This window comes from Hyla sarda, chromosome 3, assembly GCF_029499605.1.
Source record: "Hyla sarda isolate aHylSar1 chromosome 3, aHylSar1.hap1, whole genome shotgun sequence".
NCBI classification, from domain to species: domain Eukaryota; kingdom Metazoa; phylum Chordata; class Amphibia; order Anura; family Hylidae; genus Hyla; species Hyla sarda.
The window spans coordinates 133,500,760-133,644,938 of record NC_079191.1 but is presented as its reverse complement, the minus strand read 5'-3'; the positions used below and the strand labels follow the sequence as shown (position 1 = coordinate 133,644,938).

The window sequence follows — 144,179 nt, the reverse complement described above, 5'->3', positions numbered from 1 at the left end:
CGATGAACCCCTTGACTACTGGGTGTGCCGGCTTGACCTGTGGCCTGAGCTATCCCAATTTGCGCTCGAACTTCTGGCCTGTCCCGCTTCAAGTGTCCTGTCAGAAAGGACCTTCAGTGCAGCAGGAGGTAATGTCACTGAGAAGAGGAGTCTCCTTGGTCAAAAAAGTCTGGATTGCCTCACCTTTATTAAGATGAATGAGGGATGGATCTCGAAGGGACATACACTGGGCGATACATTTGACTGAACAAGGCCTGATCTGATGAGCTGCCTTGGGCTAAAAATGGTCCACACGCTGCTGTAGCAGCGGCTGTGACAATACCAAATTTTCATCCATGTGTACATGCCTAATTTTTCTGGCCTCTGCAGCTGCACTTGTTATGGTGCTGCAATTTTTCTGGCCGCTGCTACAGCTGCGACAATACCCAATTTTTCATCCATGTGTACATGCCTAATTTTTCTGGCCTCTGCAGCTGCACTTTTTATGGTGCTGCAATTTTTCTGGCCGCTGCTACAGCTGCGGCTGCGACAATACCCAATTTTTCATGCATGTGTACATGCCTAATTTTTCTGGCCTCTGCAGCTGCAATTGTTATGGTGCTGCAATTTTTCTGGCCGCTGCTACAGCTGCGGCTGCGACAATACCCAATTTTTCATCCATGTGTACATGCCTAATTTTTCTGGCCTCTGCTGCTGCACTTGTTATGCTGCCGCAATTTTTCTGGGCGCTGCTACAGCTGTGGCTGCAACAATACAAAATTTTTGAGCCATGTGTACATGCCTAATTTTTCTGGTACTCTCTGCTGAGATCTCTGTCCATTTTAGCAACCGAGCATATTAGATGTATGGTAAGGGTAGCATGGTGGCTCAGAGGTTAGCACTGCAGACTTGCAGAGCTGGGGCCTTTGGTTCAAATCCCACTATGTGCTGCCTAAAGGGGGATCTAACTATGTGCTGCCTAAAGGGGGCTAAAGCACACTATTCCAAAGAATTTAGGAATAATAGGTGATTTATGCCCTTTATGGATTAAAACCAGACTCCGCATCAACTATGTAATTTTCCATGTGAGTTTTGCCATGGATCCCCCTCCAGCAAGCCACAATCTAGGTGTTAGTCTCCTTGAAACAACCTTTAAATCACTATTGGGCCCAGAAAGAGTCCCTGTGGGTTTTAAAATTCGTCTGCCCATTGAAGTCAATGGCGGTTCGCCAGTTCGCGAACATTTGCCGAAGTTCATGAACCGAAAATGTTATGTTCGCGACATCACTATCTTCTATTAGATTGTCCTCAGTGAATAGTGGAGCTGAACCCACAGCATAAGATACTTCTTTAGGGTAGGGAACAGCATAGGGCAGAGGCAATGGGAGGACAGGGACTTCTCCCGGGGCATGCCAACTGAGGGTTGTGTCTGAGGAACCCACCGACTGTTGACTGGGGGTGTCAGATGTCACTTGTGATAAAGTGGATGACCATGTTAACCAATCGACGACGGCAGATGGGTTGCTGGTCGAGACACGACCGCTAGCTGATAACGGGAGCTCAGGCCTCTCGCTGCAACTCCTGCTGCCACTCGCCCCTAGTCTGCTGCGGCCTCTGCCTGAAGTATTTAGGCCTCTGCCACTCCTCTGTGCACGTCCTGGCACTTCTCTGCCTGACATACTTAGTGCGTATATGAGGGTATTACTTCTATTACTTAGGCTTCACTACTCTTTAACCCCTTAAGGACACATGACGTACTGGAACGTCATGTGTCCACTCCCGATCTATAACGCGGGGCCACGGCGTGGCCCCGCGTCATAGCGGTTCGGGCCCGGCCTCTAACAACGGCCGGGACCCGTGGCTAATAGCGCGCGGCATTGATCGCTGTGCCGCGCGCTATTAACCCTTTAGACGCGGCGTTCAAAGTTGAACGCCGCGTCTAAAGTGAAACCGAAAGCATGCCGGCTAGCTCAGTGGGCTGTTCGGGATAGCCGCGGTGAAATCGCGGCATCCCGAACAGCTGACAGGACAGCGGGAGGGCCCCTACCTGCCTCCTCGCTGTCCGATCGCCGAATGACTGCTCAGTGCCTGAGATCCAGGCATGAGCAGTCATGCGGCAGAATCATCGATCACTGGTTTCTTATGAGAAACCAGTGATCAATGTAAAAGATCAGTGTGTGCAGTGTTATAGGTCCCTATGGGACCTATAACACTGCAAAAAAAAAGTGCAAAAAAAAAAGTGAACAAACATCATTTAACCCCTTCCCTATTAAAAGTTTGAATCACCCCCCTTTTACCATAAAAGAAAAAACACAGTGTAAATAAAAATAAAAATAAACATAAATGGTATCGACGCGTGCGGAAATGTCCGAATTATAAAAATATATTGTTAATTAAACCGCACGGTCAATGGCGTGCGCGCAAAAAAATTCCAAAGTCCAAAATAGTGCATTTTTGGTAACTTTTTATATCATGAAAAAATGAATAAAAAGCGATCAATAAGTCCTATCAATGCAAAAATGATACCGTTAAAAACTTCAGATCACGGCGCAAAAAATGAGCCCTCATACCGCCCCATACACGGAAAAATAAAAAAGTTATAGGGGTCAGAAGATGACAATTTTAAACGTATAAATTTTTCTGCATGAAGTTATGATTTTTTCCAGAAGTGCGACAAATTCAAACCTGTATAAGTAGGGTATCATTTTAATCATATGGACCTACAGAATAAAGGTAAGGTGTCATTTTTACCGAAAAATGTACTACGTAGAAACGGAAGCCCCCAAAAGTTACAAAATGGCGTTTTTTTTTTCAATTTTGTCTCACAATGATTTTTTTTCCCGTTTCACCGTAGATTTTTGGGCACAATGACTGACGTCATTACAAAGTAGAATTGGTGGTGCAAAAAATAAGCCATCATATGGATTTTTAGGTGCAAAATTGAAAGAGTTATGATTTTTTAAAGGCAAGGAGCAAAAAACGAAAATGCAAAAACGGAAAAACCCCCGGTCCTTAAGGGGTTAAAAAGTATTTGTCTAGAACAGCAGCAGGTGATTACTTTTGGCTTTGCTTTCACAGTATGTAGGCCCTTGACAGATTAACAGGTACAAAATGGTACACTTATTAGAATAAAAATTTTTTGCACAGCAGCAGGACACAATAGTGCAGCACCACAAAAAACAAACCAAAAAAATACAGGGATTTAACCCTAAATTGCACTCTGTCACAGAGTGTTAAGAATCATGTGAGCTGGTTTTTATACCACAATTATAGGCAGCAGATAATTTCTTGTGGAAAAAAGGCACAGAATTGCGCTGAAAAATCTTTCTTGCCTCCTGTGATAAGGTGGTTCATAAAGTTCAGGCAGCTTGTTGATATGTATGAGGCAACCAAAAGCTATCTGCCTCTCTCTGATGAAATGCTCAATAAAGTGAATAGGTGGTTTATGGCGTAAAATCCTTCTCAGTCAGAACAAGCAAAGCACTGCACTTCTCTCTGTCCACAATGCTGATGTGACTAGCAGTTGGCAGTGGAACGCTGTGGTATAAGCGTAACACACAGAGACACGCAGTCTGTCCTATCTCTGCAGTGTATATGGCATGAAATGAGCATCCACAAGATGGCTGCCGATTAAATAGGGCTGTGACATCTCAGGGGTCAATGAATGCTGATAGACTGCAGCTCGCATGTGATTCAGGGTCATCCCGCCTAACTCCCTTCCCGCTGTACTTTTCCGTACTCCCATAATCCCCTGCCCCATGTTGTGACATGTGAATCCACCATTTTAGGTCTTCTGTAGCATGGAGCGCTGTAAAATTGAGTTTAATGAAGCGATTCGCGTGATAGAATTTCGGCGATATTCGCATTCGTTGCAAATCGAATATTTCATGAACTTCATAACAAATTCGGGTTCGTCAGCTTCAGTTCGCTCATCTCTAGTTGCAAATCTACAACTCCCAGAATGCTGTCCAGGCATGCTGGGAGTTGTAGTTTTGCAACATCTGGAGGCACCCTGGTTGGCAAACACTGATCTAGGCTCTTGAGACTTTAACAGGAACAAAATAGTACACCACTGAGATGTATGTATGTGGTATGCACTTATAAGGGGAGAAAAATGCTCTACAGTATGCTTAAAAAAGTTTTTGTGCACAACACCAGCAGTACAAACCAGTGCTGCAGCACACAGTCGCTGTGTACTACACCCATAATTGCACTCTCTCTCTCTCAATATCACTCCCTTCCCTATCAATGCTTCGAGTCAGGATTTGGGCTCGAGCTGAGTCGCTGCAAAACACTGCTCTCTGTCCCTCTCTCTTTGCAAAAGAACGCTGACTTGACTGGAAGGTGAATCGCTGCTGGAAAAAAGCTTTTCTGTGCAACACACAGCGCTGTCTGTCCCTGTCTTTCTTTCTGTAGTGAAAGGCTGAAGTGACTGGCCGCAATATGGCTGCCAATTGTCACAGGGGTGACTGGTTGGTGGTAGGCTGCATGCTGCATGTGGTTCATCCCGCCTATCCTTGTTCCCGCCTTCTCAGGATTGCCCCATGTCCTCACATGTGGATCCGTCATTTTAGATGCCCTGGAGCCTGGACTAGACAAAATGGAATTTAATGAAGTGATTTGCGTGATCAAATCGCGCCGATATTCGTATCCCGCCTACCCTTGTTCCCGCCTTCCCAGGATTCCTTGCCCCATGTCCTCACATGTGGATCTGCCATTTTAGATGCCCTGGAGCTTGGAATGTACTAAATGGAGTTTAATGAAGCGATTCCCGTGATCGAATCGCGACGATATTCTCATTCGTTGCAAATCGAATTTTTACCAGAAATTCGTAATGAATTCAGATTCGTCAGATTCGATTCGCTCATCTCTAGCTCTCACATTACATAAAAAAATGTATGTTAATCTATTTAAATTTTCATTTTCATTTTCAATCTAATTTTAAAATACATCTTTAATCTTTTCAATTGTGAGGCCCTATGGTCTCCTCATGCTGCTGCCACATTACATTAAAAATGTTCATTTTAATCTATTTAAAATCTTCCATTTAAATAATAAAATATATCTTTAATCTTTTCAATTGTGAGGCCCTCTGGTCTCCTCTTGCTGCTGCCACCTCCAGGCTTGGTCATTCTGCCACTACATGGTCTCCTTATGCTCCTGCCACCTCCAGGCTGTGTCATTGTACCTCATGCTGCTGGCACAGTACATAACTTTTTTTTTTATAAAAATAATTTGAATTCATTTTAATAAATTCATTTTAATTGAATTGAATTGAATTAATAATTTTAATAAAAATGCCCCTCCTGCATACCATGTGTGCAGGGCATGGCGGTGTCACGCTGTTCTTTACATGATTTGCCTTGGCCAACGGAGTTACACAGGGGAGGAACTGCAAAAAGTCATTCATCAAGAAATAAAATCATGGCTTACTCCATTAAAATTGGAAATGGGAACCATGGTGACCGACAACGGGAAGAACATCTTGTCTGCATTGCTTCAAGTAAGCCTGAGCCATGTGTCCTGCATGGCACACACGTTCAATCTGGTTGTCAAGTGATTCCTGAAGTGTTACTCCCATCTGCAAGACATCCTAACATTGGGAATAAAACTTTGCATGCACTTCAGCCACTCGTACACCGCAAAGCACACCCTCCATTAGCTGCAGCGTCAGAACGACCTCTGCCAACATAGTCCACACGTTGGAATTCCACCATCCATATGTTGGACCGACTATATAAACAGAGAAAAGCCATCACCAATTTCTTGATAATCCAAGCGGATAGGGGTACTCCCCTGTGTAACTTCAATGTCAACCAGTGGCAGCTCATACGTGACACCTGGCGTTTGCTCAGGCCCATTTGAGGAAGCCACATTATTAGTCAGTTGCCATGATTACTAGATGAACGACTTCATTCCACTGCTTCATATCCTGCAACACGTGTTGGAAACAATGGCTGGTCAGGGCATTGGAGACATGGCGCCTACATCTCGATGCCACATGAGCCCTGTGGTTGCTGAACTGGAGGAGGAGGGGGACAGTGGAACACAGGCAAGGTTTTGCGAAATTAGTGGTTTTTATAGTCATCTGACAGAAGAAGAGGAGCAGGCTGTGGAGCTACAGAGTGATGAGGAAGACGTGACAGAGGACCCAGACACACCGTGGCCATGTGGTCTCCTCATGCTGCTGGCACATTATTTAATGTTATGTTAATCTATTTGAACTCTTCAATTTAAATGAAAAAAACATATTTAATATTTTAGATTTTGAAGCCCTATGGTCTCGTCAGGCTGTTGCTACCTCCAGGCTGGGTTGTCTGCCACTATATGTTCTCCTCTTGCTGCAGCCAATTACAGGCTGTGTCATTCTGTCACATTATGGTCTCCTCATGCTGCTGCCACCTCCAGGCTGTGTCATGGTGCCACCATATGGTCTCCTCATGCTGTTGGCACCTTAAAGGGGTATTCAGGGCAAAAACATTTTATCCCCTATCCAAAGGATAAGGGAATAAAATATTTTTTCCCGGAATACCCCTTTAAATGAAACTTTAAAAATGTTAATCTATCTAAAATCTTCAATTTAAATTTCACTAAATATCTTTAATCTTTTCTATTGTGAGGCCCCATGGTCTCCTCGGGCTGCTGCCACCTCTAGGCTCAGTCATTTTGCCGTCATGTGACTCCTTGTTAGATTGGGTTTTGTGGTCATACAGTATTACTTCAAAGTAAACGCTTCGAGCACTTGGGACATTAAGCTTGTGATCTAATCAAAATCTTAAATTTAAAAAATCTATGTAATCTTTTAAAGATTGAGGCCCTATGGTCTTCAATGTCATATATTACCTGTGGAATTACCACAAAAATCCAATGAAACAGGTTGGAGCGATAACAATGAACCATAACTGATTAAATGATACATTTGCACTTTCACAGTCGGGGGGGGGGGGGGGGGGTCAGTGGCGCTGAGAGGCAGGGGCTGGAACCAGGTGGTAGCTTGCCTGGTGGAGGACCGTCAGCTCGATTTTAAGGTACAAGTACAAGCTTTTTCATTGCAGCCACTTCTAGCTTTATGCGACCACTTATCCAACAGCATAGAAGATGAATGTGCTCCTGTCCAAGTTGCTGATACTGCAGTCCCTCCCTTTTCAAGTGGACACTCAGAGCATGGGGGTGCGCTGAGAGGCAGGGGCTGGGACAGGCAGTAGCATGCCTTGCAGCTGACCGCCAGCTCGATTTTAAGATACAACTAGGAGCTTTTCCATAGTATACACTGCAGCAATTATACACTATTAGAGCTGGAATTATCACAGCTGCTGGCACCAGACTTGCCCTCCAATGGGTCCTCAATAGAGATGAATCAAATCGGAGGAATCAAATTTTAAAAAAATTCACTCCTCTCTTGTCGTCTCTCTCTATACCTCTGGAATTACCACAATAATCCAATGAAACAGGTTGGAGCAATAACAATGAACCATAACTGATTAAAAGAAATATTTTCAGTTCCACACAGAGTAGGACAGTCGGGGCCAGGGGCGCTGAGAGGCAGGGGCTGGAACAGGTGGTAACTCACCTCACAGTGGACCGCCAGCTTGATGCTCACCAGAATGGGTCCTCAAAAATGGATTAAAAAAAATTCTAATAAATTCAAATAAATTAAATAAAAATTACATACAAATATCTCTTTAATCTCTTCAATTGTGATGCCATATGGTCTCCCGACCCTGCTGCCACATCCAGGCACTCTGCGGCAGTGATTCAAATAGCGATGCCTGTAATCTGCATGTCATACTGAATAACAGTATTATTTCACTAACCCAGCACACTTCCTATGCATGCAAATAAATCCTGACTGAAACAATATTTTTTTTTAATTTGGCAAATCGGCCGAATTGAATTTTTCAAAAATTCGCTCATCTCTAATTGTGCAGATAAGGTTGCACAGATAATTACTAGATTGTTTTTTTGGCCTTTTACTTGCTTCATGGTTGGCTACACATCCCTTGTTAATACCGAGTGATGTGTAGAAAACCACATTCCCAGCAGTCAGCAGACAAAAAAGCTTTTGCTCATTCATCATTGATCACTGGGTCTTTTACATAGGTAAATTATATTGGCCTTTTCGGCCAATCACCCTCTATAAGAGGCCCAAATGCAAGACGTTGGCCACTTATGGCCTCCAGAGAAAGCTAACACCTCTAATATCAGGGTGGATAATACAATTAGTAGGTTGGAAATACAACATACCTGATACCTGAAGATGAATGTGCTCCTGTCCAAGTTGCTGATACTACAGTCCCTCCCTTTTCAAGTGGACACTCAGAGCATGGGGGTGCGCTGAGAGGCAGGGGCTGGGACAGGCAGTAGCATGCCTTGCAGCTGACCGCCAGCTCGATTTTAAGATACAACTAGGAGCTTTTCCATAGTATACACTGCAGCAATTATACACTATTAGAGCTGGAATTATCACAGCTGCTGGCACCAGACTTGCCCTCCAATGGGTCCTCAATAGAGATGAATCAAATCGGAGGAATCAAATTTTAAAAAAATTCACTCCTCTCTAGTCGTCTCTCTCTATACCTCTGGAATTACCACAATAATCCAATGAAACAGGTTGGAGCAATAACAATGAACCATAACTGATTAAAAGAAATATTTTCAGTTCCACACAGAGTAGGACAGTTGGGGCCAGGGGCGCTGAGAGGCAGGGGCTGGAACAGGTGGTAACTCGCCTCACAGTGGACCGCCAGCTTGATGCTCACCAGAATGGGTCCTCAAAAATGGATTAAAAAAAAATTCTAATAAATTAAAATAAATTAAATAAAAATTTAATACAAATATCTCTTTAATCTCTTCAATTGTGATGCCATATGGTCTCCCGACCCTGTTGCCACATCCAGACACTCTGCGGCTGTGATTCAAATAGCGATGCCTGTAATCTGCAAGTCATACTGAATAACAGTATTATTTCACTAACCCAGCACACTTCCTATGCATGCAAATAAATCCTGACTGAAACAATATTTTTTTTTTAAATTTGGCAAATCGGCCGAATTGAATTTTTCAAAAATTCACTCATCTCTAATTGTGCAGATAAGGTTGCACGGATAATTACTAGATTGTTTTTTGGCCTTTTACTTGCTTCATGGTTGGCTACACATCCCTTGTTAATACCGAGTGATGTGTAGAAAACCACATTCCCAGCAGTCAGCAGACAAAAAAGCTTTTGCTCATTCATCATTGATCACTGGGTCTTTTACATAGGTAAATTATTTTGGCCTTTTCGGCCAATCACCCTCTATAAGAGGCCCAAATGCAAGACGTTGGCCACTTATGGCCTCCAGAGAAAGCTAACACCTCTAATATCAGGGTGGACAATACAATTAGTTGGAAATACAACATACCTGATACCTCTTTTTCTTTCTAGTGGCATATGTGAGGGGATTCTTTGCTGGTTATCATAAACATGAGGTTTTCAACAGGATTTATTATTTATAAGTTTTAAGGTAGCCATATACATGAAAAATTGTTAGCTAAATGCTTGTTTTTCCAATAGCTATTTTTTCTGATCCCTCTATACAGATGAACACTTGACTGAGTGTTCATGTGTTCTGAATAGAAGTGAATAAGTCACAACCAGACTCTTCTTGAGATTTGTTTTTCATCCGGGTACAAAAGGAATGAATGGTTTGTATTCAACAGAGCAGATCTGCCCCTCTACATCATGTCAGGAGGCCCATATACACATTAGATGGTCATTCAGTCCTGCAGTAAACGATGGGTTTGGCCAGCATGTCTAATATGAATGGGGGCCTTCAGTTACCTGGAAAGGTTGTTATGCTGTGTGGAGGTAGGCATCTGAGGTGTGGGTTATGGTGGCCCAACATAATACATTTTCAGTGATGACAAGTTAGGGCTCTTTCACACTACCGCTAAGCACTATTAAAGGGACTTCCATTTTAAAATGACGGGAGTTTAGTAACGGAAAAATTACTGCATGTCTGGTATTTTTCTCCCGCTACCTCCAAAATTGCGGACACCTGGCAGACTCCATGCAAAGTCATTGGGATCCATCAGGGTCTAGTAAGCATTAAAAAAATAGAAGAGAAAAACCTAATGGACCCTTAATGGGACAGAGCATAGCGGTAGTGTGAACCTAGCCTTAGTGCGGTACAATTGGACAGTGGTCATTTTTGTTGGCTGTATAGGTATAACCAAAAAGCCAATATTTATTTATTTTTTCTTTAAAAAAGAAAAGAAAATCAAGAAAGAACCAAAAGCTACTCCAATCGATAAGAATGTGTTATATGCTACAGAGCAAAATATATCAATGTATTACAGCAAAATGTAAATGACAGCCTATCATCATCTGATGTATCCGTCTTCTTTTAAAACACCACATCAAGAGATGTTAAACACTTCAAAGAGACTGTATTCTTGTAATCTGTATTTACATTTTCTATCCACATGTCTAGGTTGTGATTATTTATTGATCTCTATCAGCAGAGCACTATGAAATGAATCACTTTGTGTTTAGATTTTAACATGCAAAAACAATATACCATAATATTCTTTAGAAATTGCTATATAATATAGTTAACAAAAATGTTTTTCTTTCGACTTTGACTTCAAAAGGTATCCAACTTTAAGATTCAGAGGTAGGATGACAAAAAATGAGCATGAATGATTATACCTTCAGCTGGTATATTGTATTATAAAAGACAGAAGGATTAAAAAGTAACATGTTGGATATAACAACTACCAGAATGAATGCAATACTAAATTCCCTGACACCACCTAATAGTCTAGAGGCTAGCATGCCTTTTAAATACAGGGTGATTCAAAAAAATTTATGCAAAATTATATCCTCAGTATTCATAACAGATAGAACACAAGACAAATGTGTGCCAGTTTATCCTCGCACATGGACTCCACTGTTAAAGTAATGCATTTTCTCAGGTCATTTAGATCCTTTGGCTGGGAAGGGAAGATACACCGAGCCCTAAGTGTAGACTCACAGAAAAAAGTTGAATGGCGTTAGATCTGGCGATCATGGAGGCCAATGCAACATTGGGGAATTGATGCGTTCAGCACAGCCAATCTAACATTCCAGCTTCAAAAATAATCCAAATACAATTTAAGGGTGCATCATCCTGCTCATAATTTTGTCTTTTGACAATGAAAGTTGTACTGTGATTGGTTGCTAGGGTTGTTGCTGTTTAGGCCATGTATGGAGACATACAATAGCAGGATCTCCTCTTCTGTGTGTACAGTGCATAACATATGCCATAGACTTTGGCTCCAGCCACTAGCTTTAGGTGAACTGAAAATTATAGAAGAAGCCTGCAAAAAATTTTGAAATCAAATTAAATTGTCACATTCAAGTGATAGTTTGCCCAGAAATAATGCTGCTTCTCATAAGAATATATTTCAGCTTATCCTGAAAATTCACCTGAAATTATAGATTGGTTTGAAAGAAGAGATAAAAAAGGGATTACTCAGTCTGCTGTATTACTCAAAAACGAGTATATGATGGATGTATGGTTCAATTGGGAAAGAATGGTAAACTTCCAAACCAATAAAATAATAATGTAAAATTTAATATCAAGGAAAATAATTATAATAAATTCAAGTGCAAATTGAATAAATTGAAAAATCACTGCCGCAGGGCCCTACGGCTGTGCAATATATGGAAGAAGAACATATGAATAGTGATGAGTGAGGGGCCATATTCAAATGTGTGATATTTCACAAATATATGGATGAATATTCGTCCTATGTTCGCAAAATTCGCATATCCCTATGCTTTTTTTCCATGTGAAAATTTGTAATGAAATTTGCATAGTGTGCATATCTCACCTAAAAGAAGGGAGGGATCAGTGTCCAGTCTGGAAGTGCCGATATTCACATAAATATTCGCATAAATTTGCATTTCGAATATTCGCACTCAACACTACATATGAAAACATATTTAGAGTTTACCAAACAGCATATGGAAGATTCATGTTCTCTGGTCAGGGGAGACTGATATTGAACACCTTTCTACAGTGAAGCATGGTGGTGGCAGCATCATGCTATGTGTATACTTTCAATGTATGGAAACCTGGTAATGATTGAGGGAAAGTTGGATGGCAACCCTGCTATAGTCTGCAAGAGATCTGTGACTAAGATTAACCCCTTAACCCTCTAACGACGCAGGACGTATATTTACGTCCTGCGCCGGCTCCCGCGATATGAAGCGGGATCGCGCCGCGATCCCGCATCATATTGCGTCGGTCCCGGCGCTAATCAACGGCCGGGACCCGCGGCTAATACCACACATCGCCGATCGCGGTGATGTGCGGTATTAACCCTTTAGAAGCGGCCGTCAAAGCTGACCGCCGCTTCTAAAGTGAAACTGAAAGTGACCCGGCTGCTCAGTCGGGCTGTTCGGGACCGCCACGGTGAAATCGCAGCGTCCCGAACAGCTGATCAGACACCGGGATGGCCCTTACCTGCCTCCCCGGTGTCCGATCGGTGAATGACTGCTCCGTGCCTGAGATCCAGGCAGGAGCAGTCAAGCGCCAATAATGCTGATCACAGGCGTGTTAATACACACCAGTGATCAGCATAGGAGATCAGTGTGTGCAGTGTTATAGGTCCCTATGGGACCTATAACACTGCAAAAAAAATGTAAAAAAAAAGTGTTAATAAAGGTCATTTAACCCCTTCCCTAATAAAAGTTTGAATCACCCCCTTTTCCCATAAAAAAAATAAAACAGTGTAAAAAAAAATAAAAAATAAACATATGTGGTATTGCCGCGTGCGTAAATGTCCGTACTATAAAAATATATCATTAATTAAGCCGTACGGTCAATGGCGTGCGCGCAAAAAAATTCAAAAGTCCAAAAAAGCGTATTTTGGTCACTTTTTATACCATTAAAAAATGAATAAAAAGTGATCAAAAAGTCCGATCAAAACAAAAATCATACCGATATAAACTTCAGATCACGGCGCAAAAGATTAGTCCTCATACCGCCCCGTACATGGAAAAATAAAAAAGTTATAGGGGTCAGAAGATGACATTTTTAAACGTATAAATTTTCCTGCATGTAGTTATGATTTTTTCCAGAAGTGCGACAAAATCAAACCTATATAAGTGGGTATAATTTTAACCGTATGGACCTACAGAATAATGATAAGGTGTAATTTTTACCGAAATATGCACTGCGTAGAAACGGAAGCCCCCAAAAGTTACAAAATGGCGTTTTTTTTTCGATTTTGTCGCACAATGATTTTTTTTTCCGTTTCGCCGTGCATTTTTGGGTAAAATGACTAATGTCACTGCAAAGTAGAATTGGCGACGCAAAAAATAAGCCATAATATGGATTTTTAGGTGGAAAATTGAAAGGGTTCTGATTTTTAAAAGGTAAGGAGGAAAAAACAAAAGTGCAAAAACGGAAAAACCCTGAGTCCTTAAGGGGTTAAGGACCAAGGACGTACTGGTACGTCCTTGGTCCTGCTCCGGTGATATAACGCAGGGTTACACGACAACCCCGCATCATATCACGGCGGGCCCGGCGTCATAGTGATCATTTAACCCCTCCCCTATTAAAAGTTTGAATCACCCCCCTTTTCCCATAAAAAAAAACACAGTGTAAATAAAAATAAACATATATGGTATCATCGCGTGCGTAAATGTCCGAACTATAAAAATATATAATTAATTAAACCGCTCGGTCAATGGTGTGCATGCAAAAAAATTCCAAAGTCCAAAATAGTGCATTTTTGGTCACTTTTTATGTAATTTAAAAATGAATAAAAAGCGATCAATAAGTCCTATCAATGCAAAAATGGTACCATTAAAAACTTGATCTCGGTGCAAAAAATTAGCCCTCATACCGCCCCATACACGGAAAAATAAAAAAGTTATAGGGGTCAGAAGATGACAATTTTAAACGTATTAATTTTCCTGCATGTAGTTATGATTTTTTCCAGAAGTACGACAAAATCAAACCTATATAAGTATCATTTTAATCGTATGGACCTACAGAATAAAGATAAGGTGTCATTTTTACCGAAAGATGTACTACGTAGAAACGGAAGCCCCCAAAAGTTACAAATGGCGTTTTTTTTTCAATTTGTCTCACAATGATTTTTTTTTTTTCGTTTCACCGTAGATTTTTGGGCAAAATGACTGACGTCATTACAAAGTAGAATTGGTGGCGCAAAAAATAAGCAATCATATGGATTTTTAGGTGCAAAATTAAAAGAGTTATGATTTTTTAAAGGCAAGGAGCAAAAAAACGAAAATGCAAAAATGGAAAAACCCCGGGTCCTTAAGGGGTTAAGAGTGCCCCTTAACATACTTCTAAATGGCCCTAAACATACTACTAAAACCACATTGGAGTGGCTTAAGATTGTGAAGGGCTAGCCTATGGATGATGCAAGGTATAGTGAGCCTGCTGGTACTTGTGGCTCTCTTCTCTTCAATAGAGAGGGCACAGTTATGTCATGCGTGGCTCAAGGGGTTACTCAGTCCCAAATGCATTACCTACAATTGCACACATAGTTGTGTATGAAGGACCTGCACTTGGTGGTAGTGTGGAGCAGGGCATACCCCAGCTGAGTGGTGAACATTGGGGCATCCAAGATGGTGTTGGTGCAGGAAAACCATACACGGGGAGACAATGAGGCGTTGGAATGGGTCTTTACTTGGAAGACTTGCATAAACTTAAATACAATATAAACAGTCACTTACTCCCAATGCTGGCAGCTTTAAAAGGGTTGACTGTGTTTTAGAGAGGAGCTTCTGTTGCAATGTGACACTAGTCCATAAATGCTGTGTTGAGGGATGTTGCTTCCCTGAGGTGACTTGTAAATGTCCCTGGTATGCTTACAGGAGTTTTGCCTTAGGAAATATACAAGAAAAGTCCATACTCACTTTATGTGGTCCTGCAATGCAGATGACAGTGCAGCTTGGTTGCTATTTGTTTTTAAAACTTTGGCCAGAAGCTTACTACCCAGGACTGTATGTGCCAGAGGAAGTAGTCATGGTAAACTCAAAAGAGAACAAAAGAGGTATGGATGCATTTCTGGGTAATAATATTGCAAGTTATATTCACTACATTCTGTAGGTGAGATGGGGATTCCGGGATTTATTCTGATGCCAGATTTGGAGTCAGAAATAATTTTCTTCTCTAAAATGAGGATAATTGGTTGCTATATCATAGGGTTTTATGCCTTCGTCTGGATCAACACTATAAGGTAATAGGCTGAACTGGAAGGACATATGTCTTTTTTTCAGTCTTACACTATGTAACTACATACTGTGTAACCCTTTACACCCACCCAGTAATCCAGACAAGTGAGCAGGGATGCTTACAGTGTACTGGGTAGATGTAGCGGCTACTGTAGACCGGGCGGCACCATGAACTCTGCCTTGTAAGAAAAAGTAAGTAGGCTGTAGATGGAGTGTCAACAAGTTAAATTCATGGGATGTGCCACAACAACTATACCAGAAAAATTATATGGAGTGGCTAAGATGAGCTACGGCTACTATCTTGACTCATTGGACCCCCGCAATCATGCTGCGATGAGTCTCTTAAAGCCACTTTAATACTTTAGATGCGGTGAATCCATGATTAGTATTGATCACAGCATCTAATAAGTTAATGGCTGACATTAGTGTGATCACTGAGGTCCAGCAGTAGCCGCGGGTCCCTGGTTAAGGAGAGTAGAGTGGAACTGTCTATGAACATTTTTGTGTGTATGTATTGCATGAATGTTGATCTAATGTTTACACTTTTACTACAATTACACTTAGACTCAAATCCAATATGAAGCAGAATCATCTTTGAAGGCATATTGCAAATAAAAAGCTGCTTTCCTAATCTCCTTAATTTTGGTACATGTAGCCATCCAAGAAAAAGCACGAGGGAATGAACCTTTGTAAGTCAGCCGTGGCAGAAAACCTTAAAAAGTGCCCACTTCATTTATCTGATGCTTCTATCATAGCAACCATATACAAGCTTTCTTTTCCATGCTGGACACACTAAAGGCCTTTTGTCTTGCTTGATATGTTGCCCTTCATGCACCAAAGCAGACAATCTATATGCATATTTGTAGTTCAGGGATGACTGTAGATAAATGTATTTCTCATGGGGCTTTCAATCATTTTCCAAAATTGGCCTCTTTTCAGTGTTCCATGCATTATAACATTTGCTTCCTCTCACAGGACAATAATTGACGACCTTATAAAATATGGTATCCTTTCCATATTCTGGAGAAAAGTGAATGTTATTATCTCCAGAAAATTGCATGTTTTGTTCATGTATGCGTATAGCTATAATATATGACTTAGATAAAATGAATTGATGACAACATGGATTACTGATATAACCTTATAACAATACATAATGCAACCATAATACACAAAATAAATAGATATGCTTACAAGAAAATACCTTATTTCCATGATAGATAGATAAATAGATAGATAGATAGATAGATAAATAGATAGATAGAAAGATGATTTGCTAACCATTTTTATAGGTATGTTCCAGGAATTAATAGATAACCTATGCTTAGACCTGGCCACCAATTTGTGAACATTGGGGTTTGACCTCCTCATCATATCATGTGACAGTACAACATTTTTGATATATGTTAGTTCTATTTTAATTAAAACAGTAGCTTCTTTCCCCCATCCATGGGGTCACACTAGGACCTTTAAGTTATTATGACATTTAAAGAACACAGGCCTTCAGAAAAGGTCAAAAAAGCCTTGGCAGTGGATCCTTCATTTCAGTGCATCTCCGATTAGGTTCACATCACATGTGGGCTCTATATACAGTGTGTACCACAGAAACATCTCCTGATCTATATGTCTAACCTGTTCATAGACTATCATTAGTGAATTGTACACCAAGAGAGAGTCCCTTTAACTTGCACTTATTCATTAACTCTGTCTCAACTGTATTTAAGAGCATAGAGGGTCGATGACAGATGTATGCAGCAGTATAGGCATGCAGGTGCTAATGAGATATGTATTTATTAGAAGATTCAATATTCAATCCCACTGAATGGTAATGCACTGTGTGAATCAAATCAATTTTACAACAAATGTGTTTCAATGTCCAACTCTTCGGGAAGATTTTTAAAGACACTCCAAAATACCTGGAAAACTAAAGCAATGCTTAGTAACTGTAATAGTACTAGCAGATCGCTAGGCTATAGAACCAGTCTTCACCTATAGCAGCTGTCTTACATGGATCCTAATAATGGCTGTGGCAGATAGGAGCAACAGTACCTGCAAAAAAGGTTCAGCAAACACTTAAAGGGGAACTCCACTGGAAAACAGTTTTTTTTTCAACTGGTGCCAGAAAGTTAAACAGGTTTGTAAATCACTTCTATTTCAAAATCTTTATCCTTCCAGTATTTAGTATTTATCAGTTTCTTTATGTTCCAGAGGAAGTTCTTTTCTTTTTGAATTCTCTTTCTGTCTGACCACAGTGCTCCCTGCTGACACCTCTGTCCATTTTAGGAACTGTCCCGAGTAGGAGCACATCCCCATAGCAAACCTATCCTGCTCTGGACAGTTCCTGACATGGACAGAGGTGTCAGCAGAGAGAACTGTGGTCATACAGAAAGGAAATTCAAAAAGAAAAGAATTTCCTCTGGAGCATACAGCAGCTGATAAGTACTAGAAGGATTAAGATTTTTAAATAGAAGTAATTCACAAATCTGTTTAACTTTCTGGCATCAGTTGATTTAAAAAAAAATGTTTTCCAGTGGAGTACCCCTTTAAAGACTGTGACTGCAGCCGACAGGAAGGGAGGCTGTAGGATAGTTAAGCAAGTATTAATTTGAAATGATTACAGCTTATAGGAGTAATAGTACTCTAAAAACTCTTCATGCAAACCACAAACAGGCAGGAACTACATATGTTGCCCAATTACTAATGTACGGAAAACCGACACAAATGTAGTGAGAAAAACAAACAAATTGCTTGCTATACCATACAAACAAGGACTGAGACCTCAAACACATTAGATAGCAAAAGCACCTGCACAGATTAAAATGTTTCCTAAGGGTGCATTCCCACAGGGCGTATACGCAGCCTATTTGACACTGCGCAAAATTTACGGCAGCAGCGGGAAATACGCTGCGTATTCCAGACACGCCGGCACACGGCCCAGCCTCCAAAACTCACTACACGCATAGGGCTGCCGCCGTGTGTATAATGAGCAAGGAATACGCAGCATATTTCCCTCTGCTGCCATAAATTTTGTGCAGTGTCAAATACGCTGCGTATACGCCCTGTGGGAACGCACCCTTAAATACGCTTAGGGAGGCACAAGCCACACCAAAAGGCAGAAAACAACTAAAATCTTCCATGGATATTTCCTCTGAAAAACAACTCAAAGCTTCTGCCAGCAACTACTAAAAAGTCAAAACACAGGAGAAAATAACATGGTGGGTTTCAATCCACAGTAACAGTAACTGGGCAGTGTGGACACTGTCCGAACTTTCCAGTTGCTAGTCCTCAAAGGTGTACTCAATCCCTAAGACATCCTTTGGATAGGGAATAAGATATCTGATTGCGGGGGTCCCACCGCTGGGGTGACCCCCGCAATCTATCATTCTGCACCCACCTTTGTGAGCTTTCCGCAGCGCTGGAGGCTTCGAGTGTGAAGCGCTATGACAGCTGGGCCAGACGTCACCACCCCGCCCCCGTGTGACATCATGGCCCCTCCCATAGGCTTGCATTGAGGGGGTAGAATGGGACGTCACACGGGGGAGGAATAGGGACATCACGATAATTCGCCCCCGTGATCATAACGCTTCACATTCGGAGCCTCCAGCGCTTTGGAGAGCTCACAAAGGTGGGTGTTGAATGACAGATTGCGGGGGTCCCCAGCGGCAGGACCCCCTGGATCAGACAAATTATCCCCTATCCTTTGGATAGGAGATAAGATGTCTTAGGGCTGGTGTACCCCTTTAAGTATGATAGTGTAAACATTAGTGGGTGTACACAAGAGATTTATTCTTTAGATAGGATACAGTAGCTATAAAAAGAATAGTCTAAAAAACAAAAATGCATGTTCTGATTTAATTTGTAAGGATAGCACATCAGCATTAGGTATTTTAAGAAAATCGGATACATGCAATCCAGAAAAAAGAGTTTAGTGTATTTCTACTTTGCTTTCAAAATATATTCTTATGGCTCCTTTGATAATTATCACAAGATAACTCAGCCGAATGGTTAATGTATCTGCGATGTGTTCTGCTTCCAGTTCTAATTGCCAGTGTTGTGAATTTAATTAGCGTCTTCCGGCTTTGCATTTACTCTTTCAGGGTGGACAAATGTGCACGGCATTTGAAGTAATTACCTTCTAAAAAAGAAAATAACAGTATTGTCTTTTACCCTGATAGAACTTTAGTTTCTTTGGTAGAAACATGTTAATGTGTTACTGATAGAAATATCATTCCCTAATAAGATCAGATTAATCTAACTCTGACTTAATTAAAATTGTTATCTATGGGTCACATGGGGTAACCAGAAGAGGGTATAAATACTACACTGTTGCTCATTTATTTTCTCACTCGGAAACAAGGTAATTGGGACATATTTAATAATTAAATTCAACAAGCGCAGGTAACTTTTTCATATTAGGGGAACTATAGTACAGTAGTAACTATATAAAAAAAACACTAAAATTAACCTAATGATCTTCAGCCGAAATACGGTTGCACAACCAAGGCTCTAGTGAAAACTTTTCTTCTTCATAAAGGTAAAATTTTCTCTAAAACTGTCTTTCTATAAAAAAAAAAAAGATTTTCAAAATATATGTTATTGATATGTTTTATGCCATAAATATGAGATAGTGAAGCATCTGGGCAACAATTGTCGGCTCTTGTATGTCAGTTTTTAACCCCTTAAAGGGGTACTCCGGTGGAAAACTTTTTTTTTTTAAATCAAATGGTGCCAGAAAGTTGAACAGATTTGTACATTACTTCTATTAAAAAATCTTAATCTTTCCAGTACTGTTTAGGGTCTGTATACTACAGAGGAAATGGTTTTCTTTTTGAAACACAGAGCTCTCTGCTGACATCATGACCACAGTGCTCTCTGCTGACATCTCTTTTTTAGGAACTGTCCAGAGCAGCATATATTTGCTATGGGGATTTTCCCCTACTCTGGACAGTTCTTAAAATGGACAGAGATGTCAGCAGAGAGCACTGTGCTCATGATGCCAGCAGAGAGTTCTGTGTTCCAAAAATAAAACCATTTCCTCTGTAGTATTCATCAGCTAATAAGTACTGGAAGGATTGAGATTTTTTAATAGAAGTAATGGAAGGCAGCGGAGGCAGGTGAGGTGACCTCCGTCTGCCGTTCTGGATGATCGGATCGACGCCACAGCGCTGCCGGCGATTCGATCATCCATTTTAGTGACCGCGATGCTGCAGATGCCATGATCTGTATTGATCACGGCATCTGAGGGGTTAATGGCGGACATCGGCGGGATCGCGGATATCCGCCATTACCGGCGGGTCCCTGGCTGCCGGGCATGATCCGGGCATCGCTCCGATGCTCGCGGTTATGCTTAGGACGTAAATGTACGTACTGGTGCGTTAAGTACCAGCTCACCAGGACGTACATTTACGTCCGGCATCATTAAGGGGTTAAACAACTCTTCCAGAGCTGCTATAGTTCTCATGACAGTAGAGCATGGCAATATTCTTGCCATTCTTTGATTCTCAACTTAAAGGGGTATTCCTGTGAAAAAAACATTCCTATCAACTGGCTCCAGAAAGTTAAACAGATTTGTAAATGACTTCTATTAAAAATCTCAATCCTACCAGTGCTTATCAGCTGCTGAAGTTGAGTTGTTCTTTTCTTTCTGACAAAAGTGCTCTCTGCTGACACCTCTGTCTGTCTCAGGAACTGTCCAGAGTAGGAGCGAATCCTCATAGCAAACCTTTCCTGCTTTTAAAAGTTCCCAAGACAGACAGAGGTGTCAACAGAGAGCACTGTGGTCAGACAGAAAAGAACAACTCAATTTCAGGAGCTGATAAGTACTGCCAGGATTAAGATTTTTTAATAGAAGTAATTTACAAATCTGTTTGACTTTCTGGAGCCATTTGATATGAAAAAGATGTTTTTCACTGGAATACCCCTTTAACCATACACTGAGGGGTATTCAGTCATTATATAATATTCTTGCATTGATCCCATACTTCCCAATGTATTTAAGTTCATATGGGTTTTTCAGCTTTAGAAAAATGAGTGCCACAAATGTAATAAAATAACATAAAAAAAACTTTACCCATCTCTCAGATCCTGTGGCTCAGAATTCCCAAAGGGTGCCCCCCACAGGACCACAGCAGTCAATCATGGCTCCCATGGTAGAGCAATGATGCCAGTAGTTCTGCACATGACCGCTGAGGCTACTGATTGGTTGCAGCAGTCACATGCAGGTTGCTAGTAAAAAAATAAAAACTGCAACTTTTTAACAATTATGTAACTGTCGTATGTTTGTTTTCATACCGAGCATAAAAAATGATAGCAACAAATAACTAATAACAAACAAATAATAACCAAATAAAACATGAACACTAAACTTAGCTACTCATATACTGACATGGTTTTGACCCTACCCAGTAGAGTTGCCTTGCACCAAATGAACAACCTCTTGAGATCTGCCTTATCTGTAAGGTGATTCAGGTAGATTTAGGATCTCTTACCCTAAATGATCAGTCAATATCAGGAAATCTCAGTATGTTTACTATTTTACCCTGCAGTTGAGAAAGGTATGCATGCTGCTAATTCAAACTATATCATTATGCCATATTAAAGCAAATAGACAAATGTTAACTAAGCTACCTAACCCTTTAATGGCAATGGACGTATATTTGCGTCCATTGCCGGCTAACGCTGTATAAAGCACACTCAGGAGCTGAGCACGCTTCATACCATGTGAGTCCTAGTTGCTATAAGCAACCAAGAGCTGCAGCTACTGTCATACTTCGGGATCGGGCTGATGTCAAGCATTAACCATTTAGATGCCACAATCAAAGTTGATCGCGGGGTATAAATGCAGGAAATAGCATTGCCAGTAGCTCAGTGAGAGTATCGGGATCACTGTGACAAAATTGTTGTGTCTCGATCAGCTGTGAAGACATTTGGTGGTCTTTTCTCTGGCTCCCTGTTGTCCGATCAGTATACCAAAGCTCCAGTCAGTCATAGCACACTGGACCACTAGAGCACTGATAACACTGGTCAATGTATGCAATCCAATGATTGCATATAATAGTCCCCCAAGGGGACAAAAAATAAAGTTTATAAAAAGGTGGAAAAAAGTTAATAAATGTTAATTAACCCCTTCCATAATAAAAGTTTGAAACACCCCCCTTTTCCTATTTTTTTTTAAATATTGTAAACAAAAATAAACATAAACATGTGGTGTCGCCCCCGTGAGTAAATGTCTGAACTATTAAAATATAATGTTAATTAAACCACACAATCAATGGCGTAAATATAAAAAAATACCAAACGGTGCAAACAAATGAGCCCTCAAATATCCTCGTATACAGTAAAATAAAATAGTCAGAAGAGGACAGTTTTAGGGGTCAGAAGAGCACAATTTTAAGCATACTAATTGTCTTACAAAGTTTAACATTATTTAAAAATTGTCAAACAAAACCTATACCTATTTGGTATCATTTTAATCACATTGACCTACTGAATTAAGATAATGGCCCTGATTTAATAAAAGTGGAATATAGTTTTCTTTGTGGGTTTTGTTTCCCGTAAGGTAATTTTCCACTAATGTTTCTGTTACGCCGAGCGCTCCGGGTCCCTTCTCCTCCCCGGAGCGCTTGCGGCGTTCCTCTCTCTGCAGCGCCCTGGTCAGACCCGCTGACCGGGAGCGCTGCACTGACTCTGCCGGCAGGGATGCGATTCGCATAGCGGGACGCGCCCGCTCGTGAATCGCATCCCAAGTCACTCATCTGTCCCGGTCCCCGGCTGTCACGTCCTGGCGCGCGCGGCTCCGCTCCTTAGGACGCGCGCACGACAGCTCTCTAAGATTTAGAGGGCCAGTGCACCAATGATTGGTGCCTGGCCCAAACAGTCTGATTAGCTTCCACCTGCTCCCTGTCCATTTAACCTCACTTCCCCTGCACTTCCTTGCCGGATCTTGTTGCCTTGTGCCCAGAGAAAGCTACTACTGTGTTTACCATTACTGTGTTCCTGACCTCCTGCTATTACTATTGACTACGAACCTTGCCGCCTGCCCCGACCTTCTGCTACGTCTGACCTTGCTTCTGCCTAGTCCTTCTGTCCGACGCCTTCTCAGCAGTCAGCGAGGTTGAGCCGTTGCCGGTGGATACGACCTGGTTGCTACCGCCGCAGCAAGACCATCCCGCTTTGCGGCGGGTTCTGGTGAAAACCAGTAGCAACCCTAGAACCGGTCCACCGACACGGTCCACGCCAATCCCTCGCTGACACAGAGGATCCACATCCAGCTAGCTGAATCATAACAGTTTCCCTATGTTTTGCACTTCTCCTTAGCTTTTGCGTTTTTTTACAACTGCCCTTGGCTTTGGGGTTTTCCAGAGCTCAAATTCACCAGATTTTCTGTGGAAACATTACTAGATATGTTGTGATTTTTAGAAACTGTCAAGAACACGCCCCCTTCTGGCACAAATTCTGGCGCAGACATAATTGTGGCACAATGTGAAACATTTTGGCCCACAACCCAACAATACAGATCAAGTTTACAATAGTTAATCAGGACCAATGTGTCATTTTTTCCAAAATGTGCACTGCGCAAAAAGGGAAGTACCCAAAGTTTGAAAAAAAAAATAGTTTTTCAATTTTGCCCTACAAATATTTTTTTTTGGTCCTTAAGGGGTTAAAAATGTAATAATACAAACTTTGTTATCTTTATTACTCAGATAAAAAAAATTCTAAAATTACATTTTGAATTTTAATGAACATACACTATTAGGTAATACATGGAATGTCTCTTAACATCAGGTATGCTTTAATGTTGTTTCCCCTCAAAATAACTCAACACCCAGCAATTGAATTCTTAACCTTGGCAACAAAAATGAACACACCCCTAAGTGGAAATAACGGGTATGCTTCTATGTTGTTTCTGACGGGTACACTTTAATGTTGTTTCCCCTCAAAATAACTCCACACCCAGCCATTAAATTCTAAACCTTGGCAACAAAAGTGAACACACCCCTAAGTGGAAATGTCCAAATTGAGCCTAAAAGGAAAGATTTATCAAAACTTATGCAGAGGAAAATTCAACCAGTTTCCCTTAGCAACTAATCAAATCCCAGGTTTAATTTTTTAAAAAAAGGCCTCTGAAAAATAAAAGACACAATCTAATTGGTTGCTATGGGCAACTGGTCAACTTTTCCTCAGCACATGTCTTGATGACTCTCCCCCAAAATGTCAATATTTTGTGTGGCCACCATTTTTCCCAGCACTTCCTTAATCCTCTTTGGCATAGAGTTTACCATAGCTTCACTGGTTGCCACTAGGGTCCTCTTCCACTCCTCTATGACATCATGGAGCTGGTGGATGCTAGAGACCTTGCGCGCCCCAACCCCACAGATGTTCTAAAGTATTAAGGTCTGGAGACATGCTTGGTCAGTCCATCACCTTAACCATCAGCTTCTTTTGCAAAGCAGTGGTCATCCTGGAGATGTGTTTGGGGTTATTATCATGTTAAAATACTGCCCTGTGGCCCTCAGAAGGAATGGGCTCTTTATAAATTTCAGTTGATCTAATTTTGACTGTAGACAAGACACACTTGTCTTTGTACTCCTCACCTGGTTGCCTCCAAACACTCTTGTCACCATCTGAACCAAATAAGTTTATCTTGGTCTCATCACACCACAGAACTTGAGTCCACTTATCCATGTGCTTGTCTTCAGAAAACTATTAATGGGCTATCTTGTGCATCATTTTTAGAAGAGGTTTCCTTCTAGAATGACAGCCATGGAGACCAATTTGATATAGTGGGCTGTGTATGATTTAAGCCATTTAACCTCTGCAGCAATGCTGGAAGCACTCATGCTTCTATTTTCCAAAGACAACCTCTGGAAATGATGCTGAGCACGTGCACTCAACTTCTCTAGTTGTCCATGGCAAGGCCTGTCCTCAGTGGTACCTGTCCTGTGAAACTGCTTTAAGGTCTTGCACACTGTACTGCAGCTCATTTTTATGGTATTGGCAATCTTCCTATTGCCTCGGCTATTTTTCAGATCCTCAGATAGATCTTTGCAGTTAGGTGTTACGTTGATATTCCAGTGATTCCAGTATTAGAAAGTGTGAAAGTGATAGCACTAAATATAAAACACCTGCTTCCCATTCACAGCTGAGACCTTGTAACACTAATGAGTCACATGACACCAGGGAGGGAAAATGCCTTATTTTCCCAATTCAGCCAATTCCACTTAGGGGTGTACTCACTTTTTTGCAAAGGTTTAGACACTAATGGCTGTGTGCTAAGTTATTTTGATGGGACACATTTAACCCTGTCACATGGGCTGTGTATTCACTTCATTACATTGTAGCAGAGTGTCAATTCTTCAGTGTTGTCACAGGAAAAGATAGAATAAAACATTTACATAAATGTGAGGGGTGGACTAACTTATGTGAGATACTGTAGATATCCTAATAATTCCTATCTCTATTGGTTGTAAAAGATTATCACAAATTTAAAACTCGTAGAATTCCACCATCTCTACTTCTACATTGTACTTTCTTTAAGGTTTCAGATATCATGTTTATGACCCATATTCTTAGCCTTCTTAACCCTGTTCTGTTGTAATATGATTTAGAATTTCTAATACATGAAGGTTTACAGACTGTCGTGGTCACACAAAGCTTTAGTCTGAGAAGCTCTATATTTCTATGGAAGGTTTAGTAAAAAGAAATCTTTAGGTCATACATTTGACGGTTCTATTAATCCTCACATCAATCATTACTCACACAGTAAACCACTCTTTGCACATGGGATATGTGTGGTTCTGCACAGAATGAGATAATCTGCCTCGCTGGACTGACTGCCATCATATAAAATGTTTTATTTTCAAGGTTCACAGATGACTATAGGTATTACATCTTGGCTTCATGCAGCAACAAATATCTCAATTTTGTACTGCACTCCTGAGCATCATTTATTTAACTTCCTATTTTTATCTTTCTCTCATATGTTAAAATACTTTACTACTATTATGATGATTTTCTTTGTGCGTTTTCTTCTGTTATACCAGTACCCAAAAATTATTCCCAGATAAGATGCATTTACCTTATCTGGGAATTGTGTCTTATTCTAGCTATCCACTGGATAGGGGATAAATCCTGCATATGAACTCTTGGGGCCCCACGGCTGGGATCCCCAACGTAAACCAGAATGGAAGACTTAAATTCCCTTTTCCTTTTCGTTGCACAACTGCAATAAAGAGGTGTTTGAATGGAAAAGCAGTAGATAATACACCTGAATCCCCATTTAATGGCCCAGTTCAAAATTGTGTTCTCAACCTGTTTTTTTTTTTCCTTCTTTCAGGTTGAGTACCACAGTTGTGTCAGCACCAGAATTTGGGCAGAAAAAATGAAATCAACCCAACTCCCATGATTTTAGACCAACCCGACCTATTTACAAATAAATGTATGCAAAATCATGTGAACATATGGCTTAAAATTCACACCAAGAAAAATGGAGTGATGAGGGGGGGGGGGGGTGTCCAGCCCCATCCAATCATAGCTCCTCTCACACATAACTACCATATGCTGTTGGCTGGACAGCCCCCCCCCCCCCCCCTCAGCACTCCAGGTGGCACTTCCTGTGTTCGGACTTTGGTCCAAAGTCTGTGTATGAGTTGGGGGAAAATGTGCTCTTGAGCTTTTTTAAGCACAAATAAAACATAGAAAACTTCATTATTTTTTAACCAAAGTATATTAGAAATATTTTTCATTTACCATAAGGAGTGCAATAGCAAAAATTTGTTTTAATGAGAGTGCCCATTTAACCTTTATAAACTTTTGATATGTCACAGCGGCATGTCAGAACTTGTGACCTGTAGTGCGCTGTCCTTTGTTCTAGCGATCGATGGAGATGTCAGCAGTGAGACCTTCACCGATTTCTACAACAAAGGATAGAGCACTCACTCTCAAACTGAGCCCATGCATTAAGGATGCCATGACACTCTCATAGAGTTGCATAGCAACTTTGTGCAGCAAAAAAAGAAATCAGGATCAGATTGCTAGGAATTCAGGATCACATAGGCACTTATAGGTTGCAGGACTCCAATCACCATCATAGGCCAGTAGATCTAGTAATGGTCACCCGGCGCTTGTGACTAGTATAACGTTATTTACTGTTAAACATAAATACAACGCATTTCTGTCTAGCATGAACCCTTCCTAAGGCCTGTGCAACATTCATTGCACAAAACAGCTGTCACCCCTCTTGCTCATTGCTGCTGCCATTCTGTCCATCCCCATTATGTATCCAAGTTGCTGAATTAAGCTGAAATATTTACCATACATTGGGTGACATTGAGGTTTGCCATTGATCCCCTTAAAGTGTATCACACATTCTTTGCATACTAAATGTCCTTTATGGCTAATTTTATATGCCGGTGTTTTGGTCAGTGTTTGCATGAGTATTTGTAAGCTAAAATTACTAGTGGAACATGCACATTGTTCAAAGAAGATTTATAGTGTGTCTTAGACCCACTTCTGATATTGGCTTACAAAGACAGACGGAAAATATTATTGATCTAAATACATGGTCTGTAGGATACTCCCCTTCCCTGTGCTTACACTACATGACTGCTTTGCCTGTGTAAATTTCAGAATTCTGTTCATGAAAACAGAAGATAAAAATGAACAGTAATTTGTCATGTCCAGAAAGTAGAGTGTTCAAAACTACAATATGCAATTCATGTGAAAAACTAATATATGAAGAGGTGAATTTTCATTTTGGAAACAAAAAGTAGAGGTTGTAACCAATATATCAAGGACAGTGGTTTTTGGAGACCACTTCCCATAGCTGTGAAGAACCCCCCCGCCCACCACCCCCATAGAAAAGTAATGTGGTGACCTAGTGTAGAGGTCCCCAAAGTAAGAGTAACTATGTTCAGGTAGGGTTCCTCAGGTGGGACAGCCCCTAGTTGCCTCTCCTTAAGTCAAACTTTAATGCTGATGAATGTATATATTAATAATTATATCTATATTGTATAGAAATGTATAGTACTTACCTTGTTCAGCGTCGTAGGACCTTCGGTCATGTGACCATGCTAGTAACCTCTATGGTATGTTGCAGGACCTTAGGAGGTCCTTGGGTCACGTGTTGCCCACAAATCTCTGTAAGGGTGATTGACATGCGTTTGGACCAATTAGCGTTAGTCCAGCCCCTACCCATATAAGGGAGCTGCGTCCAATTATCGCTCTCTTGGGTTGCTGCTCTCGTGGATGCCGGACTAACAGGACAGTGCTCTACGCAATTTTCAAAGACACGCTAGGCCTCAAAACCTATGACCTCAGCAGAACCAAAAATCATGAGTTTTACTCTAATTCCAGCTAATGCGTGCCTGACTACTGGACCGCAACTAATTCCCCTAAATCCAGTGGAACAGCGCAATAGACTAAAGACTTTTAAAGCTAAAGTCCCAACCACTGTCAATCTCCAAAAGGAAGCTGTTGTATTGATCAGAGACTGTTATGTTAATGAAGTGTACAGAAAATCTTCAGTAAAGTTAATGCTGTTTACAGAAGCTTTCCGGTTGTGGACAATCCATTATTACTCACTACCTAGAACCTATTATCATCTATCTCCCTATCGTTCCTGGGAAGGGCGGCGGTAGGAAAAGCTTCATTGAGGAGCCCTGGCATCACGAATAGCAAGGGTGACGCCAGGGCAAGGGTTAATAAGCACCCTTTAATACCCACACAGCTACACTCCCCATACCCTACATCCCCCAGGCTACCACAAGTAACAAATTATGTTATATAACAAACTATCATATTCTGCCCTAGTTCCCTGCCAACAGTCTCACTAGATCTCCTCACACCTCTTAAAGAGGTATTCTGGTGGAAAACTATTTTTTTTTTTGGTGCCAGAAAGTTAAACAGATTTGTAAATTACTTCCATTTAAAAATCTTAATCCTTCAAGTACTTATCAGCTGCTGTATACTACAGAGGAATATACATTTTTTTTTCTTTTATTTATTTTCTGTCTGACCACAGTGCTCTGTGCTGACACCTCTGTCCATGTCAGGAACAGTCCAGAGCAGGAACAAATCCCCATAGCAAACCTTTCCTTCCCTGGACAAATCCTGACACGGACACAGGTGTCAATAGAGAGGACTGTGGTCAAACTGAAAGGAAATTCAAAAAGAAAAGAACTTCCTCTGTAGTATACAGCAGCTGATAAGAACTAGAAGGGATAACATTTTTAAATAGAAGTCATTTACAAATCTGTTTAACTTTCTGGCACCAGTTGATTTAAAAAAAAAAAAAAACATTTCCTCTAAAGTACACCTTAAAGATGTTGATGCAATGACGTCCTCCATAGCTGGGGAATTCAGAGTAGAAAGTAACATTTTCATTCAAGCTAGCTTTACACAGACTTAAAACATTGCATCTGTATTAAAGCCAAGTGTCCCGACCTGACTGCAATTTAATGAACCAATTTGGCAGCGTCCTAGGTCCCTCTCGATTGTAATACAGGGGCAAAATTGCATCTATATTATTCTTATGTAAAAATGCCTGTTTTAACATATTAAAATGCACTTTGCCTGATGATATCATTATATGGCTGAAACCTCCAGAAGTACAGTAGACTAAAAAGCCTGAGAAATGTATTTAATCCTGAGAGAGGATAAAGCTCAGAAAAGCTAATATACCTAATTTGCAGGAAGTCGGAGGGTTGTTTACATGTTAGTTCAAAGTAGCTCTTTTCTTCTTCCCAGAGTTGAAAAGCCATATTCTTAAGTGCAATTCTCATATGCTTTCTAGAATATCCTTGAGACAATCACTTATACACTATAAATTGTCTGAAATGATCTGCAGTAAAATTGCAGGATAAGGAAGCAAATTGCAAATATAATAGACCTGATTTTAATCCACCCTAGCCATCTTTACTTGCTAACACTCGCACGTATCCAAGCGCCGTGCTCTCATGCAATCACGCCAAATGTTGCAAGTTTCATCCATCATCCTCACCCAAAAAAAGAAGGTTTTCTGAGGTTATCTAAAATACTCATCGTATTTGATATTTTTCAGCTGCTGGCTTTTTAATCTTCTTCTCAGCATGGCTTTAGTTTGCGGTATGCCTTGTAAGCTGCCACTAAACCGTGTTGCATTATCTAACATTTACAGAAATGGACAAAGGAAAGACAATTTGCCATTATTTATCCATTTCTGAACTGAATATTCTTGATGTTGTAGTATCCCTGCACATTCTGGAGCGGGAAGCTAAAGGGCAGTGTTCTATGTAAAAAGGGACTTGTAAATGTTATGTTAGGTGATTCACAATCACGGAGTGCTACCCTAAAAGCTTTTCAAAGTCTAACCTATTTTATGGAATGACAACAGAAATGAGGTCAACCATTAAAAAGGGACTGTTGTTGTAAATCAGATGCAACTGAACTGCACATAACTATAATGCAGCAGAATACATATCATATATGCATGTGAGAAAATGGATCATAAGTGCAGGTCCCTTCTGTAAATATAGACCAATTCCCTTACATAATGTTATTAGTCAGTACCGTTCATCCAGAAGCCTTCCATATCATATATGCATATGAGAGAAAGTATCATAACGAACAGGTCCTTTCTGTAAATCTAGATTAATATTATGGAGAGCTGCAATTCCCTTACATAATGTTATTACTTAATACCTTCCATTCAGAAGCCTTTGGCTTTCCAGGCATCCTGGGAGTTGTAGTTTTGCAACAGCTTAAAGGGGTACTCCACTGCCACAGCATTCGGAAGATTTAGTTTCGAACGATGGGTGTGGGCTGCGGGGTCGTGACGTCATGGCCACGCCCCATCGATGCAAGTCTATGGGAGGGGGCGTACGCCCCCTCCCATAGACTTGCACTGAGGGGGCGTGGCAGTGATGTCACAACCCCGCAGCCAACATTCAGTGTTCTGAACTAAATGTTCTGAACGCTGGGGCAAGTGGAATACCCCTTTAAGTCCCACTGGTTGGGAAACTTTGCTAAAGAGGTTTTTACAATTCCTGGGTGAACGCTGGGTGTGGGCTGCGGGATCGTGACGTCATGGCCACGCCCCCTCGATGCAAGTCTATGGGAGGGGGCGTACGCCCCCTCCCATAGACTTGCACTGAGGGGGCGTGGCGGTGACGTCACAACCCCGCAGCCAACATTCAGTGTTCTGAACTAAATGTTCTGAACGCTGGGGCAAGGGGAGTACCCCTTTAAGTCCCACTGGTTGGGAAACTTTGCTAAAGAGGTTTTTACAATTCCATCTTTATTTTTATAGATGGTTCTTTGTTCATCTACAGGTACCAGTGTAAAAAGACCAACTGTGCTTTGCGCTCGAGCTAAACTACCAGAGTAGCAGAAATAGCAGCTGCTCAGGTGCCCAACAGTTAGGGGGTCGAATTTTACTACTGTAATGTGGTCACATGTCCTAGTATGATGACCCGGACTGACATAAGGTCAGTTAATACTGGTTCTGTATGTGAGCACATGAGTATGTGTAGTTGTTTTTGTTGTTTTTTTTACTGAGTATATTATCACTGTACTGTAATATCACTGAATGTATTATTCCTATACTGAGAAATCACTGTATACATTTTCTCTGTACTGCGATATTCTCTGTGTGGGATATTCCTGTGCAGTAGGCAAACTAAAATAATCATAAAAGAGAAGATTGCAGCAGCACACATTGGTCAAAAAATTTAGGCTCTTAGCGCACTTTTTTGATCAAAACTAAATGGCCTCATTTAGGATGGGTCCCTAACACACATTCTGAGCCTAACACTCAGGTACCAACTCACATCTACTGAGCTTATAGCCTCTGACTGGGTGACATGCTGGATCCAGTCAGAGGCTGTCACCCAGTCAGAGGCTATATGCCCAGCAGAGGTGAGTTGGTATCTGAGTGTTAGGCTCAAAATGTGTGTTAGGGTCCCATCCTAAATGAGGCCACCTCCCCGTGGGTGGATGGGGGACACGTTTTTGATCAAAAAAGTGCGCTAAGAGCCTAAATTTTTTGACCAATGAGTGCTGCTGCAATCTTCTTTTTTGCATACTCTGCATCTGCCACAGCAGTGTGCACCCGTGTATTAGGTTGTTGTGCTGGCTATTTCTCTTTTTGCTTGTAAAATAATCATAACATGTCATGCTCTGCCCTCGTACCCCTGGTTTGTCGGAGCCTTCGTAGCACAACTGATAGGTTGATGACAGATTTTCCACACTTGCAATCCACTCAGGTCTGTCAACCTTACCACGTGATGTATGCAACTTTTGGAAAAAAAATGTCATGCTCTGAACTGGTAAAGCAGGTCATAGTTAAGAGGATTTTACCATTGGGTCCCTTAGTTACTGATCTATTGCTCCATCAAGTGTCATATGATTTCTTCATAGAAGTTAATGTGAAAGAAGAGCACAGAGAAGACAACTGAAGAACAGTGGGCTGTTGTGTGAGTGACAGATTAGAATGTTTTTTTTTGTGTCATACGGTCATTGTTTGATATGTAAGCTGTGAGGGTATAGTGTGAAAAGGAATTTAACTATAGGGGGTTCAGAGGTGGATATCGCATTGGAGCCCTGGTGCCTAAAGGGACCCCAAAGTACATCTGCCCCATAAGAGACCAAATAAATAGATATGAAAAAAGAAAGAGGGGCAATACTGTGAATACTGTGAAGTGAGAGAATACTGTGAAGTGAGAGAAGTCACAGTTATGCTGGATGGAAGCATGTCGGGATACACTATGCAGTTCGTAACCTGTTTTTACATTAAAGCAGTGTTTGTTCAGTTGAGCGCTCAGGGTTTGGGTATTGCGTCCTACATTTTGGATGCTGCATGTGCATTCTAGCAAGTAGATCACATAAGATGATTTGCATGACATCATGGTTTTAATTTTGTGCGTTTCTCCGGTAATCTTGGATCCAAAATTCTTTACAATGATTTTTAATGTTCAGGCAGCATTTACAGTTTGTGGAGCAGCATCTGTATCCGCCTGTTATTCCTTCACTTAGGGAGGTGGTCTTTTTTGAAGCTTTCAGCTTTTTATTTCTTCTGAATATATCTTGTGGACATGGGGGTAATATATCTTTCAAAAAAAGGGTCCATCATCAGAATGCTCCAATATGACTGTAATATTTTTCTTACAGCTTCATGATCCCTTGAATAGGTCGTTAGAAAGTTATATGTATATGCTTGTTCATCTTCGTCTTTTTCCGCAAGGGTCCTGATTTTTGGTTGTAGACATGTTTTCTGGTCCAGATGGCTTGCTTTTAATTTGCTGTTTCAAATAATGGATTTAGGGTATCCCTTTGATCAAAATCTTTCATCTAGTATTTTGCATTGAATGTGAAAATCTTCTGTTGATGTGCAATTGTGGCGAATACGTTTGTATTGTCTGTACAGGATATTGTTGGTCCATTTCTCTTAATGACAGCTTGTATAATCTAAATAACTGTTTTTTTTTTTTTCATCGTGTGACATGACTACATCTAGAAATTCTGCATGGTTCATGTAATGAGTATGGGTGAACTGTACATTCCAGGTGTTGCGATTGAGTGAGGATATGAAATTGTTCAGTTCAGTGGCATTACTGTTCCAGACGATGAATATATCATCAATATTTCAGTTCAGGTTTCTTTGTTCTAATGCTAAATTTGGACCTTTTACAATACTGCTATGCTGTTACTACTTCTAAGCTTAGGATTGATCTGTATTTCTGTCCTTTAGCTCTTAGTCTTGATTTTTGATTGGTGAGTGCTTCCATCTGGAGACTTGTCTCCCAGAGGCTCCTGCCTCATTCCCCCTGCACTTCCCAGGTGTACCTATTGCCTTTGAAGTTGAGTGCCTACTGAGTTTTCTTTACCCCAGCTCAGAATACTGGTGATTTGTCATAGTATTTTTGTTTTGCATTGCCCTTCTGATCTGGATTGCTGCCTTTTTTAAGTCGGCTATGTGGAGAAAGTGGATGCCTGGGCTGGCTCTGCCTTTGGTTAACTTTTTTGGCCTCTATTCTCCCTTGATGTTGTCCAGCTTTGGAGGTATGCTGCTAAACTCCTGTTCCATGGTGCTTCGAATTTCATTGAATGTGAAGGGTTTGAATACAAATGTTAAACGACATTGGCCCAGATTTATCAAACTATGTGACAGAAAAAGTGAGTGATTTTTCTACAGCAACCAATCACAGCTCAACCAACAAGCTCTGGTAGAGTGAAAGCTGAGCTGTGATTGGTTGCTGTGGGAAAATCCCTCCACTTTTTCTCTGACACAGTTTTATAAATCCAGCAACATAGTCTATTTGATCTCTGGAGAGTTTCTATTCCTACCAGTAGTTTCTATTCCTACCATTCTTTTCCCATCCTCATTCTATTTATACTCAAGTAAGCAAGTTTGTCTTTGGAGGCTGAATGATTTTCTATTGATAGAATCTGAGCACCCAAATTCCCCTGAAAAGTGTCTTAAAGGAGTACTCCGGTGCACACTTTTTTCATGTTATCCCGTCCGGGCTGCAAAATAAAAGAAAACGCACTTTATCTTACCTGCCAACGAGACCCCAGAGCTCCGGTACAGGTGTTCGGTCCCCGGGCTGTATTCTTCTTACTTCCGGTTAGCCCGGAACGTCACACGGAGCTTCAGCCTATCACCGGCCGAGGCGGGACATCGCTGCGGCCAGTGATAGGCTGAAGCTCCGTGTGAAGTGCCGGGCTAACCGGAAGTAAGAAGAATACAGCCCGGGGACCGAACACCTGTACCGAAGCTCCGGGGGCTCGTTGGCAGGTAAGATAAAGTGCGTTTTCTTTTATTTTGCAGCCTGGACGGGATAACATGAAAAAAGTGTGCACCGGAGTACTCCTTTAAGGAATACTTTGAGCTAAATGGGGGAGCTGTATCCTTTGTTTTGGCTCTTTGAAAGGCTCATAGGTCAGCTTTAAGGGGACATTGTATTTTGCTTTCTTTTCACTTGAAAAATAATGCTGCCCATCGCTCTCGTGAATTGACTGCCAGTGTTCATGCTCAATATAGGGATGTCGAGGTAGCTAAGGTTAAGCTAAGGATAAGCATCTCCTTAAGTTCACCAAACATACAAACTTTTAGCTTACCAGTTAAAATCTCAATCCTCTCAGACAGGTCAATTTGCTCTCAGGGGCACGGATAGCCATTTGATTTACGATGCTGAACGTATGGCAGCAATGGCTACTATAGAAGAGCTGCTGGAAACTATTAAAGGGGTACTTCTGTGATTTTTCTTTTTTTATAAATCAACTGGCTCCAGAAAGTTAAACAGATTTGTAAATTACTTCTATTAAAAAATCTTAATCCTTCCAGTATTTAACAGCTGCTGTATACTACAGAGGAAGTTGAGTTGTTCTTTTCTGTCTGACCACAGTGTTCTCTGCTGACACCTCTGTCTGTGTCTGGAACTTTCCAGAGTAGGAGCAAATCCTCATACCAAACCTCTCTTCCTCTGGACAGTTCCTGACATGGACAGAGGTGTTGGCAGAGAGCATTGTGGTCAGACAGAAAAAGAGCAACTCAACTTCCTCTGGAACATACAGCGGCTGTCACGCCCCCTCCCGTAGGCTTGCATTGAGGGGCGGAGCGTGACATCACACGGGGCGGAGGCATGACATCACACGCCGCCGGCCCTGCGGTCGACCATAATCAGACCAGGAGCGAACACGCTCCGGGGACTGATTACAAACGGGGTGCCGCGTGCAAGATCACGGACGTCCCCAGCTGCGGGATTCCCGCGATCAGGCATCTTATCCTTTATCCTTTAGAGCACCGGAGTACCCCTTTAAAGATTTTCACTAAGATTTGGGCATACAAGTTGGGTCAGTTGCTCTCTGATCTTGTCATCAAGGATCAAGATTAAAAGATCAGGGATAAGATGTCTGATCGTGGGAGGTCCCGCCACTGAGACCCCCTGAGATTCCCGGGCCGGCACTATGGCGTTTGGAACATAGAAGCTTGGGTCTTCCATGTTTGTGAAGTCCCTCACACCCCCTCCATTTATGTCTATGCAAGGAGGCTTGATTGCTATGTACTAGTTATCATGCCCCCTCCAGTAGTCATGAATGGAGGGGGCATGGTGTGACGTCTCGAACACAGAAACTCCATGCTTTTGTTTTTAGAATGCTGCGCTGCTGGCTCGCAGATCAGACATAGGGAATAGGGGGATAAGATGTCTAGGGGCGCAGTGTCTCTTTAAAGGGGATATAAAAATGTAAAAAAATGAAGGTCCCAAATGCATTAAAGCAACAAACTAACTGAAAATTACCTCTCTAATCCTGATCCAGTCAGCGCTTCAGTCTTACGCAAGGAGCAGACGTCATGTGACTGCCACAGCCAATCAGCGGTCTCAGGGTACTCCTGGCATCCCTGCTCAGTGATGGGAGCCATGATTCCATAAGTACAGAATCTAAACAGTGACCATCCAAAGAAAAAGTTGGGTTCCTGAACTTTTTAGTGCCCCTGCCATCATGTGTGACCTGAAACCCTTGCTCCCCCTACTTTAGTGTTAGGTGTAACCACCATGTTTCTTGATCCTTGCAAATCATTATGCTTATTGTTTCACTGGCAAGGAAAAAAGACTAACATAATAACCCTTTTCAAAATATATGAAATCCAAGCATAAGCTGGTGATATGCGTGATGTGACCATAGCATACAAAATAATATATTTATGTGTTTTGTCAATACGAGGAAAGCTTGGAAATTTTTCAAGGACAAATGTTTAAAACATTGACTTGACCTGGATTATAGGGGCTGTTGGCAACTATAACAGTGGAAGACAAATGATTTCTTTAGGCATACGATATGGTATCTTTATTATGGGAGACAAGCCAGCAATAATAAGCATGGACAAGATAACAGCTATGATTTGCAGGGACAATGATAACAATAACAGACATCTTACCATACAACTCTAAATGGAGGCTCAAATGATGCCTGTTTAATCCACTACATTTACCCGCTACAGTGTATTTATTTTATGACTTGGTCTTCCTAATATATTAACTTACACTAATAGGGAACAGAGCATATCTAATGTATGTTGGTGAAGTATAAAAATGTGACATCCAGATCTTACACTACTGAATCTGACTTTTGCAAACCTTTAGCTGCATATTTTCTGCTGCTAATTTTTTCAATCATTAACCTACCAGTAGGAAATAAGCAGTAGAAAATAAACAGCGAAAATAAGCAGTAGAAAATAAGCAGCAAAAAATATACAGCAGAAAATATACAGCAAAAATCTGCACCAAAACATGCAGTATGAACACGTATGAAAATAGTTTTGCTACCCATTGAAATCAATGGGCAGTAAAATCTGCAGTAGCAAATCTGCAGCAGAAAATATGCACGTGTGAATGTAACCTTAGGATGTATTCACACGTACAGTATCCTGCGCATATTTCATGCTATAGATGTTATTCAATGTAAACTAAATGACAACTTCAAATCTGCAGCTTTAAATCATGCTCATTAAATATGCGCAGAATACTGAATGTGTGAATAGACACTAAGGGTACATTCATTTGTACAGTATCTGCTGTGTATTTTCCTGCATATTTTCTTCTGCTGATTTTGCTACCCATTAACTTTAGAAAATATGCAGGAAGGTACGCAGCAAAATACAGAACATGTAAACTTACCCTTAGGGCTCATTCACAAGGGCAGATTTGATTGCAAATTTGCAGCTAAATTCTGCTGTGAGTGTGAATAGGCGCAGGCTTTCTGTGGGCTGTCTGTGGCAGATTTTCAACAGTGGAATTTCCACTGCCAAAAATCTGACGCGGACAGCCCACAGAAAGCCTGCGCCTATTCACACTCACAGCGAAAACATGCTGCGAAATCAAATCCATATGAACGAGCCCTAAGACTAAGTTTTCACTGCAGTTTTTGAGCCAAAGTCAGAAGTGGATCCATAAGGGGTGGATCCTTTATATTTCCCATTCCTTTTGAATAAACTTCTGGTTTTGGCTCAAAAACTTCAGTGGCAGTTTTCCAAAAACTGCCAGAAAAAAACCAAGTGGAAACTTAGAGTACACTTACATGGCCGGATTTCCGGAATTTGTGATTATTGTGGATCTTCTGCTGACCCATTGAAATCAATGGGACAGATTAATACATGTGCAGAGGAAAAGTTGCCCATAGCAACCAATCAGATCGCTTCTTTCACTTTGCAGAGGCCTTGTTAAAAATGAAAGAAGCAATCTGATTGGTTGCCATGGGCAACAGGGCAACTTTTCCTCTGCACAGGTTTTGATAAATCTCCCCCAATGTTAGCAAAATACGCTGCAGAAAATCTTTTTTATGGTACCATTTTATTGCAAAAAAAATAATACATTAGAAATCTCTTTTGTTTGTGAGGTTTTCACTTTGCAGTAAAAATAAAATATTACTTTTTCTGTGGGATGATACAACAAGAGTGATTTATAATTATTTTTTTTTTTTTTATGTTTTACTACTTGCTCATAATGGCCCTGATTTACTATTGTAAACCCAACCTGTTTTGGCAGGTTGTGTGCCAGAATTGAAAAAACTCGACCACCTCTCCATTTTACTGATAAAAGCCGAAAAAGGGGCGCGTGGTGTCGGGAAAGAGGGGGCGTGGTCACCGAAAAGGGAGCTTGTCCCCAACATTTTCAAAAAATCCCAAAATACTTACTAAGGTTTCCACAGAAATTGTGATAGATTCGAGCTAAGGAAACCCCCACAGATCAGAGTAGGTGTAAAAAAAAGCAAAATGTAGGGAAACATTAGTAAACACCGTAAAAACCCACAAAGAAAATGACACTCTTTTACTATATCAGTGCCACTATGTTGATTTCAATGGTGTTTTCTGTGGAATGAAACAACTACAGTGGAACCAAATTTATAATTTTTTTTATATTTTACTACTTGTGCACAACTTGTTCATTTCAATGTTGTGTCGTATACTGTAAATAAAATATGATTGCATTTATTCCTTTGTATAGAACAAAAAAGGGGGTTCTACACCAGTGTTTCCCAAGCAGTGTGCCTCCAGCTGTTGCAAATCTACAACTCCCAGCATGCCAGGACAGCTTTTGGCTTGGAGTTGTTGTTCTGCAACAGCTGGAGGCACACTGCTTGGGAAACACTGTTCTACACTCTAGAACATTTGTTTAATTTTTTTTTTTCCTTAAGAACCATAAAAGTGTGAAGCAGATCTATTTTGCTAATTTGTAATCGGTTATATCAAAATGTATCAATTATCAGTATCATATCTTCTATCCTAATGTTGTATTGTTTTACCTTCCCCAAAACCTATTGTCTGGGAATAATGCTCATTTAACATGACAATCCCCTGCGTTCGTCATGCAATACAAGTGTTAGTACAAACACTAATTGGCTATTGTCGTACAACATACACTGATCACACTGCGGCATTTCATACACAAAATAATAACCCATCGTCATTCAGTATATCCAGCAATGGATTTCACAACATATAAAGGAGAACCACATAAATTAGTCAATCGTGTTGTAAATCTCAAACTATGCATCACCCTTCCAGGGGCTTTTAGACAGCATAACACTGCCCCCTAGAGGAGAATTTAGTATCAGCAATGCAAAGCTTCTACTCATCTTCACAAACAAAGCTGATATGTTGTATGTCATGGGGGAATCTGACAGACGTGAGGACATTCCTACGGTTAAAGCTTAGGCTTTATAGATACTGCAGACGTTTCGTTATCCGGTCATGTCCATAATTATGATTAGTGACCCTTAGCCGGCAGAATCTATAATATCTACTTCCTACAAAAAAATATGTCACCGATCCAATAAATAAATATCAACATTTAATTACAAATGTGGAATATGCAGACGCGCAGAGAATGAAAGATTTATCACGTGAAGAGCTGGCTCAATATTACGTGTAGGATAATTTAATTGTGCGGAATTAGAAGATTTGCCAAGTGCCAGTGATTTCCAGAAATAGGTTAGCTATCCTCAGGGATCCTCACAGAAGCATCATAGCCTGGAAAGGCTTAGAAACAATCTATTGTTTTGTTCCCATAGGAACAATGCAGGGCCCACAGAGATTATAAGCACTGTCCTTGCTTCTAGAGTGCAGATTATACGTGAAGGTTAATTGTGCAGGGGTGAATTTCCTGACTTATTTATTTATTTTAGGTAAATTAAACCATTTTTACCCTATTTCACATAAGCTGTTTGAGTTTGTATATTAGACCTAGTTTGTACAGGATGTTTGTTTTTGGTTTTACAAGATTCTTAGTTGAATTTATGTATATATAAAATGCATGTATGTCCAGTGATGACATCCATATTATATTTATTACATCCAAAAATTGATAAAACATGATAAAAAAAATCCACAACAAAATACAAAATGCCACAAAATACCACAACAATAAAAAATAAACTGAAAAAGTAGATCACTTGGGTAAACACACCCTGTAGGTACATTTAATGTATACTCATATACAACAGGAGGTGGTAAAGGGGGAAAGGAGTACTAGTGGGGTACACATATGCTAGCAAGTATAGTAAAGGAATAGTCAGTGCCTGTATTGTAGAGCAGACCCAATATTAAAGAGCAAGTACATGAGTATAGATTCATACTAACCAACAAAGTGATAACAGTAAATATAAACAGAGACAGGTGTAACTCCCCAGTTATGCACCAATCCTCCAACATGTTTCACCAAGCAGGTTTTCTACAGGTGTCTCGCAAAGCCCACCCGGCAAAACATGTGGGTTAAACATATAATGATGCATTTATTTTGTATACAGTGGCATTCAGTGGTTTCCTTTGATAAGTAAACATACTTATGCTTTTTATGGAACATGTTATAATTCACTGAGTCACAAAGTAAACTACACTCCTCTAAATCAGTTCTAATGTCCATCAAAAGGATGCAGCTTCGACAAATGCCATGAGGCTTTGGTAAAAGGGGGTTTGTCTGGGTTCGGGCTGCTGTGGTCATGACATGACATGAAGGTCCCCATATGGGGTTGACAGCTATTCTTTCCAGATTCCCCGTTCATATGCATGCTGGGCTCATCAGAGCATACATGTTTTCTGGTGGGAGAGAGAAATAAGCAACTGCCAGCTACCTCTAGCAATGACAACTTTATTTCTCATGACCTGAAAGAATTGGACATGTGAAATTTAGCATGCCTGTTATTTTTTGAAGACAAGCCTACATATGCAATAGCTGTTGGTCAAAAGCTGTTTCATATGAGTGTAACAAAAACATGCAAGTGGAACAAACTGCTGCCAGACACCTCTGTGTTTTTTCCTAGTGGTAAGTTTTCGTAATACCATTGTATGATATTCTGTACAGTAGTATCTGTAGCTGTAAAAGTCAAGGAATCCAATATATGGAGCCTAAAGCTACTTATACATTTTAGACAGTTGTCAGCTCCCTCCTGATCCTCCTGAACAGCTGAGCCTGTAATTTCATCAGGAAGAAGGGAGATGGCCCCTCTGGAGTATGAAGGTCCCATATACATTAAATGGTTGTCTCATCCTAGCAGTGTTCTACCATACAACTAGTACAAATTTTTATTAAAGGACATCTGCAGCAAAAGACAGCTTATCCCCTATCCACAGGATAGGGGATAAGTGTCTGATCGCGGGGGGTCCGACCGCCTCCTGTGCAGGAGGCGTGCTGGCCACAGCGTGACATCGCGGCCGACACGCCTCCTCCATGTATCTCTATGGGAGAGGTGGGGAGGCAGCATTCATGCCTCCCCGCCTCTCCTATTGAACTGTATGGGGAGGGGATATGGAGGGAGTGTACCATCGACCACTCTGAGCATTAGACGCTCACAGAGAGCGGCAATGTGGGGGGCCTGTGCAGGAGATCCCGGGGGTCCAAGCAGTCGGACCCCCCCGAGATCAGACACTTATCCCTTATCCTGTGGATAGGGGATAAGTTGTCTTTTGCTGTAGATGTCCTTTAATAACTGTGTTTTATTAATAACACAGCCTTATTGTTATGGCCAAATCTACAATCCTCAATGGCAGTGACGCACAATTAATATATGTAAAGCATACAAATGATGGAAAATTATTTAAGGTTTTTCAAGTACCTTTAGAATGTATTGTGAAGGTATTTAAGGTGAAGTGAGTTAAGGGGAACATGTCCATCGTGCACACACACAGCAGCACTTGAAGACAACCTTGGGAATACAGGTTAGAAGGAAGATTGGTTACAATTCATTTGTATAGAAAGATTCAGGAGCTTGTGTGTGATGACAGCCACTGAATCTTAACTAGCTGTGTCAAAAAAAATTGTGTTCAATGAGAAAAGAGTCAGTGTATTTATAGCTTTGTCTTAACTTAGGAACAGAATACATGAAGAACATGCAACACTATTCTGCACGCCAGCATGTTGTTCAGAGCATTGAAAAAAGTTTTCCAGTTTAGTCTGAATAATTACTATTATTTGAGGTGAGGGAACCTAACCCCTAGAACATATATTCAGTCAGAACTCTGCAAGTTTCTTACAGAGAAAACTCAAACATCAGGTGGTTCACTTCAGCCGAACCTGCTAAAAATTAAATCAGCCACATTACAGACAGAAGGAGGATCACATGACCTCAGGGTAGTCCATAATCCCCTGCAAACAGCTTACCAAGCCAATCAGGAGGTGGTTTAGGGATTTTGTCAAAATTGCTATAAAAGCCTATGCACACAGCTTCAGCAGCCTTTTCAAGGATAGCACATGTTAGAAGAAGATCTCTTTGAGGGATAGTGAGCAATGAAAAAACACAGATAGGAGCATGACCAAACAATAACTGTAGTTAATGCAATACTGCAGAAAATGTTCTGCATCTGCTCTGTCAGTCCAAAATCAAATTTAATTGCAAGTTAAGAGTGACTTTTGCACTTTCTAGTAGGTAAGGACTTCAGAGGACAACAGTATTACCCAGTGCTGTCCGAAACAAGAACAAGTAGATCCACAGATACTTCAGGTAAGTAGCTTTATTGTAACAAACATGCAATACGTTTTTAGCTGCGCATGCGCAGCTTCATCAGGCATATCACATGGGTGGCACACACCTGTTTAAATACCTCGTAGTGTTAACCCCTTGGTTGACAAATAAGCCAGAATATAACTATGTATAGCTTTTATGTTGTATTCATAGGCTTACAATACTTACATGTAATCATTATCTCTGCTAGGTTTGTGTGCTGGTATGCATGCAGTTGGTGCTGGTGCCTTTCTCAGGTGGTTGTTCACACGGGGGCAGTACTTGTGCAGTACTTATTCATGCGCCTTTTCACATTTAAGCTGTACTTGTGTGCTTATTCATATATAAGTTTTATTTATGCTATAAATTGGCTTTTTTTTAACCATACCTCTTCACATGCTGCAATATAGAGGTGATGTCTTCTAGTACTCATAAGATGTATATTTTACATGTATGTCACTTGTTTTTGCCAAATTGTTGTATTTCTGTATATGCATTTGTTCACAGGCAGCGGGCCTTTATGCTGGTTCAATGAGTTTTTCTGCAAGGTATCCTTGTTTATCTAACGTTTTTGTGTATACACAGCTCTTGGAGTGGTTAACACAGGATAATTATGACATTGATGTTTTTTAAAATATGTGATATTTTTATGGTATTCAACATTATTTCTAGCATATGTTCTATTTTTTATATGTCCTGTTATCTATATGCTACATTAGTGTCTGATTTATTTTTTTACTTATATTCTAGCTTATTTGTCAACCAAGGGGTTAACACCACCAGGTATTTAAACAGGTGTGTGTTACCTATATGATATGCCTGATGAAGCTGCGCATGCGTAGTGAAACACATTGAATTTTGTTACAATAAAACTACTTACCTGAAGTATCCGTAAATCTACTTGTTCTTGTTCCGGACAGCGCCAGGTAATTCTGTCTTCCTCTGAAGTCCTTACCTACTTGATGCTACCTTTCGACAGGACAGTTGGAAGTCGGAATCTATCACATATGTGCTTCCCATTGTTGTGTATGTTACACAACAAACTTTGGTAAGAGGCTACATTCCTCCTCCCCCTCCTCCCTGTGGGATTACCTGAGAGCACCTTCTCCCCTTACTATTTTCAGTTTTGCACTTTCTAGCACACCAATGCTGTTGCATTTCTCCGAAATGGCATCATTTTCTGGAATGCTTGTAAAGAACCATTGCTTCTTCACTTTCAAGGTACAAAACCTGTTGCTACTCCCAAAAAAGGATCCTTTTTGTACCACATGGATGAGCCATAGCTTCTTTATTTATCTGTGTGCGCACGTAAATATCGGCAGGTATCTGACATAAAATAAAGATACTTTTTTTAAAAACCTTTTTCAATAAAAATAAAATAAAATATGCTAGTGCAATTTGTTTTGAAACAAGCTGTTAGTCACAACAGGAACCAACCTTACCCATAGTTATATATGTTGCTGCAACCTTTAAATTAAATAAGTCTTAAAAACTGTTCAAAAGTACTTAAATACACTCCTTAACCGTGTTATGCAAATTCCTGCCAGTGCAATAGAAGGTCGGTGGCACATGAAGAGATGGCAGCTGGGGTGGAACATTTTAGGAGTTGAACATAACTGGTTAGAGCAATGTGACAATTTTAAACATTTAAAAATGTATTAATAAATGGCCAAAAATGTATTATCTAGTAAACATATAAATTTTGCTTAAACATTCATTTACGAGGGGATAAATGTGGGAATATCAAAAATGTATTCCCTAATTCTGTCTCATTATAACATTAGTTCACTATGTGGGAAAGCCCTGGTTTGCGCAAAAATAAAACACTCTTGGGGGGTTTCCTCTACACATGCCAACTTAAAGTAGGGGTGGTTCAGAGAATGTGGGCACAGTCTACCACACCCGCTGGATTTACTGTTATTACGTCTTCAAGCAGATGCAAGTTGTTGCTTAAATCTATGCCAGCTCCTACCTTACATAGATATCAGACAGAGGCACACAGGGCAGCCACTGATGTGCCAGATTTATTAAGAGATCGGAGCATCCTAATAAATCTGGCAAATTTAATTCCAGCTACATTTTACTTAAAGTGTACCTGTCAATAAAAATAAAACTTTTGACATGCGCTAGGAAAAGTTTTTATCTGTCAAGGTCTGAGTGTTCAAAACCCATTTGGTGATTTGATGATACAAACAAGCAAGGGGATAAGACCACGGCCACGTGCATTCAATCCCAACTCTGGATGGTCCCATAGACTTACATTATGAGAGTTATAGTAATACATGCATTTTATGTGCAACACACACTTTTTCAAAAACTCAGCCCCAAAATTTGAGCACAATCTCACTCAGGATACAGTATACATATTAAACAGATCAGGGGGCTAGACGAACAGCTTTCAAGCAAACAAATGTTACTTATCCATAAGGTTTTAACTCACAGACCACTTGAAGAGTACTTAATTTTCTTTTTAGCAAAAACAGCATTCACATGATGTAAGTGTTAAGGTTATGTTCACATGGACGCACTGAAAATTTCCGTGTGGACATTCCACTAACAGCGGAGCGCCAGCAGAACATACCATCGCTAGGACCGCATTTGGAAATGTGCCGCTTCATAGGCGGCAATTCACTTCTGTGCGGACTCCGCGGAAAGAATAGACATGTCTATTCTTTCTGCAGAATCAGGAATCAAAATTTCCATGGCAAAAACATCGGCAGAAACTCCACCATGTGCACAGTGCAGCAGAATCCCATTGAAATCAATGTACTTTGTTTAAAATAAATGGGTGTCTCCCTATATGTCCAGAGCACATTTTCCCCTATCTCTTGCACAGACTTTGGACTCGTGCTGGCCTGGCAGAAGTTCAAAATCAGGAAATGCAGTCTGGAGTGCTGAGGGGTGTGTGTAGCAGAGTGAGGGAAGAAGTTCTCTCCTGTATGGCTTCAGATTTTGTCACACCTGCTGGGGAACACCCCTTCCCAATCAGTAAATCTGACTGAGACTAAGCAGAAAATACAGAGCAATATCAAGATAGAAAAGTAAAAAGTAATAAAAAAAAAGGCAAGTGGTGGTTTATCATTGTTACGCCGAGCGCTCCAAGTCCCTGCTACTCCCCGGAGCGCTTGCGGCATTCACCTTCTTGCAGCGCCCCGGTCAGACCCGCTGACCGGGAGCGCTGCATTAATGTTACCGGCGGGGATGCGACCCGCGTAGCGGGACGCGCCCACTCGTGGCTCGCATCCCGGTCTCCTCACCCGTCCTGTTCCCCGACGGCTCTGTCCCGGCACGCGCGGCCCCGCTCCCTAGGGTGCGCGCTTGCCGTCTCTCTGCGATTTAAAGGGCCAGTGCACCACTGATTGGCGCCTGGCCCAATTAGTGCTCACACCTGTGCCCTCTCTATATAACCTCACTTCCCCTTCCCAGCATTGCCAGATCTTGTTGCCTTGTGCCAGTGAAAGCGTTTCCTTGTATGTCCCAAGCCAGTGTTCCAGACCCTCTGCCGTTGCCCCTGACTACGATCCTTGCTGCCTGCCCTAACCTTCTGCTACGTCCGACCTTGCTCTTGCCTAATCCCTTGTACCGCGCCTGTCTCAGCTGTCAGTTGGGGTTGAGTCGCAATCGGGTGGAACGACCTGGGGGTTACCTGCTGCTGCAAGTCCATCCCGCTTTGCGGCGGGCTCTGGTGAAAACCAGTAACCCCTTAGACTCCGTTCCCCTGGTACGGCCCACGTCATCACCCCACTGACACAGAGAATCCACCACCAGTATCCTCACAGTATCCGGATCCTGACAATCATGATGGGGTCAGTGATCTGGGAGGATTATAAAATGTATCAAGATCATGACAGGTACGCTTTAAATAGAAGCCCTCGACCACTGCCTTACACTTAAACTGTTTTGAGGTAATGTTTGCCTTTTTTTACACATAAAAACTAGAACAAGGTCCTAAACCAATAAACATTTAGTCTAAATTCCATGTATCTGAGGTAATTGGCCTTGGTCTGTATTATACAACAGCTACATGCAAGGGAAGACCTGATAAAAACTGAATGGAGAGTAATCATTACCATGACAACATGTTTCCTGGGCCACTAAAAGTCATTAAATAAGCAATATTACTAGTGCTGGAAATAAAGTATAACTGCACACTGTGGTGAGGAATATAATTATATATTAACTTGAAAAAATGTTAAAGGCCATGTGGGTGTCTGCAATTATAAACTAACTTGGAATATCACAATTTCCTCTAACAAGGGAGGCATTGCCCACAGAAAATAATAAGTTTCTGTACAATCCCTTGCATGCAATAAAATGAAACTTTCATATTGATGAATACTAAACATTTAGTTGGAGCAGTTAAAGTGCAAGATTTTAACATTATGTGGTGATATTGCTTTTGTGGTGGCGGGGTGCGTGGTGTGGGGCAGATGTTGTTACCCTAGGGGAAGATGGCATTAACCCCTTGTATTCGTGACACCAGGGCATGGTTTAGCCTTTCACCACCCAAAGGTATACCGCTGGATCCTGGGCTAGGCACGGGGGGCAATAAAGACTCTGACACCAAGTTATGGACAACAGTAGCTTTACTGAGGGTAGACAGTTGGTAAAGTCTATACAGTTCAGCCAGGGCTCAAGGAGGTGACCAGTGACGCAGAGACCTTAAGGGCGTATAACTTGTAGTAGGACTGGACAATTGAATGCAGACCAAGCTGACTTAACAGATGACAGGGACTGACTTGACTTGACTCATAAAACTGTGACTTTAGCTTACTTGACTTGATGGTGGCTGCAGGACTTGACTTTGAGGTCTCCAACACTCTGGACACACACACTAGGCACGACTGCTCTGGACCTCAGCTTAGCAGAAGAGCAGAGCTCAGAGAGAGAAAGAAGCTAACTCCATCGAGGGCTTATATGGGGGAGACTAGCAGGGAGCCCACAGGTCACGCTTGGGATCACCTGGTCACTGGTACCTCCTGGGTAACAATCACATGACTTATCACATGGCATAACTCTTAAAGCAACATTACATTTTATAACACTTTACATGGTAAAACATATTTACAATGGGGAAACAAGTGCAGGGGGCCTTGGGGACACTGAAGGAAGCTGCCTGACAGGACAGCAGGAGCACGGGGTAACACCTGCCGCACTGGGCTACCACACTCATATTGCTCATGCATTCTCCGAACAAAACGTTTCCAATTGCTTTCGTGATTAGCATGTTGAGAATCTGTTCTTCACTTATGTGTAAATAGTAATGTGTCAACTGTTTAGTCATCAACTGTGGCAGTGTTTACAAACAAGGATGTGTTTAACTTTATTTAGGCTCTGTTCACATCTGCATCAAGTCTTCCGCTTATAATGGAAATCACAACAGTCCGCCTGTTTTGTTGTGTTCCAAAAGCTCCAAGTGGAGCCCATTGACTTATAAAGGGTGTTTATTGCTTTGTCTTACTGATACTTAATTTGGATATAAATCCAATAATAAACATATTTTAAAATGTTTTCTTCTATGTGATAATGATGATAATAAAATGAACACCTTGGGTCTGGTGATCCTCTTAATTTGAGCGTTTCCAAATATTTACAGAACAAATTTACAACCCAAAGGCAGCCTGATCAGTCAGAAGAATGCCCAAAGGTCCAGGGGCAGAAGGGGGCCCACAACCCATTGATTTCAATGGGATTCTACAGCAATGTAGAGCACACAGCACACAGGGGAAAATCCGCGGCAGATGTTTTTGCCACAGAAATTCCAGTTCAGGCGTTCACAGAAAGAATAGACTTGTCTATGCTTTCTGCGGATTCCGCTTTGAAATGCATAGCTGTCAGTGAGATGGTGCATTTCCAAATGGGCCTAGCCCGGCAGAACTTTCAAATACGTTGAATATCTGACCCTGTTTTCCTGGCAGGGGAATTCTGCACATTTTACTACTGTGTGAACATACCCTAAGACTAAGATTACACAACAATTATACCTTCTGTGGCACATACACATTGGCAACTTGTCAAAATGGGATTCTGGCATATATGTGCATGGATAGACATGGGCTCTATAGACTTTAACAGCCTGAATGTAGTCAGCTAGTCCCTATGTTCGGGTCATTTTCCAAATGAATACATACCGTATATACTTGAGTATAAGCCGACCCGAATATAAGCCGAGGCCCCTAATTTTATCCCAAAAAACCCAGGAAAAGTTATTGACTCGTCTATAAGCCTAGGGTGGGAAATACATTATCCCCCCCATGTAATCATCCAGACCCCCATCATCATCCCCCCCCTTCATCATCACCGCCTGTCAATCCCTTCATCAGTGGTCTTCAACCTACGGACCCCCAGAGGTTGCAAAACTACAATTCCCAGCATGCCCGGACAGCCATCGGCTGTCCAGGCATGCTGGGAGTTGTAGATTTGAAACCTCTGGAGGTCTGCAGGTTGAAGACCACTGTGGCCTTCGTCATCATCCAGCCCCCCCCCCCCTTTTGTTTTGTACTCCCCTCGGCAGGAAGTTAGTGTGAGCTGGTCCGGGCCATCTATGCTGCAGGGGCCGTCCGGCGGGGATGGTTAGTCGTTGCGGGCTGTCCATTTTCACCAGGGGGGGGGCCTCTTCTCCGCGCTTCGGGCCCGGCCTAGTGACCCTGTCCCGGGCCCGTCCCTGTCCCGTCCCCGTGCGTTGTCGTCAAGGCAACGTCACTACTGCAGGGCCGGGCCCGAAGTGTGGAGAAGAGGCCCTCCTCCGGTGAAAATGGACAGCCCGCAACGACTAACCATCCCCACCGGACGGTCCCTGCAGCATAGATGGCCCGGACCAGCTCACCCTAACTTCCTGCCGAGGGGAGGTGAGTACAAAACAAAAGGGTGGATGATGATGAAGGCCGCAGTGGTCTTCAACCTGCGGATCTCCAGAGGTTTTAAAACTACAACACCCAGCATGCCCGGACAGCTGATGGCTGTTCCGGCTTGCTGGGAGTTGTAGTTTTGCAACATCTGGAGGTCCGCAGGTTGAAGACCAATGATGAAGGGATTGACAGGCAGAAAGTTCACTCGAGTATAAGCCGAGGGGGAGCAGTTTTTGGTCCAAGCCCGCCTCCCACTTTCACTTGAACACATATAGGGGATAGTACTGCCGGATTAACATTATCCTTACAAGCCTTGTACAAACACATATACGTAGTCACTAGCTAACCATGTTTAGGACAGTAAAGTCTATTGGGCCAGTGGCGATCAATGCATGTATATGTCAGCATCCCATTTTGCCAGTTTGGCTATGAACATCTGCCAAAGAAGACACAATCATGGTATGAAAGCACCCTAGGGATAAAAATATCTACATTGCAATGGAATGTAGGCTGGGCTCATAAAATATCTACATGTTGGAAGGCTTTAGGGTTAACAAAACATAAAATTTATGCTGTGTAAACCCAATTAAAGGTGTGAAAAGGTGTAATAATTTTACAATTTATTTATATATGAAAAAGCTACAAGAAATCTCCATGGATATCATGAAGAAAAATAATGAGCATTAACTTCAAAGCTTATAAAAGAAATTATAGCATTAAGCTAGCATGTGGCAAAAATCTTAAGTGTCTGCTCATTGAAGCCAGAAAATGCCTGTTTATGAAGTGGTTAAATATGCAGCATGAAACAATTAAGACTAGAGAAATGGGTTAATGTGAAGGCGAAGCACGGGCACTTATTTTATCATTATGTGACAACAGTGATAAATAGGAAAAGCATGTTGATGCTTATTCTATGTGATATTCCGAGCACTTGTGGTAATTCAGACATGTTGCCCCTATAAATGTTACTATTCTACACATCAACATCAAATAAGAGAAATAAATCATGATAAAAATCATCCAAGAAACTACCATTCTGAGGTAACGCTGACACTTGTAGTAGATGGCACACAACCTGTATCATATATCATTTTCAACATAAAAAAAAAAATCATATGAATGGAGGAAGTAAAACCGAGCATTAAGAAAACCTATCAACAAAGGAGCAAATACAAAACATCAATAAGAACAAGAAAATGCAAAGAAATTGTCAAAATTTGGCCAAATACATTTTTTTGTGTAACTATCAGTGATCTTCAGCCACTAGTGAAATGTATAAAAGGAAAGTATAATGGAAAGGTTTGTACCTTTTCTGTATTTTTGGCCCTTTAATAATTTTGGAATACTGATGCAAAATACACCCATATGAAAGAAGCCTCAGATGTAATGACCTTACCATGACTAGCTCCAATGCCACCTCCGCCTCTCTACAGTGGTCAGCAGGGTTCCTGATCGTCCTGACCATGTTATTGTGTAAATCATTGTGTGACATGACTAAGGATGAGTGAATCGAATCTGACTAATACGAATTCGTTACAAATTTAGGAAATTTGATTCACAACAAATGCGAATATCGACACGATTCGTTTGCGCAAATTGCTTCATTAAACTCCATTTAGTGCAGTCCAGGCTTTAGGGCATCTAAAATGGTGGATCCACATTTGAGGACATTGGGGCAAGGAATCCTGGGAAGGCGGGAACAAGGGTCGGCGGGATGACCCTGAATCACATGCAGCCTATCAGCAGCCAGTCACCCCTGTGATGTCACAGCCCTATATAATCAGCAGCCATTTTGCGGCCAGTCACTTCAGCCTTTTATTGCAGAAGGAGAGAGAGAGAGAGAGGGACAGACAGCACTATGTGTTGCACAGAAAAGCATTTTTCCAGCAGCGATTCACCTCCCAGTCACATCAGCGTTCTATTGCAGAGAGGGAGAGAGCAGTGTGTTGCAGAGAACAGCAGCAATTCAACTCAAGGCCAAATCCTGCCTAGAAGCACTGATGGGGAAGGGAGTGAGATTGAGAGATTGAATGCAGTCAAAAAAGTTTTCTCTTTAACCCCTTAGGGACTGAGCCCATTTTAACCTTAAGGACGCAGCCCTTTTTTGAAATTCTGACCACTGTCACTTTATGCATTAATAACTCTGGGAGTCTTTTACCTTTTATTCTAATTCCGAGACAGCTTTTTCGTGACATAATCGCGATGTCCGATCAGCTAGGACGCGAGTGGAGGTCCCCTTACCCGTCTCCGTTGCTTCCGATCTGGGTTTGATTGCTCCGAGCCTGAGCTACAGGCTTGAGCAATCGAGCCCCTATCTCGCTGATCCATGCAAAGCTATGGCTTTGCAGGGATCAGCATAGGAGATCAGTGTGTGCAGTGTTATAGGTCCCTATGGGAGCTATAGCACTGCAAAAAAAAAAAAGTGAAAAAAAAGTTAACAAAGGTCATTTAACCCCTTCCCTAATAAAAGTTTGAATCACCCCCCTTTCCCCATTAAAAAAAAACTGTGTAAATAAAAATAAACATATGAGGTATTGCCGCGTGTGGAAAAGTCCAAACTATAAAAATATATCGTTAATGAAATCGCACGGTCAATGGCGTACGCTCAAAAAAATTTCAAAGTGCAAAAATAGCATATTTTTGGTCACTTTTAATATCATGAAAAAATTTATAAAAAGCGAACAAAACATCCGATCAATACAAAAATGGTACCGATAAAAACTTCAGAACACGATGCAAAAACAAGTCCTCATAGCGGCCCATACACGGAAAAATAAAAAATGTATAGGGGTTAGAAGATGAGAATTTTTAACATATAAATATTCCTGCATGTAGTTATGATTTTTTTTCCAAAGTACGACAATATTCAACCTATATAAGTAGGGTATAATTTTAACCGTATGGACTTACAGAATAAAGATAAGGTGTTATTTTTACCGAAAAATGCACTGCGTAGAAACGGAAGCCCCCAAAAGATACAAAATGACATTTTTTCTTCAATTTTGTCGCACAATGAATTTTATTTTCGTTTTGCCATGGATTTTTGGGTAAAATGACTAATGTCACTGCAAAGTAGAATTGGTGGTGCAAAAAATAAGCCATCATGTGGAATTTTATGTGCAAAATTGAAAGCGTTATGATTTTTAGAAGGTGATGAGGAAAAAATTTAAAATGCAAAAACGGAAAAATCCTGCGTCCTTAAGGGGTTAAAAACATTAAGCATCACGAAAAATTCAAAATCCGAATTTTTCAGCGACCAGTTAAGTTTCAAGTGGATTTGAAGGGCTTTTCTGTGAGAAATACCCCATAAATGACCCCGTTATAGAAACTGTACCCCTCAGAGCATTTAAAATGACATTTAGAAAGTTTGTTAACCCTTTAGGTGTGTCACAGGAATAGCAGCAAAGGGAAGGATAAAATTCAAAATCTTCATATTTTATGAATTTGGGTAGAAAACAGACATGGTGCACATCTACAATCTTGTATAATAATTAGTGTTGCTTGCGAATATTCGCAATTCGAATTTTATTTGCGAATATCGCATATTCGCGAATTCGCGAATATTCGCGAATATAGCGCTATATATTCGTAATTACGAATATTCGTTTTTTTTTTTGTTTGTTTTTTTTCACAGGACACATCACAGTGATCATCCCTCTCTGCTTCCAGCTTATGTGGTGTAAGAAGGCTCTAATACTACTGTGTGAGACTGGTGTGCGAATTTTCGCATATGTTAATTTTTGTATATGCAAATTTTCACATATGTTAATTTTCGCACACACGAATATTCGCATATGCGAAAATAAAACGAGAACATTACGAATATGCGAATATGACGAATATTCGTCCACATATTCGCGAATATTCGCGAATTCGAATATGGCCTATGCCGCTCAACACTAATAATAATCTGATTGCTTCTCAGCATAATATCAAAAACTAACAGGTTGTTAGTATGCATTTTTGATCAAAAAGTACAAGCCCACTCACCACGTCAAGGCCATCTATTTAGAGTGGGTCCCTAACGTCCCTAGCATAAAATGGCGTAGCACTGGACGGCGACCACCACAGCCGCAACACCAGTGCCCACGGGGGGGGGGGGATGACCCACTGGCAGAGCGGCCCCAATGCCACTCAAACCAGTCTATGGGTCGCACCTCCCCGCAGACACGGCACCACGGCAGCAACGGACACCGCACAACACCACACCAGTGTGAACAAGGTGTAATAGCTCACTTACCATGCTCTCCCAGTCAGACTGGGAGGCTTCTAGGAAAGAAATGTCCCTTGTGTAGCTAACTACTACTTATATAGGGTTGGGCTGAGGGGGTGGGGAAGAGTGCAGACACATGTTGAAACAAAAAAAAGGAGGGGATAGAAAACACAGTATGAATTCGGGTAGAAAACAGACATGGTGCACATCTACAATCTTGTATAATGATCTGATTGCTTCTCAGCATAATATCATAAACTAACAGGTTGTTAGTATACATTTTTGTTCAAAAAGTACAAGCCCACTCGCCAACGTCAAGGCCACCTATTTAGAGTGGGTCCCTAGCATAAAATGGCGTAGCACTCGCATGTTCTTGTAGAGCCATTTTTTGAATTTTTACAAGTGGTAAAAGGAGAGAAATCCACCCAAAATTTGTAACCTAATTTCTCTTGAGTAAGGAAATACCTCATATGTGAACGTAAAGTGCTGTGTGGGTGCATTAGAGGGCCCAGAAGGGAAGGAATGACAATGGGATTTTGGAGAGTGAATTTTGCTGAAATGGTTTTGGGGGGGCATGTCACATTTAGGAAGCCCCTATGGTGCCAGAACCGCAAAACTTACATGGCATACTATTTTCAAAACTACACCCCCTCAAGGAACTTAACAAGGGGTCCAGTGAGCCTTAACAACCCACAAGTTTGACAACTTTTTGTTAAATTCAGATGTGTAAATGAAAAAAAAATGTCACTAAAATGCTGGTGTTTCCCCAAATTTTACATTTTTACAAGGGAAACAGGAGAAAATGCCCCCCAAAATGTGTAACCCCATCTCTTTTGAGTATGGAAATACTCCATGTGTGGACGTCAAGTGCTCTGCTGGTGCTCTACGATGCTCAGAAGAGAAGGAGTCACATTTGGCTTTTGGAAAGCAAATTTTGCTGAAATGTTTTTTTGGGGGCATGTCGCATTTAGGAAGCCCCTATGGTGCCAGAACAGCAAAAAAAAACACATGGCATACTATTTTGGAAACTACACGCCTCAAGGAATGTAACAAATGGTTCAGTGAGTCTTAACACCCTACAGGTGTTTCACAACATTTTGTTAAAGTCGGATGTGTAGATGGAAATTTTATATTAATTTTTTTCACTAAAATGCAGTTTTTTCCTAAAATTTTACATTTTTGCAAGGGGTAATAGGAGAAAATGTCCCCAAATTTTTAAACCCATTTCTTCTGAGTATGGAAATACCCCATGTGTGAATGTAAAGTGCTCTGTGGGCGAACTACAATGCTCAGAAGAGAAGAAGCACCATTGAGCTTTTGGAGAGAGAGAATTTGTTTGGAATGGAAGTCGGGGGCCATGTGCGTTTACAAAGCCCCCATGGTGCCACAACAGTGGACATCCCCACATGTGACCTCATTTTGGAAACTACACCCCTCACAGAATTTACTAAGGGGTGGAGTGAGCATTTACACCCCACTGGCATTTGACAGATCTATGGATGAAAAATTATCGTATTTATCGGCGTATAACATGCATTTAAATCGCTTTAAATCAATGAACTGCAGCTGCTTTTGCTTCCGGCTTCTTTGCCCCTGCCTGTGCAAGGGTCCAGAGACTGCCGGCACTGCTGCCCTGTTGCCTCCCCCATCCCCAATTGTATAATTACCTGTTGCCAGGGTCGGGTCCGCTCTGCTTCTGGCCTCCGGTGTGGCTTCCCCTGCGTCGTTGCTATGCGATGCGTGACGCGGCCCAATGACGAGTGACGTCACGTTGAAGACGTCACTCATCATTGCGTCTCTCAGCGCATAGCAATGACGCAGGGGAAGCCACACCGGAGGCCAGAAGCAGCGCGGACCCGACCCTGGCAACAGGTAATTTTACAACCCGGGATGGGGGAGGCAGCGGGGTAGCGGTGCCGGCAATAGATGTCACTGCCCCTTCTCTTCCCCTGGCTATTGACGCTGCTGCCCCATTGCCGGCGCCGCTTCTTTCCCCCTGGCTATTGGTGCCGGCAATGGGGCAGCCGATAGCCAGGGGGAAAGAAGGGGCAGCGACGCCAATAGCCAGGGGGAGAGAAAGGGCGGCAGCAGGGCTCTAGACCCCAGGAAAGGCAGGGGGAGAGAAGCGGGCAGCGACAGCCTCTCTCCCCCTGCCTTTCCTGGGGGCTTCTGCGGGGTCAGAAACAGTGTATCGGGGTATACACATGCACACACACCCTCATTTTACCAAGGATATTTTCGTAAAAAACTTTTTTTACCCAAATATCCTTGGCAAAATGAGGGTGCGTGTTATAGGCCGGTGCGTGGTATACCCCGATAAATACGGTACATATTTCATTTTCACGGACCACTGTTCCAAAAATCTGTCACCTGTGGGGTGTAAATTCTCCCTGTACCCCTTATTACATTAGGTGAGGGGTGTAGTTTCCAAAATGTGGTCACATGTGGGGGGTCCATTGTTTTGGCAACATGGGGGCTTTGTAAACACACATGGCCTTAAATTCCAGACACATTTTCTCTCCAAAAGCCCAATGGTACTCCTGAGCATTTTAGGACGCAAGCAGAGCACTTTACATCGACATATGGGGTATGTTCTTACTCAGAAGAAATTGGGTTACACATTTTGGGGGGCTTTTTTCCTATTTCCCCTTGTGAAAATGAAAAATTTAGGGAAACATCAGCATTTTAGTGAAATTTTTTTCCCTTCCAACTTTAATGAAAATCGTCAAACACCTGTGGGGTTTTAAGGCTCACTATACCCCTTGTTACATTCCATGAGGGGTGTAGTTTCCAATATGGGGTCACATGTGGGTATTTATTTTTTGTATTTATGTCAGAACTGCTGTAAAATTAGCCACCCCTGTGAAAATCACCAATTTAGGCCTCAAATTTACATAGTGCACTCTCACTCCTGAGCCTTGTTTTGCACCCGCAGAGCATTTTATGCCCACATATGGGGTATTTACAAATTTTGGGGGTCTTTTTTTGCTTTTACCTCTTGTGAAAATGAAGTATGGGGCAACACTAGCATGTTAGTGTAAATTATTTTTATTTTTTTACAATAACATGCTGGTGTAGACCCCAACTTTACCTTTTCTTAAGGGGTAAAAGGAGAAAAAGCCACCAAATGTGTTTGCCAACTTCTCCTGAGTACGTAAATGCCCCATATGTGGCACTAAATTGTTGCATTGAAATACGACAGGGCTCCGAAGTGAGAGAGTGCCATACGCATTTGAGACCTAAATTAGGGATAAATGCACTGGTCAAGACCAGAATATGGAGGGTTAATCCAATCACTTTTTCCAATAGATCACCCCATGGGGCAATCCAATAGTACCCTATTTTCCCATATACCAACTAAAATGTATAACCTTTATTGTAAACTAATCAAAAATATCCACACATTTAAAAAGTATCAGAGCAGTGTTCCTTGATTTGGATCTATTGTATTGTAGATATCTCCACTGAGATTATTAGTTGCTGTCTGTCGCTGAGTGTGCCTGCAGCTCACACTTTGCTTCCTTCGGAGACTGCTCTGATATGGTTAAAAACACCCTACTCAGCCCCCCCCCCCCGACATGTTTCGCTACGATGTAGCTTTGTCAAGAGGTATGGGGCTTCTTGACATACCTCTTGACAAAGCTACATCGTAGCGAAACATGTCGGGGGGGCTGAGTAGGGTGTTTTTAACCATATCAGAGCAGTCTCCGAAGGAAGCAGAGTGTGAGCTGCAGGCACACTCAGCGACAGACAGCAACTAATAATCTCAGTGGAGATATCTACAATACAATAGATCCAAATCAAGGAACACTGCTCTGATACTTTTTAAATGTGTGGATATTTTTGATTAGTTTACAATAAAGGTTATACATTTTAGTTGGTATATGGGAAAATAGGGTACTATTGGATTGCCCCAAGGGGTGATCTATTGGAAAAACTAAATTAGGGATAGGCCTAAATTAGGGATTAGGGATAGGCCTAAATTAGGAAATTGCAGGGATGGACCCAGATGCAAGAATTACACTTGCCTCTGATACCAAAATTACCCTACGGCAGTGTTTCTCAAACAGGGTGCCTCCAGCTATTGCAATGGCGGTCTGGCACTACTGGCAGTTGTTGTTTTGCAACAGCTGGAGGTTCCGTTTTGGAAACAGTCCCATACCAGAATTTTTTCATTTCTTTTTTGGGGTGAAGCGGCGTAACTGTGTAGGGGTATGGTTTGAAGGCAAAGTTTGATCAACTCAGAGAAGCCCTTAACAATATAAAATGGGTTAATGTCATCAAAAAAAAAAAAATAATAATAATACTGACACTAAATGGGAGACTTTTAAAAATATCTTAAATTCTCACTGTAAGAGGTATGTACCTTATGGTGATAAAAGGGTCAGGAATAAAAGAAAACCAATATGGATGAATAAAAATGTTAAGGGGGCAATAAATGACCAAAATAAAGCATTTAAACTACCAAAACAGGACGACAGTGAAGAAGCATTAAAAAGCAATTTAGAAAAATGTAAAATATGGAAAAAGCAGATAAAAGCCCCAAAACTAGAGACAGAAAGACTAATTGACAAAGAGAGTAAAACCAACCCCAAAATGTTCTTCAACTATATTAATAGCAAAAAGGTTAAAAATGAAAGTGTTGGCCCTTTAAGAAACGATAAAGAAGAAATTATGAACGGGGATCAGGAAAAGACAAATATATTAAACAAGTTCTTCTCCACTGTGGGAACAGGGACTGTTCCCCAGGACAGGCGCATGGCAAATGTGGTGCCAATATTTAACCCCTTAAGGACCGGGAGGTTTTCCGTTTTTGCATTTTCGTTTTTTGCTCCTTGCCTTTAAAAAATCATAACTCTTTCAATTTTGCACCTAAAAATCCATAAGATTGATTATTTTTTGTGCCACCAATTCTACTTTGTAATGACGTCAGTCATTTTGCCCAAAAATCTACGGTGAAACGGAAAAAAAAAATCATTGTGCGACAAAATTGAAAAGAAAACGCTGTTTTGTAACTTTTGGGGGCTTCCGTTTCTACGTAGTACATTTTTCGGTAAAAATGACACCTTATCTTTATTCTGTAGGTCCATACGATTAAAATGATACCCTACTTATATAGGTTTGATTTTGTCGGATTTCTGGAAAAAATCATGAAGGAAAATCATGCAGGAAAATTAATATGTTTAAAATTGTCATCTTCTGACCCCTATAACTTTTTTATTTTTCCGTGTATGGGGCAGTATGAGGGCTCATTTTTTGTGCCGTGATCTGAAGTTTTTAACGGTACCATTTTTGCATTGATAGGGCTTATTGATCATAGGAATTATTATTCATTTTTAAATGATATAAAAAGTGACCAAAAATGCACTATTTTGGATTTTGGAATTTTTTTGCGCGCACGCCATTGAACAAGTGGTTTAATTAATGATATATTTTTATAATTCGGACATTTCTGTACGCGGTGATACCATATTTGTTTATTTTTATTTTTATTTACAATGTGTTTTTTTTTTATGGGAAAAGGGGGGTGATTCAAACTTTTAATAGGGGAGGAGTTAAATGATCTTTATTCACTTTTTTTTCACTTTTTTTTTGCAGTGTTATAGGTCCCATAGGGACCTATAACACTGCACACACTGATCTTCATCATTGATCACTGGTTCCTCATAGGAAACCAGTGATCGATGATTCTGCCGCATGACTGCTCATGCCTGGATCTCAGGTACTGAGCAGTCATTCGGCGATCGGACAGTGAGGAGGCAGGTAGGGGCCCTCCCGCTGTCTTGTAAGCTGTTCGGGATGCCGCGATTTTGCCGCGGCTATCCCAAACAGCCCACTGAGCTAGCCGGCAACTTTCGCTTTCGCTTTTAGCCGCGCGGCTCAGCTCTGAGCGCGCGGCTAAAGGGTTAATAGCGCACGGCGCCGTGATCGGCGCTGCGCGCTATTAGAGGTGGGTCCCGGCTTCACTATGACGCCGGGCCGGCCGTGATATGACGCGGGGTTACTGTGTAACCCCGCGTTATATCAGGAGAGCAGCACCAAGGATGTACCGGTACATCCTTGGTCCTTAAGGGGTTAAAAGGGGGTCAAAAGGTGACCCGGGGAATTATGGGCCTGTTAGTTTAACCTCTGTTGTATGTAAATTGTTTGAGGGTTTTCTAAGGGATGGTATTTTGGAGGTTCTTGATAAAAATGCATGCTGGGAGTTGTAGTTGTGCAACAGCTGGAAGCAAAAAAAATGCCTCCAGCTGTTGCATAACTACATCCCCCCAGCATTATCAAGAAGTTTGCAACCCATGGCACTGTAGCTAATATCCCTGGGCGTGGACAGAAGAGAAAAAATTATGAAAAATGTCAACGCAGGATAGTCCGGATGCTGGATAAGCAGCCTCAAACAAGTTCTTAAGATATTCAAGCTCTCATGCAGGCTCAGGGAGCATCCGTGTCAGTGCGAACTATCCGTCGACATCTAAATAAATGAAACACTATGGCAAGAGACCCAGGAGGACCCCACTGCTGACACAGAGACATAAAAAAGAAGGCTACATTTTGCCAAAATTAACTTGAGTAAGCCGAAATCCTTCTGGGAAAATGTTTTGTGGACAGATGAGACCAAGATAGAGCTTTTTGGTAAAGCACATCATTCTACTGTTTACCGAAAATGGAAGGAGGCCTACAAAGAAAAGAACACAGTACCTACAGTGAAATATGGTGGAGGTTCAATGATGTTTGGGGTTGCTTTGCAGCCTCTGGCACTGGGTGTCTTGAATGTGTCCAAGGCATCATGAAATCTGAGGATTACCAACGGATTTTGGGTCGCACTGTATAGCCCATTGTCAGAAAGCTGGGTTTGCGTCCAAGATCTCGGGTCTTCCAGCAGGACAAGGACCCCAAATATACGTCAAAAAGCACCCAGAAATGGATGGCAACAAAGAGCTGGAGAGTTCTGAAGTGGCCAGCAATGAGTCCAGATCTAAATCCCATTGAACACCTGTGCAGAGATCTTAAAATTGCTGTTGGGAAAAGGCGCCCTTCCAATAAGAGAGACCTGGAGCAATTTGCAAAGAAGGAGTGGTCCAACATTCCATCTGAGAGGTGTAAGAAGCTTATTGATAGTTACAGGAAGAGACTGATATCAGTTATTTTTTTCAAAGGGTGTGCCACCAAACAGTGGCGTACCAAGGGGGGGAGGCGGGGGTGGGGGGCGGCCTGGGTGCTACTCTCAAGGGGGGTGCCAGGGGTGGACTGACCCTCTGCCGCTGCTGAGGTCTGCATATACCTATAGGGAAGGGAGGGAGAGGGGGTGCTCTGCATATACCTATGGGAAAGGGAGGGAGAGGGGGGTGTAGCTCGGCATATACCTATGGGAAAGAGGGTGGGGTGTAGCTCTGCATATACCTATGGGAAAAGGGGGGGTGTAGCTCTGCATACACCTATGGGGAATGTGGGGTGTAGCTCCACATATACATATGGGAAAGAGGGGGGGTAGCTCTGCATATACCTATGGGAAAGAGGGGGTGTAACCCTGCATATACCTATGGGAAAGAGGGGGGTGTAGCTCTGCATATACCTATGGGAAAGAGGGGGTGGGGGTGTAGCTCTGCATATACCTATGGGAAAGAGGGGGGGTGTAGCTCTGCATATACCTATGGGAAAGAGGGGGGTGTAGCGTAGCTCTGCATATACCTATGGGAAAAAGAGGGGGGTGTAACTCTGCATATACTTATGGGAAAGAGGGGGGGTGTAACTCTGCATATACCTATGTGAAAGAGGGGGTTACCTGGCTACCTACCTACATGCCCTTTTACTGTGCAGGACACCAGGGAGGGCATTATTACAGTTTGTGGGCCTATAGATGGAAAGATTGTGTAGAGGAGGGCACAGAATATATGCAGAGTCTGACATGTTTTTCCTGCAGATGTTAAGAGATCCACATGGCAGTCTTATCCGGACAGAGAAGAAAAGGAAAGAGGACGCCGCTGATCAGAAAAGAGGTAATTGTGAGTCCCAAAATGTAACTGTAATCACTTATATGGTATACACATCCTGTGTACAGCTGATATCTACCGCCATATGGTCCTGTATATAATCACTTATAATGTATACAGATTATTTATAGTATACTGGTCTGTATATAGTGGTTTTATTCAGTACAGTATGGCGGTATTATCCAGTTATTGTGTGGTGGTATATATTTGCTCCTTGTATACCAGTATTATTGGTCATGGAAATTTACCTATGTTAAAGTGTTTCTTACATATATAAATTTGAATTTATTGTGTGTGGGATTTGGGTGGAATAGGAGCATGGCAGAAGATTGACGAGCTGCAAAGCCTAGCAGGGGCCCTTGCAATTTTTTTGGTCCGGGGGCCCCAAGTGTTGTGGGGGGGGGGCTATGGGACCACAAGACACCAGGGAAAGACAGCATTTAGTATTCAAATTCCATGATCTGAATAGATCACGGTATTTATAAAGTTAAATGACGGACATTGGAGCCCACCAGCTAGCCCCGTGTGTAAGCTCACTGCAGGATACTCTGCGCAGCACATTAGCGATACGTGGGACCATGGTCTAAGTAGTTGTCCAGCACTTTTTTGTTTTGTTTTTCTTTTAGCCTTTTTTTCAATGCCTTTTTCTCATGAAGAATTGGGGGTGGGGGGGGGGGGGATGCCAGGAAAAATGCTAAACCTATATGGTGTTGTTAATGGTCTTTTTTTCTTCCAACAGACTTCTGTGGGAGACAAACACCAGTATTTTATATTTTTTTTAATGTATTCGTCCCAAACTGCCTTTGAAACGAAAAACACAAAAAACAAAAGAAAAGTGAAAAAAAAATGCTAAAAGAAAAAAGAGTTTGGCATTTCATAATTCCCTTTTTACTTTCAGCTAACATCTGACTGCTGCATTGCATTTTTACTATTAAAAAAAAAATGTAGTGTGACAAATGTGCCATTTTTTGGGAATTTTTGCTGGAAAAAACAAGAGAAGAATTAAAGACAATTATGAATAATTAAGAAGAGGCCAGAGGAAGCGGGGAAGACCGTGAAGCGGCTCCGTTGTGTACGCCCAGTGCTGCTGCAGCATTTTTTTCGTTCTGCTCTGCCCAAAGTCTGCCCAGCTTTATCGAATGTATGTGATATAAAGAAGTGAATTTTTAGAGGTGAGTGCATTGCTGCCTATTTTTTTCTCCATTTAACAATTAAAGGGATATTCCAGGAATTTTTTTTATTTGACTATGCTACAGGGGCTGTAAAGTTAGTGTAGTTCATAATATAGTGTCGGTATCTGTGTGTGACGGTTTTCTCACAATTCTTCTGTGATTTTCACCCCACTATCTATTTTTAACATCATACAAAATGACTGTTGTCTCAGATTTTTCCCAGCTAGCAATGCGGCCGAGACCTGACTCACTATTCAGCTGATGACAGGGAGCCTGTCTGCTTCAATGGGTGGAGGGATCAATCTGCAACTAATGCAACAGCTGTAGGCACCCTGATTGAAAACCCACAGGTCTTTTGTTTCAATGAGTGGGGTGGCTGATGTGTGAGAGGGAGGAAAATGGCATTGTGGGATTTGAAGTAAAAAAAAACATAATTCAAACAGGAAATACAAGTTCACAAAAAGCTAGCCACAGTGTTATGGTAATCACACAACATAGCCATTTAGCCCTAAGACAAGTGCAGATCCTTCCTAAGCATGTCCATCACTGTCTGCCAGGTACTTACTAAAATCAACTTATGGGGGATAACCCCTTTAAGAATAGGTTGCTACAGACTCACTGTATTAAGCAAACAAACCTCATAATATACCTACTGTTATTTTGAAATATAGTTTTTGTTTATATGTGACCAATGTGGTCCAGTGACTGTACATAAAAATGCTTAACACAATGTGATGGTTGAGCTAAGCATTATCCAACACTGGCACATGTCATCTAAAGAGATGGGGGGGGGCAAACTATTGGCATCAAATTTTTAATTTCAGAAATTTAGGACAACCCCTTTTTTAGATGGCCTAATGGAGTAACTCAACCTGGGTTCTCCCCATATAAGCCAAAGATTTTTACATTTATCACTTTTACAAGCAGTAAGATAAATGAAATGCAAGATTCTGCTGCTTTCAGCATACTACTGTACTCCCATAACAATAGCATTCTGCAGTAAGTTATATATTTCTTTATTCTGTTTACAGCTTCATAATAACTTTGGCATGATTATAGATTTTTCACAACTTACTCCAATAATAGAAAAAAAATGTTTTTTTTTTTGCTAGGTTTAGACAGAAATTAGTAACGCACCAGTTTAAAAGAATAATGACCCGAGTTCGGCTTACTACACTTTATGAATATAATGATAAAACATTTTATCATCTATATGGAATGCACAGGTGAGGATGTAGTGTAGGCAATCTAGGTGTAATATTCCCTTAGGGGTAGATTGAAATATCACGTGGCAGGGTGTTATAGATAATCTGAGGGTCCCCAGTGAGTCTAACAAAGCTTTTGTCAAATGGATTGTTCTCGTAGTGTCATTTTGCAGGAATAAGAAATATGGACACTAGTGTAATGAGAAACAACTTAAAACATTACTGAACATACTCTGCAAATCCAATTATAACAGTCTGTTTTGCACAGAGTAGTTTTTTTTTTAAAGGTTTAAGCTGATGTGTTAATAGTTGGTCACTGTCCCTTTAAGAGTTGTTTTTACAACAGATAAACTAACTAGAAAGGCTCTAGTGTGTATTTTGCTTGTGTAAGTGAAGTTACTAATGTAGATACATTTGAAGACAGGATACAGTCCAATGAGTTTGAACTCTACAGTGGAAAGCCTACATAAGGCTTTTCAGGGGGGGAGGGGGGGGGGAGGGCATAATTTTAATGTCATCCATGCTCCTAAATAGCAGGCATGCCCTAATGTACTGCAGACACAGCAAGGCCGCCCGGCTACTCACTGACACTACTCACTGAGCAAAAGATGGACATGGTAATGAAGCCCCTGCCTAGCCGTGCTGGAAATCTTGCTGTATGTGAGTAGGATCTCACAGCAGATAGGGACTACATGCTTAGGGGCAGAAAAATGAATATTTATGAAGGGGGTGTGATCTAGAGAACAAGTGGGCAGTGGTACCAGTGCACTTTGGGGTTAGGCAAGTCCCATTTACATAATGGAGTGAAATTTAAACAAAAGGTAGAAACCACTGTAATCAGTATCACTTTATAAGTCGATGATGTGGTCCATCTGGTCGATGATCTAAGTCCCTGACCTGGTCCACCTAGTCTATCCTTCTATTATTTTCATATTATTTTTATCCCAAGATACTTTTTTGTTTACATTCACTTATGTGGTAAGCTCTTTGAAGCTGGGCCTTGTTAGTCTGTAATGTCTTAGGCTGGGTGCACCGGAGGTAAAATGATGCTATAACTGATCCCATCCATTTCAATGGGACAATTCACAATCATCTAGCGCCTCAATTTTGATGCTGGATGGTTGGACATGCCGGAGGGTACCAGACAGGGGAACGCTGGATGCCATAGTCATCAGTTGTGGCATCAGTGTAGTCCAAATCTAGGCTAAGTTCACCTATGCCTGATGCTTGATATATGTGAAGCCAGCCTTAATTTTTGCAGAGGTATCTGTATTATAAAGTGCTGGGGAATATGTTGGTGTGAACCATTAAAAAGTCTGTGCAAAATCAGGTGCTACTCTCAGTATAGGTGGTTTATGTGAATAATCAATAATGTACCTACCATCTGTTCCCGGGTCTCACTATAACATGTCCCAACAGTCTTGTTGACAGAACTAAAAGACAATTGGAAAGATTTCTATCTCCCTGATTGGCTATATTGGCAAAACGTACGTAAAGAATGTACATCCATAGATTAGTAGGATGAGGATAACCTGATCAAATACACCAGACCATTCATCACAAAACATATTAACTGTCCAAAAACATGTAGACATGTGTTAATATTCATAACAAGATCCTCCTTTCACCATCAAATGGAAAGAATTTATTTCTTTACCCTAATATATACTGTCAGTTATTTGGCATTGAGGATCATTTTGGTAAAATTCTTTCAGAAATGTATTTTAAGCTTATTGTTGATGTTTACTCTTATGTTTACTGCCTTACCACAATTTTTATGTGTGTTCTTTGTAGATTGTGATATCTAAGTTTTGAAACATAATATGTATTAATCACTATTGTTGAACATTATCTTTGGTAGCACATAGCTCTCCCTTTGAATGTAGCCTCAGAGGTGACCCTTGCCAGTAAAAAAATATTAGAGCAATGAATCATTGTTGTATTTACAACACTCTTCGATTAGACAATGAATCATTTTAGGTGCACCTAACATAATACATTTCAGCTTCTCCCATAGGATTTTAACAATACACGCTGATACATGTACACTGTATATGCTGCTAATAATAACACACACACATATATATATATATATATATATATATATATATATATATATATATATATATACTAACTGCCCAAAAATAATGCACCAATAGAAATTTTGGATTGCTGCAAAACTTATCATTTCAATAAATACAGGTGTGGTTTTAAATTTAATCATACAAGAAAAGGCTGTGAAATTTCTTTCAACCCCCCCCCCCCCAAGAAAAGGCTTTTAAGGATTCATTTTGGGTAGTGTAACTTCATGTATCTTAGTAAAAGATTGTGGACTCCTAGATGTGCCTCTACAACAATTTTGAACACATTTTGCCCCTTCCCTGTTGATAGACTTTGAAAGAGGCCCATTTTTTCCACAAATTGCTTGGCTTCTAGGCCGTTCTGACCAAGCAGTTAGGAGGTGTTCCGAGTGATTACATGACAGTAAACACTCGGCAAACAGGCTCCAGAGGGTCCAGGTAGATCACCAGTAGAGACCATTGTTTGACTAGCTAACAAGTAAAAGCAGCTCCAACAGATTTCTTGTCCATCATCCAGGCACAAGTGGCTCCTTCATTACACACCCTTCTCTTTCCCCCCTACCATTTCCAGGCACTTAGCAGAAGGAAATTTGGTGTAATGGTGCATATTATGTACCCTGCCATTGACATCCAACCTTCATCGCCTTTATTTGCAATGGTGTTGGGAATGAGAAACCTGAACTGCACTGTATAGGGAACTAATTGTTACAGTATTGAGTAATGGGTTCTGTATGGACCCCTGCTAAGCAGTCAAGGTCACCCAGCATTAAGAGATCAATTTATGAGACAACTTAAATAATATTGTGCTCAGGGTGTGCTAAAATATAACCTTTAATGATCATTATCATAAAAATCACCAAAATTGTAATGTGCCTGTGCACCCCAAAACCAAAATAAGATCAAACTAATGATACAATTTGCGGCATAAATGCTAGTCCATTAGACAGTCGGGTAATGTAATACCCCTATCGTCACAGGTACTAGTCTTATCAATCAGCAACACCGGCCCATTGTCCCAGCAGGGACAAATTATGGGTCCGTATGCTCAGGATTTAACCACCAACGCGTTTCTGCCTCACTGTATAGCCAGGCGTCATCAGGGGGGTTATTCACGTTTTAAACCACAAGTAGATAGCCGTTCAAGGGCAAAACAATATTTGTAAATTAATTAGCTACGACCTGTTAAGAGAAACATGGCAACACTTCATAAATAGTAATCATGTATTTTGGCATAAGGGGATTTCGTCCCCCAACCTGTAAAGAAAATATGCACAAATGACAGACACTAGTGTGTTGTGGCCAGTTCTCTATTTTTCCAGGAGTACCGTCATTGGACCTGCAAAGACAAAAGCGGGACAGGCACAAACCCGTTCAGTGCTCGCCCTTTGGATAAAAGAGGAGGATGTATGTATACATTCCCCTATTATTACTCACGGTTCTGTAGCGTGGACAGCGAGCGATGCACCAACCTGCATGTAGCGCAGGGAGCCGCTAACTGTGGCTCTTACCGCCTAGTATGGCTGGGTGCCGGCGTCTGACGCAGCTTCCGGTCATGAGCGGAAGTATATGTGCGTAGCTCCACCCACTCTCGCGACGCCGTCACGGGAGTGGGGGCGTGTCAGCAACCACGCTACATATTCCTTTCTGCTGCCGCTCATTGATTATAACCGGAGCTAGAGTTCATAGGTGGATCATATAGACAAGTAGACTAAGTTTACACCACAATAATAGTTTATAGACTGCCAAGTCAAAGCGTTTAGTAGTCAGCGAGCCCAAATTGGGACCAGAAGCAGGGGACCACCCAATATGGATAGTATAATATCCAATTCAGTGAATAACATGTCGTAAATAATTTCAGTAGAGGAAACATATATTTATGCTCCTATAGGGCATCTATAGTGTGAGGCTGATATGGGGTGTGTTTGGGTTAATACCTATGAGGGGAGGTGAAAGGTAAAGTCAGGGGCCTAATGAACCTAATCTGGCCCTATACCACCCTAGAGTAAATATGCCCTGAGCCTAGGCGGGGTGGCCGCCCTAAAAAGGGCGGTCCAGCACTGGAACCTCCTATTAATTGGCTATTATACCCTAGATAGGAAATGGCTTCTAACTCCTATAGGACTTACTAAAGTCCTTCCCTCACTACCTGAGTGCCACTCCAACACCCCAATCAAACCAACACTACAGAAAACAACCGAAATGTTGTTGTTCATTGAGCCCTTTGGGTGCCACCGTGTCCAAATGATGGATCCAGCGGCATTCACGCTGGAGTAATATTTTATCATTGTCACCCCCTCTCTGAGAAGGTGTTGGTGTGTCCACACCCACAAATTTTAAACATGTAGGGTCACCATCATGTATTGTATTAATATGGGTGGCGATAGATGTCTCCCTTTTATTTCTAACATCCCCTATATGTTCCAATACTCTCTTTCTAAACTCCCTCAGTGTTTTTCCCACATATAAAAGGGGGCATGTACAATGGGCTACATAAATGATGGCTTTGGTTGAACAGTTTATATGGTGTTTTATAGGTATGGGCACTGTTTGTCCAGAGGACAAGGACTTAGTTTTTTCAACATATTGACAAGCACGACAGTGCCCACACCTATAGCATCCTTCAACTGTACCTAATCTTCCCAACCAGTTGGTAGGGGTATCGCTCACTGGCCGTAGATGACTGGCAACTAACATATCCCCTAAGCTGCGACCACATCTGTATGTGATCTGTGGCGTTGGCCCTATTACATCCTGGAGATCGTTGTCCATTTGCAATATGTCCCAGTGTTGTGTAATAATCCTACGTATTTCATTGGACATTTTATCATAGGTACCAATTATCCTCATTGGTTGTTTAACTGGAGGGGAGTATTTGGGTATCAGGAGATCATTTCTGGGTGTGGAGAGAGCTGTATGTTGTGTTCTGGTAAGTATGTAATTTGGGTAACCCCTGTTCCTGAATCGCCTCTTCATGGCCGCTGACTCCTTCCTAAACTCCCTATTCGACGAACAGTTCCTCCTGAGGCGGAGGAATTGCCCCTTTGGGATCCCCCTTTTTAGGGGGCCCGGGTGGCAACTCTCCCACCTCAGGAGGCTGTTCGTCGCGGTAGATTTTTGAAAAATAGTACTCTGTAGGACACCCTCTGGGTCCTTATATACTTTTACATCCAGGAAGTTGAGTTCACTTTCGTGGGTTTCAAAGGTAAAAAATAAACCCAGGTCATTTTTGTTAATATGACCCACCAGTTCTTCGAACTCAACCTTAGTTCCGTTCCACAAGACAAAAATGTCGTCGATGAAACGTAACCATATCAGTGCTTGTTCACTAAAATGGGTCATCTCATCATGGAACAAATGTGTCGCCTCCCACCACCCTAATGTAAGATTTGCGTAACTCGGGCCACAGGGGGATCCCATTGCGGTCCCCCTTATTTGATGGTAGATGATGCCATTAAATAAGAAAAAATTCCTGTTCAAAACAAAACGTAGTAGTTGTAGGACAAAGGCATTGTGTTCATGATATTCTGTACCTCTTGTACTTAAAAAATATTTGCATGCTTGTAATCCTACATCATGACGAATAGAGGAGTACAGTGCTTCCACGTCAATACTCTCGAGGATGGACCCCTCTGTCATGGTGATACCTTCTATACGCCGGAGTAGGTCCATCGTATCCCGCAAGTATGACGGGAGGGAGAACACAAATTGTCTAAGAACTCTATCAATATAGATTCCCAACCTCTGCGTCAAACCCCCAATGCCCGAAACAATTGGGCGGCCTTTTAGTGGCATAAGGCCTTTGTGAATCTTGGGTAAGGCGTAAAAGGTAGGGAATACTGGTTTGTGTGGAACAAGGAATTCAAACTCATTGGTATCCAAAAGTTTTTTATCAAGAGCTGACTTTAATATCGGCATCAATTCCTGGATGTATTCTGAAGTAGGGTTATTGGTCAGCACTTCATATGTGTCCCTATCATCCAACAACCTCCTGCACATTCTGATGTATTTTGGGCGATCCATAAGAACTATGTTTCCCCCTTTATCAGAGGCCTTTATAACTATCTGTTCATTATCCTGTAACTGTTTAATGGCACACTTCTCGGAGTATGACAAATTTTCTCGCAAACAATTGCCTTCAGTTGTAATCTGTTTGAGGTCTCTCAATACCAGTTCGAGAAATTGTATCATTAGTTTGATCTTATTTTGGTTTTGGGGTGCACAGGCACATTACAATTTTGGTGATTTTTATGATAATGATCATTAAAGGTTATATTTTAGCACACCCTGAGCACAATATTATTTAAGTTGTCTCATAAATTGATCTGTATAGGGAACTGTATGATCTTTAGTAACAGGTTCTGTTTGAGATCCAACGACAGTTGGTTTCAAGTATGGGAGCCTCAAGGAGAGCGCTTACTCCTGTCTTTGCTATCAAATGAAACATTGCCCAATTGCTGATGTGATGACCTAGCCACTGCATACGACATTCAATTACCCTTAGTGGTGATACAAATGACACCAACAGCAGTGACATTTGCAGGGCATCCTGCAGCCACATGGGTTGCAGGATGCCGGCCGGCTGGCTCCTTACATGACAGTGCGCTCAGCCTATCAGTGGCAGAGGCTAGACATCGCTGCGGCCGGTGATAGGCTGAAGGATCTGTGATGTTCCCATCCCCAGGAAGCAGCAAGAGCAGTGGAGGGACCATAGGAAGGTGAGTTAAAGTTTATTTTGTTTATTTCTGAAGCCCGGGCACAGGATAGAACTGTACAGTGCAGCGGTTGATAATTATTTGGGGGGGGGAGAGAAGCAGTGTTCGTGGGTCACATATGATTAGTCCCCTGATGTGGGGGACAGCGCAGCGCTGGGCTGATAAACCAGGGGGGGGGGGAGAAGCAGTGCAACGCCCGTCGGTCACATGTGATTATTTACCCGATGTGGGGACAGCGTTCTGCGGCTGATAATTCATTAATTCGAGGGGGGAGGGGCCCAACAGGTATTGCAGTATAGGAAAAATTAATATTGTGCAGGAAAGAAATTTCGGTATTCGGTATGAACCGGTATACCACCCATCACTAATTCTGATAGAATTTTGCCATTCAGATAATTCAGAATTTTTGGGGGGTCAGAAGTTGTACTTCATGTACCGTATTTTCTGGTATATAAGACTATTTTTAAACCCTGTAAAATGTTCTTGAAAGTCAGGGGTTGTCTTATAGGCCATAGCAGTAGATCGTGACCCCGGACCGTAGGAGCGATGGTCGGAGCACTGAGGTGAGGCAGTACACAGGAATACAGCCTCCAGCCATACACTGTGTATGGCTGAAGGCTGTATGTGTGTGGGGGGCCACTGCCTACAAAATGTGGGGTAACTACAACCTAATGTGGGGGAACTATACTGCCAACCTAATGTGGGGAACTACAACCTAATGTGGTGGAACTACCATATACTGCCAACCTAATGTGTGGGAACTACAACCTAATGTGGGGGAACTATACTGCCAACCTAATGTGGGGGAACTGCAACCTAATGTGTGGGAACTATGCTGACAACCTAACGTGGGGGGAACTATGCTGACAACCTAATGTAAGGGGAACTATGCTGCCTACCTAGTGTGAGAGAACTATGCTGCCTATCTAGTGTGGGGGAACAATGGTAAGGTACCCATATATCGCAGCAGAGGGATAGTCTTATACAGCGAGTATATCCAAAACTCTATATTTTAACTGTAAAAGTTGGGGGTCGTCTTATACACCCAATCGTCGTATACGCCGGAAAATATGGTACATAGTAAAAGTAAGCCAAGAATTTTTTTTTTACAATGCAAAAAATCAAGAAATAAAAAAAATAAGATTTTTTGCTATTTTAACACTAATAGGTTACGTATATTTATACTTACTGAGCAAATAGTATTTAAACTTATACTTTCAGATGTCTAAATTAAGATTTCAAATGAATTAGAAGCCTAACAATTTTACTTGAAATTTAGAAAATTTTGAAAATTTGAAAAGTACATATTTTTTTAATTTGCTATGCAAAGTTTGCAGAAACTTGAAGGTGGTATACCCCTTAAGGTATTCACTAGGGGCTGCAGTCAGCTTATGCTGACCACATCTCTCTACCTCCACTTCAGCATGTTTTAAGTGAGCACTTAATAAAGAAGACATTTTATATCTCCAATGGGTGAGTGCAATCTACTTCTTTCTACAATTGTGTTGCACCCTTTATTTTACTGAGCTGCACAGCCCGTGTTTGGAAATGCCCCCGCTTAGGCCATATTTGGTTCCTTGGCCTCTTGGTAGGACCCAGAAGGAGAGGAGCACCATTTGGCTTTCAAGGCATCATTTTAAGTCGAATGGATTATAGGCCACACTTCATGTCTGCAAAGGGTTTCAGCTGCCAGAACCATACAGAACCATCACAAGTGACCCCATTTTGGAAACTACAACTCCTAAAGTATTCACCTAGATCAAAAAGTGAGTACTTTGAGTCCTTTTTTGTGACTGGAATGGTTACAAATCAGTGAAAAAATTTGAATTAGCTTTTAGTTTTTTCACAAATGCATCATTTGTGGAGCATATTTTTTGTACATTGTCTGAAAAGGAGGAATTGCACCCCATATTTTATTACGCTGTTCATCCCATGTTCGGCAATACCACAACTTAGGCCATATTTATCTGCATGGCCACATGGTGGGACTCAAAAGGAGAGGAGCGCCATTTGGCTTTCAGGATATCATAGTACACATTATAGGCCGCACTTCATTTTGCAAAGCATTCTAGCTGTCAGAACAATACTGCACCCCCAGAAGTGACCCCATTTTTGAAACTACACCTCCAAAGTATTCCTAGTATTCCTAAAGTATTCCTAGGGCAAAAGTGAATACATTGAGCTCTTATTGTGTGGCTAGAATTATTTCAAAATCAGTGGGAAAAAATTGAAATGACCTTTTTTTTAAACAAGTTTTTTATTTGTGGGACATGATTTTGGTTTGTTGCTTCTGAAATGGAGGAAATATGCCTTATATTTTATCCTGCTGTTCATCCCGGGCTGGGCAATACTCCCAACTTAGGCCATATTTGGTTGCCTGACCGCCTGGTAGGACCAAGAAGAAGAGGAGCCCCCTTTGGCTTTCAGGACATCATTATATGAATTATAAACTCCACTCCATGCCTGCAAAGGATTGGAGCTGGCAGAATGATACCGCACCCCTTCAAGTGACCCCATCTGGACCCCGTCTGTCACAGTTAAAGTTCTTGATGGATATATCCGTAATGTTATGGGAATAAGCACCCGAACATGATGAATATATCTATCATTGGGCATAAAAAATAAATAAATCAATAAATACATCTTGAAAAAAAGGGTTCATTTGTTGGGGGGGGGTGGTTGGGTGATAGTCCCCATTCATACAGCATTTCTGCAGTATAGGTGTCAATTGGAGTCATGTCAAAAAAGTATGCCAATGTATACTGTAGCAGTCTCATTAAGAAATGAGTGGAGCATTTGTCAGAAATGAGTGGAGTACAGCACTTCAGGCGAAACTCCCGTATGTAGCGCGTTCCGTGCTTCGGGTATGCCTGCGTCACTTGGGCAAGGCGGGTCTCCTACGCCCCAATGGTCCTTTGATGTCTATACGTGACAACCCTGACTTTACACCGGGTGGCTGGGTGGGACCCTTCCTAGGTAGGTCCCGCAGACAGATTTTTCTATTTGCTCACGTTCTTCACTCGGGCTCCTTGAAATCACTGGCGGAGGTCCTACGGGAGGAACATCATATACCTGCTCAGGTTTGGCAATACACTCACCTCACCCATTTTTACTCTTTTGGAAACAGTCCTTTGACCTGCATAGGCTTCCCCTCCCATTTGAATCTTTATGTCTGGCTGGTGAGTCCCCGGGACACCTGATATCTGTTATTTATGCTCTCTTGATGTCTGCATGCACCTCACATGTCCCGACTCATCAGGAGGGGTGGTCACGGGAGCTGGGCCGCGCCCCTGATTCCCTAGACTGGAGCAAGGCATACGCCTTGTGCCGTGGGTCCTCAGTTTCTGTACAGTTGCAAGAAACTAATTTCAAAGTTTTGTCCAGGTGGTACCGTGTCCCGGCTCTGCTGCATCTGTGCTTTCCATCTGTGCCTAATGTCTGTTGGAGGTGTGGCTCGGCCCCTGGGGCCATGCTTCATGTTTGGTATGACTGCTCGCTTTTGCAGTCTTTCTAGTCCGGTGTCTTGTCTGCCGTGTCCAGGATTTCAGGTTCCGAAGTACCCCATACCCCCAAGTAGCCTTACTGTCAATGGTACCGGGCCAATTGAAATCTCTGAAAAAGGGTCTGATCGGCATATTACTATCTGCTGCCCGAAGGGTGCTCCCACGCAAATGGAAGTCAGTCCTGCCCCCGACCTTGGCTGACTGGATAGGTGAGGTGCAATATATCTACGGGATGGAGGATTGCATGGCGGACATGGCGTTCAAACCTGAGCGTTTTCTGCTGTGCTGGACACCGTGGGCCGACTTCCTGTCTTTGTCTTCCGCCCAGTTAGTTTCGCTATCATCCGCCACTGATGCTTGCCGTCCTCTTCTGTGAGGGTCTCTCCTCCTTTTATTCGTCTCGCCTCCTTTGCTTTTGGCTCCCTACTTCCTTCTCCTCTTGCCCCCTTTGGGCTATTCCCTTTGGGTCTTTGTGGCATCCTTTTCCCCCTTCCCCCTCTCCCTCTCATCTATATTCCGTCTGCCCATCTGCTTCTGCTCTGTTCCTTCTCCCTCTATTCTCCCCTTTTGTGTCTTGTCTATGTGTAGTTCTTTTTGGTTAACATCTGTGTATTGGGCCTCCCCGCCTGCCGGACCCATTTAGACTTAGGTTGTAATACGATAGTATGAGCGGTTGGGGCCGGGATTGGATGGCACGGGTTCCAGCGATTGCTTAATCTAGCTTCCTAAATGGATATTCTGATGTGACATCGTTCCCCACCATGTTGGCCAGGTGTCCTTGATTGTTTATTTCTTTTCTCATTATGAAAGATTTCCCCGACCTTGCTAGTTATATGTTTTTCCCTGCGGGCTCTATCTATCTGGCCCTCACTTGTGGTCTAATAGCCTGCGTCAGTATACCGTGTATTGCACTGTCTAGGTTTTACTAGCCTATCTATTTAGTGCTATCCAGCACCTGACCGGCGATTGTTTATGTTCCAGTACTGATTGTATGGAATCCTCATACCCGCTATCTGTTTTTGATTGTCTGTTTCTACCGCCCTGGGGCGGATGTTGTATATGTTATAAATGTTTAATAATACTTTTGAACCGAAAAAAAAAAAAGTGGAGTATACAGTATATGTCAGCGTCGCTTTTTTTTACGTAATGCTGATGGATACCTCTAAGATACAGCTGAAATGCAATATGAACTGGGCCTTTGAATTTTTTTTTTTTACTAAGGATAGGGTCACATAGAGTGCCTCTGCAGCGTATTTCACACCGCGGATGCCCCGCCGCCAGTCACAAGAGTGAGATCACTGCTGTGGCTGGGTTGCTCAGTGTGTCCGCTCTTGACTGGTGGCAGGAAATCCACGTCTATGAGTGGACACACAGAGCTACACAGCCACAGCAGGCAGCTAACTATTGTGACCGCTGGTGGGGCGGCACCTTGTGATCCTACACATTATGCATTTTTATTTTTTATTATATTTATTTAATAAATGTATTTTTCTTTTTTACTTTTACACTTTTTTCAATTTTTTTCACACTTTTTTTTACACTTTTATTGTTTTAACACTTTTTTTTACACTTTTAATTATTTTCTTTTTTTTTTTACACTTTTTTTTAAATGCTTTGAAGTACTTAGTAATCCAAAGCATTGTAGTAATAAGCTGCCCGCCAGTTTAACACTGACAGGCAGCATATCAGGACGTGCCTCTGTTACTGGGGCAGACCTGGGGGTCTTTGTCAGACCCCTGGCTGCCCAGGTAAGCAGCAGCACCCCGCGATCATTGCAGGGTGCTGTTAGAAAGAAAGAGGGAGCCCCCTCCCTCTGTCAAACTCTTTACAGCTCGTGGTTGCTTCCAACCGTGGCTGTAAGGGTTAAAATGCCAGGACCGAAGTTACTTTGTTCCCGGCAGTGCGGCAGGCCCCCGCCTGCTGTGGATCACATGCAGTACCCCGTGATTGGGTCACGGTGTGCTGCAGGGGAGACAGAGGGAGCTCCCTCTGTTAAACCACTAACAGTTCAAGGTCGCTTCCGCCCACGGCTATAAGAGTCAAACTGCTGGGACCGAAGTTTAATTCAGTCCCGGCAGTGTGGCAGGGTCCTGGCTGTGTGTTACAGTCGAGTCCCTGCTGCAATCTCGTGGGTACACTAGGCAGTACCCACGAGAGCCATGGACATGTATACTCATCCAGGTGCGTGAACGTGCATCCCCCCTGGACGTGTATACACGTCCATGGTTGTTAAGGGGTTAAACAATAACTTATTCCTCTTTGGACAAATTGTACAGATTGGCACCCAGTTCACACTGTGCATTACCTAATAAACTACTGGCACAGTTCTACCAAAGGCTTCACCAGCTAATTAAGAGCGCTTACAGAAGATTTCACTAGAATTTCCAGTCTACAGAAATATCTTTGGCACACATAAATCATGTCGTCCTATTTTCCCATTAAGCAAGGCTCTCCAGAAGACAGGTCATTTAGGGACTTTGTGACTTTCTTTGTAAAAGATATGATAATTTTCATTGAATTTCCTCTGTAAAAGTTCTGCTTGGCAAGGATAGTGGAATTCATCATATTATATGAATTCACTTACATTATACACTCATTTTCTTCTCTCTTACGTGTCCTTCTGAAAAAAGATGCATGCGTTGGTTTCCATATTGATATAAACTAAGAATATATACTCTGTATTTCTACATGACATAATTAAAAATGCTTATAAGGATATATCAGCAATTAAAACTATCCCTATTCACTGGATAAGGAAATAAGTGTCTGATTGTGGGGGGGGGGGGACTACCCTCTGGGACCCTGTGAGATCTCAAAAACGGGGATCTGACTGTTCCCTTGCTGCCTAATACAATCCACCCTTTGACGGGTGTCATCACGAAATAATACATGCTATGATGTGGTACAATGGTACAGGTGATCACAGTTATTTTTAAAGCATGTACACACAAGTATATGTGGAATTTCTCCATTTTTTAGGACTTGGCTTCTCAAATGTGACTCTTTCTACAGTCGGCAATTCCTCTTTGACTATTTTAATAGTGTATATAACCATCTTTTGCCATCTACATGTTGGAGAAATCACAGCACTCCAACCCCAGAGTATCCCAATTTACCTCCAGCACTGACCTTGGGACCTTGTGCTCCTTGTTACTGCAAGAACAAAATGATGTAGTCCAACGAGGTGCAATTAAAGAAGGACATATTTTGGATATGAAGATACAAACAACACAACAGCACTGTGTAGTGTGAACAGGAATCAATGTGTTTCAACCCCGACATGTGATCTTAAAGGGATATTCAGGCTTTATACATCTTATCCCCTATCTAAAGGATAGGGGATATGATGTATGATCGCAGGGGTCCCGCTGCTGGGGACCCCCATGACCTTGCTGCAGCACCCGGCATTCTGTGCTGGATGCTGCCTCCGAGAAAGGGACGTCACGTGATGTTATATTTGTTGTGCAAAGCAACTGCTGAAAAAAAAAGCCTCCCGGAACATTTCGGAGATTCGATTAATGATTTGACACTTAATTTGTCCAGTGTCTCTCGTCATTTCTGCACAATGCAATCAGGGGGTTTGACTTCTTTCAGGTTCTGGGGCATAGAAAGAGTTAATCAACCTGGACGGGGAGGAAACCACAGGCATAGGTTGTTCAACAGAGAATATTTGCTACGAATAGCTTCCAATATGAAAATGCTACACTATTAGACATGGAACTTAGCAAAAAAAAAAAATAATACATTTTGGTTTCAGAGTACTTTTGTAATGTTCTTTTTCTTTTGTAAAAATGTTGTTTTAATTAAAAGGGGAAAAACAATTTCCTATCCACAGTATGGGGCATAAGTGTCTGATTGTGTGGGGTAAGACTGCTGGGACCCCTTGTGATTTCCAGAACAGGCTCATCTCTTACTTCAAAGCTCTCTGGCCCCCAATTTCAGAGTCAAACTGGTATTAGGAGGGATGGCTCGCTCTGTCAATCTCTGTCAAGGCAGGACATCTCTGTGGCCTGTGATTGGTGGAGCGAGCCATCACTCCTGAGACCAGTTCGTCTTGAAAGGTGGGGGCCAGAGAAAGAGATGGGCCCCATTCTAAGAGATAGACCCCCCCCCCCCCCTCATGATCAGACACTCATCCTCTAACCTGGGGATAGTAGAGAAGTTAAAAAATATATATTTACCTAACATGTCACATGCGTTTTTTTTTTTTTTTTTTTTAAAGGATGGGTTTGATTACATATTTTGCTGTCGGTTGTAGAGTGTTTAGATCATGGGTAAGCCTGGCAGGGGTCAAAACCTGGCAGTTTTTTATGCCCACTACTATGCTATTTGTAAATATAAGCTATGCCTATGAATCAATAAAGGTAACAAGATTGCCATGCATACTATTACTGACTGGGATTTAAGCAAGCTGAGGTCATGCACCATTACCCAGGTAAACTGTATCTTACTTCTCTTTTTTGCTTATTCATGTCACTAGTATAAATACAGTATACAGGATTTATTCAGCAGGATATTAGGTAATATCATAAGGCTAAAAGCTCTGTTTACATCATGTTTGTGTTCTATATCCAGGAAAGATCTGTATGTGGTGTCCCGATACTGCATCTTATACGGTACCTATGTATGTGTTGGTCCCCATAGCCAGAGTCCCTAGGACGTAGGGATCCCTGTTGTGTAGCCTACCCCTTGTCGCCTCTATTCCAACTAAAAGCCTAGTAATTTATGTAAGGGTGATGTAAATATAGTAATATATGTAAATAAATGGTTAATTACCGGTTCCATAGCGTTGCAGGACCTGCGGGTCACGTGACTAGGTAAACTCTATGGTATTCTGTTAAAGGACCTTTGGAGGCCCGGTGACATATGCAATCCCATTACTCTGTGTAATGGTGAATGACAGATGTTCGGACCAATCGGATTCACACCGCCCCCTGCCCATATAAGGGAGCGGCGGCCATGTTTTCTCTCTCTTGTTCCTGGGCTGTGAAACGAGAAGGATCTGCGCAGCAACTATCGCAGTGAGTTAGGCTCGAGCCTTGCGGCAACGGCTGAGTAATTCAGAATAGAGAGTGTATCACTCCTCAGACAATCTGCAGCATCACCGGACCTAATATAACCCCTAAATCCGGACGGATCTGCAAATATCTACCCTAAATTCAGAGACTTTCTAAATAGCTCAAGGTCCGCAACAACTGTCAGTCACTGAGCAATATAAGGACTGTCTGTATGAGACTGTTGGTGTGCCTTGGATGTATCGCAAGCACTTAAGTAAAGTTGTTCTAGTTCAAGTTCAATCTCCTTGTGGACCTTCAGTCATTTCATGCACCTATCGTTACTGGGAAGGGCGATGATAGGCCGGAGCATTACCTCAGCATACCAGCCCTCAGCCTGGCGTCACAAACTATAGGGTTAACATTAACCCCTCATATACCGATACCATACCACCACTACCATCCCCCCCCCCCCCAAGGGCTACCACATGTATTCTATACAGTGAATACTTCAGAAAACCCATTTCAAGCTTTAAAGGGAGATGATGTGGAATAGGTACTAATGATTCTTGCCTTAAAGCAAACCTGTCATTTCAGGTAACTTTCGTGGATAAGCTGCCATGTAGGTGTGTGTACATGAGGTGCAGCAATCTCTCTGGCTATTATATGTCCCTGAGCCAGGGTGGAGACTAGCTGCTATGATGTCTCCCATGCAATGCAAACACAGAATAAAGTATCATGCTCCCCCCTTTATCTCTATGGCATGAGTAGCATGAAGGACATGATAGAGTAGTACTGAGCAGTGTAAGCTGTGAATCAAACACTGGGGTGAGATACAATAGTCACATTGAGCTTCAGCATAATCTTTCTGTCTCTGCCTCTTTACATGTACTGCCACTCCTCTATTTGCCCCCTCCATCTCCATAGGCTTCTATAAGCAGTTGTATCTTAATAGTTCAGTGAGCTGATTCATCCTATAATGGACTTAAGCACTTGTTCAGAGTGAATGATGAGATTAGGAGATGGGGAGAAGGAAAAGAGCCTAATGGTGTCAACATACATTACAAAGGTTTAAGTATTGCTTGAACTATTTATTTATTTATGCAATGTTAATTGGAATGGTGCTGCCTATTAAATCTTCCAGCATTTGATCCTTGCTTTCTGGCCTAGCAGCATCTATTTGTTTTCTATTCCTCAAAGCATCAATGCTGATACATGCACATAGGGACCCCTCAAGGTAAGGACAGCCTCCAAAATGATTTCCTGTCAAAGATTGATTGAAACAAAAAGAAATAAACTTATTTTGTTCTATATCCCATTTATGCAACATTGTATGTTTCAAGAATATGGAGAAAGTGTGTAGAAAGTTCATAGGTACTCATCCATGACATATATACATATGAGGTTTCCTTTGGCCTTGTTTAGCCATTAACGGTATGAGAACATGACCTTAAAGGGATAGGGGATAAGATGTCTAATCGTGGGGGTCCCGCCTTGGGCCCCACGTGATTTCCACTGCGGCACCCCAGTGATCTGGTGCACGGAGCAAACTCTGCTCTGTGCCAAATTACTGGCGACTTCAGCTGCCGCACCACCACAATTCATGTCTATGGGAGGAGGCGTGACGCCTACGTACTAGTCGTCACGCCTCCTCCCATAGACATGAATGGAGGGGGCATGACGGAACGTCACAAACACGGAAGCTCCAAGATTCCATGTTTTGGACCCCACTGACCCGGAGATCAAGGGGGCCCACAGCGGAGGGACCCCCATGATCAGAAAACATCTTATCCACTATCCTTTGGATAGGGGATAAGATTTTTTCCGGCAGAGTAGCCCTTTAATAGAAATAATATATAAAAAAAAAGTGGTGGATGAATAGGGAGCACTTCACTTATCATCTAATAATATCAGAATCTCTCCTTTTAGAAATGGTGAAGTGGTAGTATATATTATACAACATGACAGTAAGTAATAAAGAATCATTAACCTTTTAATTGGTGACAAACATACAATTATTTCATGTTCCATGTTTCATGTTCCATGTTTTCTTTTTTTCTAAACATTATTTTTAAAATATTTCTAACAAACACCATGCAGCCTGCCCAAGGCCATATATAGTATTCCTACAAAAAAGGCAATATCAAATACATACTTATTTTATCTTTGGTATCTATGAAACCAAAACCACACACAACCAACAGGTAATGGCAATAGTAAACGCAAATTTACAGTGTCAGCATCCAGTCAAAAAAGTTGGATACCATTGTGTATTGTCATAAATCATAAATATGGATACATTTTGCATATATAGTGCAATATTGTACACTCCTGGCTTAAAACAGCATATATTAAGTTCACATAAACACAAAGTGGCAAAGCTTCACTATTACTAATAGACCCCCCCCCCCCCCCCTTTAAGTAATGGTAAGGCTACAATGTCTTGGCATTCGGCATTTATGTGAACTTTATATATGCTGCTTTATGTCAGGGACATGCAATACTGTTCATAAATTCATCTTCTGTGGGTGTTTTCTTAAAAATTGGTAAGGCAGATACAATGTATGCATATATATATATATATATATATATATATATATATATATATATATGAAAGTGATTGAATTATGTATATTTACATTTAATAGCGCCTTTACCTGTTAGTTGTGCGTTATTCTATTTCTATTTTTCATATTCATTTTTCATTATAATCATGGTAATATATTTACAGCTATACATTTGTTCTATTCACATCTTAAATACTTGATTGGAAACACAAAACTGAAAATACACAGCATATATGTTGTATCATTAGAATCTATGGATTTTTGGGGTTCATATCTTCAGTGCAATGACTTGAATATTTTCAGAGTTTTCGCAATTTATTACTTGGTCATAAGAAATTAATGTTAGGAAATGATCATGTTTTTATAAACAGACACTAAATCTAAGAGTCTAGTTAGAATTCTTATTCTTACAATTGTGTTTCAACAGTATGATCTGGGTACAGTAAAAATCCAGTAAATATGCTGTCATCATCATTACTCACATAAATACCATTCCAGTCTCGGGAAACCTCTAACCAAACTTGGTCGCCAGCATTTAGCCTAAGGACCAGCATTGCTGAAGCCTGGTCTATCTCCTGGCCATACAGAGTTTCACGGCTCTTAAACATCTTTTTATTTTGAGCGACAATACTAATCCTAGCTGGACGCCCCCTGACTGTCACATGGAACGCAAACACATAGGTTCCTGGAATGGTGCAGTTGAATTTACCAGTCAAGGGGTTGTACTCATCTTGTTCATTGTACAATATTCTATCGAACTTTACTGGAGCATTAGGGGCAGGGAAAGGCTTTGATAGACCCACAGTGAAAGCAGACTTTATGGGTTTGTGATTATCACCTTTAGATCCTTTGAGGCCTCTGGAACCTTTTTTCCCTGGAAGGCCTCTAACCCCTTTCATGCCAGAGTTTCCCTTTGGGCCAGATGGACCAATGAAACCAGGAGTCCCAATCTCACCTTTATCCCCCTTCTGTCCTGGGTCCCCCTTTTCTCCAAATTCTCCTTGTAAGCCATTCATACCATTTAGCCCTGCATCACCTTTAATCCCTTTGTCTCCCTTCAATCCCCTTTCCCCAGTCTCTCCTATATCTCCTTTTTCTCCAGTTTCCCCAACATTACCTTTATCTCCCAAATCCCCTTTTTCACCCTTGTCCCCCTTTTCCCCATCAATGCCATTTAGGCCTTCCTCTCCCTTTTCACCCCTATCCCCTTTTGTGCCATTTTCACATAGATCTCCTTTGCTTCCTTTTTGTCCTTTTATACCAGCAAGTCCAATATTTCCTTTTTCGCCTTTGGGTCCAATCTCACCTAGAAGAGTGATAAAAAAAAAAGACTTGTTTTATAACAATTTATGACTTTTAATCCTACAAATCCTAATATTATAACAAGTTATTGTTCCTTTAGGCATATCATTAAGAGGTAGCAATGAGGCCCTATTTCCAATACTTATTAGTGGCAGTATTATTTGTTTTCAACATATTTATTTTAATCTATTTAGTTTGTTTATGGGTTATTCTCTGTATCTATGTTAGCATATAATATTATACATCATCATCTGTCATGATTCCTTGACATATCTTTGGTTTCTTTGGCTGCTTTGCCTTATAGCCAGTATAGAAGAAAAAAAAAGAAAAAAAAACTCTTGCTGAAGAGACAATAAAAGATTGATGTTTTATCTGGGTGCTAAATAATAAGTGTTTTTTTTTTTCTTTATGAAATCCTGCAGAGCAGCTGCTGTGAAATTCCTTGTATTGGATCCTGAACTCCCTGGGACAAAGGTAAAGGTGGTAAGTTGATTAGAGTCCATATAGGAATGTGTTTAATTTCTTTATTCATGCATTTTTCAATATGCTTATTAAGAATGCAAATATAAATGTGCGATAAGGCCTTGGGGGTGTAGTGTAGTTGGGGTGTTGCTTCGGTATATGAGGGGTTAATTTAACCCCTGTCACTCGTGACGCCAGGGTGAGGGTTAATACGCTGAGGTAAATCTTCGGCCTATCGCCACCCTTCCCAGAAACGATAGGTGCGTGCTTAACCCCTTAAGGACGCAGGACATAAATGTACGTCCTGGTGAGGTGGTACTTAACGCACCAGGACATACATTTACGTCCTAAGCATAACCGCGGGCATCGGAGCGATGCCCGTGTCATGCGCGGCTGATCCCGGCTGCTGATCGCAGCCAGGGACCCGCCGGCAATGGCCGACGCCCGCGATCTCGCTGGCGTCCGCCATTAACCCCTCAGGTGCCGGGATCAATACAGATCCCGGCATCTGCGGCAGTTCGCGATTTAAACAAACGATCGGATCGCCCGCAGCGCTGCTGCGGGGATCCGATCATTCATAACGCCACACGGAAGTCCCCTCTCCGCCCGGCTCCTGGCGTCTCCTGCTCTGGTCTGAGATCGAGCAGACCAGAACAGAAGATAGCCGATAACACTGATCTGTTCTATGTCCTATACATAGAACAGATCAGTATTAGCAATCATGGTATTGCTATGAATAGTCCCCTATGGGGACTATTCAAGTGTAAAAAAAATGTAAAAAAATGTAAAAGTAAAAGGAAAAAAAAAGTGAAAAATCCCCTCCCCCAATAAAAAAGTAAAACGTCCGTTTTTTCCTATTTTACCCCCAAAAAGCGTAAAAAACATTTTTTATAGACATATTTTGTATCACCGCGTGCGTAAAGTTCCGAACTATTAAAATAAAATGTTAATGATCCCGTACGGTGAACGGCGTGAACGAAAAAAAATAAAAAAAGCCCAAAATTCCTACTTTTTTAATACATTTTATTAAAAAAAATTATAAAAAATGTATTAAAAGTTTTTTATATGCAAATGTGGTATCAAAAAGTACAGATCATGGCGCAAAAAATGAGCCCCCATACCGCCACTTATACGGAAAAATAAAAAAGTTAGAGGTCATCAAAATAAAGGGATTATAAACGTACTAATTTGGTTAAAAAGTTTGTGATTTTTTTTAAGCGCAACAATAATATAAAAGTATATAATAATGGGTATCATTTTAATCGTATTGACCCTCAGAATAAAGAACACATGTCATTTTTACCATAAATTGTACGGCGTGAAAACAAAACCTTCCAAAATTAGCAAAATTGCGTTTTTCGTTTTCATTTCCCCACAAAAATAGTGTTTTTTGGTTGCGCCATACATTTTATGATATAATGAGTGATGGCATTACAAAGGACAACTGGTCGCGCAAAAAACAAGCCCTCATACTAGTCTGTGGATGAAAATATAAAAGAGTTATGATTTTTAGAAGGCGAGGAGGAAAAAATGAAAACGTAAAAATGTAATTGTCCGAGTCCTTAAGGCCAAAATGGGCTGAGTCCTTAAGGGGTTAAATGAATGAAGGCCCACAATAGGGATGAACTTGAACTTGTATAAACTTTACTGAGGTACTTGTGGTACATCCAATTAACAGCAACAGTCTTAGTAACACAGTCTCTATGTAGTATGGCAGTGATTGACAGATGCTGCAGACCATTAGCTTATCCAAAAGGTTATTAGAATTAGGAGTGATGCAGAGATCCGTCCGGATTTAGGGGTCTGTTTAGGTCCGGTGATCTTGCAGACTTAAGAGGGATTGAGATAACTCACAGTTTCGTAAGATGGCCGTTGCCACAAGGCTTGGGCCTAGTCACTGCTGATGACAGCTGCGCAGATCCTCCTCTATCAGCAGCCCACGAGGAAAGACATGCTGCTTGCCTGACAGCACAGGAACAAGTGAGCGATTAATGGCCGCCGCTCCCTTATATGGGCAGAGGCAGGGCCGTTTTGGATTCGTCCGAGTCAGCTGTCACTCACCGTTACAATGCATGGTGGGCGATCACCTGACTTCCTCTAAAGGTCCTTGAACCATAAACCATTGAGTTTTGAAACGCATCACATGACCCGCAGGTCCTGCGACACTACAACAAGGTAAGTACACTTTATATACATATTTACACATTGGATTTGAATCATTTTAACTCTTAAAGGGGTGACAAGGGGCTAACTATTGATGAGGACCCCACCGGTAGCTAGGGACTCTCACTTTGGGGACCTCACCAAAAGGTAACGTATGCAATCCGGTACCAGGATACCACAAATGTATGTTACAATGCGTGAGCATATAAAATGCTAACACCTTGTAATATACATTGTGGTATACTCACTAACACTATATTCTTACAGAGTGTACACTGGCACCAAAGTCCATGGGCCGATTTTCTACAGGAGAGGTCAATTGCTTAACCAAACAATAAGAGTGGCTGTGTGGCTATTCCTGTTAGAAGGTTGCAAGGGGTGCTCACATTAGATGCAGGTACAGTTCATGTAGCAATAAATTTCTGGCAAGAAATTCAGAAAAATTATGGAGCACTCACCCCGATCATTAAACTTCAAAGATGCATTTATTTCATGCTTGACATCACACAATACAGTACGGAGCAGAACATACAGGTGCAGACACGAGGCAGGGGCTGAAAGACAAACGGAGGAGAAACAATTGTTTCACGCCCTCTCGGCACTTCCAGAGTCTGGAGCCAGAGGAAGCGCTGAAATGGTGTGAAACAATTGTTGCTCCTCCGTTTGTCTGTCAGCCCCTGCCTTGTGTCTGCACCTGTATGTTCTGCTCCGTACCGTATCGTGTGATGTCAAGCTTGAAATAATCGCATCTTTGGTGCTCCATAACTTTTCTGAATTTCTTGCCGGAAATTTAATACTCACTAACAGTGTCATACCGCCAAGTGGTATGCTTATATGGATGTTTAGTGTCTTGTGCCCCATACTCATGAGAACATCACAATCTCATTTGTATTGAAATCTATTGTAAATAAGTTGAAGCATGTGACCTGCACAGCTTACCAAAATTTTTCCAATTTTACAGAAAATATAGTAAGTGTCAAAAAAATTGATTAACCCCTTCCCTCCCCCAGGATGTATGGGTATGTCCTTGCAGCTGGTACGCTTCCACAACAGGACATACCCATACGCCCTGTTTATTCCTGCCTCTGTGGGTCGTGCTGGAGAAGATTGGTTGCGAGAGTCAGCTCTCTCCAACTGGCAAGACTGAGATTGTGTCATGGTCAGTATTCAACACCTCATGAAAATAATTGACGGGGGAGGGGGCTCCCTCTGTCCCGCAATGGCCACCCTGAAATAAAATGACAGGGTCCCGACAGTTGCCATGGCAGCCGGAGGCCTGGTGAAGTCAGATGAAGCCATTGGCTGGGTCTCACAGGCGAACTATCAGTGTATACTAAAAGTTATACTATACTGCAGTTCAGAAGTACTGGCATCAAATGTCAAAAGAACAGGGATCAGAAGTAAAAAGAATTAAAATACAATGTTAAAAAAAAACATATAATAAATGCCCCTTTATCAATAAAGCCCTATATTATCATATAAAAAAAAAATATATATATATAAGGCATAAGAATTGCTACTTTTGGTTACCTTGCCTTCGAAATAGTGGAATAAAAATAATCAAAAGATATCAGATATGGTACCAAGAAAAAGTACAGCCCATTACACAAAAAATAAGCTCTCACACAACATGGTCTGACAAAAGAAAAAAGTCATATCTGTAAGAATAGTAAAAGGAAAGGGAAAAAAAAAAGAATTCTGTTGTGAAAAGTGAAAAAATTATAAAATCTATCTAAATTGGGTATCGCCATAATCGTACTGACTCGCAAAATAAAGATAGTCCATCATACCACTCAGTAAATGCTATAAATGCCATATAGATGCAAATTTAACAAGTTTTTCACAATATTTTGTTGTTTTTCAGAAAAATCGCTACATGTATGAACAAAAATGTAACACTAATAAAAAGTACAATATGCCATGGAAAAAACTAAATCGCTTCACTCAGAAATAGCATTTCAAAGTTACAGGAGAAATATGGCAAAAGTAAACAGGACAGGGGATAAGTAGCTGATCGCAGGGGGTCCGACCACTGAGACCGCCGCAATCTCTGGGACTTAACTATAGCTACGGGTAGACGACACATTGTACTTTCATTTTCATGATGCCAAGGTGCCAAGGTGCTTTACTTGTGTCTTTTCATCGCTCCCATAGAAGCACGTGGGTTCCATACCGGTGATCGCGCGGTTGACCTGCATGGAGGGGGCATGGCCGTGATGCCACGAGGGGCGTGGCCGACCCCCGCAGCACGAACACAGTGGCACCATCTAGTTCCAAACACTGGCCAGTGGAGTACCCCTTTAATAACTCATAAAGAGACACATGTCTGATTTGAAAAATAGTAGTCCATTTCTGTTCCGCTCCCTCATTGTGAACGGCCGGATGTTTCTGTACATGTAATAAAACAGCACGTTTAGAAGAGATACATAAGTGCTGTGTTTCCTTGCATATTGTAATTGCACAGTGGAAGGCTCTTTTCTGAAGTCACTGAGCACCATGTCAGTTTCCAGAGCTAGGTGGTTTGTGAGTGTGATACTCTATTGCAGCCGGGGGTGTGCTGGGACTAGTAGTGCTAGCCTACCAACTCTCCATTATAAGCAGATTTGAAAAATGGTATTTGGTCATTAAGGCCAAAGGCTGTCCGGGCATGCTGGGAGTTGACGTTTTGAAACAGCTGGAGGCACACTGGTTGGGAAACACTGCCCTAATATATAACCGAAGGCTCTTTAAAGGTGACCGTTCATAACAATAAAAAAATATAATGACTTAGCATTTTCCACTTAAAATGAATGTTAGAGTTCTATATTAAATAAAACACTAACCTGCAAGTGGGAATCTAGTATTTATTCTGAAGTTGCTCAAGTTAAAATGATGGTGTGCTGTTTTAAGGTGCTAAAGAAAGAATTTTCAATTACAGCAATTAACATGTCTTGAAAATATCTCAAAAAGTTGCAAATATGTTGTGGGTGGTAACCATTCCAATGAAAATACTGAAAAGTCGCAGGAGGTGCGCTGAGTTAAGTATATCATTAGAAGGTTCTAAGTACTAAATGTCTTTATGGAACATATGTAATTAGATGTTACTGAACTTTATTAACAGTTAATAGCAAAGAGCAACTATTCTGGCATCTACAAGTTGTTGGAGCAAAGGAGCAAATTAAGATAAAAACTACCTAAATTATAGCGTTATAGCAACCTCAGGAAGATGTATTTAGCATGCAACCCAAAAATAATAACACTTCTATTGTGGTCTCATCATTATAAAGAAGACAAGGGTTGCTTGACCTCCATGCCACCAGGTGAGAAGGCCGCTGGCACATCCAGTAGTAGACTATAGATGGCCATACACATAGCCGATCAATCGTCATTGGAAGTATTTGTACAAATAAATTCACCTACAACCTGCTGGAAGATTAATGTGATTGACCACAAAAACATCACAGTGAGCTTCTGCAACTTCTGGGCAGAATATAATACCTACAGTATATGTATATAGTGGCAAGCTTTCCAAAATATGAGCTTTCCAAAAGTTTGGCTTGCCGGGCTTACATAACTTTCAGAAAGTGGTTGGTTTGCTGGGCAGCACAAAGTAACTCTTTTGTCAACTCTTTTTGTGCTGTTTGCAAATCTGCTCAACTATAGTGGTTCACTCAACTCTAGCAGCACCACATGCAGGAACCCTGTAGAACTTTCATCATTATCTTTATCCCATTGGGGCTCACAATCTAAATTCCAAATCCTATTAATATGTTTGTGGAATGTGGGAGAAAACCACACGAACACAGGTAGAACATACAAACTCCTTGAGTAAGTTGTCCAAGGTGGGATTTGAACCCAGGACTCCAGTGCTACAAACCAAATATTTGAGACTTTTAGGGCGGTTTTCCTTTAAGCAGTGCCTTTTACGGTAAAACTGGTATTTTATCTTTATTATGTGGGTCAGTAGCATCATAACGATCCCCTATTTCCATAGCTTTTTATTTTACTATTTCCAAAAAATTTCAACTTTAAAAAAAATATACTGGCCACTAGGTGGCTCAGTTCTGTTCCCTGCACAAGTCAAACAGTAAGGCTGCATTCACACTACATTTGCAGCCTATGGCTGCCAGATCCAGCTGGGGAATTTCAAAACCGGGAGCTACTGTATCCCGGGAGCGCCCAGTTTTGAAATATCCCAGCCAGACTCGGCAGCCATAGGCTGCAAACGTGGTGTGAATGCAGCCTTAGTTTGGTCTCCTCCCAGCCTGGCAGGAGACCAAACTCAGGATGTGGGTGTGGGGCATGGCGAGGCACAGTTCTCACAGGCTTCAGTGATGCTGTGCCTGCTGGGGAACACCCACTTTCTCCTGCCGGGAGCTCACACAATGTGAGCAAGGGGAAAGGTATGATACAGAACTTTTTAAAGCTAGGAAAAAAAATTTTAAGGGCAGGAGAGGTGTTAGGAGTAGGGAATATAATCTAAATTAGTTTAGAAAATATGGTTTGATGACAGGTACTTTTTAAAAGCTTTGGGGGAAGTTTATCAAAACCTGTGCAGCGGAAAAGTGGGGCAGTTGCCCATAACAACCAGCCCACAACAATCAGCTTTCTTCTTTAACTTTTAAAGACCTCTGCAAAAAAAAAAAAAAAAAAAAACGATCTGATTTTTTTGCTATGAGCAACTGCTTTACTTTTTCTCTGCACAGGTTTTGATAAACTTCCCCTAAAGCCTTTTAGTGATGTCATCAACAATAAAAGATAATGGAGAAGTCACTTTCAAAAACAATCATATATAGGCTGCTTCCTCTCAGGCTCTGTACTGTAGGACCAGCAATTCTTCCTAGCAACATTAAACAAGAATTAGTTTCATTAATTTGCCATAACTTTCCCCAAATGAGAATGTTCCACTTGGCATTGAAGCGTATATGTTATTAAGTGTGTCCTGTTCCTCCAGTGATGGTGTACACACTCTGTAAGGCCGCAGTAATTAAAATGGATTTAAATACTACAGAATTTAGCACCAGACTCGCACAGCATCTGTGTTTCTATAATTGCTCTACAGTTATCAGGAACGCAAACCGCATTCTTTGCCAGGGGGAACAAGTGTAACAATCTGTTTAGGTCCATCCCCTGGCAGCCAATGGGTTAAATCAATTATTTATACAGCATTTCTTAAGCAGAAAGCACATGTTTGCTCTCCAGTCACACAGGCAACTATCAATGTATGCCTGTCTGCTACCTGCGGTATGTATGCATCTGACAGATCTCACAGGAGATTGTTTCTCCTTCACCAGAATCAATTTGAACAGAGGTCAACGGAGCAGAGATTCATTACAAGTGACGGTGAATGAGAAACAAACAAACATAATTGGGCATCATTCATTATCATTACCTGCTTCTCCTGGCTTTCCTGGGAATCCGGGAATTCCACTGGCTCCTTGGTCACCGTGTTCACCTTTCTCACCTACACATAAACATCTGCATTAACATTGTCACACAGTACTCTATCCCCCCGTGATGCCGGGAGAATGTTTGTTAAAAGTACAGTTATGTTTGTGCTATAAATAAAGTAAAAAAAGACTTGACGTAAGTTAAATAGACATGTATCACTAACGTTGAACCTCATGCTTAAAAACTGCTATAAGAAAAAAAGAGTCAGTGTACAATATGTTCATACTATGGTAATTCCGTCCGAATTACGCATGTAGCACAGACAATGAGGCCGAGTTCAAACTACTATAATGAAAAACGAAGGCACTCCATGGGGTATGTAGACTTCCCACACAACGCAGGTCAGGGAGGAGGATCAGCGGCTTACCGAAGCAGGTTGTGTACACGCATATACAACAATGGTGAGCATGTGAAAAGGGAATCCAGCCTGTCTGCAGCCTTCCTAAGTTGGATGATTAGAAAGAGGCAAGTGACTTCAGAAGTTTTCAGGAATTCAGTTGGTGTCAGCTGTATAACGCCCCCTCCCATAGGCTTGCATTGAGGGGCGGAGCGTGACGGCACACGGGCGCGGAGGCGTGACGTCACACGCCGTCGGCCCTGTGGTCGCCTGTAATCGGACCTGGAGCGAACACGCTCTGGGTACTGATTACAAACGGGGTGCCCCGTGCAAGATAACGGGGGTCCCCAGTGGCGGAACTCCCGCGATCAGGCATCTTATCCCCTATCCTTTGGATAGGGGATAAGATGTTTAAGCACCAGATTACCCCTTTAACCTGTTAAGGACCCAGGGCATACCTGTACGCCCTGAGTCCGCTTCCGATCTATAACGTGGGTCCGACCCGTGGCTAATAGCGCGCGGAATTGATCGCACTGCCGCGCACTATTAACCCTTTAGACGCGGCGTTCAAAGATGAATGCCGCGTCTATCTAAAATGAAAGTGAAACCATGCCGGTTAGCTCAGGGAGCTGTTCGGGATAGCCGCGGTGATTTGACCGCGGCTATCCCGAATAGCTCCCTGAGGCATAAGCAGTCAAGCGGTAGAATCATCGATCACTGATTTCTTATGAGAAACCAGTGATCAATGTAAAAGATCAGTGTGTGCAGTGTTATAGGTCCCTATGGGAGCTATAACACTGCAAAAAAAAAGTGAATAAAGATCATTTAACCCCTCCCCTATTAAAAGTTAGAATCACCCCCCTTTTCCCATTAAAAAAAAAACAGTGTAAATAAAAATAAAAATAACATATGTGGTATGGCCGCGTGCGGAAATGTCCGAATTATAAAAATATATCATTAATTGAACCGCACGGTCAATGGCGTGCGCGCAAAAAAATTCAAAAGTCCAAAATAGTGCATTTTTGGTCACTTTTTATATCATGAAAAAATGAATAAAAAGATCAATAAGTCCTATCAAAAATGGTACCGCTAAAAACTTCAGATCATGGCGCAAAAAATTAGCCCTCATACCGCCCCATATGCGGAAAAATAAAAAGGTTATAGGGGTCAGAAAATGACAATTTTAAACGTATACATTTTCCTTCATGTAGTTTTGATTTTTTCCAGAAGTACGACAAAATCAAACCTACATAAGTAGGGTATCATTATAACCATATGGACCTACAGAATAAAAAGAAGGTGTCATTTTTACCCAAAAATGTACTGTGCAGAAACGGAAGCCCCCAAAAGTTACAAAATGGCGTTTTTTTTTTTCAATTTTGTCTCACATTGATTTTTTTTTCTGTTTCGCCGTAGATTTTTGGGTAAAATGACTGACGTCATTACAAAGTAGAATTGGTGGCGCAAAAAATAAGCAATCATATGGATTTTTAGGGGAAAGATTGAAAGAGTTATGATTTTTTTAAGGTAAGGAGGAAAAAACGAAAATGCAAAAACGGAAGAACCCCGGGTCCTTAAGGGGTTAAAGGGGTACTCCTCGGGATTTTTTTTTTTTTTTAAATCAACTGGTGCCAGAAAGTTAAACAGATTTGTACATTACTTCTATTTAAACATTTTAACCCTTCCAGTAATTATCAGCTGCTGTATGCTCCACAGGAAGTTCTTTTATTTTTGAATTTTCTTTGTGTCTGACCACAGTGCTCTCTGCTGACACCTCTGTCCATTTTAGGAATTATCCGGAGAAGGAGAGGATTGCTATGGGGATTGGCTCCTTCTCTGGACAGTTCCAAAAATGGACAGAGGTGTCAGCAGAGAGCACTGTGGTCAGACAGAAAGGAAATTCAAAAGAAAAGAACTTCCCCTGGAACATACAGCAGCTAATAAGTTCTGGAAGGGTTAATCATTAAATAGAAGTAATGTACACATTTATTTAACTTTCTAGCACCAGTTGAGTAAAAAAAATGTTTTCCAGTGGAGTACCACTTTAAGTAATAAAGTTCTCTCAGCTCCCCTCCTCCACGGTCTGCAAGGACCCGAGCCCGGCCAGGCTTGAAACTTATAGGTAAATGAAGAAAGGTAGTCCAGCAGTCCCTTAAAACGTAGATCCTTTATTTCACTTTTCTTTAAAAATACAGAGCACACACCATCCACCTTCACCTGGTCAGCAAACAACTCCTATGGACGCGTTTCGAATGCATGCGCGTTCTTGATCACCAAGTGGTGGTGATCAAGAATGCGCATGCGTTCGAAACGCGTCCATAGGAGTTGTTTGCTGACCAGGTGAAGGTGGATGGTGTGTGCTCTGTATTTTTAAAGAAAAGTGAAATAAAGGATCTACGTTTTAAGGGACTGCTGGACTACCTTTCTTCATTTACTACTTTAAGTACTAAATTACTCTACCAAACAAAGCCCCACACCTCCTAATTGTCGTTTGTAATACTTATGTTTTATCATGTAGAAGAGAACCTATAACCTTTGGAACCACATCACAATATACATAAAGTAGGATACTTAACAATTCATCAAACCATTTCAGAGAGCCAATGTTACGATGTATGTACACTTCTAAATAAATAATTTGGGAAAGGATGCAGGATGCCCCAGCCTTTTCTTGATCCACACGTTTAGCTTTTAAACAGTTATTAAAGAGATTTCAAAGGAACATTAAGTGTGACTGTCATTTAAAAATAAAAAAAATAAAAAAGAAAAAAAACTTTTGACAGGTCATGGAGACATATACAATGTTTCGATCAGTCAAGGTCTGGATTTTATGAAGTGGTATTAGTGGGTACTAGTAATATCTCTAGAGTTCCTCACAATCCGGATCTATTACACCTCAGCTGATGGTCAATAATCCAGGTAACATGCAATGAAGAAGACACAAAATAATGTACATAAAAAGCAGGTGGTAGAAAGTTTGTAAGAGGTAGAAAGGGGGGAACAAAATAAACATTTTCAGTAGAACTTCATCTAATCTGTGTGGCCATCCTGACAAAACTGTGTGTAAATAGGTAGTGCATACAACAATTATACACAAGGATCTGCACTCTGCATGTACCATTGACCACATTGAGACTATGTTCACACGGGTGAATGTTTGCACGGAAAATCCCCTTGTGGACATTCCCCTGACAACAGAACTTACTGGTGCTAGGACCACTCAGAAATGCACCATTTCATAGATGGCAAAGCATTTCCATGCAGAGTTACCAGAAGGATTAGACATGTCTATTCTTTCTGCGGACATCGGAATTTGAATTTCCGCGGCAGAGGTTTCCGGCGTCGAAATTCTGCTATGTGAACAGCAGGACTTTGCTACTGAAGAATCTCCATGCGGAATTCTGCATGGAAATTCCATTGTGTGAACATGGCCTACGTAACATTTAGCTGTATTCCCATAAAGCAAAGCAGCATTGGTGAGCATTGAATGAAAAGGTGAGCTACATTGATCTGCTCACTTGGCTGTAGTGCTGTGGGGTGACCATTGATGCTGCTGTAGTCCTTTGGTTGCAGTAGTGCAGAAAAACTGATTGGTCACCATTTCCCCCCACCTGCCACCATGAAGTTCAAAGCTGGCTTAGGCTGGGTTCACACTACGTTTTCTCCCATACGGGAGCGCATACGGCAGGGGGAGCTAAAACCTTGCGCTCCCGTATGTCTTCGTATGCGCTCCCGTATGTCATTCATTTCAATGAGCCGGCCAGAGTGAAACGTTCGGTCCGGTCGGCTCATTTTTGCTCCGTATGCGCTTTTACAACTGGACCTAAAACTGTGGTCAACCACGGTTTTAGGTCCGGTTGTAAAAGCGCATACGGCGCAAAAATGAGCCGACCGGACCGAACGTTTCACTCCGGCCGGCTCATTGAAATGAATGACATACGGGAGCGCATACGGTGGCATACGGGAGCGCGAGGTTTTAGCTCCCCCCTGCCGTATGCGCTCCCGTATGGGAGAAAACGTAGTGTGAACCCACCCTTACACAGTTTGATCAAAATATGTCCTAAGAACCCTTAGGTTCTTTTTTTAAAAATGTGCTTAGCAGTGATAGATTAATGTATAACATGTGGTTGTGCGGCCATGTCTTTTGTATTTTTATTTTCTCTATTGAGCTACTATATTTTATCTGATTCACTACTCAACTCAAATTTAGCAGTTTTCTGCTGCAAAACCTTTTATTCATTAATTTCACACATGCCAGTGTGACCGACATCCCACAGATTCTCCACTACGATAAATCTGATAAAGGACCTTGGGACCAAAACGTTGCATCAATAATGTTTCACACCTGCTTGGCATCAAACCACAGGAGTGCTGTTCTTCACCTATTTCAGATTACTCACACACTTTTATTATTGCAGTTTCAGTGTTCTCGTCTTCATTTTTCTATTCTGCTTCAGTCTTTAAATTAGGCATTAGGTGCAGTTTTAGAAACTTACCTATTCATTGAAACTTCACCTGAGAATTGTGAAGTTGTAATTTTGTAGTTTTCTTACATGTCACATTTTAAGAACGTTACTTACAGCTACAAACCATCATGCTACATTTTAAAGCTATTTTGCTAGACATCATTTGTCCCATTTCTTCTTCATTAAAACTTGTCTAGATAAATATACTGTTATTCTTACATACCTTTGTCTCCTTTATAGCCCTTATGGCCCGGGGGACCAATGGCTCCATGTGGTCCTGGCAAACCCATGTCTCCAGTGTCTCCCTTGGGACCTACAAAATACATTATATCTGATGTAGTATTGTTTTTTTTCTTCTTCTCATTAAAGAATATACAAATTGTTTAGTTGACACCATTAATGGAATGAAAAGCCTTGCTTGAATTAAAATCAACATAGTGGTTTTTCAATGATAAAAAAAAGCATCAATGAGTTCACCAGCATTATTAAAGCCATTTGATCCAGAAGAATAGAATCAATACTTAGTCAATATCACAATATCACCTCTAAAGGCACGTCTAGGAAACATGCAGCAGTCACCTTGAAGAAACTTACTCTGTGAAGACATCTTGATATGAAAGTATTTTAAGATCAACTTTAAATGTAGGTCATGTATAAGAAATAGTGCATTACATATATTTTAACTCTCATTCAACTAAAACAGGTAGTTTATAATAAAGACAAGTGAGGTTTTGACACTTTACAGCTCACTTGGGAATAACTGTAACAGTCACTGTGGAGGAGATTGGACAAAACCTTTTTCACAGTCCTCTTTAGAAATGAAAAAAGCAATCTGATTGGTTGCTGTAGGCAACCACACTACTCTTCCTCTGCACAGGTTTTGATAAATTTCCCCCTATGTTGAAGTAATAAGGACATGGACAGTGGATGAAATGTAAAGAAGCATTCAAATGTTTACTTTTAAACCCTGCAGTGTTATCTGTTTCATCCTAGCTTAGCTACATCCTTTCATTTAATCATTACAGCTTGGTCATGTGATCTCCAGTCTAACAACCAGTAAATTGCATGTTCATTCTGTAGACAGACTGGGGATGATTTACTAAGAGTGGAGTGTCATTTTCTTTGTATGTTTTTTTCCATACAGGTATTTTTCCATGGTATTTACTAGTTGCCACTTTTCCCAAGGTTTTGCTGTTTGCTGTTTTGCTTCTCTGAGCTGTTTGGTTTTCCAGAGCTCAAATTTACCTCATTTTATGTGGAAACAATAGTAAATTTCTAGGGATTTTTCAAATCTTTCGGGGTCATGCTCGTTTTTCTGGGATAAGCCCCTTTGTTAAGCAACCATGCCCCTTTTTTGTTTCTATTCTTTGGTTGCAAAATCTGATGCACGAAATGTGCGACACAATTGTGCACAAATCCAGAGAAAAAAGTGTTGGAGTCACATTACTAAATCACGGCCAATGTCTCTCTGCTGTGGCTGACTTCCTGTGAATTATACGGTTACACTACCACCTATAAGATCCCTCCTAGTAACTCTCAAACTCATTCCTCCCAACCCAGCTCTATCTATATTTCTATAAAGAATGCTGCTGATGAAATCATTGCTGTCATATTTATGGGACCATGAGTGCAGTGATATATTATGACAGTCCATTTAATGATTATCTGCAGTCATACAACTCCCCTTACTCACACTGCCTGTCGTGTCTGTGTGAAGATTCTTTGGTGTGTCCTATGAAATGTAGCCTGACATCTGCTCTACTGTGTGTAGCCAAACAGGAAGGAAAAGGGGCACAGGCTGAAGCTGTGTATCACATGATACTCTTTAGTGTAAGTTAAGGGATATACATTATATGCCACTGATCTCTCACTTACTGCAATTAGATAGGACTCAGGGCAAATACAGTGATGAGATTCTGCCCTTCTGCAAAACCAGAGGCATCTTGGGAAATGTAGGTTGCATTAAAAACTATAATAGAGGGGAAATAGTAATTAAGATGGCAGACAAAGTTTTTAATGGGCCTCCCTCCCTGATCAAAAAATCAGACTAGTTTCATATTGTTATCAAATAATGTTACTATACAAGGAGCAAGGACATCTCCATATATATCGCCATCATTCTTTTAACAAACAAACCTCACTATACCAAGACAAATATTTCCAAAACTACCAGTAAACAAGGGACAAATCTTATCAATGTACATGTTGCCATCATACTATTACTGACCAAATCTTGTATACTAACACTAATATTGCCAATAATACCTGTATACAAGGATACCTGTATACCTGTATACATAGTTTGATTTGCGATGTTTCCACACTTTGTAATTCTACCTTCCGATTATACGAACAGAGAAAAGCCATAATCGGTTTCTTGATGATCCAAGCGGATAGGGGGAACTCCACTGTGTAACTTCAATGTCAAACAAAGGCAGCTTATACGTGACAGCTGCCGTTTGCTCAGGTCCTTTGAGGAAGCCACAATATTAATCAGTCGCCATGGCTGCTGGGGAGGGGTGGGGTGACAGAAGCAGTACCATCTCCATCAGCAGTAGCCTGAGTCTACAGCCGCTGATGAATAGCTTTCTTCACCCGCAGAGTAAATCAATTCATCAGCAGCAGGTAGACCTGGAGCCGGACCTGAACCAGCAGGTGGTGGCGTACCTTGACATGACTATGCCAACACACCTTGAAGATCCGCTGGACTTCTGGATAGCTGGACTTCTGGATGGCCGCAACCAGCAGAGTTTGCCCAGGAAAAGCTGTCCTGGCCGGCCAGTAGTGTGCCATCAGAGCGGGTGTTTAGTGTGGCAGGGGCCATAGTAACCCCAAGGAGAACTCGTCCACGAAAAATGTGGAGAAACTATTAATTAATAATGTGAGAGTAGGGAAGTTTTTACCCCCACCGGTTACAATGGACCATATGTTTTTCCCTACCACCTTTTAGAGGTCTTTGCGTCATATAATACTTGGTGATGTAGGTGGCACATGGTGTTTTTTGCACACCTTTCCTTTTGATTGATTTAAAAAAAAATTGGGGTCCATATATTTTATCCTAAGCATATTATTAAAAGTTAAGTTTTACGAAATGCATATCCTCAATACTTACTTGTGCACACTGACACTTTTACAAAAGAGAACAATTTCTTCTGCCTACCTGCCTCTATTCTGATCCAACCACCCGCCTGATGGCACACATCTTTTAGCATATTTAGCAGTCCATCTAGAAAGAATAAATCTGCACACAGCACCACACAGTAGCACAAAAAGGGCAGGTATCTATCATTCTCTGCCCGGAATTTGTGTGCAAGTTTCGTGTTGTACTACTTTGTTGTTTGTTTGTTTTTTTGTCAAATATGTTTTTATTAGTTTCAAAAAGGAGCATAGAAAAACAATATGTGAGCAGACGCAGCTGCTATGGTGTTGTACTACATTGTGAGGGTGCCCCCCTCCTCCACCACACATACAACAAAACACACAACAAATTTCCTGCAGAATTTCACCTGGAGTATTATCTACTATACGTACCCTGGCGATGGTAGAGTGGATTAATGCCACCCTCAGGCACCCAGCACGTAAAAAAATCACTGATAGTATTTCTATTCAAACTGTCAGAAAAAAGGGACCAAATAAAGACTATTTTCAGAGCAATTTGTTAATGACTATCTTATTGTAAATATTAACAGAAAGCCAGAGAGTCCCATACACTAGTCCTGGATTTTCAATAATAAAAGTGAACTCTATTATTACAAATCTAATAAGCCCAATAATAAGCTGATACAATACTGTATCATAGCTAGTTTACAGAGCTATTCAATATAGGAGAGTGATCCACTCACCTTCTCCATAGTGTATGAACACTTTAAGTGGTTTGAATATTACTCCATAAATAGTTCACAACCTAAGATGTAACAAAGCCATAAAACTGTTTGGAAAAAAACAAATTAACGTAATTTTCTATGAACTGAAAGAACAGAGTCTTTCCTTTTATTAGGCTGTCCTATAGTTTACGATATACAAGACTTCAAATCTTGCTCGGCCTGAGAACACTGTGTTTCGAAATGCTGGTTCTCTGCAAGTGATTTGTGGTTCCAATAAAAATATATGAGTATTTTTCCCTCATTGTTTTAGAACAGCTGCAATAATGGAAAACAAAACACAATCTGAATTATCAGTCAATAAGCAATAGAAAAAGTGCAAAATAATTATACATCATGAGTAATCAGAAGAATATTTCACCACCAAAATGCATCATGTTTTGGAATAATCAATTGAACTTTAATATCCACTTTAATGAGTATACAAAGAAACACTTGAAGGAATTTCATGAACTGAAGGCAAAAAAAGGCTAGGAATATATTTCTGAAATTTCAATTGTTTCTCTTATATGTTATGAAGAAAATTTTTCTATAAGTGCAGATCAGCAAGCATTCCCTTTTATAAAAAGGGGTACTCCGGTGAAAAACTTTTTTTCTTTAAATCAACTGGTGCCAGAAAGTTAAACAGATTTGTAAATTACCTCTATTAAAAAATCTTAATCCTTCCTAGACTTATTAGCTGCTGAATACTACAGTGGAAATTCTTTTCCGTCTGAAACACAGAGCTGTCTGCTGACATCATGAGCACAGTGCTCTCTGCTGACATCTCTGTCCATTTTAGGAACTGTCCAGAGTAAAAGGAAATCCCCATAGCAAACATGCTGTTCTGGACAGTTCCTAAAATGGACAGAGAAGTCAGCAGAGAGCACTGTGCTCATGATGTCAGCAGACAGTTCTGTGTTTCAAAATGAAAAGAATTTCCACTGTAGTATTCAGCAGCTAATAAGTACAGGAAGGATTAAGATTTTTTAATAGAAGTAATTTACAAATCTTTTTCGCACCAGTTGATTAAAAAAAAAAGTTTTTCACCGGAGTACCCCTTTAACCAACAAGCATACACCCTGGTCCACTTCCCATTTGTTAAGAAGTGGGCGTGGATAAGGGTGGGATTACTTTTATCTTTATTAAAGGGGTTATCAAGGAATAGCAAAGCAGAGATAATTTCTTTCAAAAACATCTCCACGTCTGTCCCCAGGTTGGGTATGGTATCACAACTTGGCTCCATTGATTCATTTATTCATTCAACTCTATGCGGGAGGGGTTATAGTTGAGAAGGTGTAGGGGAGGGTAATAGAGTTGGCTGAATTCCAAGATAGAGTGTACAAAAAGAACAGGGAGTCCTTTAAAGGATATACACCAGGCAGGAAGTTGGACTTATGAAAACAACAGAGAAGGCAGTTTGCATCAAAAACAGAAGGAAAGCATGAAAGACCACAAAAAGGTAGCAACCTAAATGTGTTACATTAATTTAATAATTTATTAGACAGTTGAATGTAGGTTTCATTGTCAGACAACCCCTTTGACCTGAGGAAGTTAATACAGTACAATGATATGTTTGATGATTCTACCCAAATTCACACAATTTACCAAAATATATCTGATGTATATGAGGCCATCTTTAGGTTTAAATCATCTATAAGCCATTTGATTTATTTATATATAAGAATAAAGGGAGGTTGAACTGGATTACTTGTTAGAGGCCAATTTTTTAGATCATTTAAGTATAGATTGATTTACCTGGAAGTCCTGGAGGTCCGGGTTCCCCTTTTGGCCCAGGCAAAGGTGTACAACAATCGCAACAGTTAAAGAAGAAATCAGATGTTTCAAGAGTGAAATTGTCAAAAGGGTACAGGGTGGTGCCAGTTCTGAAATCAGGGTTCAAAGTGGCCAGCTCCGTAGTGGTGTCACTTGTCTCAGATAATTCGGTGAAAACAGTCTCTTCCGTCGGTGGTGCAAGTGAGGTCTCAAAAGCTTCCATATTATACACTTTTTTAGTGTACTTTGCTGGTTGAGTCGTTTTTGCTTCCAAATAAACAGTAGCAACAACAGTTATGAAAGTAGCTGTGGGCCAAGATAAACTTCCCATTTTTGTATCTGTCAAATAAGAGACAAATGCATTATTCATAGCAGGCTACTATCTTTCACTGGGTTTCGTTTAACAATATGGTATTATGGAAACTAGATTTAAAATGTGTATACAATATGCAAGGTCTTTGTGCCAATCCCGTCTGTGATCTCCAGCCTGACACTTCCAACTAGGCCGCTTATTGTACTGCAGGATTTATGGTGCTGAGAAGCTAGGCCGATGTAGACAAATGTGTCGATTTAGAATTACAGTAATGCAGAAGATGTACCCAATCCTGCCATTAAACCTCTGTCTGAAAGTCTGCTTCGAAATCTGTGCACAAGAATTGGAAACTACACAGCAGGGAATGAAAATCTCACCGGAGTATAAACACTTATAGTAAGCAATAATATCTTCAAAAGTTTGTGCTGAATTTGTATACATTATATAAAGCATATTGTGAAATTTAACTGATATCAGGGGATTCGACAAGGAAAAGCATATTATTTTTTATCTGATATAATGCACGATACTGCACTTTAATTTGGACAATAACCATAAAGAATAGAAGGAACATTTCCAGAGAACAGGATTATTAAAAAATAAATAAATCAACATTTTTATGGTTCTTAACTTTGAATGATGTAATGTAACCTCAGTTGGTGCCACATTGAAGCATTTTGTCCCAGCTACTCCCTCCATGACTTGCTTACAGGTGAAACTTGAAAAATTTGAATATCGTGCAAAAGTCATTGTATTTCATTAATGCAACATTAAAGGAAAGGAAGCATGAAGTGCTCCAAAATCTCCTTGCAGACAGATATGTTGACCCTGGACTTGAAGGGGTACTCCAGTGGATTATTATTATTTTTTTTTTTTAAATCAACTGGTGCCAGAAAGTTAAACAAATTTGTAAATTACTTCTATTAAAAAATCTTAATTCTTCCAGTACTTAAAAGCTGCTGAATACTACAGAGGAAATTCTTTTCTTTTTGGAACACAGTGCTTTCTGTTGACATCTCTGTCCATTTTAGGAACTGTCAAGAGCAGCATATGTTTGCTATGGGGATTTTCTCCTACTCTGGACAGTTCTTCAAATGGACAGAGAGGTCAGGAGAGAGAGCTCTGTGATCCAAAAAGAAAATAATTTCCTCTGTAGTATTCAGAAGCTAATAAGTACTGTAAGGATTAAGATTTTTTAATAGAAGTAATTTACAAATCTGTTTAACTTTTTGGCACCAGTTGATTTTAACAATTTTTTTTTCCACCAGAGTACCACTTTAATGAAGCACAGTGGACCAACACCATCAGATGACACAACTCCCCAAATCATAGTAATTGCGAGGGGGGGGCTTTGTGGTTTTCATGAGCTGTAACCATAATCATCACAATTATGACAAATCACAGCTTGAACTATCTTGCTTTTCATATAATGAGTCTCTCTCATATATTAGTTTCACCTTTTAAGTTGCATTACTGAAATAAATTAACTTTGCACGATATCCACATTTTTGTAAGTGATAACTGGTATAGGCCCAGAGAAAATGTGACATAACCCCTGGCAGTGCACATCACCCCTGGCAGTGCCACTCTGCAGTGACGAAACCTAATACTGCCTGTAATACTTCCTTATAGATCCACTAGACAGAAGCCTTAACCTATTAAAAAATTACTGTATTTTTGAATAGAAATTTCTGAGCATTTACTACAGATAAAGGCTGTGATAAAGTCCTTTCTTCTATTAAGGCAGTTTAATGCATCTACTGAACCTAACCTCTCTATCTAGGATTATGTAATAGCTCAACTGGGCAGCGCATCATGATTTATAAAAACTATAATCCTCAAAATCAATAAATGACTACATCATAAAGCCAGAGTTGCATCTTTATTCAAAATCTATAAAATATACAAAGGACAAGCAGTTTCCAAGGTGAATCCATTAAATCATGCCTGAAATGAACTGGAATTAACTGGAGAGAGTATATTGTATTTTCCAAAAATAGATAACCCAAGAGTGTCTGGGAAGTTATCACCCAAGCTTCATCAGGGTACCTCCAGTGTTCTAAGATTGCTACTGACTAAAGACCCTGGGGGTTCAGTAGAATATCTATAGGGACTGAAATGATTGCCTTCATGTCAAAGGTGACCTAAATACTATTCTCTTCCCTTACAGAGGGGATAGTTCTTTTCCTATGATACCGTAACATGCTTCAATCCTTTTATCTTTCATCCATTAATATAGGTTACATATGACAGGAATGAAGCACTACTTTAAGAAGAGATATCAGTCAGCCTTGATCAGAGTCCAAACCAAATGTTGGCAGCAAAGGAACCACAGCAGTGCAAAAATAAGTAAACTCCCTCACATGTTCTTTTTCAAGCCAAAAAGACTTGATAAAGACCCTGTGAAGGACTTATAATCGTTTTTGTTCGGAACTTGATAGACTGAACAGTGCTGTGATGATTTTTTTTTTTTTTTACACTTAAAGGGGTACTCCGGTAAACACTAATTTTTTCAAATCAACTGGTGCCCGAAAGGTAAACAGATTTGTAAATGACCTAGACCACTAGAGGAGGAGAGAGCACACCGTGCAGCTGAACATGCAGTTATACGATACCGCTGGTATACACTGGCAGCCTCCGGACCCGTTAAATAACAGAGCAGCACCTGCGGGGTGCACACACTAGATAAAGTATCCAATAGTACAATAAAAAAAGAGGTAGCGTGCACTCACCACGGGTAAACGGCTGCAGGCCCAAGGTCCGGGATCACCGAGGCATAGACGAAGACGGTAAGGGGCGCTCAGAGGCCTCTGAGCGCCCCTTACCGTCTTCGTCTATGCCTCGGTGATCCCGGACCTTGGGCCTGCAGCCGTTTACCCGTGGTGAGTGCACGCTACCTCTTTTTTTATTGTAGATTTGTAAATGACTTTAATTTAAAAATCTTAATCCTTCCATTACTTATCAGCTGCTATATTCTCCAGAGGAAGTTGTCTAGTTCTTTCCAGTCTGACCACAGTGCTCTCTGCTGACACCTCTGTCTGTGTTCAGAGTAGGAGCAAATCTCCAAGCAAACCTGTCATGCTCTGGACTGTTCCTTACATGGACAGAGGTGTCAGCAGAGAGCACTGTGGTCAGACTAGAACGAACTACACAACTTTTTCTGTAGTTTACAGCAGCTGATAAGTACTGGAAGGATTAAAGGGGTACTCCCATTGAAAACTTTTTTTTTTAAATCAACTGGTGCCAGAAAGCTAAAAAGATTTTTAAATCACTTCTATTAAAAAAAATCTTAATCCTTCCAGTACTTTTTAGGGGCTGTATACTAAAGAGAAATCCAAAAAAGAAATGCTTTTCCTCTGATGTCATGACCACAGTGCTCTCTGCTGACCTCTGCTGTCCATTTTCGGAACAGTCCAGAGCAGGAGAAAATTCCCATAGCAAACATATGCTGCTCTGGGCAGTTTCTAAAATGGACAGCAGAGGTCAGCAGAGAGCACTGTGGTCATGACATCAGAGGAAATGCATTTCTTTTTTGGATTTCTCTTTAGTATACAGCCTCTATAAAGTACTCGAAGGATTAAGATTTTTTTAATAGAAATGATTTACAAATCTGTATAACTTTCTGGCACCAGTTGATTTAAAAACATATTTTTTCCACATGAGAACCCATTAACCCTGGAGCGCTGTGGTTCACTTGTTATTGACATTACTGTAAATTAGTTTTATTTGTAAATATTTTTTCAACAGGTGAAATGATTACTCATCCATTTACTGTAAGTAAATTCTGAAAATATATACAATCACCTACTGTGTACATTTGTATGGACACTTACACTTTTACACAATGTATAAATTCTCTGTTATGCAGCTTCCTATATGACTATGATTCATTTCTACATTATACAAACTTTCCAAAGGACAAATTCGGGGAGGATGACGTCACACTTATTTATAGTTCTATGGCTGTTCATTTCATTTTTATATACATATTTATTCACCCTGTGCTCATATGAAATTAACACTTGCCGCATCATCCGTCTTCCTTGCAGTGTCTTATGCAAAATGCCTTATGCAATGGAATCTATATTTTCTGTGCTTGGGTCATGCATCATACATGATTCATTTTGTTTTATTAAGAATGTTTAATATAGTTGAAATAGCGTAAGATGCATAATCTAAATATGGTGAAGGGAACCAGATGGAATGATGCTCACAGTAAGAATACGGAAGAGGCGAATGCGGTGACCCTTCCTAGAGCAGTTCTGACATGCAGTATTCATTCCGGTGGGAGCAAAAATAATCATTCTGTTTCACATATCAAAATTGAAATACATTAGCTTCATATCAGAACCATGGATGAAACACTGCTTGTTTCAGTATCAGTGCATTATGTTCCAGTAATTCCTGCCTTCAGCAAATGTCTCCTCTCATTTTATAGAGCAATGTCAATCATTTTTTCCTTTTCTTTCTAATAGATTTCTTTTCGCTTTGATTTCCTGTCCTGTCTGAAAAAGTCATCAGCTCCAACAATACAAGATGCAATACATTATTTTCATTAACTGAAGAAAGGCGGCTTATATATATATATATGTACAAGTATATGTATATATATATATATATATATATATATATATATATTTGCATACCACTTTTAGAATTTTATATAGGGTTCAGTGGTTTAGTGGCTCAGTGGTTAGCACAGGGTCAGAGATACATACATACTTAAAGGGGTACTCCGGCCCTAGGACATCCTATCCCCTATCCAAAGGATTGATGGACATATGTCTTTTTTCAGCTTAAAGGGGTACTCCGACCCTAAGGCATCTTATCCGCGGGGGACCCGCCACTGGGGACCCCCGCGATCTTGCAATCGGCACCCACCTCTTTAAGCTGAACGCCGCGGTGTGCAGCTCAAAGAGGTGGGTGCCGAATGCAAGATTCTGGGGGTCCCCAGCGGCGGGCCCCCGCGGTCAGACATCTTATCCCCTATCCTTTGGATAGGTGATACGATGTTTTAGGTCCAGAGTACCCCTTTAAGCTGAAAAAAGACATTTGTCCATCAATCTAAACCCTTCCTAGATTAATAATAGATCTATTATATATCATTTATGAATCAGCAAAGGTAGCCAGTGGTATAGATGAATACTTTATTTTACGGATCCCATAAAACCGCATGCAAGCGGGATATTAGCCATCAAACAACTCACAGCAGGCGTGGACGTGTTTCAGGTATGCACCCTTCGTCTTAGCAGGTTACATACAGGTAATAACCAGGTATATATGGGAGTTTAAATGAGGAGGGGTGGAGTCAGGACTCAGTCCAAAAATATCTTAACTCCCTCCACTCCTCAAAAAAATACACCTTGATCAGGTAAGACTCTCTGCTATCTTACACTAAGTCTGCTGCAATCTATTTTCCCCTCTTCGCTTCTCCTCCCTCCCTCCTTCCCCCCTGAATCTTTTCTTTTCTTTCCCTCATCTTCTATCCTTAAGTTCCCTCTACCTCTCTTGTGTCTCCCTTGTCTTCCCTGACTCTCTACTTCACTGCTGGTGATGATATTTGAATTTTCATTAACATTGTCGGATTTATACGTTGATCTAAACCCTGTTAGATACTTACTGCCTCTGTTCTCTAGAGTTCTTTTATGATGTAAGGTTCGGAATACTGTAATGACTGACTTCACTGGTTGACTCAAACACCTTGCTTACTTGTGCCATGTGGGCTTTATTGCCTGACCAGTGTCCACATTTCTTGTATTGTTATTATTTTTATTTTTTTTTTATTGCTTATTATGTTGAAAACTTCAATAAACCTTTACTTTGGAAAAAAAAATACACCTTAACAAATATACAAAATTTGAACCTGGTATACAGCTGAAAAAAATATATATAATTTATGCTAAATTATTTATAACCATCAATCATTTATCTTTAGATAAGTGGTCTGGATTATTTTTTTTAATGGGCACTGTTGGATCTTAAAACTTTTTGTATGTTGTTACTGATGAAAGTTAACCCATTAAGGACTCAGTCTTTTTTTGCAATTCTGACCACTGTCACTTTATGCATGAATAACTCTGAGATGCTTTTACCTTTTACTCTGATTCCGATATTGTTTTTTGACATTACTTGCATCCTTTCTTGGAGAAAAATTCCCAAATTTCATGAGAATTTAGAAAAGTTTGCATTTTTCTAACTTTCTGTGAGAAATACCCCACAAATTGCCCTATTATGGAAACTGCACTCCTTAAAGTATTCAAATTGACATTCAGAAAGTTGGGTTTTACACATGTACCCTCCATTTTGAATGACTTAATGCTTATATAATGCAGATTTGTTTTTTTACTTTTCAATAAAATTATTTTTGAAAATAAGGGACTAACAAGAACCACTAGCAGCCTAGCTAAGAAGAGGGTAGGGTAGCAACATTAAGCTTATCCAAGGTGGCAACAAGCTGGCAGCTGGATAAGCAATTGCCCCTACCAGCAAATAAATAGTGATAGACATCTGCAGCAGCTTCGGAGCTGAGAGAGGGGTCTTGCAAGAGTCTCACAACTGCAGGGAGCAATGCTCAAGTCAAGTCTAACTCAGATGCTTTTACTTATGAATTTGATTCTGAGATTGTTTTTTGTGACATATTGTACTTTACGTTAGAGGTAAATTTTTGTTAATACTTGCATCATTTCTTGCATTTTTTTTCTTGCATTTTTCTAACTTTGAAACTCTCTGCTTGTAAGGAAAATGGTCATACCAAAAAAATTATATATTGAATCACGTATACAATATGTCTACTTTATGTTGGCATCATAAAGTTGCCAGGTTTTTACTTTTGGAAGACATTAGAGGGCTTCAAAGTAAAGCAGCAATTTTCCAATTTTTCATGTAAAATTAAAAATCTGAAATTTTCAGGGCCAAGTTCAGTTTGAAGTGGATTTGAGGGGCTTTTCTGTAAGAAATCCCCATAATGGAGACCATTATGAAAACAGCAACCCTGAAAGTATTCAAAATTACATTCAGAAAGTTTGTTAACCCTTGAGGCTAAGTTTCCACTTGGTTTTTTTTCTGGCAGTTTTTGGAAAGCTGCCACTGCAGTTTTTGAGACAAAGCCAGAAATTTATTCAAAAGGAATAGGAAATATAATGGAAGGACTTATACTTCTCCTCCCTTATGGATCCACTTCTGGCTTTGGCTCAAAAACTGCAGTGGCAGTTTTCCAAAAACTGCCAGAGTAAAAACCAAGTGGAAACTTAGCATTAGGTGTTTCACAGGAATAACAGCAATGTGGAGAAAACTCTCCAACTTTTACACTAACATGTTCTTGTAGCCCCATTTTTTTTTATTTTTACATGGGGTAAAAGGAGAAAAATCACCCCAAAATTTGTAACCCAATATCTTATATGTGCATGTAAAGTGCTCTGCAAGCGCACAACATGGCTAAGGAGGGAAGGAGCAACTTTGGGATTTTGGAGAACGAATATTGCACTTTATTTTTCTGGGGCATGTTGCATTTAGGAAGCCCCCAGGGTGCCAGAACAGCAAAAGAAACCCACATGGCACACTATTTGGGAAACAACACCCCTAAAGGAATGCAGTAAGGGGTACAGTTAGTCTTAACACCTCACAGGTGATTGACGACTTTTCGTTAAAGTTGGAAATGAAAATGAAAAATTTAATTTTTTACACTAAAATACTGGTGTTACCCCAAATTTTTCATTTTCACATGGTGTAATAGGAGAAAATGGGGGCCATGTGCGTTAACAAAGCTCCCATTGTGCCAGAGAAGCAGAATGTGACACCATTTTGGAAACTTCTCCCCTCAAGGAACATAACAAGGGTTAGAGTGAGTACTTCTACCTCACAGGTTTTTTCAACAGTGGGCCGTAAAAATGAAAAATTAGATTTTTAACACAAAAATGCTGGTCTTACCCAAAAATTTTCATTTTCACATGGGGTAATAGGAGAAAAAGGCCCACAAAATTTGAAGCCCAATTTCTCCCAAGTAAGTAAAGTGCTCTTCTGGTGCACTACAGGTCTCAGAAGAGAAGGAGCGCCATTGGGCTTTTGGAGAGAGAATTCGGTTGGAATGGAAGTTGGGGGCCATGTGCGTTTACAAAGCCCCCATGGTGACAGAACAGTGGACCCCCCACAGGTGACCCCATTTCGGAAACTACACCCCTCACAGAATGTAATAAGGAGTGCAGTGACCATATACACCCCACTGGCGTTTGACAGATCTTTGGAACAGTGGGCTGTGCAATGAAAAATTAAATTTACAAATGACTGTTCAAAAAATCAGATACCTGTTAGGTGTAAATGCTCACTGCACCCCTTATTATATTCCTTGAGGGGTGTAGTTTCCAAAATGGGGTCAAATGTGGGAGGGGGTCCACTGTTCTGGCAGCATTTTAAATGCACATGGCCTTCAATTCCAGCCAAATTCTCTCTCTCCAAAAACAAATTTTCCTAATTCTCTTTTGAGCACTGTAGTGCCCCATCCACAAATGGGGTATGTTTTAACTCAGAAGAAACGGTGTTACACATTTTGGGGGACTTTTTCATCTATTACTCCTTGTGAAAATGAAAAATTTGGGGTAACACCAGAATCTCATTGAAAAAAATCAAATTTTCAGCCACGCCATGCCTGTGCAAATCACCAATTTAGGCCTTAAATGTACATAGTGCGCTCTCACTCCTGAGCCTTGTTGTGCACCCGCAGAGCATTTTACATCCACATATGCGATATTTCTGTACTCAGGAGAAATTACGTTACAAATTTTGGGGGTCTTTTTCTCCTTTTTACCTCTTAGAAACACAATTTCTCCCGAATACAGAAATACCCCATATGTGGCACTAAACTGTTGCCTTGAAATAAGACAGGGCTCCGAGGTGTGAGAGAGTGCCATGCACATTTGAGGCCTAAATAAGGGATTTGCATGGGGCGGACCCGGATGCAAGAATTACACTTGCCTTCAATACCAAAATTACCCTACGGCAGTGTTTCCCAAACAGGGTGCCTCCAGCTGTGGCAAAACTCCCATCATGCCTAGACAGTCAATGGCAGTCCGGCAATACTGAGAGTTGTTGTCTTGCAACAGCTGGAGGCTCCGTTTAGGAAGCAGTGCTGTACAAGGGGTTTTTCATTTTTACTCTGGGGGGGTAGGGGGGGCAGTGTTATGGTGTGAATATGTAGTGTTTTACTCTTTATTTCATGTAAGCGTAGTGTGGTGGAGTTTAAGCAGCAGTGGTAAATTTGACGCAGCTCAAACTTGCACCCGGAAACTCACTGTAAAACCCCGCCCATTTAGATGTACCCTGTACATTCAAATGGGGGGGAAGGGGTGTGCAAACCTCCAGCTGTTGTAAAACTACAACTCGCAGCCTTCGCTGAGAGACCATGCATGCCGGGAGTCGTAGGTTTTCCACAGCTGGAGGCACACTGATGGGGAAACACCGAAATTGGTAACAAACTAACTTAGTGCCTTCCCACCAGTGTGCCTCCAGATGTCTCAAAATTGCAACTCCCAGCATGAATGGTCTGTCCGTGCATGCTGAGAGTTGTAGTTGTGCAACAGCTGGGGGCACACGGGTTGGGAAACTTTGAGTTCGGAAACAGATTCTAATTCCGTTTTTCCCAACCAGTGTGCCTACAGCTGTTGCAAAACTACAACTCCCAGCAGTAGTTATGCAACAACTGGAGTAAAACAGTTTGGAGACCACTGTGTAGTGGTCTCCAAACTGTGGACCTCTAGCATTGCCAGACTGTCCAGGCATGCTGGAAATTGTAGTTCGGCAACATCTGAAGGGCCAGATGCTGCAGAACTACAAAGCCCAAAATGCCTGACCATCTTGGCATGCTGGGAATTTAAGTTTTGCATCATATGAAGGTCTACAGTTTGGAAACCACTCTATAGTGGTCTCCAAACTGTGCCCCTCCAGATGTTGCAAAACTGCAACTCCCAGCTTGCCAAGACTATCCAGGCATGCTGGGAGTTGTAGCTCTGCAACATCTGAAGGGCAAGATGTTACAGCACTACAACTCCCAGCATGCTTGGACTGTCTGGGCTTTCTGTGAGTTGTTGTTTTGCAGTTTTCAGTTTGCAGACCACTGCACAATGGTCTCCAATCTGTGGCCCTCCAGATGTTGCAAAACTACAACTCCCAGCATGCCCAGACAGCCAAAGTTACTTCTAGTAGGCCACAGTGAAGATCACTCACCAAAGAGGATCTTCACTGACACCTACAGTCTACTCCTCAGCCCCCTCCGCTGCTGCAGCTCTTCCTGCGCTTGCTGCTGCCAGTCAGAATCTCAGGACCTCCCTAGGCGATGTCACAGGGTGCCTGCTGATATCAGCAGTCATCCCGGTCCGATCACCGCCCGTACAGGTATGCCCTCCATCCTTAAGTACCGGGTTGTGAGGGAGTACCCATACGCCCTCCACCCCCAACAGGTTAAAGGTAGCATGAGGATGCTGGAAACATGTGACCCTTCTCATCTAAGTAAGTCATCCTGTAGTATCCATGGCCCAGATTTATAAAGCTGTGTGAGAGAAAAAGTGGAGTGTTTTTTCCCATATCAACCAATCACAGCTCAGCTTTCCCTTTACCTGAGCTTGTTACCAGAGCTGTGATTGGTCACTGTGGAAAAATCACTTAACTTTCTCTCTCACACAGTTTGATAAATCTGGGCCAACTTCTTGTCTTTGACAATATGGGTGGTTATATTAGAATCTACCTATACGTTTTTGTTCTGATTTCTAAAAGACCTCTACTTTAGTCACATTAACTTTCATAACATTACATACATTGTTCACGTGACCCTGCAGCCAATCACTGGCCTTAGTAGTCATGTGCTGCAGTCACGTGGCTATCAGTGTCCCATGATCTATGTATGTGATGTCATTACTGCAGAGGACATCAAAGCAGCAGTAGCGCTAGAGTGGCAGTAATTTGGGGGGTGGGTAAAGGTTTGTTTTTTCTGTTTTGTTTTTTTATACAAGCTTCTTGTAAATTTTATTTACACTACCAACTTTGAAAAAAAAAATCAATGTGAGTGCTTGTGATTCTGTATAGCACCGCATGATAAAATAAATGTGAATATTTTGGATGTAGGTTTTAATGCAAAATAAGTGCACCTTACAAATAAAGAAGTATGTTCATCTGTTCATCATGAAGACTATTGTAGATATGCAACCACTTTTTTCAATAATTTTTACATTTTTTTTCAAATATACTGTCAATAGTGAAAACAATAGTACTGGGAAGAAAAAGATGACAACCATAGAGCAGCAGTTAGCTTGTAAACAATATGTAGGCAGCATTTTACTGCAGTCTATAGATGACCTGTGCAGTTGAGGTTGCGGATGATAAAAAGTAAAATACATTTTTTCAAACAATTTAATTCTAAGTTCATTCACAGTGACCAGAAGTAGGTGGAAATGAATGGCATTGAATAGTTGCCACTTAAAATGTATTATAAGCTGTAGTAGGCAAATTACATTTATTATGAAAATTCTTTTTGTTTTGTTGCCTTATAGAAAATTATAATGCTCCTTTATAACCATAGATTACTGACTAATTTATTACGTAGTTGTTTGTATAGAAAATATCCCTCTGTTTATAAAGCTATTATTGTACAAATAATAGGCTGCAGATACTGTATGTTCCATCATTTATTTATTGTATTTTAAATTCTATAGAATACCTTGACTCGTAGCCTATATCTTTCCTAACAATAAAAATAACACAGTATTTCCGGTGATTCTGAGGTGATCTAAGTTTTTTTCTGCTTTAAAAACAATGATTAAAACTTCTCAACTTTACCAGCCTGACAATAGAAATCCATTGGGCATGACAGACTTGAACTTCAGTCCTTTCTAAGGTACAAAATGTTCCTTAATTTACATGAACAAATGAGCGCGGTGTTCAAGATCAATATTACACTGGTGAACATGCTGTGATAAGCCTTTGCCAGTTCGTTCTCCAGAGATCAGGGTGACTCAGAAGTCAGGCTGGATCTGAGAACAGTTCAGAAGAGTATCATTCTCTAAGAGTTAAAGACCCAGATGGATCACAAAATGAAACCAGTCCCATTGACTTTTTTCTTTTAGAAGTTACTTCCTTTTTTCTTTAAACTCCCTGAATGCTTGAGAACAAATCCCGCCATTGTAAATTATGTTCTTCTCAGGTAATTACCAGGGATAGGGACACTGAGACTTAATAGGACTGAGTATCAGTTTAAAAGCTAGTCACAGCGGGTCTATTACCAAAATACTAGACACATGCCAGCCGACAGTGGAAAAGGGGCTTTTGTTCTTACGGCAGATCTTCTGTAATAGTATATAGACGGCATGTATGCATTTGACACATGAGACTTTATGTCACGTAACTTACTTTAGTATTAGAAAAATGACATTCTGAGAAGTTAGGGATTTTACTGGACTCAAAATCTTTTCAATTTATTATAAACATGTGAAACTAAAGGACATTAATGACATCACAACAATATGTGTAATAAAGTTGTAAACATTCATTGTTCTATGTTTAGTTATTTTGTATGTACCTTCGAGATTGTCAACATTTATTTACATGACCATAATAAATACCTTAGACACATTATATGTCTATAAACCCCTAGTTAATACTATGACTTCAAGCCACTAAAATTCAGATAAAAGATATCATAAAGCAAATTATAAAGTATTAGCAACTACATTCTCAAAGTGTTTCTCTTCAAGTCAGGAAGAAGAATTGACACAATAATTAATATTTTTTTTTCTCTATAAAGAGCCGGATTGTCTGAAATGTTATCGTATATACATTCATTTACAATTCACAATCATATCTCATAGAAGAGAACACTTATCATTACAACCTCTCATCATTCACAATGGATAAAGAATTGCACAGCGTAACCGGAAAAGATAGAGATGAAATAGATAAAGGAAGAACGAAGGAGATAGATCTTTTTGATTTCAGAGATAGTCAAAGCAAAGCTTTAACAGATAGAATTTAATAGAAAAGAAGGATTTATATAAAAGGATTTTATTGTCGCTAGTACTTATAATATGACAATAACTTGCTATACACTAGGAGTGCATTGCTTTATTGCACCTATAAGTATCAGTTGCAAGAATAAGTGGGTTTTTTTTTTTTTTCAGAATCGGAGAAACCTATGATGTGCTCACATTCCCCTAGTCCTGAGGTCACGGTCTGAGTGTTCTTATAGAATAATGTGCTGTTCAGGAATTGTGTTGTGTGAAATATATAGATGTTCTAGTTGCATGAAGAGCCCTGAGTGCCAACTGAGTGCAAACTAAATGTAAATAAGCATTGAGCAGAAGAATCGTTATGTCTTACCTTATGCCTTTGCTTTTTACCATGAATACAGTTCTTGAAAGGAACATTGGAATATCCATCATGGACTTTACCAAGAAGCCTTCTATTTAATTGCTTCCAACATCCTTTTGTGAACCAATGGAATGAAGACAGAAGACAACTACATCCAATGATTGGATAATTCTTATAAAGGTAATGCAAATTAAGATGAAATCTGAGGCAATACAAGTGCCCACCTTCTACTCTGCTATTCACTACTCTTCTTCCCTGGCCCAAAATTATCTGCGTCACAAAAAATTCTTGAACACACTGATTTACTATTAACATGTATTAATCAGATTAATGGGTTCTTGAACTGTAAAAAAAAAATCGTTAGAAAAAAACTAGGATAACAGCAAGGTCTGAAGAAAAAAAACACAGATCCATCAAATTCAACCTGTAAAACAACAGGAAGTAATTGCCTAATGCTACAAATTATAGAAAACCTTTTCTTCCTGACTTCAAATATGACAACCAAAATAAATGATGTAATGTCCATTTATAGTTCCAGCTGCTAAAAAGTGTTCATGTTTTAAAGGTAACCTGTCATCGCTTTTATGCTGCCTGAACCATCAGTCATCAGGAAGGCCCCCAGTGTCTTCTCCCTACCCTTGATTGATAGATTTTTCCCGGTTTGGGTATAGGGAGAGATCTATCAATCAAAGCTGGCACAACAGGCAGAAGCAGGGGCACCCTGATGACTTGCAGTTCAGGCAGCATGAAAGTGATGAGAGGTTCCTTAAAATTAAATGTAAACATTATAAAGTTTGGAGGATGGCACTGTTGTGATGTAGCACTGATATGACAGGTAAAGTCCCCTTTAGATTGATCTCCCCTTTATGGTGCTGTCTGGGAAAGCCAGAGTTGGTACAGTTTCTGCTAAACTAAAAAGTGGAGTGTGTCACATTATTAAATCTATGTATGTATGTATGTAATTTCCTGTTCTATGCCATATGTATTTGAGCATTGCGGAGGTGTGCTGGTTTAACCAAGGCCTGAACTGCTAAGAGTCTGGAGCACTGGAGGCTTTTAAGGGGTAAAGGCTGGAGTGTACTTCTTAAAGACTGCATGGTCACTAATGTGTTTTCCTACAAGTAGTGATCTGTAACTACCTTTACCTGTAACAAGCCTGGTTTGTTAGAACTGCATTCAAGTTTGCCTTCCATCTGGGAAGGAACTTATTGCTGAAATAAGTAAAGTCCAAGCAAGTTAACTAGGTCTGAGAATGAACTTATTTTGAAGTGAGAAAAATTCTCGTGCAAGGCAGTATCCCATTTAGTCCCCTGAGTCTGTCTAAAGACCAAGCCAAAACCTACACTTACAGATAAACTACTCACTTCCAGCAATTTACTACGTATGCCCATTTTTTTAATTACTGATCTCCTTACCCATTTTTTTTTTTAAAGAGAGATAGCAGTATTATGACATTTTAAAAGGGTTTTTCCACCATTGAATGTGATAGTATGTTGCTAGGATACTCCATCACTGTGTGATCAGTGGGGTTCCAATTGACCTGAGAATGAGGTCAATGCTAACTTAGTGCTAAAGCCCTTTACAGATCATCCCCGTTCTATGGTACTACCAGCCAACCACTGTGCTGGAAACTGCAGTACATACCAATTAACCAGGACTGGTGAAATCTTGGATACCCCATGCATTAGAATTGTACACCATATATTAGTAATACTTTACTATTAAGTGTTGAAAATACCCCTTAACAAACAGTATGTGTACATGAAGTGAAATTAAGCCATGTAAATATCAGGACAGAAATGTATAGGTCAAAACAAATAAAAAAAATTCTGGAGAATTAGAAATATCAGTAGCTTTTTATCTACTGTTCTAAAGCTGTTCTAAAGGTGAAAGCTCCTGGCAATCAGCGCATTCGGAGTAAAATACACCTTGATGATTATATTTTAACTCTATCAAAGTTGATGCCATTATCAACGAACTTTCATTCTATAACAAAAATAGAGAAACATAGCTGCACATCCACCATTTATATTTTGATCTACTTGCTTCTCAGCATAATATCAAAAACTCGTTGATAGTATACATTTTGATCAAAAAGTACAAGCCCACTCGCCACGTCAAGGACACCTAGTCAGAGTGGGTCCCTAACCTAACACTAGCGTAGCGCCGGGCGACTACCAACCCACAGAGGGAATGACCCAATGGCCAGGCAGACCCACTGGTGCCCGACCAAGCCCCTGGCTTTGGGCCACACCACCCCAAAGACAAAGCATCACAGAAGCAATGGCCGCCACAGAGCACCACACCAGTGTAAACACCTAGCATGTGCTCCCTGTCAGAGGGCTGGGAGAATGTAAGGAGGAAACCCATATGCAGTCTCCTGCTAATTAAAAACACCTGGGACGAATGGGTGGAGTGGAGTGCTGGCCATGGAAGAGGGGAGAGACTACAATTGTACAACAAAAATAGAGAAACATAGCCGCACATCCACCATTTGCTCTGTGATGGTCATTGTAACTGTGACGCTTTGTCTGTGGGCTGGGGTGGCCCAGAGCCAGGGGCTTGGTCGGGCAGCAGTGAGGCTGCCTGGCCACTGGGTCATTCCCCTTGTGGGATTGTGGTGGCAGTGACTGCCGCCCCGCACTACGCCAGTGTTAGGTAAGGGACCCACTCTGAATAGGTGGCCTTGACAGGGCGAGTAGGCTTGTACTTTTTGATCAAAATGTATACTAACAACCTGTTAGTTTTTGAATTAATGCTGAGAGGCTGTGTTTCTGTTTATCTCTTTTTGTTAAACCTTCATTCTATCAAGATGTCTTGCTATTCCCAGCTACATGGAGCACGCACTCAAAGCATTCTCTATAGGGAGCACCGGAGATACACGAGCACTGTATTCAGGTATCTCTGGCATTCCACTGGAGCACTACTGACTCTGTGCTCCATGAATTGAGGAGATCTGGGGACCCATTTTGAAGATCGCTGGGATCCTTAAAGTAACATTGCCCCCTCACCGCGATCAGACACTTATCCCTAAGTTGTTAAAGGAAATCTGTCATGAGTGTCAACTGTACAAAACTGTCAGTACGGGCAGGTAATGTAGGTGACACTGATGACAACCAAACTTACCTGATCCTGTTCCGTGCTTTCATTCTGCCTCTATCTTCCTCCATATCTTCCATCCCGGGGCCGACTTGGAGCCTTGGCGCAGCTTCCTGATGTCCCCACTGCTGTTAACAGGATCCAGCAGAGAAGCAGCAGCAGTGACATTAGGAAGCCCCGCCCATTCTTCAAGTCAGCCCCAGAATGGAAGATACGGAGGAAGATAGCGGGAGAACAGGAGCACGGAACAGAATCAGGTTAGTATAGTTATCATCAGTGTCACTTGCACTACCTACCTGTACAAAAAGGTTAGTGAAGGTAACACTGATGACAGATTACCTTTAAACAGTGAAGTATCTCTTTAGGCATGAAATGGAAGTTTCATATGGCTTTATAGTGATAAAGCAAGGGTTAACCTGCCATTTGTGATGGAAACAGCAGACATCCAATCCAAGCTAACCCAATCCTTTTCTCAGGGGATATAAGTCACCACCACACCAGTGGTATCAAGCACCACTGGAGTTTGCTAGGCACCATTGCTAATGGATCCAGCAATCCATCTTTGTACACAAAGTTGACAGTCAGAGCACATTCTCAAGATCTGCTAACCCACCAAGTCTGATTATTAAAGGAGTTCTGTAGTGAAATATAACTTATCCCATATCCAAAGCATAGGGGACAAGTTATAGATTGCAGGGGGTCCAACCACTGGGACCCCACGCGATCTCTTGAACGGGGCCCCAGCAGTCTGCTTGAAGAGGGCGTACCGACCTCTGCACAGAGTGGCGGCCGACACACCCTCTCCATATATCCCATATAGATACATGGAGGGGGCATGTCGGCCGTGGCTTCCTGGGGGGTCAGTGCGGCTGCTTCTGGCAGAATGTCGGGGCCCCGTTCAGGAGATCATGGGGGGTCCCAGTGGTCGGACCCCCTGCAATTTATATTTTTCCCCTACCCTTTGGATAGGGGATAAGTTATTTTTCACTGCAGTACTCCGTTAACTCTGCTGCATCTGTATTTGCATTCCATGTATCCCCTCCTCTATCAGTAAAATAATACTCTCTTACCCTTGCCCCTCTGATATAAAACTAAGACCTCTTAGATGTGCTAACCCACCAAGTCTGACTTTTAATTCTGCTACATCTGCACTGGGAAGCTCTTTCTGACCCATTATCTGTTTTTTTTTGTTTGTTTTTTTTTGTTTGCTTTTGGGGGGGGGGGGGCTGTCTTGGCAATAAATATACTGTATAATGCTACTGATGATGTCATCATCATATATCTCAATATACATATGTGTCTTATGTGTATAGCTCCTGAACCATGTGACAGAATGTCTTATAATAGCGTAATGTCAAGAAAAGTGGGTAGGAGACCCACGTGAAATATTTGTATGTTCTTCATTTGTCCATGGACATGTATGGATTCCACCCAAGTACATTGCCAACTACATGGATGCTAGCCAACAACAAGCAACTATATTGTCAGAAGCACATCAGTAGTAAATGGTGCCATTATGTTTCTTTTCTTTATTAATGCTGTCTATAAAAATGTATTCACTAGAACCAAGAGAATCTCTTTAACACAAATTTTCTTCTTCAGATATTATTCCCTAGGCGCTAAGGAAATATGGAAGGGATGCACATAGCCTATAATATAGCAGCCGAGCCACTGGGTTGCAATGGTTAATTTTACTGAGTTTATGAAAAATTTATTGTCAACAAATTTAAAATCAGAAGCTCATGATCTTTGCTGTCAGCCAGATATGAATGTATGCGGAATTAATTTCTAACTGGAAGGGATTTCACTGTCATAAAACATAGAAATCCCTTAGCTATGGCTAAAATGTAAAACTAATACTAAAAAAAAACTTATAGTAGTAGGTCACTATAAATTAAGACTAGAAACTTTGCGGTCATTTTTGGTATATTTTGGGTTGGCAAAAATAATCCAGCTACCACTTGCACAACATTGGACTGTCCCTGCAGTTAGCCAAAGAACAGGCCCAATAAATCATATCTTCAATCTTGCTGTGCAGTGACTTGACCTTTCCTTTTTCTCAGGGGTCAGGCCCTTGTATTAGCTTTAGGACAGGCATCTATTTTAACTGTAGATTTTTGTTAGACATATGAAAAACCTACTAGAAAGTTTAACAAAGTTAAAGAAGCAGTCCAGGACATTTCTTTTGCATAAGCTGAATAAGGCTGAATAAGAAAGATTAAGCTATTGTGTATGCCTTGTGTATACCTAAAAAAAACACAAAAACCTACAACAAATATTGCAGCAGACCACACACAAAAATATAAAAAATATATATGTACTTTATTGATAAAAAAAAGTTGAAACACATTTTAATAGAAGTGAAAAAATTGTTGCACCATTGCTAGATGAAAAAAGAGCAACTGGCAGACATTGCAGGTGGACCTTAATGCTGCCTAGAATAGTAATAAAGGTGCATTAAATGTGGCGTTTTTGCATCTCCAAGTATAAAATTTAGACAAAAAAAAAGAGCAACTGGCAGGCAGGAGGTGCTCAACCCCAAATGCAGTTGTGCATATATACTTGGAGAGCAGATCCTGCCCTTGTGGTCTGTTGCTAAGGGTGATCCCACAAAGGCAGGATCTGCTCCCCCAGTATATATGCACGACTGCATTGGGAGTTGAGCACCTCCTGCCTGCCAGTTGCTCTTTTTTTTTGTCTAAATGTTATACTTGGAGATGCAAAAACGCCACATTTAATGCACCTTTATTACTATTCTAGGCAGCATTAAGGTCCCCCTGCAAGGTCGGCAACCATATCAGCCAACTTAGGTGCAGCTCATAGCCTGCCTCCCTCCTCCCATTGTATGTGTGCTCAGTCACACTGGAGGCAACTGGGAGCAGGCTGTAAGTCGGGCCTAATACTGCTGTAATTGCCCACTGGCCCATGGTTTTGCTTATCACGCACAGGTAGGTTTAGTGTTAGGTCCCGTGCCACTTGAGAAACCTTGGCATTGGTGTGCAGGCTCAGGTATGTCCTTCATATAAGGATATACTGGCTAATGTCTCAATTTCATCATCAGTGTTGAGGAATTAGCCAATGTCATTGTTCACATCTCCCACAGTAGTGCACCTAAATTCTTGTACAACCATTGCTAGATGCACAAATATAAAGTAAAAGTAAAGGGGTTCAAAAGTGCAGGTGCATTAGCTACTGAGTCTCTCTGAAGAGAAGCCACAAGAGTGCCAGCATGGATAGGTTGCCTGCCATCTTAATTCCTATTTCCCCTCTGGCTTAACAGAGAAGGTAGGATCCAATCACTGCACTTGCTCTTAGTCCTATCTAACATGGAAATCAGTGACATTGAGTTTCTGTTCCCTAACTCACAATAAGGAGTATTACATGTGATACAGTTGCAGTCTGTCTCCTGTTTCTCCCCGTTTCTGTAGCTCTTACGCACAGGAGAGCAGTGAAAGGCGGCATCTCACACGACACACTACCAAATCTGTACAGGCAGGCAGTGTAATCATGGGAGCTGTACAACTCTGCAGCTAATCTTCTACTATCACTCCTTTGCTGGTCATGTATTCTTTCAGCAGCATTTTGTGTATGAGGAAGACACACAAAGGAACCTAGAGGGTTGAGCTGGGTGGGGAGGAATCTGAACTACTTGGCTGGATCTGATGTGTGATAATGTAATTCTGTAGTTTACAGGAAGTCAATAACTCAGGACAGACTGGCCTCCTGTCTACACATTAGAGCATGTTATTGTCTGACTGTCAAACTGGTGTTCACATGACCCAGCAACAGTAATGAAACGTATGTATGCAGCTAAACTGGGATGAAATAAATCACACTACAGGAATACTAGTGATGAATTAGCATTATATGGGCAAAACAAAAGACACAGTGTTTTTTTTTGTCACATTTAAACAAAATGTTCCAGGCTTACTCTATAACTGATGCTAATCCTTGCAGTTCACTGAGGAGGAGGAGGTGTTCTTATACTTTTGAACTTTCTCCCTCACTCCTCAGAGCTGAAAGCTGGCTGCGCTGTACATGGAGGCTCTGTGACATGCCCCTGGCTCACACAGCAGGCTGACTGACAAACTTGTAGAGAGCCCTGCTTGTCCAGCCCTCACTTCCTTTATTTTGTCTCGGCCCAGAAAAACAAAGGCAACAGCTGCAGGGACAAGGCAGTTTTCTAGACAAGGCATAGGCAACCCTAAGCACTGCAGATGTTTTGGACTACATCTCCCATCATGCTCTTACACCCAAAATGATTGCAAAGCATCATGGGAGATGTAGACCAAAACCTCTTCAGTGCCTATGCATATGCCTGCCTATGCCTGCTCTAGACAGTGGAGGGACCCCTAGTGGTAAGAACTATAGAGCATGTTTTCACCCAAAAATATACATATTTGTTAACCAAAATATATTATAAATAAAATACAATCTGCATTGTATATGAAAAATTGCAAATAGGAGTGCTCATTTAAGCAAAATCTGGTTTTACTCATTTAAAGTTATTTATTCCTGGCATGTTCACCCCATTATTAATAATCAGTACAATTACAGCGAGATACAATTTATATTGTTTTTGTTTCTTGAAAAAAAGAATTGAAGGCTTTTTGTAAAACCATAAAAATGCTTTGCATCATTATATTCTGACCCCTATAACTTTGTTATTTTTCCATCTATCGAGCTGTCATCTATCATTTTTTGTGCCATGATCTGTAGTTTTTATCTGTTTCATTTCAGGTTAGATGAGACTCTATGATTGCTTTTTTTTATTCCTTTTAATCTGGGATGTAATGACTTTAAAAAGCTGAAATTCTGGCATTGGGTATTGTTTTTTATTTACAGCGTTCAGCTAGCAGTATTAATTACATTAGATATAAATAGTTTGGATATGGCAATACCAATTATGTTTATTTTAGTTTATTAATAGCTGTAACTATGGTCAGGGACAATACATGTCCCAGCCCACTGGGTGAATGTGTTTCCTGCACAGCCAGAACAACAGCAACTTGGACAGGTCACACTGCTTCTGCCTCCACAAATGGCATGATGCATGCTCACTTGCTTGCGTAGTGACCGCAAAATTGTCACCATTCAGCAGAGGGATGATTTCTGTCTCTCCAACTTATTGGACCCTCGCTACCGGTACAAAATGGAGGTCTTTTTCATACCCACTGAGAGGGAGGACAAACTGACCTACTGCAGAGACATCCTAGGTAGTCACTTGGCCGATGCCTATCTGCGCCATCGTCCATCCTCTCGCAGGTCCTACTTGGGGAGCCCTCTGCGCTCACCTTTCACTGCTATGGCAGCTGGGGAGGGGTGGGGTGGCAGGAGCAGCTCCATCAGCAGCATCCTGAGTCTACAGTTGCTGATGAGTAGCTTTCTTCACCTGCATAGTTAAGAGAGACTGACCTTTGTGAAGATGAATCAGGCATGGATCAGCTAGGATTTTCACCCACCAATGCCTGATGCATCAGAGTAGATTGACCATGGTGCCACACCAACACTTCACAAATATGGATGGTTCAAAACATGTTTAAGGTTCTGCTCTCCAGTTATAGACAATCCTCGGCATCACACCACAAGTATTGAGGATATGCATTAGCTAAAACTTAACTTTTCTTAGGATAAAATATACGTACTCAAATTCTTTTAAAATCAAACGAAAGGAAAGGTGTGCAAAAAACACCATGTGCCACCTACACCACCAAGTATTGAAGTGATGCAAAGACCTCTAAAAGGTGGAAGGGAACAACGTATGGTACTGTCACGGGTCCCGCTGCCTCCCCGGAGCGCTCACGGCATGCTTCTGTCTGCAGCGCTCCGGTCGGCATTGCTGACCGCAAGCGCTGCTCCCTGGTCTCTGGAGGGGACGCGATCCGAGGCACGGGTCGTGCCCGCCCTCGGATCGCGCCCCATGTCACTCACCTCTCGCCCCCGTCTGCTTCCTCCCAGCGCGCGCGGCCCTGCTCCATAGAGAGCACGCGCGCCGGCTTGCTAAAATTTAAAGGGCCAGTGCACCACTAATTGGTGCCTGGCCCAATCACTCCTGTTCTTATAAAAACCAACTTCCCCTTCCTCTCCTTGCCGGATCTTGTTGCCTTGTGCCCTGAGAAAGCGTTATAGTGTGTTCCAAGCCTGTGTACCCAGACCTTCTGCTGTTGCCCCTGACTACGAACCTCGCTGCCTGCGCTGATCTTCTGCTACGTCTGACCTCGCCTCTGTCTAGTCCTTGTGTACCGCGCCAGTCTCAGCTGCCAGAGAGGTCGAGTCGCTACTGGGGAACACGACCTGGTAGTTACTGCCGCAGCAAGTCCATCCTGCTTTGGGGCGGGCTCTGGTGAACACCAGTAACTGCTTAGAACCGATTCCCCGTTACGGCCCGCGTCATCGCCTCCCTGGCACAGAGGATCCACCTCCAGTGTCTTCACCAGCCGCTAGTCCGGACCCTGACAGGTACATTGTAACGGGGGGGGGGGTAAAAACTTCCCCTGTAAGGCCCTACTCTCGCATTGTTAATTCCCTTTTTTGCAAGTGTTTCTCGCCCACAAAAGAGCGACCCCACATAGGAACCTCTCCATATTTCCCAGTACAAACACTGTCATTTCCCAGGGTTTTATGTGGAAATAGAGAGAGTTTCCTGTATGGGGCCACCCTTTTTAGGGTGAGTAACACTTGCCAAGAAGGGAATTAATAGGGCGAGAGTAGGGCCTTACAGGGGTAGTTTTTACGCCCACCTGCTACAATGGACAATGCATTGTTCCCTTCCACCTTTTCAAGGAAAGTGTTACTCATCTTAAAAAGTGCGGCCCCACAAAGGAACCAATCCCTATTTCCACCTAAAAACCCTGGGAAATGGCAGTGTTTGTAGGTAGAAATAGAGGGAGGTTCCTGTGTGGGACCACCCTTTATAGGGCAAGAAACACTTGCCAAGAAGTGAATTAACAATGCAAGAGTAGGGCCTTACAGGGGAAGTGTTTACCCCCACCTATTACAATGGACCATACGTTGTTCCCTTCCACCTTTTAGAGGTCTTTGCATCACATCAATACTTGGTGGTATAGGTGGCACATGGTGTTTTTGCACACCTTTCCTTTGGTTTGAGTAAAAAAAAAAATTTGGGGCCATATATTTTATCCTAAGCATATAATTAAAAGTTATGTTTTACGTAATGCATATCCTCAATACTTATTTGTGCATACTAACACTTTTACAAAATAGACCGTTTTCTTCTGCCCACCTGCTTCAGCTATTATTCAGATTTTTTTTTCACCCACCTTCTTCAACGGGAACTGGTATTGCCACCCAACGCGCCACTCTGTCACCGGGTCACCTTCAGGACTTCTGATGCTGCTGCCACATCCAGGCGGTCTCATTCTGCCACCATATGTTCTCCTCTTGCTGATGCTAGCTCCAAGCTGTCTCATACTGCCACCATATATTCTCCTCATGCTCCCCCACATCCACGCTATTTAATTCAGCCCCTGTTTGGTCTCCTCATGCTGCCGCAAACTCCAGACTGTATCAGTCAGCCACTATATGCTGCCGACAACTCCAGGCTGTGTCATTCAGCCAGTATATGTTCTCATGCTACCGCCACCTCCACGCTGTGTCATTCAGCCACCATATGTTCTCATCATGCTGCTGCCACCTCCAGACTGTGTCATTAAGCCACTATATGCTGCCGCCAACTCCAGGCTGTGTCTTTTAGCCACTATATGTTCTCCTCGTGCTGCCGCCACCTCCACACTATGTCATTCAGCCACTATATGGTCTCCTCATGCTGTTGCAAACTCCAGGCTGTGTCATTCAGCCACTATATGCTGCAACCAGCTCCATGCTGTGTAATTCCACCACTTATATATTCTCCTTATGCTGCTGCCGCATCCACGCAGTGTCATTCAGCCACTATGGTCTTCTTGTGCTTCCGCCACCTCCAGACTGTGTTATTCAGCCACTTTATGTTCTGCTCATGCTCACGCCACCTCCAGGCTGTGTCATTCAGCCACTATATGGTCTCCTCATGCTGCTGCAAACTCCAGGCTGTGCCATTCAGCAACTATATGCTGCCACAACCTCCAGGCTGTGTCATTCAGCAACTAAATGCTGTCGCCAACTCCAGGCTGAGTCATTCAGCAACTATGAGGTCTCCTAATGCTGCCGCCAACTCCACGCTGTGTCATTCAGCCACTATATGCTGACGCCACCTCCAGGCTGTGTCATTCAGCCACTATATGTTCTCCTCTTGCTGATGCTAGCTCCAAGCTGTCTCATACTGCCACCATATGTTTTCTTCATGCTGCCGCCACATCCACGCTGTGTCATTTAGCCGCTATATGGTCTCCTCATGCTTCTATCACCTCCAGGCAGTGTCATTCAGCCACTTTATGTTCTCTTCATGCTGCTGCCACCTCCAGGGTGTGTCATTAAGCCACTAAATGCTGTCGCCAACCCCAGGCCGTGTCATTCAGCCACTATATGTTCTCATGTTGCTGCTACCTCCACGCTGTGTCATTCAGCCACTATGTGGTCTCCTCATGCTTCCCCCACCTCCAGGCCGTGTCCTTCAGCCACTATATGTTCTCGTCATGCTGCCGCAACCTCCAGGCTGTGTCCTTCAGCCACTAAATGCTGTCGCCAACTACAAGCTGAGACATTCAGCAACTATGAGGTCTCCTAATGCTGCCCCCAACTCCACACTGTGCCATTCAGCCACTATATGCTGACGCCACCTGCAGGCTGTGTCATTCAGCCACTATATGTTCTCCTCTTGCTGCCGCCAACTCCAGGCTGTGTCTTTCAGCCACTATATGTTCTCCTCATGCTGCTGCCACCTCCACGCTGTGTCATTTAGCCCCTATATGGTCTCCTCATGCTTCTGCCACCTTCAGGCAGTGTCATTTAGCCACTATATGTTCTCCTCATGCTGCTGCCACCTCCAGGGTGTGTCATTAAGCCACTATATGCTGTCACCAACTCCAGGCTGTGTCATTCAGCCTCTATATGGTCTCCTCATGCTGCCGCAAACTCCAGGCTGTGTCATTCAGCCACTATATGTTTTCCTCTTGCTGTTGCCAGCTCAAAGCTGTCTCATACTGCCACCATATGTTCTCCTCAAGCTGCTGCTACATCCATGCTATTTCATTCAGTCACTATATTGTCTTCTCATGGTGCTGCAAACTCCAGGCTGTGTCAATCAGCCACTAAATGCTGTCGCCAACTCCAGGCTGTGTCATTGAGCCAGCATTTGTTTTCCTCATGCTGCCGCCACCTCCATGCTGTGTCATTTAGCCACTATATGGTCTCCTCATGCTTTCGCCACCTCCAGGCTGCGTCATTTAGCCACTATATGTTCTCCTCATGCTGCCGCCACCTCCAGGCTGTGTCATTAAGCCACTATATGCTTACGCCACCTCCAGGCTGTGTCATTCAGCCACTATATGTTCTCCTGCTGCCGCCACCTACACGATGTGTCATTCAGCCACTATATGCGGACGCCACCTCCAGGCTGTGTCATTCAGCCACTATATGTTCTCCTGCTGCCGCCACCTACACGATGTGTCATTCAGCCACTATATGCGGACGCCACCTCCAGGCTGTGTCATTCAGCCACTATTTGTTCTCCTCTTGCTGATGCCAGCTCCAAGCTGTCACATACTGCCACCATATGTTCTCTTCATGCTGCCACCACATCCATGCTATTTCATTCAGCCACTATATGGTCTCCTCATGATGCCGCAAACTCCAGGCTGTGTCAGTACGCCACTATATACTGTCTCCAACTCCCGCCTGTTTCATTCAGCCAGTATAAGTTCTCCTCATGCTGCCGCCACCTCCACGCTGTGTCATTTAGCCACTAAATGGTCTCCTCATGCTTCCGCCACCTACAGGCTGTGTCACTCAGCCACTATATGTTCACCTCATGCTTCCGCCACCTCCAGGGTGTGTCATTAAGCCACTATATGCTGCCACCAACTCCAGGCTGTGTCATTCAGCCAATATATGTTCTCATGCTGCCACCACCTCCACTCTGTGTCATTCAGCCACTATATGGTCTCCTCATGCTTCCGCCACCTCCAGGCTGTCTCATTCAGCCACTATATGCTGCCACACCTCCAGGCTGTGCCATTCAGCTGCTATATGCTCTCGCCAACTCCAGGCTGAGTCATTTAGCCACTATGAGGTCTCCTCATGCTGCCGCCATCTCCAGGCTGTGTCATTCAGCCATTATATGTTTCCTCATGCTGCCGCCTCCTCCAGGCTGGGTCATTCAGCCACTATATGGTTACCTCATGCTGCTGCCACTTCCACGCTGTGTCATTAAGCCACTTTAAGGTCTCCTCATGCTGCCGCGACCTCCAGGCTGTGTCATTCAACCACTATATGTTCTCCTCATGCTGCTGCCACCTCCAGACTGTGTCATTCAGCCACTATATGTTCTCCTTATGCTGCCACCACCTCTACGCTGTGTCATTCAGCCACTATATGGTCTCCTCATGCTGCTGCAAACTCCAGGCTGTGTCAGTCAGCCACTATATGTTCTCATGCTGCCGCCACCTACACGATGTGTCATTCAGCCACTATATGCGGACGCCACCTCCAGGCTGTGTCATTCAGCCACTATTTGTTCTCCTCTTGCTGATGCCAGCTCCAAGCTGTCACATACTGCCACCATATGTTCTCCTCATGCTGCCACCACCTCTACGCTGTGTCATTCAGCCACTATATGGTCTCCTCATGCTGCTGCAAACTCCAGGCTGTGTCAGTCAGCCACTATATGCTGCCTCCAACTCCAGGCTGTCATTCAGCCACTATGTGTTCTCATGCTGCCGCCACTTCCATGCTGTGTCATTCAGGCAATATATGGTCTCCTCATACTTTCGCCACCTGCATGCTGTGTCATTCAGCCACTTTATTTTCTCCTCATGCTTCCGCCACCTCCAGGCTGTGTCATTCAGCCACTATATGGTCTCCTCATGATGCCGCAAACTCCAGGCTGTGCCATTCAGCCACTATATGTTCTCCTCATGCTGCCACCACATCCATGCTATTTCATTCAGCCACTATTTTGTCTTCTCATGCTGCTGCAAACTCCAGGCTGTGTCAATCAGCCACTAAATGCTGTCACCAACTCCAGGCTGTGTTATTCAGCCACTATATGGTCTCCTCATGCTTTCGCCACCTCCAGGCTGTGTCATTTAGCCACTATATGTTCTCCTCATGCTGCCGCCACCTCCAGGCTGTGTCATTAAGCCACTATATGCTTATGCCACCTCCAGGCTGTGTCATTCAGCCACTATATGTTCTCCTGCTGCCGCCACCTACACGATGTGTCATTCAGCCACTATATGCGGACGCCACCTCCAGGCTGTGTCATTCAGCCACTATTTGTTCTCCTCTTGCTGATGCCAGCTCCAAGCTGTCACATACTGCCACCATATGTTCTCCTCATGCTGCCACCACCTCTACGCTGTGTCATTCAGCCACTATATGGTCTCCTCATGCTGCTGCAAACTCCAGGCTGTGTCAGTTAGCCACTATATGCTGCCTCCAACTCCAGGCTGTCATTCAGCCACTATGTGTTCTCATGCTACCGCCACTTCCATGCTGTGTCATTCAGGCAATGTATGGTCTCCTCATACCTTCGCCACCTCCATGCTGTGTCATTCAGCCACTTTATTTTCTCCTCATGCTTCCGCCACCTCCAGGCTGTGTCATTCAGCCACTATATGGTCTCCTCATGCTGCCGCATACTCCAGGCTGTGCCATTCAGCCACTATATGTTCTCCTCATGCTGCCACCACATCCATGCTATTTCATTCAACCACCGTTTTGTCTTCTCATGCTGCTGCAAACTCCAGGCTGTGTCAATCAGCCACTAAATGCTGTCACCAACTCCAGGCAGTGTCATTCAGACAGCATTTGTTCTCCTCATGCTGCCGCCACCTCCACGCTGTGTCATTTAGCCACTATACTGTCTCCTCATGCTTTCGCCACCTCCAGGCTGTGTCATTTAGCCACTATATGTTCTCCTCATGCTGCCGCCACCTCCAGGGTGTGTCATTAAGCCACTATATGCTTACGCCACCTCCAGGCTGTGTCATTCAGCCACTTTATGTTCTCATGCAGCCGCCACCTACACGATGTGTCATTCAGCCACTATATGGTCTCCTCATGCTTTTGCCACCTCCAGGCTGTGTCATTCAGCCACTATATGCTGCCACAACCTCTAGGCTGTGCCATTCAACCACTATATGCTGCCGCCAACTCCAGGCTGTGTCATTCAGCCATTATATGTTTCCTCATGCTGATGCCACCTCCAGGCTGTGTCATTCAGCCACTATATGGTCTCCTCATGCTGCCGTCACCTCCAGGCTGTGTCACTCAGCCACTATATGTTCTCCTCATGCTGCCGCCACCTCCAGGGTGTATCATTAAGCCACTATATGCATGCTGCCACCAGCTGAAGGCTGTGTCATTCAGCCACTATATGTTCTCATGCTGCCGCCACCTCCACATTGTGTAATTGAGCCACTATATGTTCTCCTCATGCTTCTTCCACCTTCAAGCTGTGTCATTCAGCCACTATGTGTTCTCCTCATGCTTCCGCCACCTCCAGGCTGTGTCATTCAGCCACTATATGGTCTCCTCATGCTGCCGAAAACGCCAGGCTGTGTCATTCAGCCACTATATGCTGTCGCCAACTCCAGGCTGTGTCATTCAGCCACTAAGAGGTCTCCTCATGCTGCCGCCAACTCCAGGCTGTGTCATTCAGCCATTATATGTTTCCTCATGCTGCCGCCACCTCCAGGCTGTGTCATTCAGCCACTTTATGGTCTCCTCATGCTGACACCACCTCCAGACTGTGTCATTCAGCCACAATATGTTCTTCTCATGCTGCCACCACCTATACGCTGTGTTATTCAGCCACTATATGGTCTCCTCATGCTGCTGCAAATTCCAGGCTGTGTCAGTCAGCCACTATATGCTGCCTCCAACTCCAGGCTGTCATTTAGCCACCATATGGTCTCCTCATTCCTACGCCACCTCCATGCTGTGTCATTCAGCCACTTTATTTTCTCCTCATGCTGCCACCACCTCCAGGCTGTGTCATTCAGCCACTTTATGATCTCCTCATGCTTCCGCCACCTCCAGACTATGTCATTCAGCCACTATATGTTCTGTTCATGCTGACGCCACCTCCATGCTGTGTCATTTAGCCACTTTATTTTCTCCTCATGCTGCCACCACCTCCAGGCTGTGCCCTTCAGCCACTATATGGACTCCTCATGCTGCTGCAAACTCCAGGCTGTGTCATTCAGAAACTATATGCTGCCCCATCCTCCAGGCTATGTCATTCAGCCACTATATGTTCTGTTCATGCTGACGCCACCTCCATGCTGTGTCATTCAGCCACTTTATTTTCTCCTCATGCTGCCACCACCTCCAGGCTGTGCCCTTCAGCCACTATATGGACTCCTCATGCTGCTGCAAACTCCAGGCTGTGTCCTTCAGAAACTATATGCTGCCTCAACCTCCAGGCTGTGTCATTCAGCCACTATATGCTGTCGCCCACTCCAGGCTGAGTCATTCAGCCACTATAAGGTCTCCTAATGCTGCCACCAACTCCACGCTATGTCAATCAGCCACTATATGCTGACGCCACCTCCAGGCTGTGTCATTCAGCCACTATATGTTCTCCTCTTGCTAATGCCAGCTCCAAGCTGTCTTATACTGCCACCATGTGTTCTACTCATGCTGTCGCCACATCCACGCTGTTTTATTCAGCCACTATATGGTCTCCTCATACTGCCACAAACTACAGGCTGTGTCAGTCAGCCACTATATGCTGTCGCCAACTCCAGGCTGTTTCATTAAGCCAGTATATGTTCTCCTCATGCTGCCGCCACCTCCACGCTGTGTCATTCAGCCACTATATGGTCTCCTCATGCTTCCGCCACCTCCAGGCTGTGTCTTTAAGCCACTACATGTTCTTCTCATGCTGCCGTCACCTCCAGGGTGTGTCATTAAGCCACTTTATGTTGCCACCAACTCCAGACTGGGTCATTCAGCCTCTATATGTTCTCATGCTGCCGCCATCTTCAAGCTGTGTCATTCAACCACTATATGTTCTCCTTATGCTGCCGCCACCTTCAGGCTGTGTCATTCAGCCACTATATGGTCTCCTCATGCTGCAGAAAACTGCAGGCTGTGTCATTCAGCCACTAAATGCTGCCGCAACCTCCTGGCTGTGCCATTCAGCCACTATATGCTGTTGCCAACTGCTGGCTGAGTCATTCAGCCACTATGAGGTCTCCTAATGCTGCCGCCACTTCCACGCTGTGTCATTCAGCCACTTTATGGTCTCCTCATGTTGCCGCCACCTCCAGGCTGTGTCATTCAGGCCCAATATAGTCTCCTCATGCTGCCGAAAACTCCAGGCTGTGTCATTCAGCCACTATATGCTGCCGCAACCTCCAGGCTGTGCCGTTCAGCCACTATAGGCTGTCGCCAACTCCAGGCTGAGTCATTCAGCCACTATGAGGTCTCCTCATGCTGCTGCCACTTCCACACTGTGTCAATCAGCCACTTTATGGTGTCCTCGTGCTGCCGCCACCTCCAGGGTAAGTCATTCAGCCACTATATGTTCTCCTCATGCTGCTGCCACCTCCAGACTGTGTCATTCAGCCACTATATGTTCTCCTCATGCTGCTGCAAACTCCAGGCTGTGTCAGTCAGCCACTATATGCTGCCTCCAACTCCAGGCTGTCATTCAGCCACTATGTGTTCTCCTCATGCTGCCCCACTTCCATGCTGTGTCATTCAGCCACTATATGGTCTCCTCATGCTTCCGCCACCTCCATGCTGTGTCATTCAGCCACTTTATTTACTCCTCATGCTGCCGCCACCTCCAGGCTCTGTCATTCAGCCACTTTATTTTCTCCTCATGCTTCTGCCACCTCCCCGCTGTGTCATTAAGCCACTATATGTTCTCCTCATTCTGCCATCACATCCATGCTGTGTCATTCTGCCACTATATGTAAGAGAAAAGAAAAAAGAGGTGCGCTCCTAATGTGGATTGTTTATACAGGTAAGCCCCCAAGGAAAAAATCTATGAGCTTACCAGAAGTAGTTGTGCTGAGGGCAGCAGCTCCGGGGTCCTCTCTGGGTGATATGGTCACTCAGTACTTGTAGTACGTTTCAATGTGTGTGGACCATGGCATGGAACACACAAAAATGAGGACTTGATCCAGGGCACTTCCCCTCTTGATATAAATGGCACGTCCAGGCAAAAGGGTTATTAAGATGAAAGAGGTTTTGAGTCCTGTGCCGGGCTCTTCTTCAGGCATATGAGAATCCTTACAAACACACATGGTTAAAAAGACCCAGGAATGAAATGGATCCGGGTGAAAGGTCATGAAATTACAATCCAATATAAAACAATAAAAATTGTAAAAACAAATAAAAATGACATACTTATCCTAATTAAACATAATACATAACTAATATAAAATCTGCACTGTGATTCTATGCATGATTCAAATTTCGGCAGCGCTGGAGGCTCATAAATCCACTGCATCCATTGAAGGATCACAGCGGAGCTGACATTTCTAGGGTGCATGCGCTACTGTGTAGCAGCCCACACACACAGAAAGGGTGTATAGATCGCTACTGAGCAGCGGTGCGCTACTGTGTAACTGCCCACACACACAAAAGGTGAATGGGAAGTGGGTATAGATCGCTGGTATGCAGAGAATAAAGACTAAAGATTACTCCTCAGCAGACACGGCCGAAGGTACCTTCAGCGCATGCGCTGTTACGATGTGTAAGCATGAAAGGTTGGTCTTCTGCACACGTATTGTTAGTACATTCTGCCACTAGTGTTGCTCACAAATATTCGAAATTCGAATATTCGTCGCAAATATCGCATATTCACAAATTCGCGAATATGAATATTCATTTTTTTTTTTTTAACCACAGAGCACATTGTAGTGATCTCCTTCGATGGATACATGCAATACTTGTTTCATTAGAGACCCTGAGGTGAGATCCTGATTCCTGAGGTAATCATTTGGTTTATGTGAATATTCGCAACGCCATTAGAATATTCGCAAATATTTTCTGCGCCCTTCTGATGCCTGTCAGCCAATAAGAGTTCTGCAAACACAGTTGTCAGAGGTTAGCAACCTCCCCAGCAACCAATCGAAAGTTTCCCGCCCGATCATATGAGATCACTCCCAACATGTTGGACTATATAGTAGTATATAGTTTAGGTCAGTGTTTCTCAACCAGAGGTTCCTCCAGATGTTGCAAAACTACAACTCCCAGCATGTTGGACTATATAGTAGAATATAGTTTAGGTCAGTGTTTCTCAACCAAAGGTGCCTCCAGCTGTTGCAAAACTACAACTCCCAGCATGTTGGACTATGAAATACAGCAAATTTGAATATGGCATTTGCCGCTCATCACTATAAGTAGTATATGTCAGTGTTTCCCAACCAGGGGTGCCTCCAGCTGTTGCAAGACTACAACTCCCAGTAGGCTCGACTATATAGTAGTGGATAGCTCAGGTCAGTGTTTCACAACCAGAGTGCCTCCAGCTGTTGCAAAACTACAACTCCCAGCATGTTGGACTACGAAATACCACAAATTCGAATACGGCATATGCCGCTCATCACTATACAGTAGTATATGTCAGTGTTTCCCAACCAGGGGTGCCTCCAGCTGTTGCAAAACTAAAACTCCCAGCATGTTGGATTATATAGTATATATAGTTCAGGTCAGTGTTTCCCAACCAGAGTGCCTCCAGTTGTTGCAAAACTACAACTCCCAGTAGGGTGGACTATATAGTAGTGGATAGCTCAGGTCAGTGTTTCACAACCAGAGTGCCTCCAGCTGTTGCAAAACTACAACTCCCAGCAGGCCCGGACAGCCCTTGGCCAATTTTAATTGAGGGCCACCTGCGCTCACTAATTTATTAACCACCGCTGCGCCGAAGTCCACGACAACGGCGAAACTCACGGAACGCAGCCCTGTGATGTCAGGCATAAATTATTAATTATGCTAAATAGCATGGCCGGTATTTTTTTTTATAAGAAAGGTGGCGACCCTACCTACACACCTGTGTTTCCCAACCAGGGTGCCTCCAGATGTCAAGCTGTCCAGGCATGCTGGGAGTTGTAGTTTTGCAACAGCTGGAGAAACACTGTTTGGGAAACACTGCTATCTGATCTTACATCATAATTTTAAAGGGGTACTCCGGTGAAAACCTTTTTTCTTTCAAATCAACTGGTACCAGAAAGTTAAACAGATTTGTAAATTACTTCTATAAAAAAAAAAATCTTACTCCTTCCTGTACTTATTAGCTGTATGAATACTACAGAAGAAATTCTGATGACATCATGACCACAGTGCTCTCTGCTGACATCTCTGTCCATTTTAGCAAATATAAAGAAAGGGCTCAGTGGTTAGCACTGTTACCTTGCAGCACTGGGGTCGTGGGTAGAGATGAGCGAACTTATAGTAAATTCGATTCGTTACGAACTTCTCGGCTCGGCAGTTGATGACTTATCCTGCGTAAATTAGTTCAGCTTTCAGGTGCTCTGGTTGGCTGGAAAAGGTGGATACATTCCTAGGAAAGAGTCTCCCAGGACTGTATCCACCTTTTCCAGCCCACCGGAGCACCTGAAAGCTGAACTAATTTATGCAGGAAAAGTCATCAACTGCCGAGCCGAGAAGTTCGTGACGAATCGAATTTACTGTAAGTTCGCTCATCTCTAGTCGTGGGTTCAAAACCCACTAAGGACAACATCTACAAATAGGTCTGAGTGCTATATCAATAAATAGTTATTATTATTATAATGTCAGCAGAGAGCACTGTGTTCCAAAAATAAAAGAACTTCCTCTGTAGTATTCAGCAGCTATTAAGTACAGGAAGGATTAAGATTTTTTAATAGAATTAATTTACGACTCTGTTTAACTTTCTGGCGCCAGTTGATTTAAAAGAAAAAAGGGGAGGAGCGGCAACTGCCCACAGCCGTATGCGGGAACCGTACTTAATGTATTTCAATGAGCCGTCCGGAGTGAAACGCAGCCTCCGGTTGGCTCATTTTTTGCCCACATGCAGTTTCCCGACCGGACCTAAAACCGTGTTGAACCCCAGTTTTAGGACCGGTCGGGAAACCGCCAACCAGAGGCTGCGTTTCACTCTGGCCGGCTCATTGAAATACATTAAGTACGGTTCCCGCATACGGCTGCGTGCGGTTGTCGCTCCTACCCCAGCCCCCTCCTCCCCCCAGGAACCGTACTTGTAAAACGCAGTGTGAACCCAGTTTATCCTCACTTTTGCTGAAATTACTTCACACCATATTGCTGCTGGCTCCAGGAAATAATTTGCATACAGGAGGAGGTATAAGAGGAGAGAACTACAACTTCCAGCATGACCAGACTTTTATTATGTGAGTTCAGAGAACATTACAGGAGGAGGTATAAGAGAACTACAACTCCCAGCATGTCCGGACTGTTATTATCTGATATCAGAGAACATTACAGGAGGAGGTATAAGAGAACTACAACTCCCAGCATGTCCGGCCTGTTATTATCTGATATCAGAGGACGTTACAGGAGGAGGTATAAGAGAACTACAACTCCCAGCATGTCCAGACTGTTATTATGTGATATCAGAGGATATTACAGGAGGAGGTATAAGAGAACTACAACTTCCAGCATGTCTGGCCTGTTATTATCTGATATCAGAGGACGTTACAGAAGGAGGTATAAGAGAACTACAACTCCCAGCATGTCCAGACTGTTATTATGTGATATCAGAGGATATTACAGGAGGAGGTATAAGAGAACTACAACTCCCAGCATGTCCAGACTGTTATTATGTGATATAAGAGGATATTACAGGAGGAGGTATAAGAGAACTACAACTCCCAGCATGTCCAGACTGTTATTATGTGATATCAGAGGATATTACAGGAGGAGGTATAAGAGAACTACAACTCCCAGCATGTCCAGACTGTTATTATGTGATATCAGAGGACATTACAGGAGGAGGTATAAGAGAACTACAACTCCCAGCATGTCCAGACTGTTATTATGTGATATTAGAGGATATTACAGGAGTAGTATAAGAGAACTACAACTCCCAGCATGTCCAGACTGTTATTATGTGATATCAGAGGATATTACAGGAGGAGGTATAAGAGAACTACAACTCCCAGCATGTCCAGACTGTTATTATGTGATATCAGAGGACATTACAGGAGGAGGTATAAGAGAACTACAACTTCTAGCATGTCCAGACTGTTATTATGTGATATTAGAGGATATTACAGGAGTAGTATAAGAGAACTACAACTCCCAGCATGTCCACGAGTGGCAATTATTTTTGCGATTATTTTTGCGATTATTTTCGCATGGCGAAAATTCACAATGTTAAAAAAACGTCACGAATATAACGAATATGCAAATTTCACGAATATAGGACGAATATTCGTCCTCATATTAGCGAAATATCACGAATTCGAATATGGCATATGCCGCTCATCACTATCTGCCACTATATGGTCTTTTCATGCTTCCGCCACCTTCAGGTTGTGTCAGTTAGCCAGTAAACTGGCATGTGTGGTTGTGTCGCTCAGCCACTATATGGTCTCCTCATGCTTCCGTGCTTCCGCCACCTCCAGGCTTTGTCATTCAGCCACTAAATGTTCTCCTCATGCTGCCACCACCTCCAGGATGTGTCTTTCAGCCACTATATGGTCTCCTCATGCTGCCAAAATCTCCAGGCTGTGTCATTCACCCACTATATGCTGCTGCCACCTCCAGGCTGTGTCATTAAGCCACTATATGCTGCTGCCAACTCCAGGCTGTTTCATTCAGCCACTATGAGGTCTCCTCATGCTGCCGCCTACTCCGGGCTGTGTCATCAAGCTACTATATGCTTCCACCACCTCCAGGCTGTGTCATTCAGTCACTATATGTTCTCCTCAAGCTGCCGCCACCTCCACGCTATATCATTAAGCCACTATATGGTCTCCTCATGCTGCTGCAAACTTCAGGCTGTGTCATTCAGACACTATTTGTTCTCCTCATGCTGCCGCTACCTCCAGGCTGTGTCATTCAGCCACTATATGTTCTCCCCATGTTGCCGCCACCTCCAGACTGTGTCATTCAGCCACTATATGTTCTCCTCATGCCTCAACCTCCTCCACGCTCTGTCATTCAGCCACTTTATGGTCTCCTCATGCTGCTGCAAACTCTAGGCTGTGTCATTCAGCCACTATGTGGTCTCCTCATGCTGCTGCCACCTCCAGGCTGTGTCATTCAGCCACTATATGGTCTCCTCATGCTGCCACACACTCCTGGCTGTGTCATTTAGCCACTATATGCTGCCGCCTCCTCCAGGCTCTATCATTCAGCCACTGTATGCTGCTGCCAACTCCAGGCTGTGTAATTCAGCAACTATGTGGTCTCCTCATGCTGCCACCAACTCCAGGCTGTGTCATTTAGCCACTATATGCTGCCGCAAACTCCACGCTGTGCAATTCAGACACTATATGGTCTCTTCCTGCTGCTTGAAACTTTTTATGGTAGCACTAGCATCCAAAAATCTTCAATCATAAAAAAAATTATCTTTTAATCTTTGCAATTGTGAGGCCCTATGGTCTCCTCATGCTGCTGCCACCTCCAGGTTGTGCCACCATATAGTCTCCTTATGCTGTTGGCACCTTAGATTAAACTTGAAAATTGTTCATGTATCTAAAATCTTCAATTTTAATTTTACTAAATATCTTTAAAGGAAATCTGTCATCAGAATCACCCTTACTAAACCTGTTACACAGGCTTGTAGTGTGGGTGATCCTGATTAAAACGCTCCTTACCTGGTTAAAAATGGTTCAGCGCTTCTTAAGATATCTATATTTTTAGTTTTCTGTTATTCCCTGGCTTGGGACTCAGTGGGAGGTGTTATCATCTGGAACTCGGCCACACGTCATTATAGCTGGGCGGAGCTGCCGCCCGGCTCATGAATATTCATGAACTTATCCTCCTGGTCTAATTCTTCTTTCTCAGTCTGGTGTGGAGGGCCGCGCATGCGCCGCGTTCCGTACACCCGGAAGCGGCGTTCTCCCCCTGGCTTCACTCAAGCTGCGGCCCTATACAAGTAAGAAGATGGGCTGCATAAGTGAAAAGCCGGGGGTGGGAGGAAGGGAGGGACGGAGGGTGTATTTATTCACAAACAGACCGAGAAAGAAGAATTAGACCAGGAGGATAAGTTCATGAATATTCATGAGCCGGACGGCAGCTCCGCCCAGCTAGAATGACGTGTGGCCGAGTCCCAGATGATAACACCTCCCACTGAGTCCCAAGCCAGGGAATAACAGAAAACTAAAAATATAGATATCTTAAGAATCGCTCAACCATTTTTAACCAGGTAAGGAGTGTTTTAATCAGGATCACCCGCACTACAAGCCTGTGTAACAGGTTTAGTGCGGGTGATTCTGATGACAGATTTCCTTTAATCTTTTTTTTTGTGAGGACCTATGGTCTCGTCGGGCTGCTGCCACCTCTAGGCTCTGTCATTGTGCCGCCATGTAACTCCTTGTTAGATTGGGTTTTGTGGTCATACAGTATTAATTCAAAGTAAACACCAGGACATTACACTTGGGAATCTAATGTAAATCTTAAATTTAAAAAAATGTAATATTTTCAAGACTGAGGCCCTATGGTTGTCAACATCATATATTACCTGTGGAATTATCACAAGAATCAAATGAAACAGCTTGGAGCGATAACAATGAACCAAAACTGATTAAATGAAATATTCACACTTTCACAGTCAGGGGGGCACTGAGAGGCAGGGATTGGAACAGGTGGTATCTCGCCTGGCGGAGGACCGCCAGCTCGATGCTTACCAGAATGGGTACTAAAAAAAATTTAAATAAATTCAAATTAAATTAAATAAAAATTACATAAAAAATCTCTTCAATTTTGATGCCATTTGGTCTCTCTGCTGCCACAACCAGAAGCTCTGTGGCAGTGATTATAATAGCAATGATTGTAATCTGCATGACATACTGATTAACAGTATTCTTTCACTAACACAGCACACTCCCTATGCGTGTTAGGACAAGGAAAAGTGTTCTACCCCCTCTTTTTGAGGCTATATGGTCTCCTCATGCTTCCGTCACCTCCACGCTGTGTCATTCAGCCAATATATGTTCTCCTCATGCTGCCGCACCTCCAGGCTGTCATTCAGCCACTATATGCTGCCACCAATTTCAGACTGTGTTATTCAGCCACTATGTGGTCTCCTCTTGCTGCCGCCACCTCCACGCTGTGTCATTCAGTTACTATATGGTCTCCTCATGCTTCCGCTACCTCCAGGCTGTGTCATTCAGCCACTATATGGTCCCCTCATACTGATGCCACCTCCAGGCTCTATCATTGTGCTGCTCTGCAACAGTGATTCTAATAGCAACGCCTCTGATCTGCATGTCATACTGAATAACGGTATTATTCCACTAACCCAGCACACACCCTATGCGTGTTACAGCAAGGTAAAGTGTTCTACACCCCTATTGAGGCTCTCTGTAGGCCAGAAACAGCCGTATTTAATAGCGATTTGCCACAAATAAATTGGGACCGAACCGATTTTTGGGGAAAAATTCGGCGAATCGGCCGAATCGAATATTTTTAAAATTCGCTCATCTCTATCGGCAGTCACTAATGGGTTAAAGAGAGCCTGACACATTGAAATTTAGAGCAAGGGAGGCTTAGTGGACTGATACATGTTTGACTTTTACATTGTTTTATAGAAAAAGACTCAGGATACTTATCATTTATGTAAATCCCTGCACATTCTGGATAGTCAGCCATACCCAGTGACAACTATTTGTGTATAAGTGTTCATATACAGAATAACATTGGTCACTAAGTATAAGTGACTACTTATCCGAGAAAAAGCAGACAGTTAAGTGAATAAAGACAAGTCATTCCGAATCACTTCCCATAAACTATAATCTGATTTGCTCCTTCTGCTGTAAAAAATAGTTATGGCACTAAGGGGTTAAGGTAAACACCTGAGCTATGCAGCTATAATATTTAGTTGACATATACATTTAGATTCTAAATAAAAACTGACATATTCAGAAGGGGTTATTCCAAGTTGAATAGAACTGTTCAGGGGTTAAAGGAGTTTTCCCATAATGAGACCTTGTCACCCATCTATGGGTGACAAGTGTCTGAACATAAGGTCCAACTGCTGGGACCACTACTGATCACAAGCATAGGGGTCCTGGGTAATGTACTCTGCTATCTTGAGCAGCACCATAGAGTTTAACTTGAGTGGCAATGTGCATGTATGCCTGTCACCATATTCAAACACAGGCACTCTAAAGGTCTATTCTGATATTCTGTGGATAGGCGACAAGTTGTAATTATGGGAGAACCCTTTAAAGGGGTTATCCAGGAATAGAAAAACACAGCTAATTTCTTTCAAAAACAGCTCCACGTCTTTCTCCAGGTTGGGTGTGGTTTTACAACTTGGCTCCATTCACGTCAATGGAATTGAGCTGCCTAACCCCACCCAACCTGGAAACAGACAGGGAGTGTTTTTTTTTTTTTTTTTTTATAGAAAGTAGCTCTGTTTTTCTATTCCTGGATAACCCCTTTAAAATATTCCACTTTCCAATCCTGGTGGAGAAATACTGATGCCAATTTATCTCTATACTTTACACTCAAAAATGTACGGCTATAAGTTATTTCACTTGTCCTTGCTATTCTGCAAGCTTCCATGTACCTGGTACCATTTTAAAATCAAGTAAAAAGGTTATTTTCTAAAGTATAGTTTGTGACCATGAAATAGCTTTAGCTATAAATATGTGTAAAGGCAAAAAATAAGAGAGAGAATAAATAATAGCAGATTATCAAGGCAAAATGTAAATAATTTGTTGCATTTTATGTCTTAAATTATACAAAATAGAACTTTATGCATAAAACATATAAAACCGTTTTTTGCAACTGTTTCTTTTTTTCTATTTTAGAGATGTTGAATGCCAGTTTTACCTTATCCTGAAGCAACACACAACCCATTAACTATACATTTCCAGAAAGGTTCTTTGCATTGTTGCGTTTGATCTGACGTGATGAGTGACGCACTCTCTAGTGACATGCAAGTTTAACTATTATTTGCAGAACTGAAGAGCCAAAGAGCAATGAAATGATATCACAGTAAAGATAATTTACGTACATGAATTCTGTAATCCGTTTAGACTGGTGATCCCAAAGGAGAAGGTTACCTTGTTTGTATGAAGTCAGAAACTCATGAATGTTGCCTAAGCTGCATAAACACAACTGTAGAATTTCTTATTCCTATTTTATGAACTGATGCTGACATTATAAAAATGGAGATCTTAAAGAGGCAGTTGTTTTTTTTTTTCTTTAAAGGGGTTATCCACCATGAGGGGACTTTAGTACTTAACCGCCAGACAGAAATGGACATGCTTACGCAGGATCCGTGCATGTCTTGGGGCTTAATGGATGTGTTGTGAGTCCACCATAATGCTGCTGCTATCTTCTTGTGAAATGGCTATTTCCTGTTGGAGTTCCTTCCCTCATACTACAAGTCACAGGATCCCATATTTATACGTGTGAGGTCACTTTTCTCCTTCCCACACCCCAGCCAACCCACCATTGCAGTACAGCTGATCAACAAGTCCCTTCAGCCCTGTGGAGACTGATCTTCCCCCCAAAACCCAGCTCCTCCCATTGAAGTAGACAGGCTCACTTTCAACACCTGACTAGTAGTGTTGAGCGGCATAGGCCATATTTGAATTTGCAAATATTCGTGAATACATGGACGAATATTCGTCATATATTCGCTAAATTCGCATATTCGTAATATTCGCGTTTTATTTTCACATATGAGAAAATTCGGGTATGCAAAAATTAGCATATATAAAAATTAGCATAAGCAAAAATTTGCACGCCAGTCTCACACAGTAGTATTAGAGCCTTCTTTACACCACACAAGCTGGAAGCAGAGAGGGGTGATAACTGTGATGTGTACTGTGATAAAAAAAAAAATAATACATTTAAAAAAAAAACGAATATTCGTAATTACGAATATATAGTGCTATATTC

General features: G+C 41.8%; 1 protein-coding gene and 1 long non-coding RNA gene across 2 annotated transcripts; one reads left to right on the top strand and one right to left on the bottom strand.

The window, feature by feature from the left end:
- Positions 1-82,822: 82,822 nt before the first annotated feature.
- On the bottom strand, positions 82,823-108,206 carry LOC130361731 (otolin-1-like). The gene is made up of 5 exons (XM_056565084.1): positions 108,199-108,206; positions 102,248-102,604; positions 96,853-96,942; positions 91,768-91,839; positions 82,823-83,775 (listed from the first exon to the last, which is right to left on the bottom strand). Exons 2-5 carry the CDS (start codon positions 102,594-102,596, stop codon positions 82,877-82,879), a joined length of 1,410 nt encoding a protein of 469 aa, XP_056421059.1. The 5' UTR covers positions 102,597-102,604; positions 108,199-108,206; the 3' UTR covers positions 82,823-82,876.
- Positions 84,196-143,440, top strand: LOC130361732 (uncharacterized). The gene is made up of 3 exons (XR_008891129.1): positions 84,196-84,254; positions 115,966-116,105; positions 143,081-143,440. It is a non-coding gene; the product is annotated as an uncharacterized LOC130361732 (long non-coding RNA).
- Positions 143,441-144,179: the final 739 nt, after the last annotated feature.

Coding starts and splice junctions, on each gene's coding strand:
- LOC130361731 (XM_056565084.1), bottom strand. CDS start 102,596: ATGGGAAGTTTATCTTGGCCCACAGCTACTTTCATAACTGTTGTTGCT. Junction 96,943..102,247: donor CGGACCTCCAGGACTTCCAG/GTAAATCAATCT, acceptor TGTATTTTGTAG/GTCCCAAGGGAGACACTGGA. Junction 83,776..91,767: donor AGGAAAGCCAGGAGAAGCAG/GTAATGATAATG, acceptor TCACTCTTCTAG/GTGAGATTGGACCCAAAGGC.